Below are 144179 nucleotides of genomic sequence, written 5' to 3' on the forward strand. Positions count from 1 at the left end.
TCAAAAGCTCCAGCCCCAGCTCTGGCTGTCCTCTGCCCTCCCACTGCAAATCAAACCCAGAGTAAGAGTCTGGTGTAATGAGTAACCCAGAGGAGATTCATTGGGATCAACACCAGGAAAATTACTTGATTTCTCTACTTTCACAATTCAGCCTATTCATCATTTTGCCAGCTCTGAAACTGAGTAACTTTGGCAAATACCAGAGTCAGTCTCAGTTCCTTAGAGGAGACAAGAGACTTTACCATTAATATTCCCAGAGCCAACTATATTTTTAGACAATGGAGGCTAGGACTGCATTGTGTAGGTTTCTTCATGTATATAAATTTAACATTCTGGATATCCCTGCTTTTTAAAAAATGTAATCACTGTCTAAAAATAAATGCACCTTATTAAATACTTAAAATTCCTATCCTTCCCTCTAGAGACCGTGCCTGACTAGGATTGAAGCTGGGTCATTGCAACCAAAAGAAATGAGCAATTCTGATCAGCAGATCCTGATTGAATCAGTGAGCTGGTGGGGCTGGGGAGATTATAGCAAAATTGGGATGTTTGGATCTGGGTTTTGTTCCACCAGTTAATGACAGGTGCAGAATCTGGGATCCAGTTTAGACAGACTTTGTGTTCGATGCCAATTTAGGTGCCTCTTTGGTGTAAATCTGAGTAAATCTCACGCACAAGTGCTGAGGAAAACAGGCTCATCCAAACCCCTTCATTCTTGCCCAGGAGGGAAAAGCAGTGACCCTGTATTTGTGAGAGGAATGCAGGGATATATAAGGATCTCCAGTGGCTGCAGTTAATGCCAAGGTCAGCTCCAGCTGACACCCGTGCCTGGGGATGTGGGGGAAGGGATGGCTGTGCTCTGCGGCCAAGCCACAAGATGTCAGGAGACTGCTGCTCTGGGCTGTGATAACGCTGTGCTGCTGCTGAGCTGTGCCGTGCTAACACTGAACTGTGCTAATACTGAGCTGTGCTAATACTGAGCTGTGCTAACACTGAACTGTGCTAATACTGAACTGTGCTAACACTGAACTGTGCTAATACTGAACTGTGCCGTGCTAACACTGAACTGTGCTAATACTGAGCTGTGCTAATACTGAACTGTGCTAATACTGAACTGTGCTAATACTGAACTGTGCCGTGCCGTGCTAACACTGAACTGTGCTAATACTGAGCTGTGCTAACACTGAACTGTGCTAACACTGAACTGTGCTAACACTGAACTGTGCTAACACTGAACTGTGCTAACACTGAACCGTGCTAACACTGAGCTGTGCTAATACTGAACTGTGCTAACACTGAGCTGTGCTAACACTGAACTGTGCTAACACTGAACTGTGCTAACACTGAACCGTGCTAACACTGAGCTGTGCTAATACTGAACTGTGCTAACACTGAGCTGTGCTAACACTGAACTGTGCTAACACTGAACTGTGCTAACACTGAACCGTGCTAACACTGAGCTGTGCTAATACTGAACTGTGCTAATACTGAGCTGTGCTAATACTGAGCTGTGCCGTGCTAACACTGAGCTGTGCTAATACTGAACTGTGCTAACACTGAACTGTGCTAACACTGAACTGTGCTAACACTGAGCTGTGCTAACACTGAGCTGTGCTAACACAGAACTGTGCTAACACTGAACTGTGCTAACACTGAGCTGTGCTAACACTGAACTGTGCTAACACTGAACTGTGCTAATACTGAGCTGTGCTGAGCTGTGCTAACACTGAACTGTGCTAATACTGAGCTGTGCTGAGCTGTGCTAACGCTGAGCTGAGCTTTTCTGTGCTGTGCCGTGCTGTTCTGTGCTTTCCTGTGCTGAGCTGTCCTGTTGCACTGGTGCCCTGGCAAGGCATTCTGCACTGGGGTCTGGCAGCAGTTTGGAAGCTCCTGCCATCACTTTTCAGCCCTCCATGCTTTTCTGCATCTTTACCATGCCACTCTGCTTCTCGATGAAAAGACGTGAGAAAAAAAAATAGGCATTTCTCCTTTTTCATGACTTTTCCCAAGTCCCTATTTTACAGCTTGCCAACTCCCTTGCTGTATATCTACATGCAGGTTCCTCTCTTATATGTCACTTTACATGGTTAATTGTGTTTGTATTCTCCACAGGGTTCCTGGCATTTAAAGCAAACTGCGAGGTCACTGATTCATCACTGTGTTTTCAGAAACCTGCCTCACCATCCCCATGTAAAACTGAAAACGAGTGGAAAGTGAGAAAGCAGCAGTTTGCAGGAAGGCTCACGATGAAAGGGTAAACAAGATCTTACACAGAACCGTGCCTGGGCTTGCATCCAAACACAGTGTGTTACAGCTTTAATATAAAGGGATGGCTGTAAGATGCATTTCATTCTCGCTGCATGCACTCTGCTAGTGAATACTCTGATCGCCAGACACTAACTGTGTGTTGTGCACAAGTCCTGCAGGAACCTGCTGGTGGAATAAATCCTCTTCCCACAACTATACTACACCCCTGCACCAGTTTTTGCATGTCAGGCAGCCAGAGCACAGCCATGTGTCATTCTAAAGCAGCAATGGCAATTCCATGAGGTCCAGTTCCAGCAGGTGGTATTTGGGGTGTACACAATTGCTGGGAAATTTAATCTAATTTAATTTCTTAAAAATATTCCTTCAGGTCCAGTCTGGTTCCTAGTGAATATATATCTCATGGGTTGATAGAATACTGTCCAAATTACTCCAAATTTTTTGCCACTGTCAGATCAACCCCCAAATGGTGACCTGCTGCATCCTCTCCCTCTCACACCAACACATTGCCACTTACTTGCCTGTACTTCCAGAGTGAAACCTTTTATGGAGAAGTAGTTTTTCCAAGTGCAAAGCTGCCATACACAGAGAATATGTGTGGCTGAAATCTGCACAATTCACAAACTTAACTGGGAATTTCAGAGCCCAGTTCTTCATTATTCTCTTCATGCCCTTGCTTTGGCTGTAAGGTATTAGCCAGCTGAATTGGTAACTGCTCACCCTCTGTGTGAAGGTGTAAAAAGAAACACAAGTCACTCCCATGCAGGGAGTAGTCGGTCCCTTATTTTTCCACACTAGAAACTGTAGTGCCCTACATGGAAAGTACTTCAAAAACTCAATAGCTTTAGACAACTCCAAGCTTAAGACATTTTCTAGTATATGTTATGTCTGATTTCCCAAATGGTTGCACCACTCCTCACCAACCTCTCTCCATGACTTTGGTGAGACCTGCTAACTTAGGCTGCATGCCAGCACCAGTGGTGCCACAGAGGATAAACCAGAGCCACTGAATCTGGAAACTGCTGTGAAGCTGAATGTGCTGTGCCTGGCCATCCTTATGAAACCTGGTGTTCTGCTCAGGAGTCTGTGCAGCAAGGGATTCACTGTTTGTTCAGCCCTGCATCACCTGTGCAATACCACCACTTCTCCTTGGATTACATTCTCAAGGAGTTGTGAAAGCACATTTAAAAAACTCTGCCATTGTCCTGTACTGCTATTAACATATGAAAAATAGTTTTCTGAATCTCCATGCTGCTAAGTTTAGCTCTGGTCTAGCAGGAATCCCATCCTGCTCAACACCTTATTTTGCTTCTGTATCCTCGTTCCTGAGTTTCTGGATACAAAGTGGATACACTATAGCCCCCCTTTTGATATTAAATGGCATCTGCACACCCCGGTCTTGGGTGTCATGCTAAGAGCTAAGAAAATCAGAAGACATCAGAAAATAAAAGAATATCAACATTGTAAGGGTGATAGCTCACTTGTCAGAGTGACATCAAGAAATACAACACACCCCTCTGTGTGTCATGCTCCAGTTTCAAGAAGATTCATTGCCATGGGTGTTGTGGAATGCAGAAATGGGTGTCAGATACAAAGAGCACAGGTGCCATCATACAAGGTGTTTACACAAATTAAACACTGAAATGTTCAGTTTGGAAGGGACTGGAAGTTTTTGGTCCACAGATTTGGAGTTGCTGTGTGAAATGACATGAAACCCACCAAGTTTATGTTCACATAAAAACAAAACAGAACAAAACAAACCATGGACAGATGGCATCTTGTCTTTCTGGCAGAGTCAGCAGGTTGGACACAGATTAAGCAGGTGAGTGGAACACAGGCTCTGTGGCTGCCACTCGTAGAACTCCCCTGCTAGAACTGACTAGAACAGAATTATGATTCTTTCTGAACAAACCGCAGCCCTGTCCTGTCCCATCCGTGCCCAGCCTCTCCACCAGGCCTGCAGATCATTAGTGGGGCAGCACAGGATCCCTGCATTGTCACTCTGAATTTGGCACCTTGTAACTAGAAAATCTCTTCATTCAGTTCTGTCAGTCCAGCACCCAACTAGGAAGTCAGTCATGGAAATGAGTTCTTCTGGAAACACGGTGTGGGGATGAGAGGAGGCAGGAAGATAATGAGCAGTGAACGCTGAATGCAATTGAGGAAGGAAGATGTTCACAGGTAGGGTCCCAGAACCCTGCAAATCAAGTTCTCTGTCCAACCTGTTACTGTAACTGTGCATTTGGAGTTGAGCACTGATGTGTATGAATGAGCACAAGATCTGCAGGGCAAGGCTGCAAATCCTGAGCTTCTGTGTAATAGCTCTTACCCTGCATTTGATATCATCATCAGGTAATCATATTTTAATGAGGGAGTAGAACATGCTAATTGCTTTTCTTCTGCTATTCTACATGGCTGCAAATTAAAGGGACACCAGGAAAGCAAGAATTACAGCCCTGTGTTTTAGGATGGTGCACACTTGCTCAATACAGCTTGAGTGTTTTGTCACATTTGTACAATGTGCTTTGTAGCCTATGGCTCGTAACAAAAAAATAGATTAATTGCTTTTGTTGCACCATTTTTACTGTGGCATCAGACTGGTGAGGAAAATACTAATGGATTTGGTAGCTTAAAGTGAGTTTACTTCAGGAAGTTATGGAGTTTTCATTTTATCTTAATAGCACATTTTCTGAGACTATCTGGAGAAAAGCTGCTAGATACCAACTGCACTCTCATATTTTACAAAGAATTGCAAGAAAGTAAAAATAATTCTAAGAGGAGTTGCTAGGTACTATTCTGGTCCATAACTAATGTAAATTGGTCATCTGTTATAAATGAAATATTTGGTTCTGTAAATTCTGACCCTTGTTTCAACAGGTCTACAATTGATATTCTGGGACACATTTTAGAATCATCTAACAAAAACTGCTCCGAGTTTGGTAAATCCTGACAATTAAATAAATTCCTGTATTTCAACTAAGACCTTCCTCCCATGCACTGAGTCCTTGGCACACCTCAGACACTGCAGTACCTTCCTGTCAGAGCTTTCTGGTGCTTACAGAGCTCTTAAAAAATGGATTCCAGCTTGAAGAACAATTTCTGTTGACTGGTAACTGGTCACCAGTACATGGTGATGGTACCTTGTCTGAACAGCAAACTGAGGGCTGGCTGCTTGCAGGGCTGCAAGCAAGTAAAAAATAACATTAATTTCTGTGATATTTATTTCTATGTACAGAATAAAACAAGGGAAAGAGACAGCAGGTTTGAAAAAAACTTCCCTATAAATATTGGCAATTATTTTAAATAAATAATTCTTATTACCCAGTAAAACCTTGCTGTCATATATGACACTAAACGGTTGAAAAAGTGAATTTTCACACTGTAGAGAAGGATTTAGCACTTTCTTACTTTCTGGGAAAGTTTTTAGCAAAGCCAGCAGGCTGGGGCTGAGTACTGGCATGATGGATCTTTTTAGAAATAACTGCTAAAAGAAACTGTGTTCTGCAAGTCCAACCCTTTTACAGGGGAACAAGGACAGCAATGTGTGAGCACTGCTGCATGCTGTAGTGTGGTTTTGTGCCTCATTTTGGCGGAAAAAACAAGTCGATGGTGGCACAATTTGTAAAGCAATTACTGCTCCTGGAATTGATAGTCTGGCACTGCTAACAGGGGTCTAATGGAATCAGGTGTTTGATGGCAGCACTGCCCAAACTAGGACAGACAGCAAATTAAGCGCTGTCCTAAACAGCACAGAAAATATGACACTTTTTTTGCTCTAAATTAGCAACACTGTAGTTTTTATTTGGACTTCAAAGGCTTACATAGAGACCAAAGCAGTGTGTTGCTCTGTGGTCAGTTTATATTAAAAAAAAAAGCGCAACAATGTTAGATTGAAAAGAAAACAAAAAGTCACTGAATTTTCTCTTGCATGGAAAAGACCACAAACTCCGGGAGCATTTGCCACTGTGCCATGTGACCGACCTTCCCCTGCCCGTGGATGGTGGATTATCATCAAAACTATTTGGGCATATGCACATGACCTCACAAAAATGTGCACTGGCAAAAATATACTTTTTCTCAAGCCAAAAAGGGAACAAAATTTTTCATAAAAGAGACCTAAGACTTGCTCTTGTGCTAGTGATTGGATTAGGTAATGACTAATTAGATGAGGTCATCACTCTCTATGTCATATATATATAGTATTTATGGAGAATTTACTCGTTCTAATTAACAGAGTAGAAATAGTTTCTTGACAAACTTCATTTTCCTGCAACTAAGAGCCTTGAATTTGTTCCACTTTTGATCTTTCTTTGGTGGCTATGTTTGCTTTACATTAAAATAACTTCTAACATTCCCATTAAGGATAATCCCTCCAGCAGCCACAGTATGACATTTCTATATTAATCTTTTAAGCATTTTAGAAAAGCAAGGTTTCATGTTTTAATAATCACAGTGTTTTTCTCTGAGGAGTTGTAAAAATTTATGGGGCTTTTCTATCCTATTTGACTTCTGCATCTTTAGAGTTTGGTGCTAATGGCCCATTCAGCCCACTTACTCTTTGACTCCTTTTTTATTTCTTTTTCATCTTCTTACAAAAGAAAAATTGCTTCCGTGCCTTACACTGTTGCAGATGCTGTTCAAGTGGTGAGTAATTTCAATCCAACTGGCTGAAAAAACCCCAGTTCACCCTCATCTCAGAATCACTTGGGGGTCTCCAATCTAGACATGTGCATACAAATCCTTTAATTCATAATTAAGAACAAAATATCTGCAATTGTTTAAAGCAGAAGGAGCAGCAACATCAATATACGTACACACATTTTTAACAGTTTTTCGGCTCATCTTAAAAAAAGTACATTTTCCTGATCTAATATTTTATGTCATTCTTGCTTTTTTAGCAGAAAAATAAAAATAATAGAAGAACTACGTTTGTTATAATTATAAGATGACCATAAAAATGTCTCTTCAGTGCCCATGGAAACATTTTTGTCCCATACTACTCATACTTTGTTCTATGCAGAACCATTGCATCTAATAAAAATCCAGTCATGCAATCACAGTAACAAAACAAGCAAATTGCTCACTTTGTCACTGAGATCTCTCACTGCTCATGCTTTCACTTCCTGAAAGCAAAAAATTCTGGGCCCTTTTGGACAAAGTAATTTCCAAAGCAAACCTGCCTGCCTAAAGTCAAGATTGCCTCTGGTGATTTCCATTGCTGAAATCCCTGCAGAAAAGGAGCTATAGCATCTCAATTAGGCAAGTCTCAAAGCATTTGTGGTTACAGAGAATAAAACAATATTCTTAGTTCCAATGCAAGTGGAAGACAGTGAGATCAGTTTCTTGTGAGATGTTTCACTTGATTTGCTCGAGCAGCAAACTGTCAGAAACAGGGTCTCACTCCTCACTGAAGCCACTGCCTTGGCTGCCCCATAGAGAACCAGGAGGCTCAGAAAGGGCTGAGAGGATAAAGAACAGAGCAGTCAGCAGCACATCAGAATGTTTGATAATGAAGGGAACAGGAGTTTCAGGGGTTGGGAACACCCACCAAGGAAAGTGTAGTAACTATAGAGGAGTGAGAAAATGTAGTTTCTATTGCATATTCAAGACAGTAATCGAAGAGATAAGTGCCAAAAGATCTGCAGCATCCAGAAATTGTCAGAGTTGTCTTGCCACAGGTTCCTCAGTGATCTTATCGTGAGTGTTTCATAACAGATGGAAAGATAGCTGGAATGCATGTTTAAGAATAGACAAGGAAAAAGCAACTCTGTTTTGTACCAGAAGACTGAAGCTCTGTTCAAAACCATCAAGCAAGGGCATGGTGGCAGCTCAGCCACCACCAACAGCATTGGCCCTGCTCAATGCCCCAGCAGGCAGCAGGCACAGGCACAGCTCTGTGATTTACTGCACACACACAAAGCTGGAGTAACTTGAGTGCCTCCTGGATGATTTATAGAGGCGTGGGCTGCTCATCTAAGCAGAGGAGTGGGATGCAGAAATGCTTGTGCTCTAACCAGTTTCCGATGTGGAATCCCGCGGCCCAAGGCACGTCAGATTGTTTCTCACCCTCTGTGCAAGTTCCCAAATCTCAAAGTAAAGCCCAAGCCTTTTTAGATGTGCTGTTAAAGGTTCCAGGAGAAATGAAAGAGCTTGCAGAAGGGTCCAGCTGTTCCAGTCCCTTTTCTCCTGTGTATCCAGCTCTCCCCTAATTCATCCCCTAAGAGGGAGTGGGTACTTGGTATGCACAAAGGTGCAGTGATTTCCTTCAGGAGCCTCTGGGACAGCCAGTGCAGCATATCTGTTGTGCAGGATGCAAAGGGCAGTGTTGTTGTTCATTGGTTTCACAACCACACAGTTCTGGTCCTTCATCTCACCAGAATCTTCCTTCAGCCTTTGTCTGAGCACTTGGAACAACTGTTTACTCCTTTGTTTCTTTATTTGTACAATTTTGAGTACAACACTTCCTTCTCTGCATCCTTTTCCGGTGTTTGTAAAGACACTGAAAAATGCTACATTTTTACTGACAAGCTAAAGGTATTTTTCAGCAAATAGTCTTGATGATGTCTATTGTTTTACTCTCTGTGTCAAGGTTGATCTTAAGTGCACATTTTGGATAAGTAGACTATTATTTGGCAAATGTTTTAGCAAGAAGTGGGGCCAGCATTATGGTTTAGAACATTGAATTTGTCACCAGAAGTTAAGAAAATGTTGAAAATATTCTCCTCCGATTCAGTCCAGAGTCCTGCTGGGGACACTCAGCCTGTGAACACTGTATGGGTGGCACTAGGTGGCTACTGTGGCATCTTTTGTTGTATCATTTAAGCCAATGATATCTGCAGTTGCCTGTCCTTGCACCATCCTGTCACCCATCACTGGTTAGAGCAGGCTAAAAGCTGCTGTAAATGATGTGCTGGCCCAAAGGAAATAGGAGAGCACCAGAAATTCTACCTTTAATGGGTTTCTAGTATGTTGCTTTTTCACTTGCATTGTCCTTAAGCTAAAACAAGAATACTGCTGGAGATTTGTGCCTCCAAGAGAATCAGAAAGAAAAGAAACAATGCAAATATGAAAAAGAGGGAGCAGCAGAGAGTCCCCATTCCCATGTATAACCTCTGAACTGGTGCTGGAGATCTGCAGGAAAGCACCACTCTGTCCTCAGTGCTGATACAGGCAACAATGAAACTAAAGCACCCCAAACATTCATAACCAGCCCTCTGTCTGTCCCTGAAAACACCCCAATCTCACGTTCTTTGTCCCCTGAACTACAGTCACCTTGCATTACACGCTAGGAAATGACTGGCCAGGCTTTCCATTGCCGCTGGCACTAATCACAGAAGATGAATATGAACTGACCAATGGTGTTTATAACCTTGTTTAACAATGTCAGGAGGTGGGCTGGAGTCTCCCTCCCTCTCACCCATATCATTCCAGTGGCTCCAGAGCAGTAATTTCAGACTTATCCCAGTACCAGTGAAGTCAGACTCAAACAGAATGGTGCTTTTAGGACAGAAAAATCCAACCACACTTTTGAAGGGTAAAAATAATGAGAAGTATCAGAACCCTGAGTTAGAAGTATCAGAAACAGTGAATTTCTTTGCTTTGCAGCTCAGGTGTACCCATGAAAACAGCACAGTGTATACTAGAGTGAGAGGTCTGGCCTCTGAAGCAGATGCCCTTGCCAGCATTAAGCAAAACATTTTACCTCTGTATATTTTCATGAACACATGAAAAATCACAGTAAATACAGTTCATATAGGTACCAAACATTAGAACATATCTCTGGTGGTAGAGAAACTTTTATCTTGGGTCACCAGTGCTCTGCTGGCACTGTAACATATTTATTTTTTAGCATTCAGTGACCTTTGATACCAGTAACTACTGAGGCTGCCAAGCTGCCCATGGGCTCTTCCATGCCAGTCTTTATCTGCTTTGTATGCTGGGCAGTCTGGAATTGAACTCTGCCTGTTTGTGAAGAGGTGGGCAGGGGAGGGAGCAAATCCTCTGGGGACTCTGCCCTGTCAGTGTGTGCCTGCATGTTCTGTGTGTGCCTGAGTGTGTGACACTGATTCTGAGGCCCCTGATACTCAGCTAACACACACCAATGTCTGTGTGTGCATATTCAAGGGCCCTGTAGTTTATTTCTCCTATACAATATGAAGAGTGGTATTTGCATGGCTGTTGGCTTTAAAAGGCAGCCTTCAGATGGGCTAAAAAATATCCGTTATTCTGGTGTTCACTTTGGATAGAAAAGAGTTTTTTTGTAGTTCTTGTGATTATCTTCTCTACCACATTAGTTAAAAACAGTGCTGTGACCTGTCCAAAACCAGAATGCACCCTGGGTTTGCACTTTACCCTGGGCAGTGCCAGCCTTTGGGGAGTTTGCACAGCCCAGTTGCTCTACTACAATTCCATTTTTTTCAGCTAAATTCCCAGCTGGAGAGGCACGTGTCATCCTGATCCAGCTGTCCCAGCAACACCAGGACATGGCTCACATTCACCTAGAACATATTCTCACTCACTGAGAAAATGCCAAGCTAGGGAGGGAGGAAAAGGTGCTTTTTAGTTAGACCTCCACCAACTAAATCAAGCTAAAATTACATCTGCCCTTTGCTTAAGTGCCACTGCTTGAGAAGCAATCTCATTACGTGTGGTAACACGTAAGCTTAAAAGCATTCAGCTAAAACCAATCCTTCTGCTGTCCCCTGGTCACCAACTGGCAGCAGAGCTCCACATTGACACCAATCTGGCAACCTGTAGAGTTTGCCCTCTATTACATTTTGCTTCTATAAGTGCAGCTATTATTGGAATTGCTTACTTGACCATATTGCATGCTTTACCTCCATCTGACAATAATTCATTCTTCCAGATTGCAACATTAATTACTTATGCATACTATACACACTGCCTCTCTAAGTATATACACATGAAGAAAGCAAAAAGATTTTATGTACAGCTGAATTTGGTGGTGGTTTTCCTATTATTTTTACCTAATGTGAGGACAAGAAGAGATATTTATGACTTGAAAGTCATCACCAGAAATACTCAAAATGCAGCGTATCAACAAATACTGGCTGACTCTGTGGGTTATTACAGAAAACACAAAATACACCTCTGTGTTTCTATTCTGCCTAATAAACAATAGAAGGAAAACTTCCCTTAAATATGTATTTATGGATGGATGTGTGTACACACACATGTATGTACTTATATGTAAACAAAAAACCCCAAAAACCCTAACAACATATGACTAAGAAAATACTGGTCAAAACCATACGAGTGTTCTTGATGGTGAACACTTTCCTATCTGTAACATTAGAAACATAAACTGGAAGACATTCTGACACCTCAGAAATTCCCAGCTACCACCAGCAAGGTCTTGTACATCACTCACACAGGGTCAGTATCTGTAGAGCATTGCTTTCAGCTCTCTCCTCTTGTTGGAAAGCTCAAGGCTCTTATGATTACATGGAGCATCCTGCCAGATTGATACCTGTCCTAACACCTGTGACAAGATCCTGCAACAGACATGATGGTCCAGCAGTGCCCTGTGCAATGTCAGCAGCTCCTTCCCATTGCTGCTGGAAGAATCTTGTCTAGGATCACATTTGCCATTTCTCTCACTGCCTCAAGCACTGATGGTTACAGCCATCCACTGACAAACTAATACAGAGATTTGTTGTCTTTTTTTTTAAATACTAAAGTCAGGTTTTTTCCCTTAAAGAGACTCTATTTTTCTTTATCCTTCTGCATAAAGTTCTGTATAGTTAACAGAGTGACTGACTGACATATCCACACAACAGTTCCTCTTACCCTAAATCAAGAACACAGAAGAGGCAGGATAGACCTCCATTCTCAGGGAATCTTCCTCTTTTCAGAAGAGCAGAAGAAGCCCTGGATTAGATTTGCTTGAAGAAGATGCTTAATTTTCAGTTGTTAATGGTGAAGTGCATCCCAAATGTCTGTTTGTTTTTGTATGGAATTGCATCCCATTTCCATCACTTTCACCATCTTCCAGCTCACCAGCCACAATACTCTGATGCTGTTAATGATGCTGCCTCTTGACTCTTCATCGGAACATTTCTTTGCCATTCTCCATCTTAAATAACACTAGCTCATTAGAGTGAATATTAAACGAGTTCAATCTTGAATTACTAGAAATCTCTATCCCAGTAGCAATCTACTGGCATCTCTCCTTCAGACAACTTCATTCACATTTTACTGCTCTTGTACTAATCCCCATCTTCTCCATCTTAATGAATAACTTCCTATGTGGCATCATATCAAATGCTTGACTAAAATCCATATAGATTAGATCTACTACATTTCCCCTTGCTTAGACAATCAGTTATCTCTGCAAAGATAAAGTGTCCAGGACACTTGGCAAAATCAGCATTGTGGTTGCACTTTATCCTGTTTATCTCCTCTTGCTGTCTTTAAAAAAAAAAAAAATTAAACATATTTTTCTTCAAAACTCTTCTGAAAGTCTGAGATGGTCTCAAAAACAATGAACTCAGTGGCTTCTTAGACAACTTTCTAATAATTTTTAATATAAAAGTATTATATCTACTATTTTCAAACCATACAAGAACAACTCCCAACTGAAAAATTTATTTCAAACGGTTGCTATCAAGCTCGTACCAGTTTCTTCGGAGTTCTGGGATGAAAATTACTGGTCTTCCTCCCTTGAAAATATTAAGATATTTTAGATTTGCTTTCACCTTTATTGTGATAACTTTCATTTTCTTCCCCTCTTTCCACCTAATCATGTTGGTTTTGCTCCTTTCTTCGACTCCACTATTCCTCTTAAAAGCTACAGCAAAACTTCATTTAGATCTTGGGTACAAAAGTATTTTTAATCTTTTCCTTGTCCACTTTTCCAAGTAGCACCAGTTGTTTTCTTGTTCCCTGTTTATACAGGATGAAGAAACATTTAATTTTTTTTGTTTTAATCTCCTTTAACTTCTATTTGAGACTTATTTTCAGCAAATCTCTCTTTACTCTGAACACTCACAGGTAGTGGGTTTGTTCATCACTTGTTTCCCTTACTCTCATTAACTCTCCCACAGCCCAGTGCAGTGATGCTGTTGCATAGACTGTATTAATTAGCAGGGTAGACATAGTTTAATACAGATGTTTTGGAGATAGGTACAGAGTGAACATTCTTGCAATGAAATTCACAGGCCAACAGAAATCAAAGATCTTTGTATAATGGAAGCAGTGTTTTTATCTGATTAGAGTTGCAAAACCCCTTGCCTCAGCCCTGCCTATGCCAGAATGTCTCGCAAAACGCTTCAGCTTCTAGCAACAAAAATAGTGCAAGTTTCTTCTCTTCCAAGGAAATGAAAACTTTGATCAGAATGAACAGGGGCAGAAGTGGACAAAATAGAACAAGCACTAAACCACTAACCTATTTTTTGAAACTGCTACCTTCTGTTGTGTGGTTTGGCTTTTTTGGTTTGGGTTTTTTGTTTTGTTTTGTTGGGGTTTTTTTGTTTTGTTTTGTTTTTTGGTGTTGGGTTCTAAGCTCATGATTTTGAGCAGAACCCTCACAAGGCAGAACAGTGCAGAGCTGAAGGAACTTGTGACCAGCCACAGCATAAAACTAACTCTGAAGCGGGGAAACTTTGTGGCAATTTTTGATACTAAGGATTCAGGTTACATTTAGTGTTTATGATTTTTCTTCATTACAAATGTATTTCCAAAAATGTTTTCTTTCCCTTTTTAGATGTGGAAAAATTAATTCTCAAATTTGTGTTCTATCAAGTTCTGAATTAGTAAAACCAGGAACAGATATGAGAAATTAAGATATCATTACACAATGATCAAAATGTAATGCTCTGTGCATCATCCACTGACTGCAGTCAAAAGACCAGAAGTAGCAGAGTGGGGAAACCAAGTGTTGAGAGTTAGGTGGGAATTTTTACCCATTATGTGCTGGGAAACCTAACTACCGGTACTTAAAAGTGCTCACGAAGAACAAAGAGTAGCCGGGCCCAGGGTAGCGGAGAAGGGGGCAAAAAAAAGAGAGTAAAGACAGTTTTTGGCTGGCTTTTTTCCTCGGCTTCGGGGAAGAAGGACGTTCGTGCGCTGGGTCGCGGAGCTGCTTCTTCTCCTTCTCCCCTCTTGGTTAGTGGCCTCGCACCCGCTGTCCTGCCAGGCATCGCCGTGGAGCTGCTGATACACCTCATCCACCAGCCCAGGATCGCAGCTCGTCCCTGCTGTCCCAGCCGACTGTTTCCTCGGAGCCCTGCAGGAGCACCGGGACTGACTGCCCGAGGAGTTTGTGAAAACAAAGCCTCTCCTCCATCCCGTCTCAGCCGAGAAAGCTGTCCCGGGGTCCCTGGTTCTGTTTTCTTGTTATTGCTGTAGTTATTGTTTGTTTGTTTACCTGGTTATACTAGTAAAGAACTGTTATTCCTATCCCCAGATCTCTGCCTGAAAGCCCCTGATTTCAAAATTATAATAATTCGGAGGGAGGGGGTCTACATTCTTTCATCCCAAGGGAGGCTCCTGCTCTCCCTAGCAGACACCTGTCTTCTAGAACCAAGACACCAAGTAATCCAGTGAATGATGAAGGAACTTTACTGAGGATGTACACTCAAGCACAGCACACTTGCAGCTAAGAGAGAAAAGATTTTCCAAACCCATCTTAGCATAAAATCGGAATCTCCTCCATGGGCACTTCTGAGTGTGTCGGACAAGACCTTCCAGACACATACATCTGACTGCAGAGGAGGATTTCTATGGAGGGGACACTGAAACAACTTTTTCATTTCATGAGCTATTCCCAGCTGTTGTGATACTATTTGAGCACAGTTTCCTGGGTCACTGCAATGCCTCACACGATCCCTCTTCCACTTCCAGACCGACATTCTGGCCCTCAGCATTTTTTCTGGAGCTGTCAAGACTACCCCACTGCAGGGACAATGAGTGCAAACCTCTACTAAAAAACTGTTTATTTTTAGATGTAAATAATTATCTATTCTTGACGAGCAGACTGGTTACCCCTTGCTTTAACCTTGCTATCAGACACAAACCCTAAGGTGGCATTCTCTCTCCTGTATATTTTGCTTAGTTCCTTGAATTGCAGTTTTTTGCTTTTCATGTGATCTTTTCTGCCCAGCTTTACCCATCGGCTCGCTACTGTAAACAACTGTTTGCCTGCTAGATGGCACTGGCCATCCACTAGCGCTGGGACTGAAGGCAGGTGGCACTGAAGAGCCGTAAGGGCACATAGCCACCCTTTGCTCGTTATTCTGTTTACTTTCTGCAATGGCATTTTCTTTGCTCAGATTACTTCACTCCTCACCCACGGCACTCGCTTGCCACTACAATAATTCACCCATGTCCTCTTCCTGTTCTAGGATGAATAGAAACTTGCTGTTAGCACTGCTACAAAGGGCTGGAGCTGCTTCTGAACCATCAGTTTGTTGAAAACTGAAATGAGACCAAAGCCTTGAAATTCCTCTGGGTTTCAGGCACTGACTTGAGTCTAAGTATTTTGCAAACAATAACTTATTGGGGAGGAGTGGGAGGCAATTCATTAAACTTGTCTGCTTGAAAATGGCATTACAGAGCTATTGTGAATAGATACTAAGGACTAAGATACAAGAATGGTGCGAAATCTGCTTGTTCTTTGGATTCTGTTCTAAATTCTTCATATATTCGTAGGGCAAAAATCTGTTTGCCATAGTTACCTTGGATAAGTTGCATTCAATGTACTCATCAACACACCAAGGAGGAAGCTGAAGTTTTCAACTGTGTCTGCAGAGCACCCAGCACAATTCACTGCTGCCATCCTCTCCATGCTATTTACAGTGTAAGTGCTGAAAAACTCACAGTAAAAAAAAACCTAGAAAACAAAGTTAAAGACAAGTGTCCAGCTGGAAATAGAAAAGCCTCTTTCTTCAAAGTATTCACAAGCCCAAACCATGCTCCAGAACGTGCCCATTGTGCCACAGTATCTGCAAGCAGAGTGCCACCATCACCCTTCCAATCCAGCCTTTCCTCTGAGCGTGCTGCTCTCTGCACCTGAGCAACCCGTTTGCTTTTCACACACAGGGGCACGTTTTACCAGTGCCAGATGTGCCCACAGAGGGTGTGATTTCTCAGAACTTGAGGGTGTACCCTCTGTTTGGATGGCAAATTCCCTGGCTGTGGTTGCTTGGAGACATTACAGGTATCATGGTATCTGCCTTGCGTGCCTGTAGATGTTTTCCAGGTAGGTGTGGCCATACTTCAACTTGGCTCATCAGATTCTCCACAGATGTCCCTGGTTCTAGTGACAGTGCCAGGTCTAACTTTCTCATTAGTTATTTTCCAACCTTATAATTATCACCTATATATGAAGCTGAATGCAGTGCTGTATCATACCATATCATTTCCAGGTGCCAGACACCTAATTTCTATCTTTTTTTTGTCTCTCTGCAAATGTGTCCATCTCTCCATTTCCTGAGGGATGCTGCAAACTGATCATTCCCAAACCTAGAGAAGATTCAAATACAAGTACAGCTTTTTAGACTAAACCTTGGAGTCACATTTTAGGATGTTTCTGTCCATCTTCCCAACCTTCCTTCTCCCCTGCACTCCAAAGTTAACACCTGCCTAGCAAAGTTGGCAGACAGGCTGAAATGCTTGTGCCTCAAGCCATTCCTGTGAAAAACCTGGCACCTTTGTTCAAATGTCTGATGAAAGCGGGTTTGAACAAAGATGTTGGTTTGTGAACTGGCAGGGGTGCACAGATTGTGCTGAGGTGGAAAACTTCAGCGGAAGGAAGGAAGGTGAGGGCAGATGGTGGCATTGTTGAGGTCTTGAAATGCCACACAAATATTCACAAAAATGGGTCTTTCTAAACCCAAATGTCTAAACTTACCTGAAAAAATATCTACGATGCATTTAGCCCCTGTTTAGACAGTGCAAGGACTTCTGTGTATTTGCCTACCAATTCCTCTGGCACAGCGTGAAACAAATGGTGTGAAACACCTCCCTGGCTATTTGCAAGGCCACTTAGCTTTAAAATACAGCGCTGAGCAGCACCACCGATCTTAAATTAACTTCCCTGGTGGGGAAAGAGTCTTGAATTGATCCTTATCTACTTCTCTGGGTCTTGTGCTGACAGTCAGGTTTGTTGTTCTCACCACTGTTAGTGTTCTGCTCTTTATTGGGTGTACTGTGAACAAACCACCAGTCCAGACCCTTCTGATATGGCTGTTGTGATTTGTCTTATCTTTATTTGCTCCTCAAGCCACTTTGGTAAAGCTGAAGAAACCATGTCCTGCAAAAACTTTGAACTCTGGATGAGCAACTAGAAAATATCTTTATTATCAGAGATGGAGAGCTTAGGCTGCAGCTGGGATCCAGCTGAAGGGCATGCAGCCTGCAGGGGTCTGCACAGGAAGTGACTGAGGGAGTCACTGGCATTGTGGCTATTAGGGAATTATTAGACATGTGTTAAACGTGGGCTTCATTCACTAATGAATCGCCTTGCTGAGGCTACAGAGAATTTTGGTTATGGGTGGCTGTGAGGGCACAGAAGGAAAGGAAATATCATCTCATACTTGGAGCTGATACAGTGATCCCTACATGGTATAGTGGAAGTACTCCTGTGCGTGATTACAATAAAAATGTTTTTGTGCATTTCTCCTGCTATTATAGATTAATTAGCTATGGAAGGGAGAGAGTGCTACAAAGGGGTAATTCAGATTTCTGCACAGTTGTACTTTGTGGCAATGGTCAGTAAGATTAAGATGTAAAACGTTAAGTGAACGTAACGTTTTACAAAGTAATAGGTTGAGTTTGCAGGCTGGGCACACTCAGTGTAAGCATCTGAGTAGCCCTTCTTACTCAGTGTGATTACTGATGTGCTTTAAGTTAAGCATGTGTGGAAATCTTGCAGGACCAGGAACATATAACACAAATAACTTTTCTCTCCAATATACTTCTGATAGGTAAATAACTAAAAAATAAATGCACAAAACAAAACTTCAGATTCTGTGGGTGCAAAGGCCATGTATGTATCTGTGCCCTGAACGATGCAAAATGCAGTGACAGTCCTTAACACATAGATATGAGTGACAAAAAGCTAATATGCAAATACTGCTATATGTGATGTTTCCTAAATGTGTGTATAAAACTCATTTCAGATTCCAATACACGTGCAAGCTATAATCTATATAATTTCTCTTAACACACACTTGAGAGCTCATCAGTGATGGGAGAAATAATCTTAATAAATGCCTTTTTCATTGCTCAAAACCTGGGAGGAAGCTGCAATATTTGGGTTGCCGGGAGGCAGTGGTCAGGCTCCGGGCTGGGTTTCGGGGTGTGGGTGGCAGGGAAGGGGGGGCGGCTCGGGGTGGGGGAAGCCCTGGTCCCTCGGTGGGAATTACTCAGATCCCCGTCCCTTTCCCAGCCCCGCCGCGGCAACATTTATTGCAAAAGCAGGAAATTGCTTATTACTAAACTAGCTGGCAAAGGAGTGGAGCCGATGCTGTTCCACACTGGCACAGCACTTGCTTAGCTGCTGCTTTCCCTGCCTCTCCTTGTTCCGCTCTTTCTTCTTCTTCTTTCCCCTCTTTCTCTCCTCTCTCCCTCTCTCTCTCCTCTTCTTTTTTTCATTTTGGCTTCTATTCAAATGTGGGTCAGGGGTGAGCGGCTCCCAACGTCACAAGCTTGCAAGATGGCGCTGGGAGGAAGGCTGTGAGATGAGGAACAGGCTGGTATAAACCGAGAGGACAGGAGAGGGAGAGGAGGAGAGGGGAAGGGGAAGAAAAGCTGCTGCTCCAGATGCAATAAGAAGGTAACGCGGCGCGGGGCGCGGGTCCCGCGGGGCGGCCGGGCGCTGCCGGGCTCCGCGGTGCAGCCCAGCCCCGCTCCCCCGCTCTTTATTTGCAGCCCCGGTGATTTGCCCATCTGCACGGGTCCGCTCGGGAGAGTCGCCGGGGTGGCGGGGGTGTCCCCTTGTTCCCTGCCCTTCATCGGCCGTGCCCAGCACCGGCGGTACTTCCATAGAAAAAACCCGAGATGGTTTCTGTGCTCTTGCCCCCCTCTCTCTCTCCGTGCCCCGGGCCCCCTCCCCTCGCTCTCCGGGAGCGCGGCCGTTGCTTTGGGGGCCGGGGCGTGTGCATCGCTGTGCTGGCCACCGTGCCTGTCTGGAGCTCGCAAATGTTGGTTATTTGGTTGAAGCGGCTGGAAACTTTCCCCTTCTCCCGTGCCATTTGTGTGTGCGCGCACGGGCGTGCGCTGCCCCTTCCCCGGCGGCGGTGGGGTCGGGCCGGGGGGCCGCAGCTGCTGCCCGCCGGGGCCGGCCGGCGTGGGGCTGACCGGCGGGGCTAGCGGGCAGCCCCGGAGCAGCCGCCTGCTCCCCATCCCCACTCGTCCCTACAAGTGAGCCGCGTTGTATTTTATTTGATTTTATTTTTTCCCCGAAAGGAGGGAGCGGAGCCCCGGGGTGCCGGGGGGCGTGTTTGTGCTGGGGATCTGGCCGCATTGTGGAGGAGAGGGCAGGAAAGGGGCTCCCGGGACTTGCATCGCCTCCTTCCCGCCCCCCGCGGTCCATCCGCCGGGCTGCGAGGCGACGAGCCAGGCCGGCATCCCCCAACCCCAGCGCCGGCCCCAGCCCCACCGAGCACCCCCTGCCCTACCGGGACCGCGGTGAACTTTTGCCCTGGCTCCCCCGTTCCCCGCCGCCCCCCTCGGCCGCTCGGGATCGCGGAGGGAAGGACCCGCCGGCTCCTCTCGCTCTGCCCATCGCTGCGGGTCTCTGGCTTTTGTTACGGCCCCATCTCGGACGCAATGGACGGAGCAGGATCGCGCACCCTCCCGCGGCCAGGGGCTCCCCGGAGGCGGCTTTGTGCCCCGCAGGAAATGCTCGTTCCCCGGCCGCGCTAGCCAGCGTAGAGCTGTCCACCCGGAGGAAAAAAAAAATAAAAAAAAAAAAAGAAAGAAAAAAAAAGAAATTGTACGTCCAGGCTGGCAATATTGTTGCCGACATGGCAACTGAGGAGCCGAGAGGGCTGGTCGCTGCCCGCGGCTGCCCGGTCCCGGGGGCACGGCGCCGCGCAGCCGGACCGGGCTCTGCATCTCCCGGCGCGCCGGTGCCGGTGCCAGCTCGGCGGCGGGGGGAGCCGAGCTTTTTGTGTTTTTCTGGTTGCATTTAAAAGCAAAGCAAAGCCGGTGGGGGGAGTGGGGGCGGGGGAGGCTGCGTGCCGGCCCCCTGCGCGGTGCGCGGCCCGGGGAGCCCCGCGGTGCCCGCAGCTCCCAGCCCGCGCCCGGCCCCTTTGGTACGGGGCGAGAGCCGGCGGGGAAGTCAATTATTGACTTCTGCTTGGCCGGGTCCCAGGTGGAAGTGGGCACGGCGGCGGCGGGCGGCTCTCGGCGCGCCCCCCGTTATCGGGGCCGCCAGCCGCGCTTCCCCCGGGGGCTCCGCGGCCGCCGGACACCGCGCCCGGCCCCGCCGCCGCCCGGGGAACGCGGATGTACACACGGGCTCTGGCCACTCGAACCTTTCTGCTGCGAAATCCGCAACCTTTCAGAACTCGGGTAGCCTGGGCGCTTCCAGAGGCGGGTAACTTGGCGTTAGAATCTGCGAGTGGGGCGGGGGGATATACACCTTTACACAGAACTAATGAATTATGTATGGAACCCAGTGTTTTAGCAGACGGTTACCAAAATCACTCAGGGTATTACTTAGCTGTTAGAACAAATCTGAGAGAGCAGCCAGAAACATTTAAGAGCATCGGAATTACATTCTGCTAATGAACTGTCCTTTGACCAAAACTGGTTTAAATTTGTTGCGGAATGCTGTTTATATTTGAATAGCTCCCATGTTTTTCCAGAAATTAGGGGGAAAACAATATGCAACAGTCACTTTCATTGGAAAATGTCAGAATTATGAGCAGATGTTTGTTATGCTTGATAAATACAGTGTATAAACAACTAATATTTCAAGATGACCTATTACTATTTTTTATTACCCAGAGATATCGTATATACTACAGTGGCTCTGGAGAGAAAGCTGTAAATGACTCCTTAGGATTTCACAGCAAATCTACATGGGGAAAATGACATATGGAAAGAAAATTGACTTATTTCCACAACTGCAAATGGCCTCCTTTTTGCGCCTTTTCATTAGCAATCTAATCCTAAAAGCATTAGGAGCAATTATTTGCAGTGGTGCCTGACATTCTAGGTCTAATTATTTAAATCAGTTTAACTTTTGATGGTTGACCCATTAGGTCAAATCAGTATGCCTTTTGTTATATTTATTAAAAAAAAAAAAAAAAAGAAGAAAAAGAGGAGGGGAGGGGGGTCTTCAAACTTGCCACCTGCTACTGACATATCATTTTAGCTCTGGAGGAGATCAGCATTAAGAGTAAGCAACCTCTTACATTTGTTACTTTCCATTCTAACATGGGTAAGGACACCCTGTGTAAGTGCCTTGTTGTTTGACATCTAAAATCCATTGCTTAATCACAACAGACTTGTGTGGCCGCAGGAGCGTAAGCAGAAGGAATGGGAGAGTATGAGGATATGGCAGGTTTTCCTTATGTCGTGCTTCCTAATCTACATGAAATGCAGATGAGACTCACACACATAAAAGGGATGATTTTTCAGTATTTGGGGAGAAAAGCTTCTTCCAAGGATCTGGGAAAATTCTAAATCTTTAATGCATAAGGAAATAGCTCACTTTAGTATTCACATACATTTCTGGGTGGAATGACTTATGGATGTGTAGATAGTAATAAGTATTGCAAGATGCTTGAAGCACTTGGTATCACGTGATGTGCTGTAGTGTCAGTGCTGAATTGTTTGGCAGAAGCCGATGTGTGATGAGGGGTGGGGGGAGACAGGAGAGAAAGAGAAGGTGAGAGGCCTTGTTCCAGAAAGTACATGTTCAGTTTATTTTGATTAGTTGTTTAAAATAACTAGAAAACAACCTAATGCTTAAGCAGTTTGGCTGTGTAATGGATTTACTTAAACTCTCTAAAACAGCCACTGCAGCCCAAAATTGGTGGTCACAGCATGAAATTTGAAGTCGTGAACAGCAGATCTTGCAATGAGAATTGTCATTTCCCAGCATCTTTACAGCTCATAGTAATTAAGAGCTGCCAAACATAAACTATATGTTGTGCATTCCTCTGATCTCACAGAAAATAGTCTGTGGCTATTCTTTGAACTCCTGCTGCCTTCTTTGATGATAGATGTAGGGAAATGGGATGATATTTGAAAATCGAGGTGCATTTGCCTTCCTATCAGAACTCCTGTTTGTGCTGACTGCAGCATTTAACCCTGCCATCCAGTCTGATCAACATATCGCAGCTTGACAGACAGAGGTGTTGGTAGGAAGAGGTTGCCATGTCTTCTCTACAGAAAACCAAGTTTCCCATACCCTAACCAAATCTGACTGATAAAGTGTATGAACAACACTTCAGCTTCTGCCAACAGCCAGGGAAGAACGTTTCCACAAAGCGGCATTTCAGTGCTGCGGCAAATGTGCTGTTGGAGTGGAAGAAAGCAGAATCACATTTGTGACATAGCCATTATATTGGCTGTATTGTGACAGGCGAAGCTCAATGGGAAGGGACCATTTCAGCATCAGCAGACATGCCTTCCCTGCTGGGCTTGGAGAAAATTTAACAGGGCTCAGCTGTGGCATTGCAACAACAGTGTCGACCCAACCATAAGCAGGAGAATATATTTAAAAAAAAAATAAAGATGACTTTTTTGGTTTGGTGTGGATTGAACACCAGTGAGAGCCATTAGGCCTTCTTATATTGGTTTTTGTCTTGGTGTACTATTGGGAGCAAGGACAATGCATTGCAATAGGGATTGCACTCTGCTGTGCAGTAGCTCATTGGCAAAGAAACTGCATTGGTTTGCTCAGGTCTCTTGCAATCAGCAGTGCCAGTGTGTTTACTTCTCTCAAAAGCAGCAAGACAATGTTAAAAAGATGTTCCTGAGAGTTAAATTTTCTTGTTCAGTTAGCATCTCCAGGTTCCAGTAGGATGCTGGTTTTAAGCTGGGTTTCTTTCCTTGAAGCATACGTGTATTGTGCTAGCTGTCCAAACTTGTAAGTTACTCACGCTTGTTTGTAATTCCTGGAAAGAAAATTCACCCTGCAGTGCTGGCTCCCACAAAACAAGGAAGAAATGAAATAGTGAGGTCAATCCTGAATTTTAAGTTGATACAAAATGAGCTGTTACAAGGGCTGTAAAGGAGGAAGCTACAAGACAGCAATAGCTGTACCTGCTGTAAGTGACAGGTGGGAGAAATTCTGTTCTTTTTCATCTGTGTTTGGATGACGGCCCAGTGCTGGCCACAAACTGCAATCCAGGATTAATCCTCACATAGTGTTTTCTTTCTATGTATCAGATTTCTCATTTTGTTAATAAGCACAGCCTAGCATGCACTTCAAGTCAGCTGTTCTGGAGTGGAAGCAACAGGGTTTTGCGTTATTGAAATGACGGCTCTCATGCTTTCCTAGAGCCCGTATTGTTTGACCAGGGCAGGGCGGAGGGTGATCCTTGTAATCACAAATCCTAAACAGGGATTCTAGTTACTGATTTTACTTAATGGAAAGGGGTGGGGAATGTAGTTTATCCAGGATTACATATGTATTATATCACATTTTCAGATGTGCACCCTGCGGATTTGAAGGGGCTAAAGAGTGATCTTTTAAACCGAAAACCTCCAGCAAGCGTTTGGAAATGGACCTATTGTAGGAAGCTTCCTTCACTTACTCTCTCTAATGGAGAAAAGAGAAACTGAGCTGTCCTGCAAAAAGTGTCAGAAGACATGCACTGACAGCTAAGCTGGGAGAAGAAGGCTCTGAGTCTTCAGCAGGCAGTAAGAAGAGTTTAGAGAAGTGCAGGGATTGGTTTCCTGCTGAAAACAGTCATCAGGGAACCCTCCCAATGAAAGTGTCCCTGAAAACAGGGCAAACTTCTTGCTTCTGTTGCTAGGTGTTCTGAGAGATCTGTGCAGGAGCTAGGAACAACCCCCTCTTGTTCTTCCAGCTTTAGATACTGGATGGAAAAATATGTCAATGTTGTCCTCACCCAGGTTCTGGATGGGAGGTAGGAAGCATTTCATGTCAGTATGCTGGCCTGAGGCATTTGCTGTCCTTCAGTCCCCTGGGTAAAAGAGGGGATAGCTTTCCATAATATATCAGTTTGCCCTATCCACTCCCTTCCCTCACTGATCCAAACACTGTGCAAGATAAAACTGTCTTCAAATGAGTGCTTTGCCACGAGTGTAAAAAGAGATACACGATGGAGTGGCTGCGGAGAGGCCTCATGGCAAAACAACCTGTCTGCTCTTCATGCTGGGCTAGTCCCATTCATTCCTGGACCCATTTAAGATGACAGGGGTGTACAGCAGATTCCTTCCCCTAAATATGTGCTCATTTCCCGTTGTATAAAGAGCCATTCAGTGAGGGGATTCAGTTTTCTGGGAGTCACATAAAGACACTGTCATGTAGGACTGCACTTACTGCATTTCCATCTGCTGTCAAGAGGCCACCAGCCAGTTTGACAGTTTGGACATCTTTTCTCTTGTTTGATAAAGAACAGAATAGAGTCATTTGCGTTGCCAGTTTTAACTGAGAATTGAAATCAGTCAACAAGAAACTTTAAAATATTTTAAAGCCTGTGTGTTCATCTAGGTGGTAGTTACTCTCCATCAGAAAGACTAGATCTCTCTGGTCTGCACTTATTAAAACACGTTGATGTGAAGGCTATGATTCAACATGCAAATCAGAAACAAAATTAATTTACTGTGTTATTGTTTCTGAGAAGTGACTCTAGAAATTTCTTATATTGCATTAAATACAATGAAATGTTAAACCTGAAGATTTTGAAGTGTTAAATAAAAATATTTGTAAAATATTTTCTGACCAAAATAGTTTCTGATGACCTCCTGAGGTCCCTTCCTGTGTGACTTATTCTGTGATTTTTATTCAGCTCCACTTTAAATGCAAAGCAAAGGAAGTGTTCTCTGAGCAAAAGCGAACAGATTATTTTCTAGGTTTGTTGCTTTTTTATGAGTTTGGAACTAGCAGATACTAGTTCCTAACACATAGTTTTCATTTGGAGGGAAGTCAGCTTTCCTGCCCTTTTACCCCTCCTCAAATCTCAGCTGCTTTCTGCAGTCTGAAAGAAGTGGTTATTGAACTAAACTGAAAAAACAGCCTCTGTGTCCCTTTGCAAAAGGCTCCCGGTGTGAAGAGTTAGTTAACTGCCCAGAGTGGATGGAGAAGTAAAGTAGTGGCTTTTTCTGTGGAGGGACAAATTTTCCTCAAAACTTCACTAGGAAAGACATAAAATTGAAGAATACTTTTTTAAAACCAGATCTGTTTAAAAGAAGGTTTGAAATTATGACAGTGTATAGTGAGACTTAAACTTGTGCTGGTTTTATTTAATGTTTCCTGCTTTGTTATTCCTAGTTTCTGTTTACCTTTACAGAGTATCCAGAACAGTCCTCATGTGGAACTTTTTGCATCAAACTCCTCAAGTCATAGAAAAAATCTCTTTGTTCTTTTCTAGGCTGCTCAAATGTTCTTTGATAATGTGATATTAGTGACATGATTATGCCCAGTGCTCAAAGAAAAACATGGATGTCCTTCCAGGCAGGGAAAATATCTACCAAAGTTGTAAATGGCAAGAAATCTACTAGAATTATAAATTTGTGTTCACATCTAGGAAGTGTATATAACCAGAACCATAGTACCAGAATGCTCAATAATGGGAATTTTGGCACGAGAGCGAGAGTTGTCTTGAAATTCTTCAGATGCCAGCAGAGGGATGTTTGGCTGAGTGTTTTTTAAAAGTAATGTAAATTATGACTTAAAAAGTTTTACCCAGAAAACTTGTTTTAAGCACTTGCTTTTATGAATTGATGCAGTGGTTGAATATTTGCCCACATTTAATTGTTTTGGATGAGCTTGTGGTCTAAGGAACTCTGCTTCCATCCCTGATTTAAACTTTCCATGAAGGAAGTTAAGCAACTTCAGTTTTCTTCATCTTGAAAGTATGGAGAATACGATGTCCTTGGTTTGTTCTGTGTATTTATCTTATAAATGCTCATCATATTTAAAAGTTTGCATAATGGGACCCTGACCTTAGCAACAGCCTGTAAATGCTGTCATCATACACATAATTCTAATAAAGCTTCAAAATGGTAAAGTTGCCAAAGGACTAACGCTTTAGGATTATGCAAAACCCACAACAGGGCAGGGAGGCTAGAGAAGAAGTCTCTCTAGTCCTTCAGAAATGCTACATTTCTTAGTCTCTACTGTACCTTATCAAACAAGGATATCAAAATTGTAATGAAAATTGAAACACGCCAGCTATAAAAATTACTCTCTTTTTGCTACAGCACTGGAAGTAATAATGAGACTATATTCCCCTGCAGTGAACACTGGGAGTTTTTGGAATGTCTGTTCTGCACTGTCAGTCTCTTCCTGAAAATAAGTAAATGCCTCTGAATAATCCCCTTCAGGATGCACCAAGCAGCAGCTTGTATTTTTGTGTCTTCCCTCCCCGGGTTGCATGGTGCAATGCCAGCGCACGGCGTGACGCAACAGTCTTGGAAATTCTTGGAAAAACACTTCCGTTTGCTCTAGGTAGAAATTGTGTTGGCAGCAAAACTGACTCTGCTGTTTACAAGCTGGCAGCATTCTTAAATGAACTCCAAGAAAAGCAGTTTAATGTATGTGGTTCTGCATATCCATCCAAATGCAGAGGTGTTTGAGACTGTTGGCCTGTTATTATGGGTGGTGCCTTGGAGAAGGAATGTCTTGAGTATTTGCCCCAGTGTGGACCTCTTTTTAGCAGCTGTAGTCAGCTGGTTTATTCCAGTCAGGCTGGGTCTCCCAGTTTCTGGTTGCTGCTTGTATGGTGATGGGTTTAATTGTTGTATTGATATTCCTCAGCTCCTGAGTGAGGGAAAAAGTGACCTGAGTGTGGAGAGAGGACCACCAGCTTAATTCTGACAACCTCTGTTTTGGTGGCTATAACAGAATTGAGTATGAGAATCTGCTTGCCACTGATATGTTGTTTAAATCTGGAAAAATAATTTCATGTGTCTGTACCTCTTCATGGTCTGTGTAAGGCCATAGTATTTTGAAGATGGGCTGAACTTCCATTAGCATTTAATGGACAGAAAATAACAATAGTAGCTGCTATTGTCTAATATTTCACCCTGTTAATTGTGCAAGTGGATTTCAAGCTGAATGTCGTACTAGTAATTCGGAGTCTTGTAAGTGAAACCAAATGCAGAGAAAACTAGTACTTCTGATAGAGCTGTAGTACTTGAAATGGTGCATGGAGGTGTAACTAACCATAGAGGACAGTCGTGGAAGGAAAATATATTTTAAGGGTCCTGCTGAAACACTGATCACTGGAGTACGGAATTAAAGTATTCATCTATCCAGAAAAGACATATTTTCAACTCAAAGATCTCAAAATGCTTTCCTAATTAGTAGTCTGTGACTTACACTTGTGTCTCTGGCATATTCATGTAATGTGTTCTGAGATGTTTATATTGCTTTCTGAAAGCTGCAGAAGGGTTCTTCCTTAACGGAACAGAAGCCATGGCCATAGCCCAACAAACCAGCTTCCACTCCCATTTGATGCAAATGACTGATTAAGCACCTCAGTTTCTCTGTTTCACTTGTAATAAATAAAACCTCCCTCTCCTCTCCAAATTTTGAGAGTTCATATGAAGTGGGACCTGGGCTACATGAGACCAACTGTTCCATTTCAAAAGACTTATCGGTTTTCTACCTAATGGCCAGAGCATCTAATACCATATGCCAGAGGCCTGGGATGTTCCCTATCCTTTAACTGGTTGGACAAGAAAGGGGGAAAGGAATCCAGGTGAGTTCAAGCAAGTTTCCATGTGCATCTTCACTGCCATTATTCAGAACATTTGCCTATTTGCGCTCGCTTCCTCTGTGGTTACACATGGACTGCTGCTACCTCTGTGTTTATCTAAAACAGCTTCGGTTGTACCCTCACCAAAAACCGAAAAACCCAAAGCACCCTCCCTAAAACTTCCTGATGCAAAAGTAAAGCACAGCCCGTTTTGAGGCAGAGGGGAAGCCACTGCATTTCAATGGCTTTGACCATCAAAAGTGGTGAGTGGGAGGGTATCTGACAGCGTTAGTGCTGATTGACTGGCCGGGGTCACATTTTTGTAAGTGAGAAGGTAGCAGCTGTCCTTTGAGGCATGCAGGATGCAGCATTTCAGGGAAACTTGCAATTTTTTTCCCTGTAAGAACTGCTCCATGCTGTGCCAGGCTGCTGTCCCTTGCCTCCTCTGTCTTGGCAGGGGGGAAGGGGCTGGGTGCCTAGCAGGAATGGCACACAGAAAATAAGTCTGCCTCTGCTAAACTTCCACATTACTGGAGACTAACTAATCAAGTTTGTTGCTTTAATTTTAAGTTCCCTGTTTTGTAAATCTTCAGGGAAAGAAGGATGGCAGTATCTCAGGTGGAGTCAGTGTAATGCCAGGGTGTACAGGGATTTCTGTTATTCAGTGCCTGTTGTAGTGTATTTTATGAAAATGCTTGAAATTAGAGAAATGGAAAGGTAATGTGAACATGGTGGTTTTGTAATAAAATAAAAATACGAACAGTGCAAACTGGTTGTTGGCCAGATCACAGTCTTCAGGGGAAAATGTCTTTAATAGATGTCATTGTAAGGCTAATGCTGCACTTGGCACCAAAAATTAGATTTAATGCTATAAATGGAGATAAAGCCCATTGCAGCTGACAATATACTTCCAGACCATGTCCCCAGCTAAAGAGCTTGCAATGCAAGGCCCAAATAGGTGCTGTATAGATAACTGGCTGGGGGGGGTCAGATTCTGCAAATGCTTACTCAGGCACTTTGTTTGAACTCGGTGTGACTGCTGGAGTAAGAGCTTGCACAATCCAGCCCTAAGAGTGGAGCTGGAGCCTTAAAGCTGTTGGGTAAAACAGAACTGCTTGGGGGGTTTATTTATTTTCCAAGTGCCTGGTGAGGCAGGCTATAAGTAGAAGCCCGCTTCCGACCCTGACTTGCATGCCTGTTTATTTGCTGTAATCACCTGTAACCTAAAATTGCAAAACTCCTGTGGATACACTAATGATGCCTTTGTAAAGTTCCCTAGCAAAAATTCAACTGGATTTTAAAAGCACACGCTTCTTTCAAAACACTTAGCTATAAAGTTCAGTCCTGCCAGCCTGGTGGGCTGAGAACATTTTGAAAAAGGTCAGAGGGCCACATTGAATGCTATGGGTCCAATTTCCCAGGTTGATTTGTTGCCTGTGCTCTTTGAAGGGAGTGGAGCACCTGCAAATCCCCTTCTGGGGATTCCCTTAAACTGTGGGGAAGCCTCCAACAGGTGTGTGGAGCTGGCATGGCCTGGGCCCAAGGTGGGAGAGGTGTGGCTGGTACACGTCTGAACCTGCACTTGGGCTGGAAGAGGGAATCAGAGAGGCTCTAAGTGGTAGCTGTTCTCAGCTCCTCTCATTCCCCTGAGCACAGGGAAGGGATGCTAACCTTCACCAGAAGCAATTCAGAAGCTGTTCTCCGTGGTTCTGCAGCCTGCTAGGAAGTTGCAGTGGGCAAGGGAGTTGCAGCTGCTTGTCCCTCCCTCTGAGAAGCAGCGGGTTGGCTGCCGGGGCAGATGCTGACTAATTCTATCAGGAAAGAAGTGGGAGGCGATATAGCTGATTCAGATCCCTGCTTTAAAAACCCGGAGCCTGGCTGAGTGAATTCCTGATTAATGTATTTTCTTCTCAGATTCATTTGCTTTGAGGTCACAGTTCAGAGGCTCAAGAGAAAACAGGCAAGACATTACGAGTCTCGCTGGATGTGTCACACACTCGCTGCTAAGTGCTCTCCGTGTAAAAGGCTTTGACACAGGGAATCCCAGATAGACTGCGCTGTCAGGGAAGGCTCAGGCTGGCAAGTCTGCTTGGGTAGGGGTTTGAACCTTCATTATTCTTAGGAGGCAGTTCCCTGGCTGGTATTAAGAAGTTATTCCTTCTGATGGGTCATCGGATCTTCTTCGTAAGATCTTTCTGGCTTATTTTAACCTTAAGGTTAACAAGGCATTTCTTTTGCTTTCATTGAGAAGAGTGTAAGCACTTCATCTGAGTAGGGAAGAAGAGCACGATTATTCATAGTGAGTCAGTCTCTACAGTGAATAACTGAACAAAAGAAGTCCAACTGGAAAATGGAAGATGTCCTCAATGCTATTGAAGACAACAGACTTTTAAATTCTGTTCATCCCCAGAAGTCATAGAGAAAAATATGTTTTTTCTGTCCTGCTTCTTGTCAGCGGATTTGTCAGAAAGAAATCTACCTCCTTCCCAATCTAGTTTTGAGAGTGTATTTGCTCTTCAAGAACAAGTCAGCACAGTAATCCTGTTTCACGTTAACTGTTATGAAATGTGGTGTTAACATTTTAGCCCTACACTGGCAGGAAATGGGATTTAAGTTTTTTTTTTTTCCTTGAATATAAAAGAGTTCAAGAGCAGGATTTAAAAACGAAAGATCCGTACAATCCTCTCTCTGAGTCAATTTTCATAACTTAATCTTTCAATTCATCTCATTTGCCTATTATGCTATTTGGCTTATGATTTTAACTATTACAGTCTTTAAATGCAAGTTGACACTTCTGGTCTCTATGCTGACTTCAACTCCTAGTCCATAGTGTCTACTTATTGCAATTTATGCTTTGGTTATCTAACCTGTGGGATTCTTTTCCTCTTCCCCAGCTGTGCACATGATTTTTCCAACCATTCTGACATATTTGCTGTATCACTGTAATCTCCTTGTTCCCTAGGTTATGTTTATTCCTATCTGTTATCTCTGTCTCTTTCCACACAAATTTTACACCATGCTTTGGGCTGTCCTTCATAAATACAACAGTAATTTCTTCACTCTAAGCTACTGCAGAACTTCAGAGAGCCACCAAATAGGTGCAAGTTACATCCATGCAAATGTTGGTGTGGCATCTGTTTGTGCACAGAGACTCTCTTCAGAACATGATCTGTGTTTCAAAACTCTGCTATTTTTTCCTGACTTGTATGAAACTGAAATCCCAGTAAATGAAGTATCACCGCAGATGCATTTAGGAACAGGGAAAATGAAAAACTTCCACTGTTAACAGCAGGAAAATCTGACTGTTCTATTGACAATGGCCTTCAGCTTCCCTTAGCATACTATTTAATATTTGATTAATTCTTCTGGAGCAGAAGAGTCATATGATAGAGTTTTAAGGAATAAAAGAGACAGACTTCAATGTATTGCTGCTTTGTCTTGCCAAATACCAGTGGTTAGATTGAAGCCCCTGATTGAACAATTCCCACTTACTCTTGACATCAAACCGCTAGCTTATGTGAAAGTGTTGCTTTCCAGAACTGCATGTCCTTACATCTAGGGGAAACTTGTGACTGATGGAAGGTTTGATATCAAATGCTCTCAAATCCCACTGAAATCAGTAAATGGAGGGTGCTGATTGCTAAGATCATGCCCAAGATCAAAAATGCCATTTGGAGATCAGATTCTCTCCTGCAGCTGGGTCACAGAGCCTTGCAGAGATGCAGCAGATAGTTTCATTCCCTGCCAGGGACAGTCCTGAGCCCTCTCATTAATTTCTTCATTATTTGTTATACAAGTATGTGCATTCTTTCTCTGTTTAAAATATACATGTATAATACCAGACATGAGTGTTTCTGTATGCAGTAGCTGTCAAGTTACACTTGACATTCAGTTACAACAGGAAAAAATGGGTTTTGGTAATTAGTGCTGAATAGCAGAGGCCAACTCATCAAGTTTTTCTATTGCAAAAATGCTAGATCTGAACAATGTGTCTCTAATGGCCCAGAGACATGACAGCACATGTGAAGGACATGAAGGGGAAGACACAGGACGTGAATTTTTCAACAGGTTTTAACAAAGCCAGAATCTTCCATGCCCTCTCTGCTCTGCCACACAGAACAAAAGCCTCAGGGGTTTTGTTTCTAAAGTAATTTGAGAGCTGCCAGCACAAAATGAAAGCCCCAAGGGTTTCTCCAGTCATTGAAGGGGTACCCACCACCTATAAATGTGAAAATGCAACTGAGCTGCACTTTGAAAGTGAGAGGGCAGTGGCCTGGCACAGTCACTGGGGAAGTCACTGAACTAGCAAGACTGACACAGTGTGGAACAAGTAATTTGTTTAAGCAGTATGTGACTTACTGCATGCTACTGGCTCGTGGGTCCCACATCCTTAATGTTCCCCTCCCACCTTCCCCATATCTGTGCCTAAGTCAGCTCCACTTTGGGGATGCCTGACGTGGCACAAAACCTGCTGGAAAACCCTGAAGTCACGCTTCATTGCAGACCTGGGCATGTAAGATGCCTGCCTCTAACCAGAAATGTGAGCTTCCCTCCACTGATTTTTAGGGGGGACTGCCACCACAGTGTCTGGAGCTGGGGGCTACAAGGAACGTGGGGCTGGTCCCAGCAGGGGCTCCATGAACAGATGTGCAGGCCCTGGCAGGGAGCAGTTGCTTCCCCAGAGACCTCAGCTGCAGCTTCCCTTGAGTGAGCAGGGCTATGGTGCCTTGGCAGGAGGAGGAGGGCAGTGTGGGCAGTGCCAGGGCTCTCAGGAGGGCAGTGTGGGCAGTGCCAGGGCTCTCAGGAGGGCAGTGTGGGCAATGCTGGGGCTCTCAGGAGGGCAGTGTGGGCAATGCTGGGGCTCTCAGGAGAGCAGTGTGGGCAATGCTGGGGCTCTCAGGAGGGCAGTGTGGGCAATGCTGGGGCTCTCAGGAGAGCAGTGTGGGCAGTGCCAGGGCTCTCAGGAGGGCAGTGTGGGCAATGCTGGGGCTCTCAGGAGGGCAGTGTGGGCAGTGCCAGGGCTCTCAGGAGGGCAGTGTGGGCAATGCCAGGGCTCTCAGGAGGGCAGTGTGGGCAGTGCCAGGGCTCTCAGGAGGGCAGTGTGGGCAGTGCCAGGGCTCTCAGGAGGGCAGTGTGGGCAGTGCCAGGGCTCTCAGGAGGGCAGTGTGGGCAATGCTGGGGCTCTCAGGAGGGCAGTGTGGGCAGTGCTGGGGCTCTCAGGAGGGCAGTGTGGGCAGTGCTGGGGCTCTCAGGAGGGCAGTGTGGGCAGTGCTGGGGCTCTCAGGAGGGCAGTGTGGCCAATGCTGGGGCTCTCAGGAGGGCAGTGTGGGCAATGCTGGGGCTCTCAGGAGAGCAGTGTGGGCAGTGCCAGGGCTCTCAGGAGAGCAGTGTGGGCAATGCTGGGGCTCTCAGGAGGGCAGTGTGGGCAGTGCCAGGGCTCTCAGGAGAGCAGTGTGGGCAATGCCAGGGCTCTCAGGAGGGCAGTGTGGGCAGTGCCAGGGCTCTCAGGAGGGCAGTGTGGGCAGTGATGGGGCTCTCAGGAGGGCAGTGTGGGCAATGCTGGGGCTCTTGCTTCAGCCTTGGCTGCCTGAATTCCTGGCAGGTAGAGCTGCAGCGTGGCCGCTGTCACGGACAGTTGCACCTGATGTGTGGGAGTTACTTGGCACATGGTGGATGTAGTTTCCCATTGATTTTTGGTGGAATTGATTTATAGAGCTATTTAATGGAATTGATTCCTTTTACAACTTTTTCCCGTCTTAAAGACCAATTGTTTTTCTTGAGTGATGGCTGCAGGTTTGTGTTTATGTATTATTATGCTCGTGCACCCACAGTCCCAACTGTGTTCTCTCTACTTGAACTGCAAAAGAAAGTCTCGATCTCAAATGCCATCTCAAATCTTAATATTATGTTTGATGTATGACCTGGTATAAATTAAACGTGCTAGAACTTGCAAGATGAAATCCTAGTGGTGGGTATAACCACAAAGCAGTGTTCTATTAAGCCAAGGACTGTCGAGAATGTCTGTTGTGGTTGTGTCTGGGTTATGAGTGGCTCCCTTTGGTTTAGTGTAGGTGGATATTTTTATTCCGCCTGGCTTGTGAACAAGGGGATGAAACTTCAGAATTTACCTACAAGAGGAGTAAGGCTCTGCTGACTTTTCCTTTACAAGCCCATAGGTTGGAACCACATTTTTATCCTAAACCCAATATTTTTATTGTATTTTAATGTATTTCATTGATTGTTACTCCAAAGTGGTTTGTATTACGGAAACATTATATATTATACCTGTAGGAGTACTATGAGAAAGTGTGAATATTGTAATTCTCTGTTACTGTCTGTACTTTGCAGGTCAGTTCTGTCAGTAAGCTTAAGTGGCAAATTCATGTTGTGGTTTTGGGCTTCTTTCTTGTTCCCTTCCTTTCTGTCTTTCCTCTTTCAAGAAGCACTGAAATAAACATGGGCAGGATCCTTACTCTGGGTGGGACTCCTGAGCAGATATGCCACCCAGATTTCCAGATCAGAGAGATTTAAATGTGTGTGCTGAGGGCTTATGGTCAAGCTAACAACTGCCTGTCAGGATACAACAAAATAATCTCTGAACTAGCCAGCACTCAAGTCATACAATAAATTAGTAATCCAAAAGTACTGCCTTCAATGGCAATGTGAAACAAACATCAGCTCTCACAGTTGTGAGAGTTGTGTGAAATTTAGCTAAGCAATTTGGCAGCTGTATGCAGCACTAACTGGATCTTCCAAGTGGTCTGATGTAGCTGTGAGCCCAGTACATTTGGGTAATCTAATTATCACCACAGAAGTGAAAGAGATAGAGACAGCAGTAGTCAACATCCTATTTGAATAGAAAAGCTCTGAACTTCATCACTGCTTATGAAAACTTCCACCCATGGCCAGCTGTAATCTGGAGCCATCTAAAAACTGCTGAGAATCCAGCAAGGCTCACTCCTGTGCATCTACCTTACACTGTGAGTTTAACAGGATGTCCAAGAATAATATCATTAGGATGCTGAGTGTGCAACTGCTGCAGGAGTGGGCTGTGCATGTGGACAAAGCTTAGCACGAAAACTGTAGCTGGTAGATGCATGATGCAGAGCAGATAATAGCAGAGTATCCGGTTGTCTGTATCTGCAACTCCAAATACCACGCACCATTAATTTTGGAAAAGGACTCCAAATATACGCAAATTGCTTTGACCCAGATTTTAAACTGGTAAAGGAACCTGAATTCACAGGCAAGGCAATATGGGCCCTTTTGCAAAACATGGTATTTAAATGTGGCTTGCTTAGAGAAACTTCCAACAACTATCAACCTTCACCCTGTGCCCCAGAGGACTGGCAAGATTTTATTCAATGTCATAGTGATCCTAAATGGCAGACTTTGAGAGGGAAAACTGTATCCTTGCTTTGTAAATGAAACTGCAGCACTTGAATTATACTGTAGTTTTACAGAGGTGTTTTATATACTACAACCACATTGTAAAGTAGATTTTGTTTGCTAGGAATTATTCTAGTGATTTGTAGTCTGTCTCTGGCAGATGTGTCTCTCTCTAACCATCACATGCCCTAAGCAATTACGCAGAGTTAACAAAACCTAGAGAAGACAACTGCTCTTATCTGTCTTGCCCCATGCCAAGTCTTTGCCTTCCACTCTCTGCTGGGAAATAGTACAAATTCCAGGCATTCTTTGGAAGGGAGAGGGTTAAATTTAAAGAGAAGGGTATCTTGTCTTTCACCACGACTGGGGTGGAAAGATTTTAACTCTGTCTGTTCCCCAGAGGTGCTTCGTGTGATGATATGTCCTTGTAGGATAGGTTGGACATTAAGGATCTGTACTGCCAAGTTTCTTCATTACCATATGGACAGATTCAGGACATCAGAAGAAGCATTTACATGAGAATACATGATTTCATAGTTGGTGTTATGTAAATTGGACTATGTTTGACTATGCTTGGCTTAGGGACTGCAGAACCCTAAGGCTGTCACTGGGCTGTACCAGCACAATCTCTTCCCTGAAGAATGTTCCAGTCTAAATAGTAGATGGTAGTAGATAGTAGATAATAGTAGATAGTATAGTAATAGTGGATAATAGTAGATAGTAGATAGTAAAGCAAAAGGGGAGAGAGGAAGCAGAAACACAAACAGATGCATTATTTGGCCAAGGTGGTGTGACAGATGTAGAGAACTAGGAAGAGAACCTAAACTCCTTCAGTTACAGTTTACTTTGCTACCAGAATAGACTACTGTTATTATAGCACTCTTTTTTTCATCCTTACTCTTCCAACTAAATTAACTTTCCTTGCCTCAAGGAATGACACAGTCCCTGTACAGTCTTCTGGCTATCTTAGCTATTCCAGGGAACTGGAACAACAAGCACACAAACAAGCCACTGCACATTGACTGATCATTGCTTACTCTCTGTACTTGGGGCTTTAGCTCATGGCAGTGAGAGGTAACCAGTTACAAACCAAGACAAAGGCAGCCACACAAGCAGCAGTTGCTTCTGGATTTGCACAGCTACTCATCAGTCCTGCTTGTTCTAGAGATGCCTACCTTGCATTTTGGTCTGCAGGTTCCTGGTGCCTGCCTACATGGGGTGAGGCCAGGTAGCGCCAACACCACCTCAGGCTGCTCTGGCTCCAATTCAGACCTTCATGAGCACCTTGCTAGTGTTAAAAATTCCTTGCCAAACCCCTACCTTACAAAGCGTTCAAGGGACTGCATTTCTGTAATGCCTGGATTTGGAAAGCTGTGAGATGAAACAAATAATCTCCAGAAGATGACAAACAGGACCAAACAGTTACTTACTCTTTGTGTGCTGCCTTGGTAAATTTAAAGACTTCCGTGTATTAAATGACGCAATAGCAAATTCCTTACAAAAAATAAAATGTCTGTAATCAGATAATGGTTGCTCTGGTGCTAGTGGTAATATGGCATTGAATATCTCTTGGTTTGGTTTCCACGATTCAGGAGTGAGGGGAACTGGAATGGTGTTTACTGAGCCAATAAACTTCTCACTAAACATAATTCATGAGCTCTAGCTGGCTAATAACCAGGACCTCAATGCTCTAACAGTTGCCCCCATACATATTAAAACAAAGCTTTATTTGAAGTGAAAACTTTTAGAAAAATAAACTTCAGGATTTAGTGGCCTCTAATATTGTCTGCCTCCACAGGCCATGAGAGATCTCATAACTAGAGAGTAGGTTTAAAAATATTTCTATTGCATTCTTTTTTACCGATGCTGAAAGGCTGCTTGGTCCAGAGATTGCCTCAGCATAATTTTTTGTTTGCTATTTTCAAACTTAGAGGAATCCATATGCTTCTTTTAAAATAACACTGTGCAGGGATTTTTCTTCCCATTTTATGTTAAAAAGAGTTCCTGCTGGCCATTGGAGTGCTCGAGGCAGTCAGCATTCTTCAGCTATATGAGAAAGGTGAAGAGCTGTAAGAAAGTTTACACTCTTTAAGAAGGCATTTTAAAAATTACTTCCATAACCTTTCTTACAGTCCTAGTTTTTCTCTGGAGAGATCTTCATCTGAACAGGTTTATTTAAACACTTGCTAGATTATGTATCAGGATTTCCCTTCCTCTCCTCATGAATGAAAACCTGTGCTTCTGCAGGTTCACTCAAGGAGTGCTCCTCCTTGGAGCACTACAGAACTTCAGATCTGGATTGGTTTCAAATCCCCATCATTTCCCTGTGTGTAGAAGAGTATTCTTGTGTTCTGTGTTTGTTTAGTTTCTCATGAATTAAATTTACATTCTTAAAGAATCCTGAGCAGTTCTCAGAGGGGTGTGGGTGATTGGTGGCTCTGCTCTCTGGGGCACGTGTAATTTGTACTGGGGCAGAGTAGTTCATTTTTAAGGACTGGGAATCACTTCATTTAGATTTCTGCTAATGGTTTTTACCTTCTGGGGAAGCCTTGCCACTCTGTGCTGCAGCTTCTTCCTTGGACTGATGACGAAACAAGGCCTGCCTGCCTCCTGTCAGATGCTTTGAAGTCTGCAGATGAAAGATACCATATGAATGCAAAGTACTTGCCAGTTAATGTCAGCAAGTCATTTTGCTTGTACCTTGATGAAAAAAGCTTTATTGTCAGCTTACAATGAATTGATTTACATATGCACCAGTAGTTCTTTCCCTTTTACTTAAGTCTTTTGGAAAATTATATTGACTACCTCTCAGAAAGATAGAGGGAGGTTAAATAACAAGCAATAAAGATTATTGAGGAAATTTCTCGTCATGCGATACCTTAAAGATAATAGTATTTTGAAAGGGAAAGAAAATAACAACGATGCACAAGGAGTTTCTGCTAAATACTGCCTCATTCCTGTCTTTCAGGGATTATTTTCTCATGCAGAGCTAAGTCTAGTTCCATCAATACATAGAGAAGTTCTATTATTATACACTGATTTGATAAGATAATATAATTAGTGTCTTGGTCCATTGATGCAGACCTCTACTGTCCAAAACCAACATTAGGTTATTAAATCAATTCTCGTATTTGTTACAGTAATAAGATAAAATAGCATTATTTAGATACCGCTTGTCTAAACTTAGATAAGTCGTTCAACCATATCTCTGTTTGCTTATCCACATTCTTCCTCTGCTTTTAAAAACCAGCACAAATTCATGAGGTAGGTGCAGACTTTGGATTTCCTGGTCTTTATTGTTCGGTGTGGCAAGGTCTTCCCTGTCAGTTATTTGTGTCTTGTCTGTGTGGCTCTGCCTCCCCTGCAGCAGATGGGCAGTGAGGAAATGAGGGCTCCAGTGGATAAATGCAGCAGCAGCAGCAGCTGCTTTCAAGAAGGGTGTCCATGAGCAGGCCACAAGTGAGATGTGTCCAGGCAGCTAATCTGGACAGATATCTACTGATAATTTCTGCTGACACACAGATCAAGAGACCTGGAATTGATGGCTAAACTGGCACAGAGCCAAAGTCAACAGAGAGAAGAATTTTTAGGTAGAAAGGCAAGTTTCCTAAATTACAGTTGTCTTGGGGAGCTTGGGAGCCTTCTGGCTCCAGAGCAGGAAGAAAGAGGCTTTGCCAAATGCCCATTTCAAGTATAAACACTCTCCCAAGCCCCTAGTTCATAGACTGATACCGTTATTTAATATTCTGCTGGAAGTGGGTTGACTTACTCAAAGTTTGTACAAATTGGTTTTGTAGGTAGGTAACCTTTGATGAGTTTTGTTTTCTGGTTGTTTGGGTTTTTTTTTGCTATAGAGGCTCAGATCCTATTGAACAATGACTGATCCAACCTGATGTTAAGGGATCATGGTGTCTAGTGAGATCTGCTGTTTTTAAATATTGTATTTTGTATTAACTTGTGCTGCAGACCACAATTCTGCTCTGTCCCCTTGTTTTGTAACACACTTATTTGCATGGGAACATCCTGCTTCTTGCACATATGAGGACTTCCAGGATGAAGGCTGAGCCCTGCAGAGCTTTGTTCCCAGATTCTGCGGTGGAACACAGGACTCTTTGAGAGTGCAAAGGGCCAAGTTGTGCTGCTGTGTGCTCCTGGTGTGCTGCTGGCATGACTGTGCAGGGCCAGACAGGGAGGGAAGGCTATTTAATGGGGCCATGTGTTACTGGAACTTGCCATCTAACATTCCTGGCTTTCCCCAGTGTGTTCTCCCCCTTCCAGGGTGGAATGCAGTAATTGCCATACCAGAAAGAAGCCATGAATTGTCTGTCTAGCCTGGCATCCTTTCTCCAAGACAGGCAAACACCAGATGCTTGAGGGAAAGGTACAAGAACTCCTAAAACAAACAAATACGGTATAACTTGCACATAGAGGAAGCTGGTGGTTGGTTTATGCCCTGAGGTGAGGGAGTTTCTAGACTTTACATGAGTGTGTAGCTGGGTATTCTCTTCATACATGACAGACTTGTACTCACGCCATTCCTGCAGACTCCCTGCCTCTGGAGTTGGTGCCAAGGAACAGCACAGCTCAGCTGCAGCCCTGCACTGTGCTGGCGTGGTCCTCAGTCCCCAACTTCCGTAGCAAGGGGTCTGAACTCTACAGTGTGTTGCTGATATCGTTGTCTGCAGAGAATGCCAAGAGACTGTGTTCCAGGCAGCATTACCAAATGACAGGATTTACTCTGTTCAGTGAAGTGTGATCTGAGCTCTGCCCTGCTCCTGTCTTCTAAACATGGGAGCAGGAGGGTTGGCTCCATTGGTGTTCAATCAAGGCCAGTAGGGGACCACTGAACCTCTATCGTGAGTCTTGATAAGCGCTGCTATCTGGTTCCCTCCCTCCTGGTGTTCTCCAGTGGCCAAATCTTTCATCACAAGCTGCACACACGAACAGCGTGTCCTGCCACACAGGGACCTTCGCAGGAACTGGTGTGAAACAGCCTCCAGCAACTCAAAGCATGAGGGAGAGAGGCCTGGGGAGAAAGAAGAAACACCTCAAGTGATAGCTTCATTGTCTGGTGCTGATGTAGAAGTCAGTAATATGCAGGACCTGTGTTCACCTCAGGGATGAGGAAGAGGAGAGTGCTCTTTTTAATTAGGTATTGCTAATTCTTTCCCAACCAGCCAGCCTGGGATTTCCTTGCATTCTGAGGCAATGCTTTCATCCATCTCCTGTTTAACAATCTGAACTTGCTTGAGAAGTTGTTTTTCTTTCTTGTGGAAGATTGCATTGGAGCCAGAGTGTTGTTTACCTAAGATCTATAATAAAAATTCTTTATCCTTATTTTGCTTCCTCTCCATCTCGAAAAGGGGTGGCATGGAAAGCAGCACGTATTCCGTAGGGAAGATCTTTTGGGTTCAGCCTATTTAGTAACCACAGTTACCAAACTGCTCTCACTGCAAGCAGTTGGTCAGTCTCCCTTGTGCTATCTGGACTTCTATAGTCTATGGTTCTGATTTGCTGCAAGCTCTCCCAGCGATCTCAGGTAAACTGAAGCAGAGAGGTTGAGTCTCTTCCCAAACAGCAGCTAGGGGTTGACCATTATCTGCCATTTCTCCTCTGTGAAGTGATTTTTGCAGAGCCTTTTGATGAAGAAATGTTCTGTCTAAGCCACTATGTGGGTTGTGGTGTTGTAAGACCCATGATGAAGCTATAAGAAGTCCATACTACTTACTAAGCTGGAAACATACCTTGTTGCTAACAAACAACGTAACAATCTCAGTTTAAAACTGGAGAATTTTCCTCTCTGTTAGGTAGTCAAATCAGTATCTCATGGAATGGTCTAGATCCAGGTCCATTGACAGACTGCAGCTGATGTGGCTTGGGTCTGGTGTCTGGCTGTTTTTTAAGCAATGCTATGAATATTTCTTACGTGCTCTTGTATTTTCCTGTTTTTTTATTATATCAATATTCTTTTTTCTTCTGATACTTTAATTTTTAAACAATGCATATGGTCTGATAGATTGAAACAAGAGACAGATGCAAAGGCAGAGGCAAGTTTTTCTAAACACAGCTTTAGATTTGTAGGCATGGATAATTAGAAAAATAAAAATTATCATTTTAGTTAGCTTATTTTTGAGTGAAATGAGGGAAATTGAGGGAAATGAGCATTTCTTAGCATGGAAGTGGGGAGACTTCCTATGCCACATTCAGCTCCAGCATAGCATGTAACTTCATCATGTTTGCAACCCACTAATCCCTGCATGGGCATTCTTAAAATTAAAATGTTCTTAATTTACTAGAATGAGATAAATGAAATTAAAGTTCCTTTTAATACTGAATGAGGGTGTCTGTACAGAGATACAATGTGGTTTAGCTAATTCACTTTAAATCCACAACTTTAGTTAATCTGAATTAAGTTTCCCAAGTCCTGCATGTAAAGACATCTTTATTTAGAAAAAGCTGCTGTTGTGGAAAGAGCAATGGATTCAGCCCTGTCCCGAGGCATTCTGGCGTGCAGCTCGCTTGTTCTGAGACAGAGAGTTTCTGGGCATTAGCAAATTGTCTACCACATCCTTTTCTTCTCCTCTCAGAACGCCTCTGTGCCACCTCCAAAAATTGTGGTTTCTGAGCCATTACTCTGAGTAACTTGCTCTGGTTGTATTTGCTGTGCAGCTGAGGAAACAATATTTCAGCAACTTGTATCATTTTGGAGCAGGGAAAGTTAAACTTGTTCTGAAACCAGTCATGAACACACCCTTTGGTCTGAAGGACCTGTCCAGTGGATGTTCCTTGCCCAGGCCAGGTACAGAGCAGGGAGCAGGATGGGGGATCTCTTGTGCATAGCAAAGGTTTGTGCAGTTTTCCACACTTGTGCTGTGTATAATTCGGAAGCAAAACCATGAGAACAACTGTCTTTTAAAGTCAGAATTTAGCTGAGAGGCTTGTTCCTGAAAATATTTGCTTTTGTGCTTGGAAATGATCTTGTGGTCATGTTACATTTTTCTTATGAAAAGAGAAACTGGTCACATGGGTCAAATAGAACCCTTTAGGACAAACCCCTAAATGAAACTGTTTGCCACATGCAAGGAGTGCTGGACCATGTAACTCTCACTGCGAGTTTCACCCAGTTCACTTTATAGGACTGCTTTCCAACCCTTGCCCTAATGGGAAATGGTTCATAGGATAGTTGCATTGTCTCACGGGCTGCTGGTTTTGGTAAGAGATCAGCTGGAGGGGGATCACTTGGATTTCTCTACCTTTTTTCAATTGTAATTTCCAGTATGTTGATCACAGATGTTATGAATAATGGTTAGGAGAAAACAGAGTAAAAGTTATTTTATTGCACTCCATCCTTGAGTTGGAGTACGTAGATAGACACAGTGAGGAGGAGATGGTTTTCCATGGGCCAGCTGATGAATTCATGTTCCTTCCACCTGGTGAAGTTCTGCCTGACATGCTGAAGTCTCCAGAAGCCCTGAAAGCATCATGCACTGTGCGTGTGTACTATAAATAAACCTTTAAAAACATAATTTAAAAACACCTCTGGCAAAGCACATGCTTAACTGAAACTTGTCTGGTCAAGGCTGACTCAGTGGTGTAGGAAGAAGATGGGGAAAGAGCAAGTGGGAGCAAATAAGTGAAACCTGCTGTCAGAGAAAAGGCACTTGTTTGTCATTTCAGAGTGTCCAAGGTCTTGGCATGTGAGCTTTGGGAGATCCCTAGTGACTTTCTGGATATTTGCCCTTGGCATGCGTGTTTGTGAGTGATCTGAGATTTCATTAACAAAGCTGCACAAACAAGGTTAGTTAACCTGTTAGAAAAAGATCAGATGGCTGGGAATCATAGTTGATTCTCCAGTTCTAAGAATCCAAACAGCTCTGGCTGAAGGTCGCCAATCAATTAGACAAAATAATTTCAAGAAGTCCTCTTAATGAATTTTTATGTCTTCCACCCACAGTTTGGATAGCTGCAACCCTTTATTTTAAATGGACAATTCTTTTGATCTGCACAGAACCAGAGGAGGTTTGGGGAGATGAAACTCTCTGAGGGTAAATTGCTCTGATAGTATCTGTGGAGGTATATAATCTATATAATCTGCACTGCTCCTATCTCAAAGCAGGTCTGACTTACCTGCTTGTTTTTTAAGTTGTATGAAAACATGATGCATCTTCAAGCAAGAAAAAGAAATCTACACTGAGGCTTCTTTAGATGGGGCACTAAGGGGTTAAAGGCATTGCCCAGTCCCGAGGAAGCCTGTTTCAAGGCAGGCATCCACTGGAGTAAGGTTTTGCTGCAGACACAGGCTGATGTGCTTGCAGCAAGGATTGTAGCCTTATCAGTAAAGATAAACATGCAAAGGCTTCCAAACCCCTGTGTCCCTGCCACTTGTTTGGGATACTTTTCCAAAGACCAAGAGAAAATATAAGATCTTCACCAAGATAGATGCTCCTTCCAAAGGAGGCAGCCAGCAGACTTTGTAGACAGAGACCATGTATTACTTTGTGGTTTGGAACAGGTACAGGAGATATTAGTTTACCTGATTCAAAATAGTACTTGAGACCTGGCAGTATCATTTGGGGTTGGCCCTTTCCCCTCGCCCATCAGTCTTTTGCTGAGTGTCCAAATGCTGGACAACGCTGGGTTTTGTTGCCCTCACTGGGTTACTTGCCATAGCTAATTTCTGCTGCCAAGCAACCTCCAGGCTTTACTACCCATTTGTTTGCCATTTCCCACAAATACTTTGAATGTTACTTTATTTTAATCCTGGTGCTGAGAAGAGAGGAATGGAGATAGTGTTTCTGTTAAAAATGCACAGGATCAGCTACAGAATTTTGGGCACAGAACAGACCACTTGAGTTGCCTGCAAAAACAGTCCCCATGGTAATATTAGGTGTAATTAAGTTGTAGCCTTGTAAATATTACACTTTTCTTATTTCTTTCTCCTCCTGTCACAAAACATGGCAAAGCAGGAGATGCAGAAATCAAGTACTTGGCTTCTCGAGATCAAATTCCAAAAGTCTGCATTGAAAAATGCAGAAATTATTCCAGATGGGTGAGAACTGGCACTTTTTTTCTGTCCAGGAAAGTTTGTGCCATTCTGCAGGCTCAGCCTGGGTCCCTCTGTTTTGCCACTGAGCCTGATTGACACTTACATGTGTGTGGCCTTTTTACACGGTGGTGGACTTAAGTTTGAAAATCCAGACATTTTTGAACTGTGACAACAGTTGGTATGGTGTTTCAATCTGTATTTTACTTTTTAAAAATTATATATACTGTTTTAAAAGGGAGTGTGGCAACTTATTGCAAAAATCAGAGACGAGAACGGATTACAGAAACAATTTAAAAGTTGCTCCCAATTGAGTGAGTCTTTGAATGTGGAAAAAAGAGACTTATTTAAAAAATTTCTCTTAAACTCACAGTGTGATAGATAAAGCTAGTTCTGAGAACGTGAAAATGTGGGCTCCATGTGCTAAAGCTATTTGAAAAGAGGTGTGAGTGAAGGGGCTGAGGTTGGTGTGAACGTCAGACTTCCTGCCTTCTGCACTTTCTGTGTCGCAGCTGTAGCACGTTCATAGAGTGGCACTTCTTTTAAAAGGGACTCTGAACTAGCCCAGCCTTTCAGGGAAAGACAAGCTGCAGCCAGAAATTCTGGCCCATTGCAGGATGACAGGAGGAAGAGCTTTGTTACTAGCTCGTGTTTGATCTTAGCTGCTTTTTTTTTCTGCTCTCAGTAGCATGCTAATGATACCTGTGGGAGCTGAAAAATGGGTGAATTCCTGCTAGGGTGCGGACAAGTTCGCAGTTTAGTTCTTGTCCTCTTCCCCCCTGGTAAAAATTTTGGGGGCCGTCCCAGATACATAAAAAGGAAATTTTTCCTAGAATAATTTCTGTCCTACATCTGCTGAGGAGTCTGAATCAGAAAGGCAGTAAGCAGTTGACTCAGTTTGTTTTGTCTCCTCTCCCCCTTTCTTATGTTTGAAATTATGAGTATTTATGGGAAATGACTGGCTTGAAAGTCTAGGACAAGTCTGAGCTGCCCATAAGCCATTCCTTTTCTACAGTTCAGTTTTGCCTCGCTTATTTTAAACTGTAAAGCTGAAATGCCAAGTGCATCCTAAATCCCCTTTTGTTTCAAATGCCAGAATTGCAAGTTTCACAGTTCTTACTTGTGATTCTCTACATATTATGTCCCTCTTGGTATCAGAAGACCCAGTGGGGTAGGCAGGCTGCACCCTGGGTCAGAAGAACAGGGAGATGGTGAAACAGAGGAGTGCCAAACCTGGAGGCAAATACACCCCAGTTTCTGCTGCTGCCCAGGGAGAGGGTCTGCAAGTCTGTGATAAGGGATGGAAGGAGACCAAGAGTGATGGGTGGGCCCCCAAAGGCGGTGATCTGGATGCCAACATATCTTGCTCCAGCTTTGCAAGGAGCAGCATGCAAGTGCTTCAGAGGGAGGGCTAGTTGTGGTCTGTGGTTTAGGGAGTTGACACAAATAGTCTCTGAACCCTTTTTTTATGGGCCTGCAAAGGAGTGCTCTCTCTGGGGAACTGGAGCCTGTCATCCTTGGTGTAATCCTTTCTTGCTTAGCAGGTTCGAGGCTGTGCTCAGAGCAAGCAGCCATGGCTGGCTGACAGAAAGGGGGGTTTAGCATCCTACACAGTTTGTGCTGTGTTAGATTAGAATGGGCATGTTGGTAATTAAACACTTGGGTCTGGGTTTCTGTTCCTAAACTACTGCTGTAAATCAGCAATTGAGTTCTGTGGCAGGCAACCTTTGACAATATTTCTGTGCCCAAGAACCGTGTGGGCTAGGCTATTTTTAAACCTCTTTCAGTAAATGCACTGTGTAACATTTTTGTGGACAGAAAATACAGAACAGTGTGTTGACCTTCATTGCTGATCAAACTTCAGTTGCACCCAGCCATAACTGATAGCAGGTCTTACCTGGATTTGCTTTCTGTCAATGCATGTAGGTGGTCACATGGAGGAGAAGCAAAATACTTCCATAATCTATATATATATCACAAATACCTGGATGGAATAAGAAGAAATAAGGATAAATTGTGTCAGAGGGAAAAATGCATTGCAAATCTTTCAACTTCAATGAGAAAATATTCCCATAATTCAGATATTTCATTCTACATGAAGGCTGATGCTGAACCTAATAAAAATCACCCAGATGGAGAGAGATTGCTACCTAGTAGTAGAATATCAGCACTCCTATTGGTGTGCATTGGGCTCCTTGTACCTGGCAAAGCACTGGTTGCACTGATCTTCCAATTGGGACTTCTACAGGGATGGCCAGAGGGAATCTTAGTGATACTACAAAGAACCCTGTTTGCTCAAGAGGGCATATGTACATCTTTTAACAATCTGGTTGTGTACCTTCTTTGTGGGAGGATCCCTGACCTTATACAGAGAGGGACAAGTGCTAATTAACTTAATTCTGGGAACAGGAGGTGGTATGACCTTTTCCAAAGTGATTCTTTTGGGCTAGAGTTTACAGAGAGGTATTTGCTAGGATTGATGCCCGGGTTTGCTATGAAAACATTATTCATACAGAGGTGTAAAATTCCCTGGTGTGGTCAGGGTAGAAATTAACCTCCCAATCTCTCTGGTTAGGGTTCATGGTTCCTTGTCTAAAAATTGTTGGCATGGTGTCCAGATTTATGTTATTTGGTATCAAAACACAGTTAGGTTTTCTATCATATCTTTTAGCACTGAGCACAGCAAGTAGATCCAAGTTATTATTAGACCATTGTTTTGGACACCACCCACTGGGTTGTGAACACCCCATCTTTTATTGGCAACACAGCGGGAAATTAATTTCTGAGGAATTTTTTTCCTGAACTATCAAGGTGTTATTTATTCTGAGTACCTTCCAAATTCCAACCTCTTTGGCCAAAGCGGTAAGGCCATCTTAATGCCATCTCTGCTGTGCTCCCTCTGAGCAGCTCAGGGACACAATTACAAGCACTGAGTGTGCCTACACCACCCCAGTTTTGTTCTTGCTACCAGCACTAAGCAATCAGTCCCAGTTGCTCCAGCGTAGACAAAACCATAGACAGCTACAGCACTGCCTTTGCAGCAGCTGCAGAGAGCAGAGCTTATGGAAATGTGCCTGAGGTGAGCAGGACACAGGGCCCTTGGGCTGACTCCGCTGAGGAAATGAAATGCAGCCCCAGACTGGAGGCGAGTTGCTGGAGACCCCCTGGCTGGCCACGTGTCAGGCTCACAAAGCATTTCTGATGCCTGGCTGCAGAGAAGTAAGCAGAAAGCTGTCCATGGTGACTTACAGCTGGAGAAAGGTAGGAAGGCAGCTGATAGAACTGAATTTTCCTCAGGCAAAGAAATATCTTTGCCCCCTGCTCCCTGTTGTCTTCTAATGTAGTTTTAAAAACCCCAACGAGGCAACTCTCCCTCATTCCCCACCACCACCCCCAACAACAAAAAAGCACAGGCTCGCTGGACCCTAAGAGAAACAAACACAAGCACCTCTTTGGAAAACACTGCTGAGGCCTGCGGCCATCCCGCATTCCTGAGGAGGCTGCGAGCCTCCTCCCCAGCGTGCCTGCCCAGCAGGGCAGCCGGCTCCGGAGGCCGCGCTGCTGCTGCTCCCTCGCTGCACCGACATGCCCGCACACAGCCCCCGGAGGGGCTCGCACCTCTCCCCGCAGCGGCCGTAGCCACGATTTGTGCTGCCCCTGCTCAGGGGAACAGAAGCAGCGCCTTCACCATGCGGCATTTGCTGCCATATTCATTCAAAGGACAGCTCCGTGTCTGAAGTGCTGCCTGACTGAGTACAGCTACGGGTACCGTGAGGTAAACTGCTGCCACATCCTCATCCTACTTCTTGCCACGACACTGAAGTGGAGCTGGAAGTTTTTAAGCAATGTAACTAGGTAAGGAGTATTTATTTTGATGAAAATGAAGGTAAAATCCCTATTTCCCAGTTGGTTTGACCCCTATTTACAAAGATCTAGTAATGCATGTATGTAGAAGAAATATCTACATGAGTGAAAATGTGCCCTGCTAATATTAAAAGGTACACGGTGGAATTTTGCCTAAGGATAAAATGTCATTTTAATTGAAAGCTGCTGTAACTTGATAGGGCATATCCACAACAGTTTGAGGATCTACTTTAAAATACAGTTAAAGACAGAGACTACTCCCACTACTCTGTCTCTTAGATCTACATGTCCTCTTTGATCCATCCATGGCGCTTACGATTCCTAAGAGACATGCATACTGCCAGTAGTCTGAACTCATTAATATTTATAGGATACCTTTCTTCTGAAGATGTGCTTTGCAATTATTAATTAAAAACCATGTCACAAAACCCTAAAATTTAGCTCCACTTCATAGCTTATAAAACAAAAACCCAGAAAGTTTGTGTGTCCTTTGCATGAGACAAAGTGAGATTAGGAATGTGGCAGCATGGACTTCTACTGTGCCGTATTTCTTTATCTTTCTTTTACCAGTAGCTTTGGACAAGGCAGCACAGGTTTCCTTTGGCAATAAGATACACCATGAGCCTGTGCTACCTAGGCAATACTGAGAAGATGAGTGAAGGAAGCCTTCTCTTTCATTCTGGTTCTTCACACTGTGCTTGCTTGCTTTTTAGAAAGCTTCTTTAAAAATACAACCTGGAAATGCTTTGTCAGCCCTGCAGACCACAGACCAAGTGAATATTTATTTGAACATGTTAAACCCTTCCCATGCACACTGCATTTTAGCTCCCATGTTAGAGCAGAGAGAAGGGATGGTGGGCTATAATCCACACCAGACGTGGGCCCTCTCTTCTCAGTCCTCCCTGGTGCTTATGGAATGAAGGAGCTTGGCTCAGTGTGAGACTGATAACGGGAGGGAGGGCTTGCCATGCGATTAGACCAGTTCACTGTAAACACCTAAGTTGCACAAGTGGCTCAAACTTTGATCTTTTTGTTGTGGAAAAGAAATCCGAGACTCTGAAACCTGCCCTCAGTCACAAACAAGGAGATGGACATTACTCAAGCCCAACTGTGGAAATGTAAATACAGTTAAATGTGATCAAAATGGAAAAAGCGCTTCTTTCTTCCTCATCCCCTGCTCCCCAGTGTACTGCCTACTTTTACCAGGGGCTCCTATTCTGACTTGTCTAGCTCTGCTTGTGAATGCAGGCCCCAGTCTCACACCTGAAACACCCAAATCCAAATGCTCCAGAGTGCTGTCTGGGATAAGGTTTAAGCCACAGGTGCAATTAAGCTTTTAAGTGGTAAGCCTATTTGGTTAGGGGCACACCTAGAGCCTGCAACGAGCTGGGAGAAAAATGATCAGTCTTTCAAACTGACAGGTGGTTCCTAAAATACTGCTGGAAGGGTTAAGAAGAAGCTACAGCATTTGTGATTCTTCTGGTATTTAGTGTAACAACTCTCAGAACAAGGTCTCTGTGGGTGCATCTGGCTGCCCTAGTGAGGTGGGATTTAATTTTAATTACAAATCTGGTAATGGATTATTGAAATGATGGTTTTGTTGAAGCCTTGGGCACACTCTTCATAGTCCTGTCTTCTTTTTCTCTCACCCTACCTTCCAAAATCTGTGCAAACACTGGAGCAAATGGATAAGTTTTGTAGGTGTGTAGTCTGTTAGCCTGTGGTCTCTTTTACTATTGGCATTTAGGCCTTTGATTAGATTTTTAGAGGAAAAATGTCATAGTAGGTTGTCTGGTAAAATGTTGGTGAATATTTTAAGATGCAAATGTTCCCAGGCATTTAATGAACATAAGAAAAATGGGGGATGTGAGACTTTAGCAATTCCTCACCATTCTGATTTTTTGCACTGTCATAGCTTTGCTTTTACAATCATTAGAACAGCATCAGAGACCTTTGCTTTGCATAGCCTTGAGTCCTTGGGCAAGGATTTAAACATGGAACATTAAGACACGTTAGTGAACATGTCCTAATTAGTCTCTTCCTTGGCTACCACATCCTCAAAGGCCACAAGCCTTACCTACACTATACCTCTCAAACACCTTCAACAATATAGCATTTTATCCTAGTCTAGACAAAGTCTTAAGGGTTATGTTGTCTAGTCAACTAATCACTCATTTTAGTGGGGAAACTGCTTTCCTTTTAGGATTGTTTCTCTGTTTTTTCCTCCTTGCTGTCTCTTTTCTCCTCCTTGCCTCTGCATACCTTCCCTGCAGCAACTCCTGTTCCATCTGCTGTAATAGAAGCGTTAACTATTTAATTGCTGATTAGGAAAATCTCATCACATGGACTTTGCAACAATACTGGAATGGGAGGCAAGAGGAAGGAGATGTGTGAGTTCCCAGTTCTGTATCGCAAGCTGACCTGGGAGTGCATTAGTCATTCTTGACGCCATGAGGGTGTTTAATGTCTCTTCCATCTAATGGGTACAACAGTTGAATGAGATTTGGATGTACCTGAGACCTTGTCATCTCTTGCTGCTGAACTTGCTATTTGACCTCGAGCAAACTAGGCTGGGCCTTTCGTCCCTTAGGTGGATATAGGGCAAGTACTGTAGCTAAGTGCTTTTTGATTCTTAAATGCAGAAAACATAGTCATGCAAAGGACTAGTTGCTTTTCTTGTATGGTAAGAAGTACTGTGAGGTTTTGAAATCTTTTCTGTGTGCTTCTGCACCAAGTTGCAGAGAGTGAGATGAGAAGCTGGAGGAGATCTGCAGTTCTCCAAGCAGTGAAAGCCCTTTTAGCTCTGCATTCCCAAGCAGCCATATGGGGCTTCTGCCCAACTGACTTATTTCCTTGTGTGATGCAAATTCAGCTGGTGGCCCCCTTCTCTCCCCCTGGCATCTGCTATTCTAAGTATTCGCGTGGGTTATCAACATTTCAGCTCCTCTTTGCACTTCCAGCACCCAGTTGCCACAGTCGGGTGTAGTCTGTAGTAGATACTTGTGAAAACTCGGCAGACTTGGAGGGGACTGTGGGCGATGTGGTAAGAAAAGGTGTGCAGGTGGACTCTGCAACCCACGTAGTCAGTCTCTGCCCTGAGGGCTTTTTGTGGCTCTCGTAATTGCCAGTTTCTCACTTGGTTTTGCAGGACTCTGAAAGTTGCGTTGGAGATGAGAATTGGACCTTTTTCATTCTGTTGTGAAAAAGAAAGGACTAAAATATTGGGATAACTGGAAGCTAATGAAATTGCCACTGTAAAAGACAAGAAGATGGTATTCTTAGCAATTAGCAAGGAAAAGCATTTCAGTCAGACTGAAACTATCTTCTCATTTGTTTGGGAAGTTTATTGTTAGCAGATGTTTAATTTCCATAAGCAATTAATATTTGGAAAGCTTAAAATTATTTTTATATATGTAAAAAAACCCTTGTGTTTTACTTCAGTGGTGGAGTAACCACTCACACAATGTCTCCTCAAAGACCTCACAAAGGCCAGAACTGGGCTTCCTGATGCTTTAAAAGAAAACATGGGTATATGTGTAGGACAGCGCAGAGGAGAGGGTAACTATGTATGGGCACAGCATGGAAACAAGGGACAAAATACCTTTGAGGAAAGGGACAAAATATGCCAAAATACTTATCATCTACCAAAATACTTCTATCTACCTCTATCACTAACAACCCCTACTTCCCCTCCCAAAACCCCACCTCAAAAAAAAAAAAAAAATCCAGTTAAAAAACATCCTTGCAGATCACGTGGCAGCTGGCAAAAGCTGCTGCTCCTTCTGCCAGAGGCAGTTCAGGCTCTTGAAACAAAGCAAACTGGGTTGAAATTCTAGGCATTAAAATACTAAAGCAGCTGCCTTCCTGACATCCTGGGTTGGACTCTGATTTCAGTTTCGCTTCTGCTAGATCTTGGGTAATGTCATTGCTATGGTGTAACTGAAATGAGAACTGGGGCTGCTAATCTTGACATTGGGTCACCCAGTGGTAATCCATTTGTTATCTCTGTTACATTTGTGAGAGCACACACACCCACTCCCTTTAGACTGCAGTAATTTATTTGGCCTATTTTATGTCTGATGGTCACTTGAAACTGTACCTCTTGCCTGTCAGCAGCTGTAGTTGTTTTGCTAAGTGACGATCTAAAGCGAGACTTCCTTGTGCAAATGTGTATTTTAGACACTGTCACCAGAAATCCAGTGGCTCTCCTCTCTCCCTACCCCTCTCTCCCTGTCCCCTTCAGCTGTTTAGATTTCAGGACACATGGCTTAAATGAACGTATGCTTGGAGTTTGCAAAATGGCTTGAATGACAGGAGAAATCGGATCACACAATGAGAGTTCAGAACCCAGCCACCAATTGGTACAGCAGGAGTCTGCAGCTCTCTTACGCTCATTATTGTCTCAGCATAACATCCAGCACTGTGTGTTTCTCACGTCCCCTCTGGAAAATGGGAATGCAATGGAAAGAAGCGGGCGGAGGAATGTCCCCCTCCCTGTGAGCTGGGCTGGCAGCCTCCGCTTTCTGTGGAACCCCCAAGGCCTGTGGGGAGCGGTGTGGAGAAGGGCCTGCACACCTCATTGTGCCTTCTTTGCTTACGCTGGAGAATCTCCAGCTTATCCTGCCAGTGCAGTGACTGCATGTGGAGGAGGGGGAGAGGTTGTGTTGCAAGCTCTGAGAAAATTAGTTGTCTCTATTTTATCTTTTGCAGCTGCAGCACTTTTTTTTTTTTCTCCCCTCATCATTCCCCCCTCCCCATGCGAGTGGTATGTCTGAACCATATCCTTCAAAACCAGTTTTCTAAGCAGATTAGATGGGCAGCAGAGACAGCTATGCAATCAGGCAAAAATGTGCACTCAAGCCTTCATTTCATGCAGTGGCCAGAGCAGTAAGTGTCTACCACCTGCATTTTTTTTTCTTCATTCTCTCCCTTTGCTGTTATTCTGTAGTGCTGTTGTCTGTCACTGATGTAGACTGAAACAAAATACTCTTTCTGATCCTTAATTATATAAAAATTAGGGAGGGGAAGGAAGTTTGGTTCCACAGTAATACTCATTAACATGAAACATAGAGCATGCTCCCGAGCTGGCATGCTTCACCATGCAAAGTGACATTTGCTCCCTGTGAGCGTGGGGAAGGGTAATCTGGGGATTACCCTCAGGTCCTCTAATACCAATCCTCCCCTGACCAGTCTGGAAAACCAATGTCTAACTGCTCCTTTGAATTCAGTATACTCCCCTGGACTGCCACTGCAAGTGAATTTGGTCTCTTGCTACCCCATATCTTTCAGTGCTCCCTATCAGCCTTTGTTGCATGCTAGGAATCTGACAATAATGGTCTTCACCTGCTTTGAGATATCATGGGAACTCTTAAGCATTGGTATTGGTTTCATGTCTGGTCTCTTATAGGACAATGAGCTGAATTTGGGACTAAGCTCTCCAGACAAGTTTGGAGACCTTATGTCTTGTTCAGTGTGGGTAGAAAATGGGGATAGGTTAGTGGGCTGAGTGGCAGACCTGGGGAAGAGAGAATTGAGTAAGCCTTGGCTGTCTTCCAAGAGAGGAAACAGAGCAAATTGTTGCTCCTCTGGAGGAGAGTCAGGAACCTGGAGTAAGGTGATCATGTAATGTTTCTTCCTGTGAGTCTGGAGAAGCAGGGAAGAGAAGCTGTATGATAAAACTAGAAAAGAGAAATTGGGAGTTGAGGTTGGGGGGGGAGAGAAGGAGAGAAAATAAATAATTTTCTATAAAGGGTATGAAAAAGGAAAGAAAGAGAAACTAAACTGAAGACTTTGGTGTGCTTTGTAGGGTAAGAAAGAATTTGCTATAAGCCCAGACAAAGAAAATTGTATTTCAAATACTGGTAGAAAACTGTACTTTAACATGTTGGCATGATGCACTTAATTATCTTCTGTTAATCCCTCAAAGGTAAAAAAATTACTTTGAGAAGAGTTAAAAATTGCAAACAACAGAGGCTCGATCTTGCTGGCAAAAAGGGGGTGAAAAAGTGGGTGGAAAGCTGGTTGAATGTGTCAACCACAAAAGCGGTGAGATACGGTTGTAGAGAAGTCAGGTTTTAAAACACAAGGAAATCGTGCAGAGATATTTCTCACACTGACTTGTAAATAGCATCTTTGGGTGTGCAGCATTGCCAAATTTACCCTTGTTACAGGGGCAACTTACAGTAAGTTCCCACCAAAGCCATACACCATCTGTTTGAATTACTTAGAGGAAAGGTTTGTCTCCTTATTCCTCTTCTATTAGATGTGACAGATTAATGTCTTTGAGGGCAGATCACTGTTAGGCTAAATCTTTCTCTGGTTATGATTCCTTATAACTATAAAACAGTCACAAGGTTATGGGGTTTAAAAAGAGAGGTTTATTGCAGTTTCCAACACTGAAACTACAGGCTAAGTGTCTCTCCTTTTCATTTTTTTTTCAAGAATAAATCAAATCCATCCATACACACTGCCTTCTCTCAGATATACAGACCTGGGGGAAGAACACACACTACAACAGCTGCTTTATGGAGTCTAGAGGAAAACTACTACAATAACTTTCTGTGAGTGCATACTAATCTTCCCTTGGAGTCCTCTCCACTTGTTTTAAGAGCCGGTTGATAAGCATGAGTAGGTGGCACCCCTAATTTTTGGGGCAGAACTCAGAACCTTCAGCAGCTCCACCAGCAGTTGTTTCTACCCAACTCTCATAAAAGCTGTTCCTGCGCCTTTGCTCGAAGCAACAAGGTATTGACAGTTCAGACATCTGTTGCAAACCCCCGGTTCAATACTTGTCAGACTCTAAACTAGTCATTAAACTCGGCTGATGAACTAAATCCTACAGTCCTTAGGTCATGCCAGGAGCTGTGCAGGAGGCAGAAGGGTGCTGATATTGCAATATTTAAGTTCCCTACTGAGGAAATTTCTGCAGGAGTGAGATTTGTTCATGATATTATTTTTAAGCCATTTTAAACAGTGTAGTTTCTTTAAAATGGAAACATTGTTTTTCTCCTAGAAAACCCCAGTGATAGCTTTCTGGTCACCTGTTAAATTAATAAACTAGTTTTTACCAGAAATGTTACATTGACCTGTCTATGCTGCCGGAATGGGAATACCTCTTTGCTTTTCTCTAACTGATCTAAAAGGTTTCACTTGGGATTGGTTCAAAACATTGCACTGGACTCCAGGTCATCCTTGAGTGCTCAGAGAGCTGTTGACTGAGGTACCCATTCTGCTGGGCTCCAAGGGCCCTAGCCATCCCCTGTGGCAGCACAGGTCTCCCAGGGGCCATGCTGTGCCACAGGAGACCTCAGTGTGTGCCTTGGGAGCTGCCTTCCAGAACGGGAATGTCACTCAGAACTGGGGACAGGGTTACCAGGCTGCCAAGCTGCAGTGACTGAGGCAGTGCAACACTGTGGGAAGAAAAGCAGCTCAACATTGTACTGACTCAGAACAAAATTTATCAGGTCAGGTCACCAAACCAAAATGAACTAACTTTGGTTTCAGTAATGTAAAATATTCCATTTCAAATGACACAAAATGCACTGGTGTTCACAAATAGGTTTCTTTTTTTTTTTTTTTTTTTTTTTCTTGTTCCTTTCTTCTTAAACTTGTGAACTTCCGTTCTACATAGTCTCTAATTTCAGTTTTTCTGCCCAAATTGGGATCAGAGCAAATGTTGAAATACTGGAATTTCTTCCTTTCTGGGGAGGAGGCAGCTGGTGAGTAAGAGCAACCAGTTTCAGGGTTGGGAAAACTGACTCTGAAGCCCTGTACATTGGGGCAGAGCAGGTGATGGAGGGGCAGATAGGCCATGGAGGGGAGGGGAACACACTGGCAGGAGGAGGGAAGTAGGAGACAGGAACGAGAAACAGCAATGAGGGCTAGAACAAAAGATAAGGAGGAGAGAGCAGAAGTTTCTGCTTGGTTCCCTGGACTGTTCTGTTTTTGTGCCTGGCTCAGCACCCTGTGCTTGGCTGAGTGTCCAGCAGATGTGTGGGAAGGTGCCACACTGAGAGCTCCTGTCCCAGAGCACAGGAGGAACTCCTTGGTGAGGTCAGGGGCTGGGTGAGGTGGAGCTGGGGAGTCACACCCGTGCACAACCAGGCAGTGCTGCAGGGTGTCACTTCTGCTTGAAGAGCAGGTGGGTCCTCCTGTGCAAATGGAACAGGGGGTGAGTGCAGGATCAAAAGCTGAGCACTTCTGAATTCTCATTGTGGCTCTGAGCAGGGCACTGCAGCCCTTGTGAGTTACATTCTCTGCCACTGAGTCTTTTTCTGCAAAGTAGAAAGCACAGGAATACTCTTCTCTGGTGGGACTGGGAAGGAGCTCTAGTGACTGTTCCTAACACTGCAGAGTGTTGCATTATTATGCTTATGATTTTGTTATTTAGCAAGTTTCTTGACTTTTAAAAATACATATACCAAATTGATACACTCCATCCATCAGCAGTGCCCTCGAGGAATGAGTAGCTAATTAGAGAGCAGGACTTGTGAAAAGACAAACCTGGGTTATGCACAGAACAGGTTTCTCCAGTATTTATTGCCTACGTTACTGGCCAAGCTTCCTTGTTGTAATAGTCAAATAATCGGCCTGGGTCCTTTTGTGAATGGCTTGAGTCTGTGTGGTCCCTCCTTTGTTAGAGAAACTCATGGCTTCTGAAAGCTTCTGCACCCCCTGTTCTGAACAGCAGAGCCTGGTGGCACCAGCTGCTTCTGCCTGGAACAAACATTTGCATGTGACATTAAAAATAAAAAATCTAGTTTCAAAATGTATTTTCTTTTCCTTATCCCCTCATTTTCTAGCCCTAGTTCAAACTCTGGAAATATTTGGAAGATTAATATATTTAGCTTTTGCTACAAGTATCTTTTAAGCAAGTAAAGCTTGAAGAGGAAAGAGAAATCTTCAGAAATAAAACAGCAGCCAGTGTTTGGAAATATTTTAACAATAGACCATATGGGAGTCTCAAACTATTAAGCTTTATTATTCAGAAGGCGGAAAATGTGGTTTGATATTCAATTGATATACAGCATAAATGAGAGCCGCAAACTCGGCTCCCTTGAGCTGGGATTCAGATGTTCTCTTGAATATAATAACCAATGCTTTGGCCTAGTTCCACAGAATGCATCCAGCCTGCTGATCACAAGCCAAGAAACTGTAGGCCTTTTTTCCCCTTCCCCTCTCTTCTCCAAAGTACTTTCCTCTCCTGCCAGCATGAGCTTTTGGCCTGAATATAAATCTCCTGATACTGGATGTGTATAGAAAGTGGGGAGGATGCTCATGGTGCACAGTAGTGGAGCTCTGTGTGTTTGTTTTTCTTCTGCTTTCATGATAAGGTTTTCCCCTCACAATGTCCTCTCAGGGGATTACATTGGTCATCCTAGGTGGGAGCTTCTTTGTTCATGTTTCACTATTTGTTTCTTAATGCTGTGGGAGCAGGTGAACATCTTTTGGGTTACTGTGAAGTGGTTCCAGAGACCACGAGAGTGTGAAAATTATTGGAGGGAGAGACTGGAAGTGGTTTCAGCTTCTATTCCCTTTTTTTTTTTTTTTTCATTTTTTCCCTGGCTTGATTTGCATATATTTATATTTGCCATTACCTCTTTCTATCATGTCTCTCTTAACTTTCTCTCCTATGGGGAAAAGAACCCAAAAAAGCTGCTTATAAAATATTACATACATGGATTAAGATTGCCTGTATGCAAAAGGAGGCTGAAAGATTGATACTGTGATCAAGTTATGGCAGACTGGATCACCCATTTTATTGACACAGGATCCTTTTGGTACCGATATCCTCAGCTGTGTTGGGTCCTATCTCTTCTATCCTCTCAGGATATCTGTGGTTTGTGATTTCCCCCAAGTTGGCAGGAAACACCAGCATTAAGGTATCTTGAATTTTTCTCTAGAAGTATGGTGAGCCCAAGAAAGAATACTCCCACTTTACGTGTGAGTTCAGGAATGCCTCTCATGTAGAACACTGGAGAGAATATAAATTATACATGCTGAATGTGAAATTTAGTTTTGGCTTCTGTCTTTTCTCCATTTCTCTTTTCAGTTGTTCATGATAGCTTAAATTTTCCGTGTTTTTGTCTCAACCCATGCTCAAATTTTTTCCTTTGGGGAAAACTGGAGCAAAATCAATTTTAGTGCAATTTTTCAAGCCTCCTTGACTTGCACTTACATCTGTTTGGTGTGGGGGAGTGGAATTTTATCATAAAACATTTGATTTATTTAATGTATTCAATAAGCATCGAAGATGTGCCAGGTACTTTCTCAGCCCTTTTGGATGAGAAATCTTGCAAGCTAAGAACTTAATAAACAAAGAAGTTCCAGAACTCAAAATTTCCCTGCTGTTAATGTCTTCATATACCTAAGGAATAAACCAAGTTTGAACAAAGCAGATCTTAAGACTTGTAAAGTACGAAATGTCACAGGCAGTACTGCTGAGATCGGTGACTGAAACAACTGTTTTTTAAACATATTTCCGGATCCTGTTATCTGCCCAACTTAAAACAAACTCATGTTTTGACACATGAGATGGGCCCATGCAGCTGCTCTACCTTCATTGCAACTGTGAGTCTGTTTCTGTTGGTGAAGCTGCTGTTACAGGTGTGTGATGCTCATCTAAACAGGGTCATTGATTGAGACCAAGGCAAGTTACAAATTGAACGGAAGAGCTATTCTCAGTTAACTTCATCATCCTAATGAAGAGGCAATTTGGAATAGTTAATAAGGAACAGCAGTTCTGGAATAATCCCTTTTTAAGACAAACCCTCACTGTTTCTATAATTGCATTCCAGGAAGCTATTCTGTTCTGAATCAGCATGGGATAGAGTGCCTAGAAGATGTTCAGACCAAGCACAGCTAGTGGTGAGTGGGCAATAGTGGGCAATACACACTGGGATGCCCTATTGCAGCCATTCTAAGTGAGCAGCAGAATAGCCCAACTGGTTGCCTGTACATCTCTCTAAAAGGCAAAGTGAAAGTAAATATGAAAATCATGGTACAAAGGCCTCTGTCTTAGCAGGGATGAAGTCTGAGCTGCCTGTTACTGTCTGAACATCAGCCTGGTGTTACGGACAGAATGCATGTCTCAACCCGTAACTGATCACAATTTGATTAAATGTTGGGGTGTGGAAAGGACTTGTGTGCTTTTTCCCAATGTGTATATTTACATCATTATGTGGGAGCAATCAATTTATCAAACCTATCTGATTATTCAATAGTGGGGAAAGACAAGTGGTTGGAAGAACATGTGTATTGTTTTTAAGGCAGATAGAAAATGGGTTTAAAAGAAACTCACGCAATTCCTCTCTTTTGAGGAGAACCTACATTAACAAACCAATCAAGGAAAGGGAAATCCAGTAATTGATAATCACCAGTAATTTAAAATGCCATGAAAATTTTCCTGCAGCATAAAATTTTGTGCTGGTCCTTGCCAAGGAGAATGGGCTGGAGCAGAGGTGGCGCTCTTGTGCTTCAGCACATTGTGGTTGTGATAGAGCTGCTGTTAATTCATAGTTCTCTTGACTTTTGGAATTCATCTGTTCCCTTAAAAGGGAAGGTGGCAGCCTGGAGTGGAGAAGCTCCAACTGCAGCCCTCTGGATGTTAATCCACCCCTACTTTCTTAAGCCTCCTACTTAAATCATTATCTTAATGAATCACCATTGCTGCTATCTTCAGTGCTACACAGGAACATGCAAATTTTAAACAGCCTGGGGGAAAGCCCTTTTTGTCTGTAAAGTGCTCTGATACTTGCATTTAGTTGTTACTGTGATAGGTACCTTGGATACTACTTTCTGCCTAACCCTGTGGATGGATCCTGGGGTGTAGCTCTCCTCTCTGAGAAGGGATGCATGTGGTGATTCTGCTACTGACTGGGAGCACAGCTCAGGTGGTTGAAGGCACATCACCACTGTCCTTCAGCTGAGGGTCTCCTGCCTGTGCTTTCCTGTAGCTGCAGAATGACAGGAGGAAGATGATATAGGGCAGTGAGGATGGGGGTCCCTCCTTAGCTCTGAAATTGCCATTTTCACTTTGGGCAAGTTTCTTCATCTCTTCACTTGAATTTTTTTCACAGCTTAAATAAGCCAGGCAAATGTTCATGGATCAAGTAAATTTTCTTCCAAGTAGGTATCAAAGAATTTGATACAATAGGAAAATTACTGGCTTGCTAGAAAAACACTTGTTTAAGGAAAAACTGAACATAGCGAAGCCACTGCAAATGCCTCCAAGACTTTCAACATTGTGTTGTCCAAATTTTTCCTTGATGATTCAATTTGGCTACACATTGAGCTCTGCCCACTTCAGCTCTCCCAGCTGATCACTTGAGAAATCTTTATTTGTAAATGGTGGATAGGGAGAGAGAGATGGCAAATCTTTGTGGTTATTTACAATATGTATTGAAAGATTTGATTCCTTTATTCATTAAACCAAGAGCTGGAGAAGCTGTTTCATGCAAGTGTCCTAGATGAAAAGAAGTACCCTTCTCAAATTGCAAAGTCAATTCATCTATTGTCCCTTTTCTGAGGCTTAGAAGTAGAGTCCATTCCCTTACTATGGGTGACTTTTCCTTACTAGTAGTAGTTCTGCTTCTGGAGCAATTGCAGGATAAATGTGGAAGATACCAGGTGAACAGGGATCCTTTTCAACTAGGAGAGAACCTTATTAACAGAACTGAGCTTAAATGCATTTTCTGTGATAACATTATCACTTGTCAATTCTTGCTGGGAGAGTTATGCCCACAAGAGGCCAGAACATTTATCTCAAGGAAGGCATCCTCATTCTCTCATTCTTAGTCAGGTCTTCTCTGAAACAAGTTCAACTGGAGCTGGATACTTTCATGTGAAGAAGAATGCAGCTTCTCAGTTGGTTACCAAAGAAAGGAGATGTGAACAAACAGTACATGCTGACTTTTCATAGCTCAAAGCCTCGACAGGTGTCCAGGTGTAAGGCAGGAGATATGATCTGCTTCATCACCTGTTTGTGCACTCCTTTCTGCAGAACAGCAAAGAACTAGCTCTGTGACTCAAGTGACTCAAACTTTTTTCCCTGCTTGGTGTGCCTTGGAAGAGACTTCCACTTTCTTGTCATAGTGTTAAAGGCACTCATTGCAAACTGCTTTACAGTGATAACTTTTCTGCTTATTGTGATCAAGCTGTGTTTGAGATCCTGGCTGGTTCTGGTCCCTCATGGGATGGCAGCATTTTATAATACAGGGGGTAAATTAACTGGGGAACCATCTATTTGATTCAGCACCATGAGAAATGTCAGAGCAGGGATTTCAGAAGAAATATCATATGGATGCTGTACATGTGTGTATAAATGTGTGTGTATATTTCAAAAGAGAAAATAGAGGTGACTGACATTTGAAGCTGAGTACAAAACTTAAACACAACTTTTTCTCATTCCAGTCTTGGAAAGTCATGGAGATGGGTGTGGGCAGGTCTCTGGCTGACTTTCTGAATTGCCTTTATGTCAGAACTCCAACAAGGGATTTGGTGCAATTTCTCATCCTATTGAGTAAAAGGGATGTAAAAGTAAAAATGTTCTATTCCACATAGTTTCCTTAGGAAACTGAAGGAAAGGGATTCTTCTTCACAGATCTTAACACACCCAGTGAATTTTTGCAGGCACTGTGTGCAAAATATTCAGTAAATGGGATATCCTAAAGAAATGTTTCAATATGCTGAACCGGATTACTTGATTTCCCCAGCGTTTGCACACTGTCTTATGCTTGTGGGTAGCTGTAGATTTTTTGTCAATGTACAAAGGTTGTGATTTCTATAGTTACCTCACTTAAATTCAGAGGTTTGTAACTATGGAAGTAAAATGTGTCTGTGCTATTATTTTGTTAATCTGTCCTGAGCCACTTTTGTTAACTGTGTGTTTACTCAAATTACCTGCTCAGTTTTCTGGTCAGGTATGCTAAGATTCAGTATTTCAGTTTATAACTTTGGATTTTGTTATTTTTCTCCTGATGTGTTACAACTGCCTGCCAGAAATTCTGAAACTGTGGTCAAACAAACTGCTCTGATGTTTCCTCCCAGTGTTTGCTAATTCAGCAGCACTTGAGCTGCTTATAAGAAGCACAGAGAAACTGCAGCTGAGGACTGTGAATGGCAGTGCTGTGTGAACAAATGATGCACACAGCACTACACAGGTAGAGGGGTCTTAATCTGCAAGCATATCTGTCATTAATTTTAAGGCCTTTAGGAACCATGGTAGCTCAGCTAAGAGAGGGGAGATAAGCCAAGCAATTATATGGAACAGCTCTGTTTGGTGAAGCACATCTTTTGGGATTAGCAGGGGCTCATGAGGCAGGGTAGTGATTTGTGCATCGCACTGCCAAGTCTGACTGATCCTTCAGGACAGTCACTGTTAAGTGGGGCCTCCTGGGAAATTTCTTTAGACTGGGATATTGGCTGGGACAAGACTGAGAAAGTTTCCTTGGTTTGTCAGTATAGATTTTAATGCAGCAATGCTCCCCCCTGCTTGCTGGGGAGAACCACATCTTTTCTGCTTCTCTGCTTTGTGGACCTTCTTGCTGGGTGTACAGGTAAAAGAAAGCAGCCATGAGCTTTGAGTGGCTGCAAACTGCTGTGCTTTTGGGAAGACTTTGAAAAATGGCAGGGATTTGAAAGCTGAGATTTTGAGTGACTTGAATTGGGTAAAAAAATTGAGAGAACTGTGGCAGCAGTTATTGGGTGAAGAAAAATGTCACCTGTTACCTCAGCAGACTACTTAAGAGCACTCTGAAGTGAGTCCCCAGAAAGTTCTTGCAGAGAGACAAAAGGGCAGCTGGGAGGAAATGCTGTACTCCCTGAAGAAACAACAAACTCTGGATGTTTACCCAGGCTGGTAAACCAAACAGAAACCATCAGTGTGCTGCTGGGTAAATCCATGGTGTGCCAGTGTCTTAGGCACTGTGCAGTTCTAATCACCGCCTTCAAAGGGAGTGGAGGGCTAGGAAAGGTCTGGAGAAAAGTCATTCCCTGTGATTTCTCTTTGCCATAGAGAAGAGATGACTTATTACAGAAATTGCAGATGTGTTGTATTGTCATGAAGGGGAAGGGGAGTAGGGAGTGATCCTTCACAGTTCCTGTGTTTGCTAAATTGATTCAAAGCAGGCAAAGAGGAGGCACTCTGTCAAGCAGCAGTTACCACGTGAAACTCATTGCCACAGGGTGTTATGGATAGCAGAAGTCTAAACAGATTGAAAAATCGATGAAGGACAGATAAGTTCTTATTAAAAGTGATGGCCTGGATGCAACCTCTGGATCAGGAGATCTTTAACAATTGCAGAGGGTGTAAGAAGGAAAAAGACTGCCTGTATTCTATGTCATTGCTTTTCCTTCCTCTCTGCCATCCCTCACTTTTTTTTTCTTTTTGGCCCTATTCTGGCTACTGCTGAAGAATAGAGAGAGATAGACCTTTGCTCTTATTACATGGCTATTTTTATAGTTCAAAACTAGAAAGGAAACCAGCTATCCTGCAGTGCGGGGAACTAGTTTTGCCTTGCAGCCCACAGGTATGTAAAGCACACTGAAATGAAGTGAATTAGGAATCAAATGCCTAAAAATGTATATGTGTTATAAAATGACTCTGTAGCTGGCATCTTTTTAAAAAGTCTGAGTTAACAGGAAGCTGAGCTTGCTAATGAAGTGTAAGTAACTACAATGTTTCCAGTTACTTTTCACACTTTCTCCTCTAAGTACTACAGTCACTGATAGTGCACCTAATGAGCTGACCTGGACATTTTTAACTCGAGTAGCAGTGACACCTTGGGTTGGGAGCAGAGGATGGCTGCCCTCCACAGAAAGGACTGGGAAGCAGGACAGGGAGGGAAGAGGCAGAAAGTTAGGAAAGAGGCTGAAGAGAAGATACTAAAATCCCTTGTATATGCACAAAAGCATGAAAGTGTAACAGAGAGGAGGGCTTGTAGCTGTGACTGCAGCAGCAACAGTCGGTTGATATTTGGGAGGTGAAGAAATCAGTTTTACATTTTGCTAGACGACGGTACTGTAATACAGCAGTGCCTCCTGGCAGGGAAAGCAATGTAATGTAAAGCAATACCGCGTGGAAGAGCAGTTGGAGAGCTGTCAGAAGCTGAGTAGCTTGGAATGCTTCCATGTGAACCTGGGAGCAGCGAGCTCACTGCAGCGTGGCATTCCCTGCCCCGAGGAGGACAGCGGCTGCAGCACAGGCATCACTCGGCACCTTCCAGCATGGCTCCACTCTCTGGAGGAGGCTTTTCTAGGCAAAATAGCAAGAGTTTCTTTCTTCTCTTGGGAGATTTCTCTTCCAGCTCACAGAGCCCTTGTGAGTTGACATGCCAGGCAGTGCTGGGGTAAATGAGTTTGTACCTGTCAGCTGTCATCACCTGCCACACAGGAGTACTCCAGGGCACAAGGCTGCCATAGGGGTAGCAAAGGGCAGGAGCTCTCCAGAGTGGGCTGTGGATCTCTGGATCTGATCTGATGGGGTGAACAAGGAAGAAATTACTTTTTTTTTTTTTTTTTTTTAAATGTTTGTGTTTCCAGAGGGCTTTGGTGCAGGGCATTGGCTTTTATTCCAGTTTTTAGATTCTGGATATACTTAGTAATCTTATTTGTGGTTTTTACCTCCCCTCTCTCCTTGCTCCCAGCATTTTCCTTCCCTTCAAGTCCACTGCCTCACTGTGTGTATTGCTACTATAAATTGCTTTGTATGAAGGGTCCTGTTTCTTACTTGAAGCCTCTGGATGCTATTAAGTAATTGGTGGAAAAGCTTGTTTAAACATCACAACCCTAAGTTATTTTTTAAATTGCCCTTTGAGGTGGCTGAAATGCTACTGAAAGATTACTTTCCTTTAATACTGGACAAGGAACTTCATTAGGGAAGAGAAATAGTGTTCTTACTAGACTATTTCCAAGTTACAAGTCATCCTTCTCATAAAGAAGGGATGTACAGTTTTATTCCCCCTGGTTGCTTCTCCTTCCACACCAGCAAAATGGCTGTTTACAGAAAGGAGCAAAGAAGGTTTATTGGTTTTATTCCTTCAGTGCATCCAGACTTTCTTTTGTCAAAAACCTGTAAGAACAGAATGATGCATTCTGTGCATCTCATATCTAGCCACAGCTTGAAACCAGCAATACTGGTAAATTATCCAGGGAGATTGTCTCAACATGACAGTTGTCCAGCATGATGTAGGACCAGGGCACCATGTCCAGTACAGTGCTGCTTTTCCTGCTTTATCACCTCAGCCACACTACTGGATGATTAATGTGGATGAGCTTGAACAGCACCCTCCACCATACAGCTGGCAAAAACTTCATTTCAGGTTTCCTAAGTTTGACAGGTCTGTGCAAACAATTAAAGTGTGAATTTTATAAATGGAAGTGCCATCTTGGGAAGGAATAAACAAATAAAGAACTTAGTGCAGAAGTGCTTTGAGAAATATCATGGATTATGAAGGCAAACATGAATTTGAAAGCAGCATGGGAAGGTTCCATGAAAACCTGTTTCTTCTGCACTTTGCATATACCATGGTGTTTGATCAGGTGAAGGTCTGTATTCTGTTTCTCTGCTATCTTCCTGATAGAAAATTAAGCTTTATCTTGTTATTTTGGCATGTGTATTAAGATTTTTCTTAAAAATAAGATTTTCCTCTAATATAAATTGCTAAACACAATGTGGACAGATGCAATCACAGCCTCTCAATACATACACCAAGAAAAGTGAAGCAGAATGTGGATGGTAGGAAATGGATGCATCACCTCTTGCTTTCGTTGGTTTTAGTAGTCTTTGATGGCAGTTTGTGGGATATTCCACAGAAGTCAGTAGATGTAACAATTAAAAGCTACTGAATTGAACAATCTTTTTAATAACTAGGAAGAGAAACTTGAAATTATAATGGCTGCTTTAAGTAATTTTCATAGATCTTAATGAGCTCAGATCTGTCTTAGGCACTGCTTGTGTTCTGCCAAAGCTTTAAGGAAGGACAGAATCCTCAACTGCAGAAAGTCTGTCCCTGTGCATGAGGAACAAGAGTTTATTCTGATTGATAAAGCTGCCTTTGCAAGGAGACCTTCAGGCTGTTTTTGCAGATTTTTATTTAATCAGTAAAAAAATTTCAGTTGAGAAAACAGGAAAAGTTTAAGAAATTCAGGATGCTTGTTCTCCTTTTCTAAGCTGGTGAATAAGAACTAGGTCTAATGGGAGGCCAACATCTCATAGCTCTAGATTTTGAAGGACAAGGCAAAGTAAATTCAGTTTTAAATCATCAGCTACAGATTATTTTTCTTTATGGAAGAGTTTGGACTTAAATACTTAGTATGGTAGAACCAAAAATGAAGTAAAAAATTCTCAGTGGAATTTTTGAATTTTCAGGTATTATGATTCAAATGAGAAAATGTCTAATAAAAGTCACTGGCTGTTTATTAAAATAATAAAAAGAAGAAAAATGTCAGCTGGATAAATACCTATGAATTGGAATAAATGTTTCAGCTGGAGATAGTGCAGCTCTGGTTAGCAGAAAGTAAGACTGAATTGAGAGCAGATTATATTTGGTTGCAAATTGATATGGCTTAGTAGTTACCAGCCACTGATCATCCTTCATGAACTAGAGTATAAATGTAAAACAAGATTAAAATTGGTGGCTTCCAATTCTATTTATATCCAGTCTCTTCTACCACTGAATAAATAAATAAATAAAAGCACATTTAGCTGCTGGCATGACATTGCCCTGGCTTTTCCTGTATTTGCAATGGTTTGATACACAGCTAAAGGAAATTCCCTCTGTGTGTTCATATATGAAGTCTCTAATGGAAGAGTTGATCTCTTTTTTCCCCTCCCCTTCATCTTTCTCATCTCCAAAATGGGGGCAAGTGAATTTTGAATTTATGTTTTAAATACTTCTCAAAGTATGTGAGGCCGAAGATATCTCTGAACATTAGTACACCTGGCCTCCTATTCGCCTGTATTCTGTATTGTTGATACAAACTGCAAGAGAGCCCTAAAGAGGTTTTTCCTATTTTACTCCTGGTCACGTGTTTGGCACTGCAAATTTGAACATTAAAATTAATTATGGCCTTAGAGACAGACAGTCCAACAGTGAAATAGCTTGTAATTTATTTGAACTCTAAAATTCCACCCCTAAAAGTTGTGTAAAACTTTCCAATAGTTTATTTATATATTATTTTAAGAAAAAAAAACCTTAATTATGAGTCTGGTTGCTCAATAAAAAAGAATAACTATTTGGCTAATCACTGCTGTGCTCTAGATCATTAATTTTCTTGTTAATGACAGTAGGATTTTTTCCATTTTCTCCTTTAAAACCTTTTCAATTATATAACAAATGTGCTTGATTTATGGGGACACTCTCTAGGATTTTATGCCCCAAGACAGGCACGTCATGAAATAGCTGGAGGTTGGTGAGGAACCTCAGTTGGATTAAAGGCTTGCAAGTACTGACAGGAGTGGGAGTTGAGCATTTGGATGGAGGCCTATACAGAGGAGCGTGGACAGCTCTGTTCTCAGCTACTCCCACTTTAAGGAATAGTTTTGTTTTGCTCTCACCTAGAAATTCAGATTTTTCCTATGGGAGCACACAGCCCTGGGTATGCAGAGGGGTTGTTTATAAGAAGACCTGGTTTTCCCAAAGTCTGAAGAATTTTTGTTTGTGGAAAAATGAAGCGACTGATTGCACTTCTGTAGTAAATGTGGGGATTTTTAAAAATGGCTTCTTAAGTAATAATTTCTGCATTAGGTGTGTCACCAAGTCTCAAGGATCCTGAAAGTGCACAATTTCTATGTGGCACAGTTATAAAATACAGCTGGGGCCCCATTTGTCTGTTTGGGGACCCAGATCTGCTCTGTCAACTTGATGTCAAGTTGCTTGAGAAGTACAGGACAGTTTGTATTCTAAGCTTTCCTGATAAATGTGTGAAGTTCAGAGGTCTTACCAGGCTGGCTGCTAACTGGCCAGGAACTCCCTAACACTGTGGCTGGCAAAGAATAAAGAAAATGTAAAGATGTTAAATTTTGGTTATGGGAGGCTGTTCAGCATTATTTAAATTATTTGAAATTTGAATAAATAATATTTGAATATTTGAATTATTTGAAGTCCTGGTGTCTGAGAACATGGAGTGGCATTTGCAACTGATGTTTGCCTGGCAGTAAAGGACCCAGCATAATAAATAGCTGGCTAAGTAGTAAGAATTCACCTGGCAATTAGTGCTGATTTTTATGGCTACAGACTTGAGGCCTCTTGAAACTGAGAAATGCCAGTAATAAGAGGGTGTTTGTAGGGGTAGATGGACTTGGGGGGCTTTGAGGTCCTGCTCATGTGTTTAAGAATGCAGTATCATTCAAACTGGAATCATGGAATGTCCTTATTCTAGATTTATTTGAACAGAAATGGTCAGTGAGATGAAGAGATGAATGGGATGTAAAGTATGTGAGAATTTCCCTTTACTTCCAACTTGCACTGGACTGATGAACAGGGTTCATTGAATGCGCTGTTTCACCCAGTCCTTGAGGAGTTATAAAGCAGAGGTGGACTGAAAAAGCACTTGAGAAGAACGTTTAGCTTGGCAATGCCTTCATCCTCAACAGCTGATTGTGATGCCTGGAGCCAGTTGCTGTAGGGGGATGAGCAGATAAACCTGATGTGTACTGAAACCTGGAAATTGGAATTAATTAAACAGCATAATAATTTATGGATGTGGTGGATTCCTTATAAATTAGGCTTTTCATCAAGATTGGTCCATTCATTTTTACTCACATACTCTCCCTCCTAAAAGCTGTTGCAAAAGCTGTTCTCTGGAGAATGAAGGCACTTTTGCTGCTGAGGACTAAGAAGGAGATCCTGCAGAGCCCTACAGGGCTCCACCTCCTAGCCCATGTGTGCTGCTCAGCAGCTTCCCACATCTGTCGGTGCTCTGGCTCCCTGATCAGTACTACAAGATCCTTTTCATGATGGATGGCATCGGGGCAGTTCTTCATGCTGAAGAATTCCTTTGAATTGTGATGAAGAGCTATGGCTAACACCAAGTAGTTCTTCCTTTGGTATTATCTGTGCCACACAAAAAATGTCACTAATGTGTTTGCTGCCATAAAAATTTTCTTACTATCTCTTCCAGCTGCTTAGGCCAGCAAGCTAGCATGCTCCAAGGTTAGTGATGAATTAGGTTGAAATTGCCAAGGGGTGTCTTTCTGCACTGACTTGAAGATGTATGAGGCTCGCTCTCCTTTGTTCTTCCTTCATCCTGCTTTAGCCATACCTGCATTGTGCCCTGTCAGCATTTTCTGCTTGGGAATGGCTGAGTGGACTTTGCCCTGTTAGCCGTGCATCTTTTTTTTATTTAAAGGAGATCGTCAGCGTGTCTATTTGGCATAAATTGGTTGCGAATTTGCTGGAAATAAGCAGAGAGGTGGGAAAGAAAAGGATACTTGGAGCCTGTGCTCAGTGTCTCCCGGCAGTGTCCCCTTCCTGCTCTGGAGGAGGACTCTTGCTTGTCCCTGCGCTGGCTGGCCCCTGGAGCACAAGTGCTCGGAAGCCGCAGTGGCAGGCTCGCTGTCTGTCTGTCTGTGTGTCTGTGTGTCCGTCTGTCTCCGGGATCATGTGGCAAAGGGGCCGTGCCTGCGGCTGGAGCGGCTCCCCCCGTGCGAGGAGTCACAGGACACCGCGGGGCAGCTCCAGCTGGTATGCACTGGTACCGATATAATCCCGCAGCCTGGGTCCATGAGACACAAGTGTGACACGGGAGGTATTTAAGGAGACACACCTGTTCTAGGCACAGGCTGGGTATTGCATGCCTTGGAAATGGAAGGTTTTGGTGCAGCAGGAAAGACTCTCATTTTATCCTCCGGAGGACTTTGCTTCCTTCTTTCTCCCCAGTTGCACATTATTTTATAATTCCCTAATATTAGGCACTCCTGGAGCCTGTTAGCACCGGGCTGTTTCAAAGGCCAGGCTGGTGCTTGCAGGAGAGAACAGCCTCTGCTCTGAGTGATGGTTTGGCTGTAACTGCTCCCAAGAAAGGGCAGAGAATTCGGAGAATGTCGTCTATGTGTGGGGTTGGGTTTTTTGGTCCTTTAGATAATTTAGATTTTGTGTTGTGTTTACCAGTATTTTTATTATAAGGCCTCTGTCTTGAAATTTAGAGCAGTAAATTACATAAAAGTAATACCATCTTACAGATTTTTTACAAAAATATTTTGTCACTTTGGTTTGAAATTTTCGAGTGTATTTCCCTCTCTACTTCCCATCTGCCCCCATCTCAAAAATTACTGTGAAACAGTTACTCTCCATAAGAAGAAGCAAGTAAATACAAACTAAATCTCATGGTTGCATAGCATAAAGAATTAAATTGCTTAGATTTTTATCTCTCTTTATCTGACACCTTTTTGGCAGAAGATTTTTTTTTTTTTTTGCTATTGAAAAGGGAATGTATTAAGATGAAGGAAAAAGAAATTGCAGGGTCTGTCATATGATTTGATTCCATCTGTCTGTCATATCTTTCAAGTAGAATGGAATTTTTCTCTCAAATTTGATGTGCCCTTTTTTGATGTTAATGTGAAATCTCCTAGTTTGCCTTAGTCTCGCTCCACATGGGCCTTTTTTCCATGGATTCCTGCTCTTGGTGAGGTGTTAAGTGCTTGTTGGTTTGGGATAGCTTCCAGGACTGGGGCCAAGGCTTCTCTTACATTTGATAGACTTTTAGTGTGGAAATAGTAGCAACTGGGCAGTCTTTCCCTCCCATCTTTATTTTAAATAAGATTTTCAAGTAAACGTCCAGTATACCAATTGTTTGCAGAAGTAAAGTAAAGGGTGGTGGAAATAAGAAGGAAGGTTGTGCTCTAGGTTAGTTTTGGCAGTCAGGTATTTCAGGGGGAAGGTGGTAATTCTCTTCTGTAACAGCTTTGCACTCTGAGTGTGGTGATCTGGAATAACCAGTCCCAGTCCCTGTCCCCAGACTACCCTCAGAAATTAAAGATTGTTGGCAGGGGAGAAGATCCTGGGAATGGAGACCCCTCAACTCCAGCCTCACTTGGCCTATGGGGTCATTGACCCTTATGACAAGGGGGTATAAATATGTATATTTTTAATCCTAACCTGAAAGAGGATTCCAGCTGTATGCTGGTGTTCAGTTTGACCAGATCCAAACCCTCAAATAGTTTTCCTCCCTTGTGGGCAGACACATTTTTGTACATATGAATGTAAAAATACCTTTGATTATGCTACTGAGAAGCAGAATATCTTGTTGTAAGGAAAGAATCATCCCCTCTAGCTGTGGTGCCTGCCAGGCTGGCTTTGGGCCTCTGCAAATCACATTTTGCTGCATAGCCTGAGGTAGACACAGCCTCACTATCCCTGCTAGCTGGTAACAGTGGGCTCTCCCTCACCTCTGTTCCTACTGGATTCTCCCAAAGTTAATAGATGTGCAATCAAAAACTGAAGATACTTATTCTGAGTTGTTTTGGGATTGTTTTTTCTCGGGGTTGGGGGTGATTTGGTTTAGTGGTGTTTTTTGTTCCTTAACTGCACCCTGCAAAATGTCCTGGCTGAGTTGTTTCCAAATACTGGCATCTCCAGGGAAGGGGTTATAAATTGCTAATTTAAAGCCTGCAACAGGATAATTAACTAACCAGTTTGATGTAAATGGCTTAATGGGGCTTTACTAGCCCCTTTGAACTTAAAGTAGCACTAAAAAGTAAACTGTAAATACCTTCAAGGAACGTAGTGGCATGTTTGAATGTGGGGCTGCTTGGCTGTAAGGAGCAAGCCTGCTTGACTTGCCAGGAATCCACTGGCCTGTGTGACAGCAAACATGTCAAGGGGGTGAGGGGATCAACCAGGCACCCCTTGGGGAAGGCTCTGCAACTACCTTGGTTCTCAGGCAGCACACACATTCTGATACATCAAGCTTTCAAACCTGTCCTGCCTGCTTTGGAAAATTTAAATCACAACCTCAGTTTAAATGCAACTGTAATGAATTTCATCAGGATTGAAGGAAAAAAAAAAAAAACCAACAAAAAAACAACAGAAAAACCAAAACCCTGAGGGGGAGGCAGCCACTAGAGTCCACCCTAATTTTCCTGCAGTTCTATTTGCATTAAGGTCTTTTGGCAAGTCCAGGCAGAAACACCTATTATACTTTCTTTCAAAAGACCTTGTTACCCACTGAATCTGCTGAGACAATGTACTGCAGCCCTGCAGCAGATTCCAGTTTCTGATGCATTTGGGGGGCTATGGGGAGAATCTCCAGACTTTCACTCTTGCTAGGCTGTTACAAAGTTCCAAGGGAGTAAATCAACAACCATTAATCACCTAGAAATGAAGGTCATTAAAAGTGGAAGCATCTTCTGTAGTTAGGCATTGATCTCACTTCTGACTATGGAAACTGAGGTGTTGCAGAGGAGAATTTCAGGCCCAAAGGCCCACAGGAATATTCCCTTGAAGCTCTTCCCAGTCCCAGTGCTGCTCTGCTCTGTCTTCTCACTGTGCATACACCACAAGAGTCCACAACAATTCTAAGAAGTTTTTCTTCATTGTTCCTCTGTCTCACAACCATCTTTCACCTATTGCCAGCAGCCTTCCTGGATACCAGAGGATGTTTTGGGAGTTGAAGCACAATCCTCAGTTACTGCTGTGACCTCTGACACGTAGGATTGGCTTTACAGCCAGTTTTGTTCAAGAGTGTTCCTGCTCCTTGGCTGTGCTTTACTGCCTGCTCTGTTGTGCTGCCCTGAAGACCATGGGGCAGTAAGGCTGAGCCTGACTGGGGCTGATGCAGAAAGAGGGCAAGACCTGACCTTTTACATGGTGGCTCTAACTTGGATGCCCTAAACCAGATCATGATGCCTCCTCCTCTGTGATGATGGCTCTATTTCTGTGTGGTTTGGTTTGGGATTTTTTTTTTCCACCTGGTAAATAATGTATCGTTGGCAATGTAAATGCTGGCCTTTAAAATAGCAGCATAAAAGCACTGAAATCTGTTGTAGAGGGCCATGATGCAGAAGTGCTACATCTTATTTCAAAAACCCTGTCTGCCAGGGGATTTAGCCCTGTGCTTTAATTACTCAGGTGTCTGTTGTATGCAGGGATCAAAATGCTCTGCTGTGGCCTTTAGAAGAGTTAATAACATGGCACTTTGCTTCTATGTGCTGACTGAAGCAGTTGGCACCATGGCACTACCTGCTTTCTGTGTGTGGGTTGGGAGCACAGCACAGGATTAATTTGGGGTTGTGTTGGCAAGGATCTGTCAGCAGAGCTTGCCCAGCTGCCTGTGCTATGCTGGAGCTGTTAATGCTTTACTTTTATAAGCACTAACCTAGAGCACATTTTAAAAAATTCAAAATACTGTTAGAGAGAGATACTTGCAAGTAGAAGAGCTCTGTACACACAGTGTTCATGGTTGGAGACTCCCTTCAAGGAACACCACAACACCTCAGCCTGCCAGCTTTGCTATCTTGGCATCTGACTGGGAAATGCAAATACTCAATCTTAATCCTTCATTCCCACACGCTGACATGTATCCAAGGGGAACTTCTGTGAATGTTGTTGTTATTTCCATATAACTTCAGCTGCTGCTTTGCTTCCCAGAACCTCCCCATCATGTGTCTCAGTGCAGTGTTTTTCAGGTCTTTTGGATTTGTTTCCCTAATGGAAGGCAGGCTTTAGTGTGCGTGTCCTTATCACAAATCTGGGCAAGGGAGTTGAGGGCACCTTCAGTGAGCTCACAGGTGACACTAGGCTGGGTGGGAGTGTTGATCTGCTGGAGAGCAGGAAGGCTCTGCAGAGGGATCTGGACAGGCTGGATCCATGGGTTGAGGCCACTTGGTTGAGTTCAACAAGTTTGAATGAATGTTGTAGCCAGATAGGGCTTGGTCTCTTCTCCCCAGTAATGAGCAATAGGGCAAAAGCAAATAGCCTCAAGTTACACCAGGGGAGATTTAGATTGGATATTAGGGAAAATTTCAAGGAAAGGGTCATCAAGGACTGGAACAGGCTGCTCGAGGAGATGATAGAATTGCCACCCTTGGAGATTATCCAAAGGATGCGTAGATGTGGCACCTGGGGACATAGGTCAGAGGTGGACTCGGCAGTGATATGTTAATGGTTGGACTTGATATTAGGGATCTTCTCCAGTCTAAGTGATTCTATGATTTTATGTGGAGAAGAGGAACAAACCCTGTGACTGGAGTGTCTGGGGCTGTTTTTATAAGGCTCTTCTCTTTCTAATCTCCCTCCAACAAACCCTTTCACAGATTTTTAGATTCCTCACTAAATCCTTTAAATAATACGATAATAAAAAATCCCCCGTCTAATATACATATTGTTTTGAAACACACTAAACCTGAAAACTAACTCTATTTGGTTTGTTGGCTTAAGAATCACATGGAAAATATAAGCAGAAACCCTGGGCCAGGACTCTGGACTCTAATTATCACTAGAGAAAGAACAAATGATGTGTAACAGTGTTTTCCTGACCTCTCCTCTGTTTTCAGAAACATGAAAAATTTCATCTGACTATTGCTAATGTTAGAAAGTTGTGTAAAAATTAGAACATAATGAAGACAAATTTTAAAATGGTGTCTGCTGCAGTTCTTGGGTGTGTTCTCAATTGCCTCCTGCTTAGAGAGCAACTGAAAAATCCAAGTCCTTTTTCCAACACGTCAAAACCAACTTTTTCAAAGGATTCAGTAGCTGTGCCAAAGCACCTTGCCTATTTGTAAGTAAATGCATAGGGTTGGAACTGTCTCTGCCAGGGCCAGCATTCACACATGCAGCTGGCTCTATTAAATCAATTTGATGAATTACTGTGTACCTCCTAATTTTTCAGCAGGCAAGTCCCTGCTATTTCTTGCCTGCACAAGATTAAACGGGCTTTAGCATTACATACCCTGCTATAAGACTGACTGTCTGGAGTATGTCTCAGTGTTCAATGACTGCTCCTGGAAGAGTCTGAGGATTTGGCATTACTGTCAGGCTTCTTACACAAGGTTGTAGAGAAGGCAGGTGTGTGAAGACCATGTTAACATCTGTGACGGAGGACACCTTGTGATAAGAAGGATGCCACCTATGTGACTTACTCTGGTTCTTCAGAGACATTGACTTGTTTGGTTTGGGATTTTGAGGTGATTTTCCTGCTGTTAAAACATATTCTTTGAGTGAAGTGCCTGCCAAGAAAGTGCCTGAAGAAGGGAATAGATTGACCCAAGGTGGACTGACTTGGTGGGTCAGAGAAAGCTGGATGGCATCAGAACACCCCAATGGCTGGTGAGGCACGAGCCTCAGGATGTGTGTGTTTCTGAGCACCTGCACTGGGGTGTAACAATGCCACAATTTATTCAGCCCTTCTCTGTGACAGAGCTGCATGGAGCTGAATAATGTGCAGCCAGGGGCTGAAAGCAACTGGATCCTAGATACAGGTGTTAGGGAATGCACATTGCCAAGAGAGAGGCTTTAGTCCAAATGCATCCTCACTAAGAGCACTTTCTGCATCCCCTGCGTGTCTCTTCATGCTGTTCTATCACTGGGCTCTGCTGGATGTGGTAAGGATGGAAGAATTTTGCTTGTTCCTTCCACTCTAAGGTGTGGTATCAATGTTGTGGCTGTGAGCAGAAGTTTGTATGTGTATTACTCCTTGGGCCAGATTCTGATCCTATTTATGTAGGTATAAAACTGCTGTGTTGTTTCATCTGTGTTAGGGAAGTTCCAGCCTCTTTGTCTGTTTTTAGGTTTTGGTTTTGCTTGGCTTTTTGGTTGTTTTTTTATTCCTTTAACCACTTTCCTTGCTGAGAGGGGAAGACTCCAAGGGAAGTGATCCAGCAAACTTTTAAAATAACCTTTTAGTGTGGGTTTGGTTTTGTTGTTTTTTTTTTTTTTAACTGTTGCTCAAACTTTTAAATATGTCAATTGTCTCTGTGAATTCTGAGTGCCTCTGAAACCTGCCAGCCAAGCCTAAATCTTGCAGGAGGTGTGGCCACATTTGCATTCTCAAAGCTCTCTGGCACAGACACCTGGTACACCTGTGTCTCCTGCTAGTTTCAGTACTGTCATAACTTCACCCCTCATGCCTGTTTCTCTGGTACCTCCTGTTTTTCCCAAGGTTATCTTCTAAAAATAGAATCTGTTACAGATTTTCACTCCTCCACACCCACCTTGAGGACAATAATTACCAATGAGATGGTTTTAATAATGCTGAAAGAAGGAGGGTGATGCATTCTGCTCTGCTCTTTGAGGCATTTTTTTCCTGGCAGGGAAAAAAATGCACACATTGCTTAGTAATTTCCTTAGGTGACAAATGTGAAGTGAGTAGCTTTTGAAATACTTAAGCTTGAGTACTTAAACATTTCATGGATTATCTGAAGAATAAAATTATAATGGTTTAGCACCAACAGAATTCCATGCAAAGGTCTTAATCTGAATAGAAAATATCTTAATTTCCTTAATTGTTGTTAAACTGGTGGAGATAGCTGAGGTATCTGTGGCGTTCACCTGTCCAGAAACCAAAGCCATGCTCAACCCAGGTGAGCAGAGATGCTTTGGATGATGCAGTTATCTGTCAGCAGCCAGAAATAAAAACATTTAGACCATTCAGAAAAAACTTCTCTAAAATGAAAAAAACCAAAAACCCGAATGTAAGCGTGTAAGGGTTTGAGTGGATGATGCTGACTTTACTGTCCTCTACACTATGTGTGCAGCAGCCCAGTTTTATTGTCACATAAACCAAGAGAAATAAAAGGGAAGCTGTCTCTACAGACTACATGATGGAACTGGTGAGCAGCTGCTCTGATAGTAGGGCACTCTGTGTGTGATAATTGCCCACAGATAGAAATGCTGTGTAGAGGAATCATTGCTGGCACACTGACACAGGCTGGCAAACTAAACTGTTTGGTGAAAGGATAAGAATCTACTACAGCTCTTTAAAATCACCCTCATTGTGATCATCTCGTGATCAAACATTACTTTCTCCACTGTTAATATAAGCATAGCACATTTCCCAAATGATCTCTTAAATTAAAACAAGATTGGTGCATAAGAGACCAAGTCCTCATAACCAATAAATGTACAGTGCTACTACCCAGAGCTCAGAATGAAATGGGAACAGTGATGATGCTTCAGGTTTTACAGCCACTTCTGTGCTCAACTTTGACAATTATTTATTACCACTAATATTGTTGCTTTGTAAACTTATACAGTGCTTTATGAAGTAAGACATGTTTCCTATTTTAAAGATCTTATAATCTTGTGGGCTGATAAAGGGTGCAGATTATCCCTTGGATGTTCATAAATAGCATTAGCACTAAGAGTTTTATTAGCAGTGGGTCCTTTCAAGCCTGTGGCTCTTTCTTTTTCTTAACAACACTTCCCTAGTCAGGTGCCAAAACAAGGATTTCTACAATATGATGTTCCAGGCTGGAATCATGTGGGCATTCTTTGGTTTTGCTTGTAGTGAAAGAGCAAAACCCAAGCAGAGTCCCAGCACAGTGGCTGTTGCTCTGCATGGGTTTAATCCACAGCCTTTGCTCGCCTCTCTGAGACTCCAGATCTGGAGTTTGGGGGATGGCAGTAGAGAGCAGGCTCGGGAGGTTTGTGTGTGTGTGTTTGCTTGCGCGTGTTTTAAATAAACAAACAATGCAACAGCAACTTCAACAAATTGTGAGTGGTGCTAATTTGTTATAGTGCTGTCTTGCCTTCTGGCAGTGTTGATTTAGGAGAAGCTGAGCAGACCGGAACGGATGCAGGGAGCTGCTGGTTCTCTTGCTCTGGGATGTGTATATGTTTCAGCATAAAATACTTTTAAGGGTCCTGTCCTGAGGAGCTTTCAGATTACAGGGTAAAGCACATACATAGGCTGTCAATCTCCTTTTCAAAACCAAATCTTAGGCAAAGGTACCTTCCCCCCTGCCTTGTTCCACCCTTTCTACATTTTTAAAATGAAGAGAAGTTTTAAGTCTTAATTCATGACAAAAGCCTATAATTTGTGTACTTTGAGGACTGCCAGGAAATCCTTGACCTTGACAAGAATAGTGTGTAGGGAAGGAAAGGAGGAAGATCCTGTGCTTTGGACTGGAGCAAAGTTTTCAACACCCCATGACCTTGCTGGGCTGCCTTTCATAACATGCGTGGGGCTGTAATCCCCCAGGCTGAGCAGCTGTCTGTCAGGGAGGGTTGGCCAAATGTGCCCGAGGTGTCTGCAGCCCTGGACCACTGCTGTGCAGGGCTGCAGGACAAAGCCAGCAGGATGGGAGCCTTGCTGGGAAGAGGTGGATTTTGGAAACACACATAGAGTGACCTCCCTGCAGTCTGTGAGCTGAGTTTAAATAATGCTTGAAGTCTCAAGTGAAGAAGACAGAGGAATAAAACAGTCAAAATAAGAAGTAGGGGCTGAGGAAAAGCAGCCAAAGAAATTAAGAATTCTGAAAGTGAGTAAACTGTGCTTTCCCATTAGGTCATCTTCAGTTTGGAGAGATTTGGATGCAATACAGGCAGTTTGCAGGACTTGGAGTCTGTTAGGCCTTTTACAAGCAATAGTGGCTTTCTGGCCTCCTCTCATTTGCCAGGCTCAGATGTGCTGAGACTTCTTGGTGGCTGCAAAGAACCAAATAAAAAGTGTTCAGGGTGATTAATTAAGCATCTGACTTGGAGGGATGTTTGGTTGACAGTTCAGTCTTAATACTGCCAGGACCAACTCTTACAGTGGTTTGCTTGAAAGACTTCACCAAAATGAAACTTAAAACCAAAGATTTCTTTGCTAAGTACAGGGCTGAGTATATGGTCAGTTTTTGGGGTAATGCAAAGAAAAAAAATGTGGGGAAGTGCTAAAAGTGCTGTGTTTAAAGTATCATTTATATTAAGAACTGTTGCTGGATCTAGAGATATGGGTAAAGGGAATGAGATTTTTTTCTTATTGGAAAAAAACGAGACAGCAATGCTTGGTTTGCTGGTATCTGCACTGGTATCTGGCATATGGTGAGAGAGATGACATTTTGGTCCAAGACATTTACTACACCCCTCAGCATGGAAACCTGGTGTTAACTACTGCAAGCTCATGATATTAGCAGTATTGTGTATGCAAATGCTGCTGTGCAGATTGCATCTTTGTGCAGAAACGTTTGCTGAGTCCACACAAGAAATGAAAATAAACAGGCCAATTGGGAGGATCTTTATCAAACCTGCTCTCATTTTTCCTAGTACTCTGCAGCTTTGTTTGCTCTAACAAACCATGTAACTAAGGAGTCTGAGTCACAGTCACTAGTTCCAGCTGCCTGCCTCATCCCTGTCCTGGAGATCCCTCCCCAGTTGCAGGGACAGTTGAAAGGGTCATGCATTTGCTCCAGTATTAGTGCATTTCACAACCTGCCATCAGCTTGTACCTGTGCTGACTCAGAGCCCTAAAGCAGTGCTGCAGCTGGGAGTGTCCTGTAGGACAGTCTTGGTTGGAAGAGGGTCCTGACATTTCTCCTTCTCCACAGTGCTGGGTGTGCTCTGCCCCCAGAGCAGTGCTCAGCATGAGGTTGCCACCCCATGCACCCCCTGCCTACCTGTACCTTACTGAAGGACAGGGCTCAAGACTCACACTCTCTAGGATTAACTGGGAGGTAGCAACGATCCTTTAGTCACGTCCTAAATTCTTGCATTGTAAAGGGAGGATTCTGTACAGGCTCAGAGGTGGCTGGGAAACAGAAATTTTGCATACCAAAGGGGCCTTTGAGCTACTTCATTCAATATGTTGTTATTTTTGTGCAAGAGGGAGTAAATAAATTAACTAAGTGAGATTAGCATTGGTCATTGGAGCTGCCTTTACTACTTCCAGTGCAGGTAAAACTAAAACTGAGTTTGCTTAGTTGTTGTAGGAAGAGAAGAAGAGCCCAGCATCTACTGCTGGTCACTAAGTGGTCACGAGCTTCTGAAGCTTTGTTTTGTGCCACTGGTCTGTTCCTGAGATCAACTGCACTCTGCAGATATGCAGGAATTTTTAGTGCCGGACTCTGGCTGACAAGATCTGCAATGACCATGCCTCTCCCCTTCTCCTCCCAGTAGATGTTTGGGTAGTCCTGGTCTCCTGTGTGTCAGCAGTGACAATAAATGTATAATATACAAGCACTCTGCTTAGGAGTTGAGCAGAAGCTTCGTTTCTGACTGCAGTGAGATGCTCTAACAGTAGGAAACACCTTTGGTTGAAGCAGTTCTCTGCTAAACTCTGCCCTAGAGGGAAAATACAACTATGGAGAAGAGCTCTTGCTTCACAGTAGCAAGAAACAAATTGATGTAATCTGGGTGTGGAAAACCTCGTGTTTGAGCTGCTGTTCAAGAAATACCTTTATGCAGCATTCAGCCTGTGTTAAACTAAGAATTGCTGGTATTGCTGAGGGTTTTGCAGAGTTGTGATGCTGGGAGATGCAGCCAGATTTTAGGCTGCTCTAAGCTGTGCAGAGCGCGATCTTCTGAAGAGGGGGGAGCTTCAAATTCCTGGGGCTCTGGCCCATTATGCTTCAAGTGTGGTAGTTAACTGTGGGTTGGCCTGTTCATGCTGGCAGTGGTCTGTTCAGGCTAGTTCAGCAAATGCTCCTGGCTCAGCACAGCCCAGGTCAGTAGGCAAACAGTTGTTTACATTTCACTTCCTCATTGTATTGACAAGATTTAAAAATCTTCAGCCTACAGCAGTCAAAACAGGGTGATCTGAATATAAAAGACCTATTAGTTCAGTGTGAAAGGGATTTGGTTACAGAGTTGTGGGGATAAGTATGCAGGTGGGAATGATGGGAACACTGTCCTGGGCCTAAGCCCAGCAGATGTTCAGAAAGAATGAACTATCTCCTTGTACATTGCCCTTCTCACAACAACCCGTTCCATTTCTCAAGACTGTGTCCTCCTTTATGCTTTCTCTCATTCAACATTAAGTATTATAGATATCTTTCATTTGGCCTTTTATCTTTTAAGGCTGATAATCAATAGTATTCTCACTTCTAAAATATAAGATTTCTATCTCCAGAAGCACAACTGGAGACATGCAGCCATCAGTGTGATAAGAGCTATGCACATGTTTCACTTCATCATGAGGGTCTAAAAATATATGTTAAATCCCTGCCAGGCTGCAGGCTTACTTATGTACTGGTTTTTGGTGGGTTTGGGTTTTTTGTTTTGTTTTCACTGGGGCAGCATCACCACTCATAGAAAGGAACCTGTGCTTAGCATCTACTCTGAGACTCCTCCATGATAATCCTGCTGGAGCTGATTAGAGGATCTCTGTAGGAAGGATATACACTGCAGAGGATACAACCAGCTTGTCAAACCTAGGGTAGCTGTGATATGTGCCTTTCCCTGACATGGAAAAGATGATGTTTCTTTTTCCTTTGGGCAGGGGAGGGTGGAATTATAGATCTTAAATTTTGCGACGCTCATACAAGCTGCAGTTCACCATGAATCAACTTGATCGCCAGTCTCCAAGAACGGAGATTAAAATATCAGTGAAGTATCATTATAAACAGGAGAGGGTATACCGTGTCTTCTTCTCCAGCCTTGCACCAAAGTATCCAGCCTGGTCCAATGCTGTAACATCTCCAGAAGATATTTTCAAAGGCTTGGGAAGTGGGACAGGGAAATGGGGACAACACAGCAGATGAGGTTTGAAGAGGTTTTTTTTGCTGCCTCTACTGTGTCAGGAATGAGACCATGAAGCTCTGGCACCAAGCTGTTCTTGTCATAGAGGCATTTCTAAATGGTGATATTTCATTGCCTGAATTTCTGGGCAGAAGGAAGCTGGTGCAGACATCCTGGGATCTGCTGGTTTTGGATACATGTGCATTGGTCTCCCTGAAGCTCAGTGCTATTGGGAGTCATGAACTTAAGTGGCCAGGGAGCATCAGTAAGAAACTTACAGAGTCCTTCTGTTCCGCTTCCGTCACAGTTCACCAGCTGTGGGGAGATGGGTGGAGGGGAGGTTGTTCTAGCAGTTACATATTTAAGGCAGGTGGCTGTTTTAAAATGTACATTTCAATTTTGATTGCAGTATTTTAATTGCATTTAACAGCGTCCCTGCTGGTTCTCCATTCTGCATCCGTGCAGCCACGTTCTATTGATGGCCTGTTGTGATTTCAATGGAACATCATGGGATGTACCTGGCACGTCGGGCAGCACTGGATGGAGGTGCCTTTAGCCCAATGTACCTGGCATGGTAAGCGGCAACCAAGTGGTTAATCTGCATTCTACTGCTCATAGTTTCAGCTTGTATAGCAAGGTGTTCCTGCTTTGCTGCAGCCTTGCACTGACTGGAAATCACTTTGCTCTCCTGATTTTAGTGCTTTCATGCACACAGGGCCCCCACCCTTTTCACCCATGGAGATTCCCCTTCCCTGGGAAGTTTGCCATGCAGTAGAGAAGGGCCTAGCATTGTCAGGCTCTCCTTGTTATTCTAGAACGTGAGAGAAGGGACTGGGAAATCATCTTACTATTTTTTTCTCTCCTTTTTGGGCCAGGAGCTGGTAGCAGTTGAGCAGGTATTGCCCACGTCCCAAATATCCAAACGTTGCCGCACAGAGGTACCAGACAGGTGCTTATGTCCTTAAGCAAAGCTGTGCCGTTTCTGCGGGAGTCCTGCAAGAGCTGCCTCAGGGAGCCGGGAGGGCAGTTCTGCCTGGCACTAATTGGAATGTAACAAACTAAACAAGGGCAACTTTCAGTTTGCCGATATGGTATCTGCAAAATTATCCTCCATTCTCCATTTTCCTTCTCTTTTCCATGCCCACACCTGCAAAATCAGCTGCACATCCTGCTCTGTCCTGCATGCTTTCTCTCCCTCCCCCAGCTCTGCAGACCTCTGCCCGAGTAACTTCACATGTTGGTCTTAGCTATTTTAAAGTGCTAAATATTTGTGTGAGAAAAACAAGGGTGCTGCATCCTGTTTTCTGCTTGAGCCTTCTTCACAGAGCTTTTGCTGCTCCACTGCCAATGTTGAAAATGCATGTTTGTGCCTCAGCTTCTGAATTCTGCTGTTTGACTGCTCACAGGGGCTGGGGATAGGGAACTATTTGGACTAACACAGTCCCAGCACTTCTCCCCATGCTTCTGCTGTTCTAGAATGTGAATACCTCTAAAAGTCATGGGCTAATGATCTGCCAAGTGCAGCTGCTGGGGGCAGGTTGGTGGCCCTGAACCACCCACTACACTGACACCTCTGAGGGTCCTGGTTCTGTCTGGATGTGGGGAAAGATCAGATGAGCCAGTGAGGAACAGGAAAGCTCTCTTCCCAGTGGGGGTCATTAAGTGCTCAAACAAGTTGGTTCATCTGAAACTGAAGGGTGCAGAAGTCATCTGTTCCAGTTTCACTCGGTTCCAGTAGCAGCTGGACGCAGCATTTTTAATGCCATAAATTGGTGGGAGAGAGCAATGTAGGAAACAGTGGGTTTCATTTTGTCTTGTTTTTCTCCATGCTTGCTGCTGCAGTGTCTGCTCAGTGCAGCTTAACTGCTTGGGAAGGTGGAGAAATAAGTAAGCAGGCCACTGTCTTTTCCTGAGTCTATTATAACATGCACAGTAGGCTGATGTTTTAACAGCACCTAATTTGATACATCACATCTAATCTGTTTGTTGGTTTTTATCTGCAGTACTGTTAGCTCACTGTTCAGGTGCTCGGTGTCTAGCCTTCTCATCCAGCCACAAATCCTCTACGTGAAATGAGTGATTCCTTAGATCTGTTTTTGATTGATTCTTTGCTTCACTGGTGTTGCTTCTTAAAAGGTAAACAATATTCATGTGCTGCAATCTATAACTCAAAGATTAAATCAAACAGCATCTCCTGCCAGAGGTTGCTAAGATAACACATTTAGCATTCATTCAGTAATTACTTTTAAGAAGAGATTTAGTGATATTAAAGAGAATCAAACCTGTAGTGAATATGTAGATTTTATACTGTTGAAAGGGGTGAGGGGATTTATCTTCTCCTCTGTTTAACAATTTCATTTTCTGCGATGTCCAGAGTCTTTGTGCAAACTGAGAGCAAATGAAGTTTTTCCTGCTGTGTAGTGAGAGCAGCACAGTTCCAGGAGCAGCCTGTGTGTTGTGCACAACCTTGCTGCCCATGGGGTCACGGGGTGTCCCAGGCTGGGCACAGCAGCTCGCAGTTACCCAGCTCCTGGGGCAATATTGCTTATTAAGATGCTGTCAGCTCTTAGCTTGCAAAGCTTTGTTTGATGTGTGGCATCTGCTTGCAGCATTACTGTATTCTGTGATTTGTGCCCTGTACTTCTCGTGTCTTTGCATGTGCTGTGTCTCTGTCATGAATATGGTGGAGGTAGTGGAGAGACTTAGTCTTGTTTCATTCCCTCCTTGCATGGGAGTATTTGAGGAGATTCACTGCTCACTGAAAAAAAATGTGTCTTGAATGTGAGGTAATCAACCTGAATCTGGGAAAAGACCATCACTGCTGCTATTTGTCCAGAGCCTCCTGTAATCCTCTTTTAAATGCAAAGGGGTGAACTTTTGCACACCATATTCAATGTTTAAAGACTGTGGCCCCAGTGAGACATCTGTGTATTCTTGAGGTCTTGGGGTTGGGTTTTTACTAGAAATGCATCTGAGCCTTTTCTGATCCAGGGCTCCTCTGAACTGGGAGTATGTTTTTTTCTGATTTTTTTTTGCAGAAAACAAAAAGGGAAGGGTTATTAAAAATGATACTGAAATACAAGAAGTATAAACCCAGTGTCATTTTTTAGGGCTTTGGGGGATTGTGGTGATGTTATTCAAATCTCATGGTTTGTTAAGAGACACTCTCTGCAAACTAATGGATAGCAAGGCCTTTCTAAGGCTACACCTGCCATTTATTTGGGCAGATAACTTTTAAACAGAATTTAAACTCACAGTTGTCCCTGGTCCCATGCTTTCAGCTAGAAGTGAGATTCTAGGAATGCTGTAAGTTAAGGAATAATGCCTGCTTCTCTTTTGCTAACAACCTTTCCAACACACTTTTCTTCCTCCACCTCTGAAATGCATCACTGTCAAAGAAGGGTTTGTAACTGGCCACCTCTGGAAGATATCTGGACTGGATTCATTTTTGTTGAGGACCTCACAAGATACACAAGGCAGGTTGCTATAAGGTTTTTGTCAACAAAGGGATGTCAGCCAGAGGAGTGTTCTCTGAGCCATACTCCTGTCCTGGTCAAAGCCCTTGGTGGGCAATTCTGACAACATTTTAAACACAGTGCTCTAAGACTGGCTGTAGGTTCTGCTGCCTTGATTCATTACATTCATTTTTTGGGGGGTTGTTAAATCCACGTTAGACTTCAGCTAACAAATTCAGATTTGATAGGCAGGGTGATACTGCTTACACCTGACCACTGCTTTTAAAATCTACTGAAGATAATAGCCTACCTTATACATATGTCCTACTGAACATGAACAGTTCTGTAAAATCTGACATGTGAGATAAATAGAGGTAATGTAAACAACTTGTACTATGCTAGTTTTTAATGCTGCAGAACATACTGAAGTTTAATAATCTTTCTCATGAAGGTCAGTAGCAAAATTAGAATTCTTACTCGGTTTCCAGAGCTTTCTCTGCAGGCTCATTACCTGGTTTCAATATCATTTAAGACAAAAAGAAACAAAAAAAAGTAAAACAAAAAAAGGCAAATGCTAAAACTATTCTGCATTGATAGCTTTCTAAGCCTTAAGGCTTAGACAACTTGCATGCCATGATTTCTATACCTCAGCTTTAAGTGCCACATCAATGGGAAATAAGCCCACTTTTACTTCAGTACCATCTTATTATTACTACTACTAGTGCTACTTTGTTTAGGCAGAAGATATTGGCTGTACTGTTTCCCTTCCTTTCGCATATTTGTCCTTTATGGAACACTTAAAAATTATACCCAGGGATTTTGTGTGTTACATGCATGGAAAAGCACCATTATGTAGTGAAATTGTAGTACTAGGCTGTTTCTTGCTATCTTGAGGAGGATGCATTTATATAGAGAGATGCTGTTAAGTTGCAAGCCATGTTTTTGTCCTCCCCTATCAATGTATCTCAGTGACACAGAAGTAAGGGCTCTTACTGGCCTGGCTAGATAAAAGTGGGTATTTTGTGCCTCTGTGCTGCTGCTTCTTCCCCATAATCGGCAATTCTGGAAGCAAGCCACTAGAACCAGACAGTGCTGCAACTCTGATGTGACTAACTGCATCAAAACTTGGTTTTAAAGTGCTCAGCACTGCTCAGTGGAGGTAGCCCCTGTCCTGTCACATTTTTCAGATTCTGCAGGGTGAGTTTCTATTACAGAAACACTGTAGGTGGAACTAGCACCACGGCAAGCCTGTACTTCCTTCTTTTGGCTGCCACCCTTTCTAAAGCCATCGAGCTCTGGAAACAACATCCATGTGCAGAAAGGCACTGCGGTGAATCCACCGTCTTCTTGGATTACCATCCCCTGCTGAAACAAAATCAAATGGAAAAGCAAAGCAGCCTTTTTAGCTCTGGGTCAGGGTGGTGAGCCAGAGGGATCTGTGTGGATGCTAAATCAGGTGCTGCTGCACTGAAGAGACACCAAAAAATTCTACCAAAAGCATAAGCAAGCACCAGGCTGACCAGCAAAACAAGTGAAGAGCTGTGTCCTGTGGAAGAAGGGAGGCACCTGCTCAGCAGATCTGCTCGGAAAAGTACCAGCATTGGAGGAAATATTGCATTTGTTTACTTTTTGGTAGCTTTTTTTCATAAAGCAAAACTTCTCTGTTGCACAGAAATGGATGATATAAATTTACCACCTTTCTGCCAAATGAAATCTTTCTATTCATCATCAGATAGTGAGAATCAGGTTTAAGGGAAGCAATTTTTTATACTAACAGCATCACTCCTTATTTCTTTTTGTTGTGTACTTATACTTGGAATGGAGGGAGCATAAGGCAGTCTAATGCTTCATCACTTGAACTGTGATGGGAAAAAGTGTGGTAGTGGAACTCACAAACTACAAAACAATTAACTGATGATGATTTTAAGAGAAAACTTAAGCTCTTAATTTCTCTGTATTTATGGCTTGCTTCTCCTTCAATTAGAGAGATGTTTCAATAATATGATGAACTGGGAAAGGAAGAAAGGAAGTAGAGGGCTAAATGGTGGTTGTTGTAAATTTGATATTTAATTCCTACTTTTGAACCTCAGAAACTATTTAAAATCAACTTTAACAGATAAATGCAAGTAATAGTTGGCATTTTCACACAAACAAACACACAAAGAAACCCAACAAGGAAAAAAATTAAAATTGATCTTGGATTCCCAAAGGCAGCCCCCAGATTGAATTCTGGGTTTTATGGATTGTAATATCTACCAAACATGCAACTGCAGTTAGTTCTGACATATCTCAAACTTGGTGTTTCCTACAGTTCATACTACTGGGAAGGCCAATATAAGCATCTAAACTAAAATACATCATGACTACTGTTTGTGAAATGCAGGTAATCACAATTTTCCTCTCTTTACAGTATTTCAGGATAGAGAAGCTGTGACTTGAGAGATGTTACTTGCCTCTATTATTTAAAAAAAAATTATTTAAAAATTAAAGACGGAATAAAATTAACTTGAGAAAAATGTTTCAGATTTTTGAAGACATTTGGTGACATTTAGCTAGCTCAGCATCCTGAATTTCAGCCAGTTGAGGGTTGATTCTAACCCTACATGTCAATGGATTAGGATATGGACATTGCCAGGGGAGTGGTTTTTAAAGCAGCTTTTCCATACTCTTAAGGAGACTTCCCATTCACACCTCAGTGTGGGTAATTCCATCTTCAATGGATTTAGTTGCTACATGTCATTTTCTCAACCCTAGAGCAGCTGGGTGTTATAAGATTTCAACGTGTAACAACCAAGAAACAAACTACACATTAAAGCAGGGAAGCTGCAGCTTATGCTAATTATTTTACATGCTCAGATATGCAAATGACAGTGAAGTAGATGCTTCTCTTTTCTTCCTCTTTTTCTTGCTTCTCATCCTCCCTTCAAGTCTGTGTCAGGAGAGAACAGCTTTCCCCTGTACCTGACTATTGTTTTTATCCTGGTATCTTTTGAATAGTGATTCCAGCCAATGACTATTGCTTCTGTAAAACGATAATTACAAATCTGATTTTTTAAAGATTTGAATCAAGTCTTAGCATGAGAAATATTTCTCTCTGTATCCCCAGCAGGGTCACATCTTGCAGGGCTCAGTGTACTCAGATCTCCCTAGACAGTGTCAAGCCTAACATAGACTGCACTGTGTTAAACCAGCCTATTAAATGTAACCTGTTCTAGTGGAAACAGCAAGCTCACACCTCTCATTGTCCTGTTTTGCAGGTGGTAAGGTGAAGGTGAGAGGAAGAGAAGGTGGAGATGGAACTGCCAAATCATGCCAAACAACTGCTACTGCAGCTGAACCAGCAACGAGCCAAAGGTTTCCTCTGTGATGTGATCATTGTGGTAGAAAATGCCCTGTTTCGTGCCCATAAGAACATCCTGGCAGCCAGCAGCATGTATTTCAAATCCCTTGTCCTGCATGACAACCTGATAAACTTAGACACCGACATGGTGAACCCAACCGTGTTCCGGCAGATCTTGGACTTTATTTATACTGGTAAGCTCTTAACGACTGACCAGCCTGGTGAACAGAACTTTAATGCTCTCCTCACCGCAGCAAGCTACCTCCAACTGCACGACCTGGCAGCTCTCTGCAGAAAGAAGCTGAAGCGGAACAGCAAGTCCTTTGCTGGCAAGGCCGGTGGCCTTGGTGTTGGGAGATCTGCCAGGAGTCAGAGACTTTCCACTGCTTCAGTCATCCAAGCTCGCTATTCAGGGTCAAATGAGGGGCTGAAGGGCTCGCACTCAAAGGAGCTGTCAAAGGGAAAGCTCTCTGATGACGAGGTCTTCATCAGCAGCTCCAACCAAGAGAACTGTCACTCCTTAAGCAGGGGAACCAGCAAGAATGGCGGTGGGAGCAGCAGTGCGAATGGGAGCACCGGTGACCAGGAGCTAGGCCTCGACTTGTCCAAAAAAAGCCCCTCGCTCCCTGCCGCAGCCTCCCAGGATGACACGCAGCACAGCGAAAGCCAGCACGGCTCTCCCCAATCTGCCTCAGCCCCTGCAGCCAACAGTGCCTCATTGTTCGACGAGTCTGGTGTCGGAGCCCCCCACAGCATGGCAGACAGCAGCGACCCCATGGAGATGGATCTGAGCGAGGAGTGCCACCACTCACTGACAGAGAGCGGCCAGCGCAAGGGCCTCCGGCACTCGTCCCGCAAGAAGGAGTGGATCAAGAAAGACAACGCCTTTGACCGAAAGGAAGGGGGCAAAGAGAGGGACGAGGGTGAAGGGCTGCCCAATGGTATCCTGCTGGGGCCCTTGTCCAAGTCTGTGGAGAGGAGTCTGGCTGGGGCCTACGGGGCAGACCTGCCCTACCCATGTAAGGAGGAGGTAGAAAACGGTAAGGAGAACAGTGACGACAGCGGCCAGAGCGAGAGTGAGAGCGGCGGCCATACCAGTGCCAATTACGTCTACCGGCAGGAGGGGTTTGAGCCAGTGGCCTACGGTGACAACCTGTATGTCTGTATCCCCTGTGGCAAAGGCTTCCCGAGCTCCGAGCAGCTCAATGCCCACGTGGAAACGCACACCGAGGAAGACCTTTACATCAAGGAGGAAGGCACATATGGCAGCAAGGATGAAGCTGAGGATTTGTCCAACCCCAATCAGTCCTACGCTGCGGAGTCCCGGCCCTTCAAGTGTTCAGTGTGTGAGAAGAGCTACAAGGATCCAGCCACGCTGCGGCAGCACGAGAAGACTCACTGGCTGACGCGGCCCTTCCCTTGCAACATCTGTGGCAAGATGTTCACGCAGCGGGGCACCATGACACGGCACATGCGCAGCCACTTGGGGCTCAAGCCCTTTGCTTGCGAGGAATGTGGGATGCGCTTTACCCGGCAGTACCGACTAACAGAGCATATGCGTGTCCACTCAGGAGAAAAACCTTACGAATGTCAACTGTGTGGTGGGAAATTCACCCAGCAGCGCAATCTGATCAGCCACCTGCGAATGCATACCTCTCCCACATAAGCCAAAGACTCCAGAATGAGCTTCAAGCCCATCCGCAGTGATTTACCTTTCTGTAGACTTGCTGCTTAAAAAAAAAAAGAAAAAAAGAAAAAAAACAAAACAAAAAAGGGGGCAACTCCCCATACTCTGTTCAGTCATGAGAGGCCTAAACAAATGTAGCTTTAACATTTAAAAAAAAAGTTCATTTTTTTTTCCTTTTTTAAAAAAAAGAAAGGTCCACAGCCAAGCTGATGCATTTAGTCCCAGTCTCCCTTCAAATTCTGATGACCTGGCAAGAAATACTTCTTCTTTTTGCACACATCGACTGCATTGCCATATTGCTTATCTGGAGCAGGTAGGGAGACCTTGGGGAACTTTCAGCCTCTGCTGGCTCCCCCCTCCTCTCCCCCCTGCCTCATTCTGTTCTCACTGTACTCACCTCCATTCTTAAAACCAAACTCAGGAGGGGTATTTCTTGCCATTAAAAGAAAACAAAGTACACCTTTTCAGTGGCCTAAGTAGCTGTGAAATAACAGCATTCTCAAGTGCAGAAGCTGTGTCTGTGGACCATCTCACAGGGTTGGCAGCCCCTCCAGAGACTGTGGGAAAGCCACAGCAGTGGTGGAGCCCACCCCCGTCCCCTGGGCTGGCGATGGTGGGGGAGCAGCTCCCAGGGCTCCACCAACCCCAGTACTTCACTTAAAGAAATGGCGAAGCCTCCCTTACCATCCCTCCCCATTTTGGTTTTGATCTTTGTCCTTGGCACACGTAACTATGTGCCACCTTCTCCCATAAAACACGCAAACCTCTTTTGCCTTACCCATGACTGAACAGGGACTGGATGCCCTGGGAATTTCTTTCAGTGAGCAGGGGGTCGTCTTTACTTTTCTAGTAGTTTCGTATGAATATTCTTTGCTTAGAGGTACTTGTTTTATTAAAGGAAAAACCATTGTAACGTTTATGTGAATGTTTGAACTGGAAGGTCTGAGGTTAATTCTAGGGTGGGTGGGTGGGGAAGGGGTTTGATGTAGGCTGGACTTGCTACAAGTTCCATAGGTACTTTTTTATTATTTTTTTATTTTATTTTTTTGTGTGTGTGTATGTTTTTAGCTTTCCTCCCTCACTAAAGAGCAAGTCTGTGTGGACAGACTTGTTACCTTTGCTACCTCTTGAATTCATGAGAACAATAAGATGGTTAGTGAAAGATTAGGCATTTTTTTCTTTTATTGTAAGTAATTAAATGTATAAAAGTAGAAGCTAAATTAAAGTTAAGGGATTTTTACCACCCCGTCCTTCCATCAAAAGTCAACTAGAGAAATGTTAAAGCAAAGCTTGGCCAAAGACAAAGCAAAAAATACACTGAGCTAGAGGCTGTGCTGGCTGCTTGGACTGGCTCAATTCGCAGTCTCTTGGCTGTCTGTAGTCACTTTTAGATAAAAGCAGAAAACTTCTCTGAGCTTTTTGGGCCCTTTCCAGCTTTGTTTATTGAGTCTGGATACTATGGGGAGGGGAAAATGTCCCCCTCATCTTCCACTCCCCCAGCACATCTGGGTCAGTCTGTAAACACCTGGCAGGACAGAGGGTGAGGGCATAGCAGCCTATAATTTACTAGAATCCAGAGTGCAATAAGGTGGGGGAGAGGAGGAGAAAACAAACCAAAGTGTTTCATATCCTCCCTTTTAGACAATTTAACACACGCACACAAAAAAAAAAAAAAAAGAAAAAATGAAAAGAAAAAGAAACAAAATGTTCTTGCAACATCTGCCTAAGATATCACAGCCAACAGCTGCTATTGGTTTAGGAGAGAAGACAGAGAGAGAACTTTGCCCACCAATTCTTGGCCCCCTTGACTTTGTTGGCGTGACCTTGTGGAAAGCTATGGCTTATTTCAAGCCTCCCGTGACTGTGGTGGTAAAAATTCACAGCCAGTAGAATCATCCCTTCTGAAATGACTAAGGTTTACACTTGCATTTTTTCATTTGTTGGTTTTTGGTGTTTCGTTTTTTTGTTTGTTTTTTTTTTTTTCACTCAAACCAGTATAGTCTCTATGCGTAAGTTTTACCAAACCTCACGTTTTGTCTTTTTTTTTTAAAAAAAAAAAACAAAACAAACAATTTTTAAAAGTTTTGACCAAAAAAGAAAAAAAAAAGAAAAAAGTGAGCATGTTTGACTAAAACAAAGAAATATAAGCTTCATTTTCTGTTGGGGTTTTTTTTCCTTTTTTTTTTTTTTGTTTTGTTTTGTTTTGAAGGTAGACTAGTCCATGAGAAGTTTTTGGGTCAATTGAATGATTGAGGAAACTGGAATCCAGGCTCCAAGCAATAGACAACCCAAAGGCGCTGAGCCTCGGCCTGGTGTCACGTTACAGGGAACACTCGCCCCTCTGCAGCCGCTCCCGTGTGCTTCTCCCAGTGCCATTGTCCGCTTGCTCCCGGACGCCTGCGAGCCCCGGAGCGCGGGAGGGGTGTATGAATTTTGGTTTTGTCTGATTGTGCTGAGACGCGCTGTTTTCGGGGGTTAAGTGGGCTTTTAGCGTCTTTAGCACTTCCATATTTTTGAATATATATTGAATTGTTTTCTCCTTGATTCCTTGTTAACCCCCCCACCCTGAGGACGTCCCCAAAATAGTCTTTGGGGAGGATAGGGAAGGCCGTGCCATCTACCTTGTGCTCAGAGCGACTCTGAGCAGAACCCAGGGACAGCTGTGCAAGATGAGTTCCTCGGCACTTTCACCCCGCCTTTGCCTCCCCTCCAGCCACCCAGAGCGGAGCCGCCCGGCCAAGGAGCCCTTCCAGAGCAGGTTTTCGGTCCCTGAGCGAGGGCTGTGGCCGGGATGCGGCTGTGCCCTGCGTGCTGCTGGGGACGGCGGGCTGGAGCCGCCCTGGGCCAGCGGCTCCGGGGGGAGCAGCACGGGGCAGCACCGGCACGGAGCTCCTCGGCAGGAAAACCCCTGCTCCCCCTCTCTTAATTCCATTTTTCCGTGTGTGTGGGTGATGCAGCTTCTCCCCCTGCCCCAGGCACCATCTTCATTTGTTTCTTAAGCCTTGAGAATTACGTTGAACTTTCAGGACCCAATGCTATTTTTTAAAAACTATTTTTTGGAGCATCTTTTTTTTTTTTTTTTTTTTTTAAATCCCCTCCCCAGCACTTAAACAGTACGACATAAAGTCTGTGTACAGCAAGAGTATTGTACAAAAGGAAATTATGTTCTTTTTTCAAATAGCTGTGTAAAGTTGTGTTCCATAGACTGAGTATAAACGACATTTTCCAAATTGTGACAGTAATAATGAATAACTAATAATACTCAAAACTTCAGGGACTGTTTGAGGCCTGCTTGGGGCCTAAACACTCAACTGCATTTGTACGACATAGTATTGTATCAACATTTTTCGTATTTTAATGAGAAAGCAAAACACTAGTTTCATATTTAAGATTTTAAGAGTTTTAGGGTGGGGGGGAGGGAGTTGCATTTTTGTTTTTTTTTTTTTTTTTTGAATTTTTTTTTAAATACACAAAGAGCCTCAAGAGGAATAAAACAACTTTAAAGGAAACAAAAAAAGAAAAAAAAAAAAAAAAGAAAAAAAAAAGAAAAAAAAGAGGCCAGGCAGCTTAAGTATATGCTTTAGTCACTTAGTTCCAGAATGTTTTCGGAATAACAGGAAAAAAAAAGATAAAATAGCAAAAGTTGTATAAAAGAATAAAGAAGCTCATACCCAAATTCACAAAACTATTTTTTAAACCAAAGCACATTTGAATGAGTATGGAACCTCACTTGGCTCAGAAAAGTACTAATATATTTATCTCATTGTTTACATAAACTTTTACAGTTTCAGACCTCAACAGATCTAGGGGCCAGTCAAAATTAATCTTTGCTTTTTCCATTGGTTTGTCTCTGAAGGCTACGCAATGTTCCCCAGCTTAGGAGGGGGATCTGTGTCCCAGCCTGCATTCCAGCACTGCTCGGGGAGGGTGGGGAGAGGGTGGGCAATTACAAATATGGCATGTAGAATTTTTTTTTTCTTCAATCCATGAGAGATGTTGCTGGCAGTGAGACCCAGGCACTATTGTAGAGGCATTCCAGCCTACCTCTTCCTTAGAGGAGTCTGAGGGAATCAAGAGGACAAAGGGAGATGCAAGAAGCTCTAGAGATAAAAAAGGATTTTAGAAGATGTTGGGAGCTGCTGTACCCAGCACATCTCCATAACTTCAACCATGGGGAGCTGGGCTGTTTTCCAGTCCTTTACTGCAAAACCTCCAAAAACAAATTCCTGGCAAAAAAAGCCCCAAAGGCCCAGCTCCGTGCTGGGGGTGTTAGCAGGAGCCACAAAGGTCACAGAAGACACCAAAGAGCTATTGACACGCAGCTTCTGTGAGGCTTTGCGGCCGCTGCCGCGGCAGAGCCCGGCCCGCTCCCGGCCCAGCCCGGGGGCACCGAGCGGCCTCCCCGGGCCGGGCTGGGCTCTCCGGGCCCTCCGAGCCCCTTAATGAAAGCGCTGGATTGATTCACTGCAGACCTTACAGTCCTGCACGAAGAGCCCAACCAAAACTCCTAAAGCTGCCTAGGTGGAAACCTAAACCGATCTGCATGGTAGAACAGTTTAAAGATGACCAATGAGGATGGTTTGCTAAAATACCGCTGAAGCCAAAAATAAAAAGGTTTAAGAAGGCTCCCCATCATTAGTCTTGACCCTTTGTAGCTTTTACCTTCTACACCAAAGCCACCTCAAGCATTTGAGGGGGGGCTGATGGAAAATGAAATATTAATTTTGCCTGGTCTTAATATCTAACAAAGATGGTGCAAACACTATTTGACAGTGTTGTTTTTGTATCAATATGTATGTGCAGTAATGAATGTATTTATTTCTCAGATTCTGTATGCACAGTTTTGCAATGTAATTCAGAAAGTTGCAAACACAAAGATGTGTCTGCAGGGTCTTCTCTACAGGATTTCAAAAAAATGAAAAAATATATTAAAAAAAAAGAAAAAAAAAGAAAAAAGGAATCTCAGAGACTCAGCATAGCCATAAACCATAACCTGTGAAGACAATACAAAGACTGGACTTTTGTAGCTTTGCATAGAAGAGGAATTTATGTTTTGCTGTATTTAAATGTTTCAATTTACAGTGTCATTCTCTTAAGATTCCCATTTTGGTTTTTGTTTTTGTTTTCCTCTCTCTCTTGTGTGTGGAAAGCATTGTTTTCAAGCAGTGCAGGTTCAAAGTCTGGGTTAGCAGTATTTTACCACGTTGCTTCAGTTCTGAACAGCAGGAATATGGGTCTTGACCAGAGAAACATCCAGTGCACTTAGTGAAACAAAATGAAATCTGAGGTGACTGCTGGCAAAATCCAGAGAAGGTAAAAGTCACTTGAGGAATAGTTGTGTGCTTCTGATTGCAGCTTGTGACTGAGACAAGTCAGTTCTGCCTGAAGGACAGGATATAGCTCCTTTTTAATGTCCCCCTCATCCCTCACTTACTGTTTACTGTGATAGCAATAAGGATCTCAAAAGTGGGGAGTCGAGGCCAAGGATGGGCAGAGGAAGCTCCGTGCCAAACCCCACAGCCTCTGTGCTACTCATGGTAGCAAATTTCCTTGCAAATGATACTGAAGCATCAGGTTTGCCACAGCACAAGGGGGCTCGAGCCCCTGGGAAAAGCTGTGCTTTACAGAGCCTCTCGTTCCAGTATTGCTGGAGTCAGCACCTACTTCAGCTTTACAGATTAGCATGAAGAAAGGATGTTTGCTGATTTCTGGATATTTGCCAAATTCTGAAACCTTTCAATCAGCAGTGCTGGAGTTAAGGGAAAAACAAATAAAAAAACAAAGAGACAAAACCTCCCTATGTTTTAAAGTGGGTTTAAGAGGCTCTAGGTAGCAAACATCAAGCTGTCCCCAGACAGCAGAAACGCTCATCATTGAGATGGCACGTTTGGATAAACATTTGTTTAAGCAAGAATTTAAAATCTAAATGAACCCAGAGCTGCAATTCTGGAATAATTAAAGAGACTTTTGGCATTTTTTTTCTTAGTTTTTGTTTAAATAATTATTTGCTCAACATCAGTAAAGTATCTCAATTTACTGTAAAATCCTTTCTTTTTATAAGCTTTTTCTTGCACTCCAGAACTGGCCATATTCTTGAAAAAGAAAATGTAGGGGTTGCTTTCAATAGCTGAAAGTAGCCTTTTGCAGTGTTTTAACTCCCATGGTGCTTTATGGTCCTGATTTTAGTGCAGGAGACAAGCAGGCAAAAGGAAAAGCTGTTTCTCAGCCCCGTTCCACTCCTTGTATTTTGCATTTTTTCAGAATAGGGTAAGAAATTTCACCTTTGATTATTTCCTGTTAGACTCACTAAATTTGCTGCTTTCCTTGCAAAAGGAAAAGATTTGGGAACCCTTGTGAAGCAGTTCCAGCTCTGCTGTAAGGTTCCTAGCTGGTCCTCCAAGTCAGGAAGACTCCTTTGTTTCAGCCCTGGTTCATCTTTCTGCCACATCAAAACTGCTGTTTATTCTGGTTTCCTTGTTTTCATTAACAACTCAAAGATCCTGCAACAAAAGTTTAGAGATAGAAATGCAATTTTTTTTTCCAGTGTCTCCTATTGCCACCATCTTCTTTTCTTCCTTCCTTCCTTCCCTAATTTTCCTAAACATTTTGAAGGCCAGTGTTGAACACAGGGACCAGGGGATCAGTGTTTTTGGAAGACAGCAGCACCTGTGGCATGTGGTGGGGCAGGTCTGAACCACCACACTTGATGTGGCATTTATTGGCATTAGGGACCCACTTCATAGCCCTGCTTTCCCTGAGGAGTGGGACTGGTTTAAACTTCCTCTGTCACAAGTTACCAATCGAAGCACTCCCAGCACAGCTGTTCCTCTGACCTTCCATGGGACTTTTGACTGGCTGGGGATAACTTTTCTATGAGGAGAGGATCTTGTTCTGGCTGGCTGGATATTTTTCCCCATTTTATTTTAGTATTTTAGATACAACTGAAAAAGGGATGTTGCATCACCCCTTTTGGTTTTTGGTTTTTGTTTGGTTGTGTTTTTTTTCATTTTAAGCCTTAACTATCAGTCAGTCTGGAAGCCCTGGATGTTTCCTGGGGAGGAGGAAAGGAGGGGAGGTCAAGGAAAAGGCCGACATTCCTGCTGCAATGTTCTGTTCATTTCCTTCAAGAGCTTGAATTCAGGTCAGAGCCACAATAGTTGTGGCTTCAACTCAAGTGTCATATAAAAAGATACAGAAATTATAATATGATCTCAGCATTCAGAAATTTGCAGTCTTAATGTACAGTGATGAGAAACTGTTATTTTATGATCTTTTCATTAAAAGCTTGATTGAAAAATTACATCTCTTGCTCTAGGGTTCACCTTGTTCCTATAGCTGACTCTCTCCATGTTTTCTCTTCATTTATTCTTGCCTAGGGATCTGAATCAGCTATTTCACAGAGACCACCCCCACCCCATACACAGCCTAAAAAGACACTCAACCTCACATTTTATGTACCTTTGCACTTGGCTCATATGCCAAAATCTGACACTTGTTAGAATATACGAAAGGATGAACTGTGTGGGCCAGGCAGGCACACAGAAATGATGAAGGTAATGGATACTGGACCAATCATAATTTCACTTTTTTTGTTGTGACCCCGAGTAAGATGAGGCTGACTTTGAAAGGCACCCCTGTTTTGTCCTAACCATAGTCTGAAAGCAGCGTTTGGCAGAGACAGTAGATGGTAGGTGGATCTGCCAATCTATAAATCCCTCCATACTATTTGGGCTCTAAATGTAACTATGAGGAGCAGCGAAGAAGCTGAGGCAGAAAAGTTTCCTAAAATAAATTATAGCTGTCCACCCACCTATGGTGCAGGTAAAAGGGGAAAATTCATCAGAGAAAATGAATGTAATTGATGACAAAAGCACCCACTGCAGATTACAACCCCTACAGTGTTAAAATTCAGTCATTTTTCCTTGGGCAGGTTAAATGTGAGCCTAGAAAAATTAATTCACATTTCCTGAACCTGGGTTCTAAATGGTATTTTTTCTGGCTCCCAGGCCAATTTTTTTTCTCTAAGAATTCTTTAATAAAATACCTATTTAATTGTAACAAATAAAGCATCTTCACTACACTGCAATTGCCAAGCCTAATATTTTGCAGCACTTCCTTTGTAACAGTACTCATTACCTCAGTTGTGTTGTTCCTCCCAGAGCCCAGTAGAATGCTGTAATATGCAGCAGACTAACCCTGGTGTTGAATTCATATAGTTCATTTTTTTCTTTAAACACAAGGCTGACTGTATTTTAAAGTGACTGACTGAAGGAGCTTCAAGTTTAGTCAGTTTTCTGACAGGTTGCAAAGTCAGCAGCACTAGCAAGAAAAATCATTTTTATTTGTCCTTGGAGATGTGTTTTACCCAGCAAGGTTAAAGAGAAGGACAAAAATGAACAGAAAAACAGATGAAGAGCTACAGAAAACCAGAGGCTGTTTTTCAACTTCTCGGATGTGGTAATGAGCCTGCACTCTTTTCCCAGCTACCGGTGACTTTTCCTGTTTTTTCCCTTTTATTTCTAATTTCTTCTGGAAGTTTTTGCTTCCTGGCATCCATTTCTCTGTGGCATAAGTGGTTTCTAGCATAGTTAAAAGATTGCATGTTCTATTTTACTTTCTTTGCTGTGGTCAGCTCCTTTTCATCTCTTAAGATCCTGTAACAACTATACAAAACTCTTCATACAGTAACTCCCAACTGAAATGCAGCTGCCTCTGCAGTGGAACACAGAAATATGTACAACTGAAGTGCAGAGTGCAGGATGTAAAGGATACCAGATATGTCTGGAATGCCTGGGAATTTGTACTTTCTTCCCTCTGCTTTCATTATCCCCATTTATTGGTAGGATTTCTTTTCTCCCAAACCCGCACTCACTTGCTTCCTCTCCACTACCCTTCTCCCTCTTGAAGAGCAGACATTGGGTCAAACCTTTGAATGATAGGTTTGGTTTTTGCTTTCTTGCAGGAAATATTTCATCAAAATTGGAACTTTTCCATGGGAACAAATTTTTTTTTTTAATGAAATTTTGTTTCAGCCACTGTTGAGGTCCCATTTGGACTCTGCTGAGTAGTTACAGATGGAGAATGTTTGTTTCGTAAGAATCATAATGACTGATACCACATTAAGAAGTTAAAAAGGAAGGACAATTTTTTAATAAAGAATAACTTCAGGTCAGTGAAGGCTGAAAGACTAGCATCTCACTTTGCAAATTATTTCTAAAATATGCCTCCATCCTGTTTTGTATTGAAGATAAACTGAGGCACTAGAGATTTCATTGGCAAGTGAATACTACATTTTCAAAAGGCCTAAGACTGCCGAAGCAGTTACTAACTATTCATTTTGTGTATCTATCTGAGTTTTGTTTGTCTGGATGTCTTACAAAGTTGTCCAGGTTTAAGCAAATTGATTTTGTGTGTACTTGTGCAAAGCCTGTTGTGTACCAAGTTTAGTGTGACCTGGCTTAAACCAGTAGTAGCTAAATCAGGTGCACTTGCATTGCAAAACGCATTGTTCTTTGTCTTGTTCTTTTCTTGTGCTGCAGGAGGCCCCCCATAAGCTGCACCTCAAGAATCAAACTGAATCTCTCACAGGAGAGGTTGGCTGCTCTCAGCAGAGCCTTAAGTCTCTCACCCCTTCCATGGGGTGTGCTTATCGTGTTCAGCTCCCAGCACAGAATCATAAATACTCCAGAGTTTGCTATTTGGAGCAAAATTGCTTCCCTCTGCATCTTCTTTGGGCACTGCTCTTTCCTAAATTCTGCAGTTTCCTCTTTCCTCCCTGCTACAGGTCACCATATCACATCTTCCTTCCCTTCACGGCTCTGTAGCAGTGATCACTTTTGGGTTTGATATTTTGCCCTGCAGTTGTGCTGTCTTAGTGATGAACACTGTTGGAAGCTGCTGCAGAGCAAGGTTTGGATCCATATGTTTCAGCTCAGTAGCTGAGCCAGTTGTAGGAAAGCATGATCTCCCTGCAGTTGCAGCGCATCCATAGCTCCAACACCGCAGAGTAAAGAACATCCATCATGCTGTCTTCTGCTGTTCCAGGTGTTACGAAGAGAGGCCAATGTAGCTGCCATGTATGGGCCCAGGAGGTGATTCATGGTCTTGCCTACCTCCTTTGCTTCTGCCTTCTCACCATTTTGCCCGATTTTAGTGAGGAGAGGAGATGTTGCAGGGCTCTTTCTGCAGAAGAGGGTAATTTTTTGGGTAATTTGGCTCTGAAGCAAAGGCCTAATTCTCCCTCTCTGTTCTTGCTCATTCTCTCCTTCTTGTACACAATAATTAGATTTTAAAAAACCAGACAGAATCCTGCACCCCTTGTCTCTGGATCCAGACTCAGCTGGTCCCTTTACTTTTCATTAGAGATTTTGAATTTGATAAAAATCGAGATCTCTTCCAGAAGCCACGCTTGAAACAAGCAGCATTTTAGGCTAGTGAAGTCAGGACATAGCTGTCCCTTGATTTCAGAGGACAGCGGTGGCACAGCAGATTCAAGCTCTAAGATCTTTTGGTCAGTCTCCCTTCACAGTCCTCAGTCAGGCACTGGGGATTCAGACACAGGAACCTGGCCAGACAACATAACCACATCCCCTGGCTCTGGCTGCACAGGGAGCACTTTATGAGCACTAGGCAGAACTGAGCTTCACACCTGGGTAGATGCTGCTTCTCTGCAGCCCTACAGAGCTCTGTGTCTTTGCACTAACAGGCCTGGCCATTCAAACACCATCTGGGACAGGCCAGACAGATCTGACTGCAGGACACTGGGGAGGGCAGCATCACCAGATGTCAATTCTCAGCTTCCCAAGCATTTGTAAAACGTGCAGAACTAAGCTCTGGGTTTCCAGCCTTGTCACAAGAGGCTCTTACTACCCCCATCACCGGGTGGCAGCCTCTTGCCAAGTCCAGCTGGTCCCCTTGCCACAATAGCAGCCAAAGGCCAGCCAGAGAAGATTGCACAACCAGGCCTTGATCTGTATTTTCCACTGCTCAGCCAGAAAACCCCTCCTTTTTTCCAGCACAGCTGTTTTCCATCTCTGCTCAGGAAACATGCCCTGTTTTTGATTCCTGGTCTTGCTTTATGAAGCAATCATGGGCAGGCTGTCTGGGTGGAATGGGTCACGAAGTGGTGGATAACTCTGGATTCTGAACGCCAACACAGAACAAAGGGGAGCTTTGCCAAGGCTCAGGTGAGCCTGGGGTCAGCATACAGACAGGCTACTGACGTAAGCACGAACGCAAGGTTTTCTTTCTCTGTGCTGTGCTGTTTGAAATCTCCCTTCCCTTTTCCTCTCCTGCCTGCTTGCCACAGCCTTTTCCTGGTTAGACCCGTGTGTCAGTAACAACACCAGGTGTATGGGTGATGGTGTCACTGTTTTGCTACATCTTACTCACACTAAACTCCTAGACCACAGTGGCTGTTGTTTGTAAGCTGCGTGCCTTGTACAGCTTGGTTAATAAGCAGCCAGTTTGTCCCCTTCTAGGCATTTTGGGTGACAGTATGACAACCTGCAGCTGCAGCTTGGTAATGCCCTGCTGTTAAAGACACTTTAGCCCACGGCGCACACAGAGGGTGGTGGGATGGCAGACAGCGGCTGGAAACCCAGGATGAAGTGCAGACCTGGATGTGGTCCACTCAGGAACACCAGCAGCCAGAAACACCCTGGCATTGCACTTCTTGGCTCTCTCCCCAAAATACTGGAAATTAGCCAGCTCCCTGGCCATATCGACCTGGAAATTAGCTCTCTTCCTCAAGGGTTAAGGCATTAATGTTAACACCATCTATATTAACTAAAAATAATATGTGTGCAAAAACATCTGAGTTACAGCTGTTACAGGAGTCCTACCTTGCCTTTTCTGAGTCCTTCACATGTGAAGTATGGTCCTGTAGAGCAAAGGCCTATAAAGTGTCTTTTATGCTGGAAGGGGTAGAAGGGGAAATTACAATGGACTTACTTGGAGCTTACACAGGTACTTGAGAACAGGCTCTGTGATTACTCAGGGCAGAACAAATGATGATCACTTTTTCTTTTCTTAGTTTATTTTTTTCTGTGTAGGGTTGAGCTAACAACCAGCTGGGTACTGTCATCAAACTGACTGACTGTGCCTCTAGGTAGAAGAAACACAGAAAAAGAGAAGGAAAGCAGAGTTCCACCTCTATTTCTTTTATAAATTTACGTTGATCAGTTCCTGGCCACTCTATCTGGCTTAAGTGCGTCCACACAAAGGACTTAGTGCCGTAAGAGGAGGGATTCAAAAACCATGGAATTCAATCCTAGCTGCCATCACACAAGCCACAGCCTGCAGGAGCAGGGGCAGCTGACATGGGCAGTGACTCGGGAATCTTTCACTATAGCTACTCCTTTGCTTTTCAGTGGGAGTCTTTGTCCCAGGACTGGGGGTACAGTGGGAACTGGAGGATGGGAAGGAAAGCAAGCAGGCTTAAAGATCTCTAGCAATGCACTGCAGACCTAGCAGCTGGCTCTTCCAGTCTCAGGACTCACACCAGACCGTGCAGTAGCAGTTTAGGATGTGTACAAACACTGAGAGGAGGGAGAGGTGCCAGCCCTTGGTGTAAGCTCTGCTCTAGCCTGGCTGCACAACCTTGCAGCCTGGCAGTGTGTACCTGCCAGGGCTTCTCATAAACTCACAGTGCACTCTCCTGACCAGGGGTGTGAGGTTCCTCCTGTCCCTTGCTGTGTATGTGTACACACAATACAGTCTGTGAGTGTCTTGTCCTGCCTCCTCCCTTTGAAAGCAAAGGTCAGAGGGATCTCCATTATTTTAAAGAGCATTTAGCTTGCACTTCTTAGCTTTTTACAAGATGGGAACCTTTCAAGCCTCCTGACCAGTGTGAATGCTTTCTACAGAGGCATACTGACTTCCCTTGACTCAGCTGGAGTGCCCACCTGCTCTCATTGCACTTTTGCCCTGCACAGTGCTGTTTCACAAGCTGGCATACTACAGGAGACCTCTGACTATAAAGTGTGGTTCCTGGTCCATAGCAAAATGGCAATACAAGTAGAACAACAATTTCCAGATAAAAAGGTAGCCCGATAGTAGCTCATGCAGTCTGTGGGTCACATCATCCCAGCAGCATGGCCCTTTCACACCCCTAGGAACCAGTGAAGCAACATTCTTGAGCAACAAAGGGAAGCATGACACAGTGGCACATAAAATGAACTTGTTAAACTTCTTCCACTGCCATATTATTTCTGCTGGGTTCTGATTTAAGCTTATCTCCAATGCCAGTACCTTGTCTTTACCTTCATCCTCGCTCATTTTTACAGTGTCATTTTCTTTTGCATGAAGCACAATTAAAGAAGCTTAGGGAAAAGAAAGACTTGCTTTGTTTTGATGCCAAAGCTAAATGTTTTTCTTTTTTTCCCTTTTTGGTTTTTCTAGTCTAAACAAGAGATGACATACCTTTTGAAAAGCAGTTTTCCTGAGGTGGCTTGTACCCTGAAAACATATACAACTGGAAGTTCCAGTGCTCTAGACCAGCTGTAGAAGATCAGTCTGTAGATGCTTTTACTGCCCTTGGGTAGCTAGAAGAAGGGCTAGATTCCATGCTCTATAGCTTCAGTCTTCCCTAGAAATGGCAATACATGAAAGCAGCAGCATCTTGAACAGCCTTCCTCAACATCTCAGTGACTTGACTCTACTGAGATATTCAGAACATGATGCTTTGACAACCTAAACTCAAATCATATAGTACAGCAGTAAAGGTAAGAGATCTCTTAATACTGCAAGAAGTACAAAGCAAAGCACAGTGTTTCTCAAAGCCCTCTGAACAAAGAGACCTATTTCTAAAAGTTTCTGTAGTGGCTGGTTCTCCCTGCCTCATTAAGCTTGGAGAAAGGACAGAATTAAAGTGCATTTGTTTTATATGAAGCAAAACAAGGCACAGTCAGAGAGAGTGCTGGAGAGCACTGAGTTCTTCAGACAGTCTTGAGGTGCTTGAAGGGAGGATCTGTGAACACATACAGAAATATTTGCAAGCAAACTATGAAGCCTGCTGCAAAACCAGAGAGGTTTAAGTTGTGCTGCCCTCCAAAGAAGGCCTCTTCTGAGCAAAATTAAGTAGCATCCCATCTAAACCATGACTGCCTGTATCACTTTAAGCTGATGGAATCAAACATGGGAGTGAAACCATGCAGAGGGAGGGAGCCTTTGATCATTCATTTAGCCTATTGTTCTTTAGTACCTGCTACAGCCAAAGCACTCCATCAGGCAGCCCAGGGGATGGCTGTTTTAGAAGTGTGCATAGCAATAAGGAGAATGAGCAAAACTATGTCAGGTAGCTTTAGTCTTTATCCAATTGAGTTCTGAAATCTGCAAAGATGGAGCTTTCATACACTTGCTGGTGTACTTATTCCAGTGTTTAACCCACTCCACTGTAAAGTCCTTTTCTGCAGGTTGAAGAGTTTGTCTAAAATGTCACCATTACACTTTTCTCCCAAACATGATGTGTGGAGGCTCCAGGCCATCAGTAAAATCTCCCAGTCACAGCACTGCAAAGGGAGTCTGCAATGCACTTATGCATGGGCATACAGGCTGGAGGGGCTCAGGGGTTTGGAGATGAGAAAAGGCAGGGGAACTGTCTGGGCCTTGTCTTTGTCTCTCAAGGCCTGTGCCCAGTGTGCTGCCAACCATGTTTGCCGTGCACATTAGATAATGATCTGAAAAAGCCTTCCCCCTAGAGGTATCCTGGTCTCTGCTGCTATGCAGCTCTTCCTCTTCCTTAGCTTTGTCAGCCTGGGACTGTGAACAAGTCCCATGTAAGAGCTGCAAGGAGCAGTCATCCTCTTGTTCAGGTCTCCAGCTTGTTATGGAGTGGTTTTGTGCAATGTTGAAGGCAAAAGCAGGGCACAGATGCTGAGCAGCAGGCGTGGTACAGCAGAGTGAGAGGGCCTGAGGAGAGTCATAATGCTGAAAACAAGGGTTGCCCCTCTTTGCCTCTTGGGAAAACTGAATCTTAATGAGTTCATGTGATTTTACAATTTAAGGTACAGGGAAATCCATATTTAGAAAGTGGCAATAGGGAGAATTCAGCTAATGCCATCATACCTGCATCCACTCTGCCTTAAAGAGTACAGGGGGCATTGCTTTCCTCTGACAAAAGGGTTAGGGACTGGACTTGGATTAAGTTTATTCTCCTGGCTTTGAAAGGCTCAGTAATAGTAGGGCTGAGAGCCAAATGCAATTCTGTCTTGAGCTGTTCCTTCTCCTCCCCCACTAAAGAATGATCTTTAAGCTCTGGACCCTCATCTCCACCCAAAATGACTGCCCTGATTTATTTTATGCTTTTTTTGTTGTTTCCTTTTAAATCACTCCTAAACTAAGCTTTTGTTTGCCAAGTTTTCAGCCTGGAGCAAATTGTTGCAGTCGAATTATAACCTCTTCTGCTTCCATTTCAAAAAAAGGTGTTTTTCTGGATATGCTGCTGTCCCACCCATTACTCACCTTGCTGCTGGGAGGCAGGGGAGATGGCAATCTTGTTAAATACCAGCATCTGAAAGTTCATTGTCACAGGCATGGGCACACATCTGGTTAAAGCATTTCCTTCATATCTTGGCTCCAAATCCTTGGCTGAGACAACTCATGGCAGTGGATGTGTCCAGGGAGTGGAGAGGGAAGGAACAAAGGACACAGAGTGGTTAGGTTTCTCAGAAAGGGAATGGCTGTGGGCTGGAATATAAAGAAATGCCAGGAGTGGAGAGACTGCTCTCTCAGCACGTTACAGGGTTTGGCTCTCCAGGGCAGTGTGAGGCTCACCCACACTTGAGAAGGCGCCTCTAAAGCACAGGCTGCAGAAAGCAGGAAACTGCTGAGGCTGGTGCCTTCCTCTGAAGCAGCAAATGAGAGATGGACTGAAAAGGTGCTATGACCTGGAGGCTGAGGAAGACTTGGGAAATTCTGTTCCTCAAGAATTATGGTTTCACAACTTAGAACTAAGCAAAAGCCTAAAAATCCCCGGTCAGCTGCTAGTGAATTCCCAAAGCTGAATTTGAAGGCAGAAAGGCTTCTTCTGGAGATGATGTTTTAAAGCAAGAAACTTCACCTCCCCTACTGCCTGCTTTACCAGTGGGATCTATTCACTCTTGCTTAGTCACAGCATGCCTAAAACTGTTATCTGTGGTCTGGGACAGGGTGTGGGAGGGTACAAGTAGGAAGGGAGTAAGACATTTGGTGGGGAATTCCCTATGGATGTGTCAGATCAGGATTTACAATCTTTCACTGGACTAAGAAGGTAATCTTGTAATTTCTTGTATAGGAACTGATGCCCAAATATACTGCATTATGACCTTTTATTATTTTTATCAACTTATTTCCCCTCCTTTCACAAGATCAGTTAACAAGCAGTGGTTGCCTCTCTCACTCCAGGGAGGTTGCTTGCCTTTCCACCACACCCCCTCTCCTAAGGAATTGCTCTATGTTAAGAGCCACTGTAGAGTGCAATGACATTTTTATACATGTTGATGTTGGCAGAGAGTTATGTAATTGCAGGGCACAGGTCCTCTAGACAGGCTTTTGACCTGGGAGAAGAACAACCACAAATAGAATAACAACAAAAAGGCCAATTCTGGTACTGAGCTTCCCTGCAAAGGGCAGGGCTAGACCCAGGACTAACTCTGAAATTGTGACATCATCAGATGTGAAAAGCCACAAAAGATGGTGCATCTTACGTTCTGAGAAAGTCCAAGGGTAAGAAAACCACATGGGAAAATGAATTTTTCCTGCTTTTTTAGAGTTAGAAACTGGAGTTGGAGACATTGTCTCTGCCTCTTCCTGCAGGCAAGCTCTCTGCTACATATGAACTCCCACTGTTTAGGGAGTCACAGAAGCTGAGGACAGAAAGAGACTTTCTGGTCTATCCATCTGCTTGCCCCAAGGCAGGTCAGCTCAGTCTGCCATCCTTGACTGAAATTTTTATACTGTGTTTTAAATATTTCCTTCATAAACTCCACAGCCATCTTTGCACTTTATTCCTAGGTTTCATTAGATTTACTGCTATGAAGGTGGGTTTTTTCCCCCAAAAGCCTTGCTGTAGTTAAAAAACTTGAAATTTTATCCTATATGCCCTGGTCATGGAGAACAAATTATACCCATTCTCTTTGTATTATCTGTATTGTCTCTCCAGCCCCTTACTACTCCATGATGTTATCACATTTCTCCATTCTTCTTGTTTAAGAGCCTTGGGCTCTCTCAGTTCTCCCCTTCTAAACCTCCCAGATGCTCTTCTCATACCTTCAGGCAAATGCCAAGCTTGCTATGTGAGAGAATGGCACAGCCCCATACTTTGGGGCAGGGGCTGAAGTGCAAAATTGTCTGAAATAACTGAGGCAGCTTAAAAATTTCTTTTCTCTAGAGACTTTGCTACAGTACTACAGTTCACTCCTTTCCCCATTTGAGATTATCAGTTAGTCTGCAGGTTATGTTTCACATGGTCTGGAAAAAAACCCAAAATATGGAAAGCTGCTTTCAACTATGGTATTTCCAGGGATCTGTGAGAACTTCCAAAGCTAGTTTCACCTCCCAAGTCAGCTTATCCCAACTACCCTCTAACATGTATTTTGCAAGTGTGCTTACAGGACCATAGAACTGCTGAGATTGGAGGCAGCTCTGGAGATCATCTAGTCCACCTGCCCTGCTCACAACAGGCTCAATTACAGCGTGTTGAAAGCAGTCAAGTTGGATTTTGGATTATCTCTGAGGATGGAGACTCCACAGCCTCTCTGGCAACCAGTTCCTATGTTCAAACACCCTTACAGTAAAAATCTCTAAGATTTTTTTGTCTCTGTCCTCTTTATTCCTCTCATCAACTCTTTATACACATCAGCAAATCATATCCAGCTCCAAAAACCTTTTTGTCTTTTATCTCTTCCCCATGTCTTCTTCCCATTAATGCCTGCTCTGGTCAGCGAAGCAGATCCCAGTTTTAGAGAGCTGCCAGGGAAACACACAGCAAACAACCACTCAGGTGTGTCCAAGTATTTGCTCCTGTTCTGATCATATCTACATGACCAAACCTTGTTGTACTTCCCAGTAACAAAGAAGCAAGGATGCAGGCAGCAGAGCTGTCAAAGGCAGCATCAGAAAAGAGGAATGAAGAATTGCTCTACTCATTTTCTGTATCACAATCTTGACATCCATTTAAAAAGACACCCCCTTCCCCCAACATTTCTAGAAGCCTGCAGAATGATAAATACTTAAAAGCCCGTGTATAAGGAATCTTGTGATGATGTCTGAATTTGCAGACAGTTGGAGAAGTGTGACTAGCTGACATCTCAACAGAAGATAACTAAGAACCACAGTTCTGGAAAGGGTAAGAAGGCAGCAGCCAAGTATCTTCCTCAAAATACTGTATTTCTTACCCAGCCTCCAAACTACTGTCCCAGCTTTCCAGGGAAGGAGTATGGGAGGGATAAGGTAGGAAAAAACCCCCTGCTCCTCCCTCCACTCTCAGCTGTGCGCCAAGAGCCCAAAAATTGCTCTAATTTCGCCTTGCCAGACTTTTCAAGGGTCATTCAATTACATGAATCTCTGCCATTATGCCTTTACATTTAAAGTCTGCAACCCTTCAAAGATGTAGGCACTTGCCTGGCTTACATGGCTCTCACCAACATGATATGAAGGAGCTATGATACGAACAGTCAAAGCAGGGCTGGGACACACATCCTTTGCAAGGGTTGTTGGGGAGCAGAAGATAACCACAAACCTCTCCCTCCCCACAAGGTGAAAAGCTTTACAAACCATGGACACTGGACCTCCCCCTTGTCTGAAGCCTCGTTTTTCCCTGGAATATTTATCTTTCCTACATTTCCCCTCAGTAATAACCTAATCAAGTAGAATTCTTCTGGTATTAATCAGATGTGCAGGAGAGCACTTTGTGGTTAATATTATCAATTGAGGATGTCAGGAAGGCTTTGACAGGATTACCCTTGGAATTTGCCATTTATTAACTAGGCCATTAGCTAAAATGGCATGGCTGGGGTGGGGCTGGTTTTGCTTTGCACATGGGACATGTCCTAGTTGAGGGTGGGGAAGCTGAGGGTGGTGGAGTTCTGTCTCCATCTGATTCAGAGATCTCAAAGAGCTGCCCTGGCAGCCCTGAGTTATCTTTCTCCATCTACGCGCCTTTCTTTGATTTCATAATCTCTTCCCATTATTGGGAAACCATCACAAATCAAGCTGGAGACTGAGCTAGGAGAGCTTGCACCACCACGCGTAGGCTTGCGGTCCTGACCTGGACGGGAATGAAACCCTGCTGTTCCAGGCTGTTCTGCTGTGGAAGGCCAGAGAGAAACGTTCCAAGCCCCTAGCTCAGAGCACCAGGAAGGAGAAGCTGGGTTTAGAAATAGAGGCATATTAGAATTGCAGAAGCAGCTGGGATACAAAGTAGGCACACACAAAAAGTTTAGGCAAGCAAGGAAAACAAACTGAAGAATTTGTTTAAAAAATTGTTTTATCTCCTTGAAATTTAGCCCTGCCCTTTGCCCAAAACAGACAAGCTGGATATTCATGGACAGGTAATGGAAGAATACAGGCAAACACTAAAGAGGAAGCAATTTTGAAAATATAACTGCAACATTTTTTCCCTCCAAGCAGGCTTCTATCCCAGATTCCAGAAGTTCTAGGCATTATTTGCTGTATGCTCCAGGCAGCTTTCCATGGGCTGTTGCTGGAGGGAACTCTCACAAACTTCAGTCTCAAAGATCACTGCAGTAGAACAGAGGCACCCAGCACTAGAAGTCACTAGGCCATGATGCAAACGGCCAAAGAGTGAAGAGAACTCCCCTAATATATCATAGGGTATGTCTTTATTCATTCCTCATTCAAGCAGGAGCAGGAAAATAAAATTAGACCTCCATTCAGGGTCCTTTTTCTTGGTAGTATACCTCAGGAAAGACAGCAAGGACTCCCTCTGTCTGCTATCCCACGTGATGACAGAAAAGGCGTCTCTAATCCTCAAGGGCAACTGAAACACAAAGCTCCAGAGCAGAGATTCTGGGAAGAGGACAACAGGAGCTTCTCTGGACAGACAGGAGTCAGCACCTGAGAAGTGTAGCCCAGACAGGGGCCAGGTTTGAAAACTGCCTCTAAATAGCATCTCCTGCTACCCTTTCTAGAGACAAAACCCGTGGCTGGGTGGGAGCAGCCCAGTGGTGTGGCCCAGCTGGGCAATTTTTAGGTTCTTATAAACTCCAGAATTACAAAGGCATTGATTTAGAGCTTGCCACAGCTCCGAGTCTGTGCACTGTAGCACCTGTCACTGCATCCAGACACCCCAAAGCATTTCTTTGTCACAAGTCAGTGGAGTAAATGGACTCAGCAAGGAGCAGAACTGGACCCTCACAGAGCATTTACACATTGTTCTTTTGGACAGAGCTTTGAATACAGAAAGGCAAAAACCAGCATTCGTTTCTGAATTCTGTCCTTCCTGGTCAGCTAAAGAAAGAAGTAGCACGAGAATCCAAATTGCTGCAGGAACAAAAGCACATCCAATTCATGCAGTCACCTCTGCTTTGATGCACACAGAGAACATTTATGTAATTTCATCCACTCTCCCTTGAAATGTGACAATTATGCATTGAAAGGCCTGAAAAAGGAGGGTATTGAAATCTCCATACAATTTGTAATTCATAAATTTCCTAGATCACAGACCAAGATCTTGAGGTAGCCCTTTAGCATTCATTCAGCACAAATAGAATTAACTGAAAATTCAACTGCTACTCGGTAACTTCTCACATTGCCTATGGAAAAACCTATCAACTTATGTCTCATACTGCAGGTGTAAAATTCCTACTTCTCAATTTGTTCCAGCAATTGTGCTGATGAGAGAACATCCCAGAAAAGGTATTTCTTCACCAGGTACTTTGCAAAAGTCTGGCTGTGAACCCAAATTCCCTATACCAAAGTAATCTTCTTCACCTTTTGCAGATCACTTAGTCTACATTTAGAAAGAAGGTTATGGGCTCTCCTTGAGGCAGTTTGCTCCAAAAATGTCCACCCTAAAGATAAATGAAAAGCCAAGAAAATGTCAACAAAAAATAGAGACTGAACCTAGCAAAACTGCTGCTGATATTCAGGAGCAGAAACCACATGCCTCTTGCCTGAACAATTTCCAAACCATAAATGATGTTTAATGTGGAAAAAGTCATAAATGTACAAAAGTTACTTCTAAAACCAAAAACACAGAATTTCTTACTTATGGCTTTGATGAATGAAGTGTTTTGTATTCTGGCGTCATGCTTGGCACTCTAAAGAACCTTTCTGGTAGCTGGAAATTAATGGCACTGCATGTTGGCATGTCCACTGCCTTTGCAGCAGACTGGAGAATGCCCTTCAGGATCCTAACACAGGCTGTCTCTGTTGACTGCTCAGCAAGGTGGAACATGTTCTCCTTGCACCAGTCGTATATCACAAAAAAGGGTTAAATAATACTAAAAGACTTTAAATGGTGCTGTGCATTATGTTCTTTTGTGCTGTTGGCTCCTACCTGTCTTTCAGCTACTGTCCAATTCAGGAAGAAATAATGTGTGAATAAATCACGCACAAACCAGAAGCGGCTCACACAAAGCAAAGCAGATTAAGGTATTTCAAAGGACACAGGAGTTAAGGAAACAGTGCTTTAGTCTCCTGTCTGTTACTGTTGATTTGCAGACATTTCCAAGTGTGTTCCAAAACTATATTTAAAATTAAACTTTCAAAGTAAACAGTTTCCAACGGGTGCCAAGATTGCTTTAATGCCAGAACAGAAAGCTCTGTCTGACACATGCATCATTTTCCAAGCCGGAAACATAACAAAGCATTTAATACAACAGACATCATTTGATAGTCTCAACTTAGACGCCCACTTGGCAGGGCAGTAACCAGTCTTCCATCAACTGCATCCAAAAATGATGCTTGCCTAACTTGTTATCATGCAAAACACTAATGGGAGTATCTTCCTCTTTTGAAGTCCCTTGGAAATGGAAACATAGGCTGAAACTGCCTGCTACACAACCATGCAGAACATCTGAGAACCACCCTTCCGAGGTGGAAGCACACAGAAAAACATTGGGAAGCAGAGCTTCCCAGCCTTTTCTATCCTGTGAGTCACAAAATGCACACACAGTTCCAGGGGATCCCTGTGGGGGCCATGGGGAACACAGGGAAGCAGAGCCAGTAACTATTTCATGGAAGTGGCATGCTGGAAGAAGTCAGCAAGCCTGTAGCTGCCAGGTCAGCTCTCCAAAGGCAGCTGGTGGCTGGTCAGCACACGTTGTTCTGAGAGCCATCTGCTTTCTTTTTTCCCTACCACTGGTTACTTTTTGCATTACGCCATCCCAAACTTTTGTACAAAGATCTTTTTCTCTTCCTGGATCAGTGAGTGGCAAGGGTTTTTCACTTCTTTACCTAGTATGAAAGAGCTATTTTAAATTGTTCTCTTCCCAAAATGCCCATATTTTTGGTTATAAACACGTGTGACACCAGATCCTCAGGATAAACAACACCTTATTCACATTCTAGGCATAAGTGGCCTGTTGAGAGAAAATCGTAGCTGAAAAGATGTGAAAATACGAAAAAAACCCAAAAAACCAAAGAAATCACTGACTGATTTGTTTAAAGACACTGTGTGATGATCTGTAGCCTTGCCCCTACACAGAGAAAAGGCACATTACCTACCAAGGGACCTTTGTCAACAAGTCCTAGTAGTTGTTTTCATCATTTCTAACAACCAGTGACTCAGTTTTCCTTTTCTCCTCCTGCATCTCACTGAGTGGAGTAAATTAAACAGGCTGTCAGTGGCTCAAGGCCAAGTCCAGCCCTCTCTCTCTGACAGCACACTTCAATTTTGCTGTTCCAGCACTTCTTGTGGGACAGGTGCCCAGTAAATGCTTTAGAAACCAGTATTTACTATTCACGAGAGGAAGAATTTCAGCAAAAATACTATTGTAACATCCATGACAGGAGTTTTTTATAACCCTCTTGTTAAAGTCATGCACTTTTGGCATGGTAGCTTTCTGAAATGCATCTCTTTTGGGGTCCAACCCATTCTAGGGTTGCAATTTTCTGTGTGCCTGGAGTGAACATTCCCTCAGGTCTGGTAGCATCCAGATCCATGGTAATGTTCTCCCTGTGAAGCAGTGACTAACATGCTCCTGAAAAACAAGTCATTAGTTCTAAAGTATGTCAGAGCAAATATATTTCTGAACTTACCCACTGTAGCATATCTGGTCTTTTGTTAAGGCTGCAACTGAAAAGACCCAAACCCTTTGTGTGTCAGCAGACTCTTCATTCCTGAACGGGCAACAAAGTTGAGTGTCCCCCCTAACAACTCTAAGTTCTCTCTTTCACTGTCAGTGTTTTGCTATTTGACTCCTAACAAGTTTTCTTCTCAGCATAAGCAACTTCTGCATCACCTTAGAGCTGGTGCAGCTGGGTCAGAGTCTGTACACACAGTGACACATCATGCACCAGATGCAGAAGGAATTAGCTTGAGTTCCATGGACTAATGAGGCATTTTTCAGCACTTTCAGTTTTGTTTTACTTTCCTGCTCATTATTGAATGCTCCTTATCCAATTGCAATGTTCCTTTGTCTTTAGTGCTTCTGTACAGCCCTCAGCAATCCAGATGTTGCTCCCATGCTCCAACCTAATGCTTACTGGAAATTATATTTTCTGGTTTTCCTATTCTTTTCCAAAAAGACTGAGGCATTTTTCCCTCTTTGCTTTTGCTCAGCTATCATATGTGTTTTCCTCACACCTTTGCAAAATTTGTCACTGAAACAGTCCAACGTGCAACACAGCAACAATCTTTGAGCAGTCATTCCTCGAGCTGCTATGGAAACACAAGAATTGCTGGAGAAGAGTTTTCTGGCAACTCGTGGCTCCTCACCTGCAGCCTGGGGCACACCACCTGAAGCTGCTATCATAATGCCTTGTCTCCTATCTCATTAGGGCAGAAGGTAAATTGCAATTCTTTATTCCTCAGCACACATCACAGAAGTATCCTGAATAAATTCCCTTTTTATTTTTAATATGATAATTTTATTTGGAGACTGCTTCTAAACTTGGTTAAAAAAATGCTTAGGAATGAAGAATACAGTAATATACATTATTCAAATGGATAAAGAACCTCACCACTGTAATGCTGCACCCCCTTTCTTTAAAAGCTGCTGTTAACCACTAAATGTTAACACTTTTTTTTTGCCCTAGTTGGACAACTCCATGATCAAAACTAGTCTTATTAAACATCTACCAAGAGACCACAAAAAGACCTCCCTTATTTTCAGTAAATTAAACACGTTGTTAAATGGAATGCTAAGATTGAGTCTGAGTTATCAAATGCAGAAGCCTCCAGCTTCAAACACATAGATCAAGGGACAAAAGCTATTAGTACAGCTTTGAGTCAGTGGAAACACTGGAATTATTTCTACCAGCATAGGTGAGAGCACAGACAGGTTGTAATACAACAGACATTCCCAAACCCCAAATTTCTCAAAAGGAGGAAATGGTCCTTGGACCAGGTCTGAAGCTTTCCAGTGAAGAGACACAAAAGTTTGTCCTGCTGCCACACAGACTTTGTTTGGTGACTAAGTATGCCTGAGTATCTTGTTAACATGCCCTACAATCTTGAAAGCTGACCCTTTGCAATAAGAAGTGTGACAATGAAACAAGCTCTTGAATGGGGAAAAAAAGGCTGTATGCCCCAAGCACTGTAACCCGAATAAGGGGCTTTCTGAAGGAACAAAGCTGCTTGTACACAGGTGCCTGCTCCTTGAGTCAGCGGGTAAAGCGCAAGCCAGCAACACTGTTGGGAATTGGGCAGCACAGGAGTTTGAAGCAGAGGCTGGTCTGCTTTGCCTCTCGATGTTACAACAGTTCCTGAAAATTTCAGAGTTCCAGGAGAGCTGCCCGACTTCCTCTGAGCCGCTGCCTCCAAGCTGCATTTGCAACACTGGCGGCCTGTGTATTTCAGGAATGCAAAAAACTGGCACAGTGAGGTGTATGATTCAGCCAAGATGATGTGTTGGGACATGACTGAAGTTAATTAAAAGGAGCTTAAGACAGACAGACAAAAAAAAGAGTTTGCAAGACTTCTTAAAGAGCCAATTAATTATTATTTGTGGCTGCACACGCCAGCTGGGCCACAACATGGAATCTCCCCAGCCTTTACCACTCACCTCAGAGTCTTTATACAATGCCAAAGAAAACCCATACACAGGTCAGCCTTTGGGAGCTCTGGGCCAAACTCCTTCCACAAGAGCTGAGTAGAACTTTACATTCAGCAGGACAGTCTTGTTTACACCCACAGATATATGCTTGGCCTAAATAGTGGACACAGAGCAAGAAATTAATGATATTCTGGTTGACACGTAAAGAAGCACGGGCTCTGCAGAGCAGGATGACCCAGTGATAATTGTCTTTGAAAGCATGAACTGGAAAAGGAGGGACTGTCTCCACCTGGTTAGGGTTGGGGAAGCTAGAATAAATGTGAATAATTTCAGCCCCTCTACTGCATGATAGTGGCAATTTTCACTGCTGCACAAGGCACCCACACTTAAAGAAGCATAATTTCCCTAAACACACTTCTAGACTAGTTTTCTGTAAGAAATTCACTGCCTCCTTAGCAATTCCCTAAGACTTAAAATTATTTTAAATTAACAAAGACTAAATTCCATGTCCCAAGTCTATGGACCTAAACACTTCATTACTTCCCTGAGGACAGCAAAGTTCAGATGTGTGAGCAACCTCCTTGCTTTCAATTCTTCTGTACATTCAGCCAGCACTGGCACAGAGGTACAGCTGAGCAAAGATGTGAGTGGGCCTTGCCTAGCCTTGAGAACTCAGACCCACATCACTGCACAAAGACAGAGCAGTCAGAGCACCCACGGGCTGAGCAGGCTGCCTGACACATGCTTACCTAAATCTGCACTTTTCCTGCTCAAGACGACAGACCCTACTAAGGTCTGTCAGTAGCTGACATGTCTGTTTAACAGGAGGCTACACATTTTCAGCGGCTGAAGGTGATTGCAGTTTCCAAGGCTGCCGTGTGCGTGTGACTGGCACGGCCGGGCTGCTCCCGCGGCAGGGCCAGGAGCCTCCCAGCGCTGCGGGCCCCACACCTGCTCGCACAGCCCTACCTGCACGTAGACCTTGGCAGCCCCTGTGGCATTTGCTGGGGTGGGGGTGGGAAGACCACGGTGTCATTTACACACAGGTTGAGCAAACCAGGTGCAATCAGTTTGGGTTTGGCTGAAGAATCCTCCACCCTTCTCGAGCTATTTAACCCCTGCAGTGCCAAACCTTTATGCACGCCCAGGGCAATGACAGCATTAGTCTGCAGAGGAGGCAGCTGTAGATCAGTCATCATTCTCATATTGCCAAAGGCAACACAGGAGGGATGGGTCATATTAAGAGAAAGATAGCCAGCCCTCCAGCTACTGTAGTCTTAAAATTGTTTTAATCAAAGCGATAAATTTACACAGTAAATATAAACCCATCTGTCATCCAAAAATTGTTTCATTGTCCTGTCACCTGGCTTTGGACAAGCTAAAACGATGCATGACAACCCTTTGAAAAGCATGGCATAGTTATCAATACATTGCAGAAGCAATGGACAAGAAGGTGGCAAACAGACTGCTGGACAAACCAAGCCTTCAGGATTGGGAAGCGATGCAGCACTGCCAGTGCACTGTCCTTGGACACAGCTGCACGTTCAGTCCAGGTCTATCCCATGGTAGAGAGACAAGGCCCCTGGGATCCATGGTCTGAAAATTGCTCTCTGGAACACCCACCTTTTGCCTTCACACCCACTGAGCTCTCTGGTTTGTGGGGTGTACATCTTGCAGCTCTCCAAAACAGGAAGGTTTGAGTAGGCAGTTTGTAGGCGGTGGACAGTTATCAGTCCCTGAGCTCAGGGGTTTGTAAAGTCAACTAAGGGCTGTTTACTCGCAGTCTGTTATATTCCTCAAAATTAATACTGTAATAACAAAGCCTTAATTTCTCTATGGGAAATTGTTGAGTGCAGAACATTCAGTCTGTGGGAGACATGTCTGCAGAAAGGCCTGGAACAGCAGATTTTATTTGAGTTTCTGTTTCCAGTTGTTCTTCTAAACATTTCACAAAGAGTTGAAGAAATAGGGGAGGGACTTGGGGGGGAAGTCCCTATTTAAAGTAGCTTAACACCTTGCTGGGTCCTTGCCAAATACAGTTTCAAATTAACAATTCCGAACTAGCAAGAAAAATGCTTCTCTCGACCCCCGGGGGGTCAGCGCAACACCCAAGCATTGGCATAAAGCAGAGCTCAAATCTGACACAAAAAGACTGGGTTGCTCACCTCTCTTCGGGGCTGAAGCCCGGAGAAAGGGGCACTGCTTCCAGAAAGGGACAAAGCCAGCCAACCGCACAACAAAGGACACTTTTCAGCAGCACATAAAAGGAGGGTCTGGCTCTGCCCCTCCGGCCAGACCCCACCCCTCGCAGCGTGGAGGCTTCGCCACAGCGGCAGCCAAATCTAATCACGTCTAGCACATAAGACAACACGGACGGACACTTGCCTTAGGCAGCCCCCTCCTCTGCTCCTCACCCACAGACCTCTCTCCGATCCACAGGGTGCTTCCTTGCTTGAAGAACTCAGGCCAGCTCACGGCCCCATCCCTGACCCTGCCGGCCATCACCCCCTCCGCTCGGACAGGCAGCACCCCGCAGTCCCCGCAGCCCCCGAGAGCGGGAGGTGAGCGCCCTTCGCTGCACTGATGGAGCGGCTCCGCTCACGTGTGGGGAGAGGCAGCCCCCGAGCCTGCTCTAGGGGGGCACGAACTGCTCGCAGCCGCAACTGAGCTTCCCTTTCCCAACAACCCTCATGTACCTGGGGGAGTCTTTGCTCCCGCTCCCCCCAGCCCTTATAGTTTAAAGCACAGCTGAGTGTTGATTATAGGAACTGGGCCAGATCCTCAACAATACAAGTGTTCCTTCAGATAGGAGAAAAAAAACCCACAAAGCTTTATAATAGTCCATTTAAGCATTGCTGGGACCATCAAGCAACTGCTGAAGGTAGAAAGCAGCTCAAAGCAGCCAGACCTGCCTCATAATAGCAGGGAAGGGTGAATATTTCCTAAAACTGCCTCTCCTGCATTATCTACTCCACTCCTCAGGTCAGGACTCAGTATGCTCCAGAGTGGGCGAGAGTCTAGCAAGGAAAGCTGAATAAGCATTGCTTGAAAGGGAGGAGGCAGGAATTCACCAAAGTGAAGAGGAGGAGGAGAGAGCACAGGCTGTTTTTAGAAGTACTGGCACCACCTTAGTCTGCAGTGGCCAGGAAACTGGTTGGAAGCCCCATGACTTGATCAAGACACCCAGACCTGGGAGCCAGAAGAGGAAGGGACTTGGCAGAAATTCCCCTGCAAAGCGAGGAATCATTTATGCAGCAGAATATTCAGCTTGGCCTCACTGCAAAGAAATGCTGCCAGATACCTGATCATGCCACCAGTATATTAGCACTCCACTCTCCTGCTCTAATACAGCCATGAATCTTCTTCATGCACTTCTATCTTCCATTTGATCAGTTTTACACAGCTTCTCTCTATCCTCAGTCTTCCTTCACTGCCCTGGGGCCATCACAGCGTGTTTTCCCAGAGCCATTGTGTCCCATCCCCCTGGCTCCCAGCTACCCAGCCTCATTCCTTCCACACTTGCCCTTTGGGCACTGTTGTCCCAGCCTCTCCATAGCACACGGAAGGGTGAAAACCACCACTCTGGCCTTCCTAGGGTTAAAGACAAAGAGGCCAAGCATGAAAGAGCCAACTCAGGGAAATTTTGGCACCTGCAGGAAGCTGAGATAAACTGGCTGATGCATTGCTAAACTCACTGCTTCAGTTTATCTTTACCCTTCCTCTCTGAACTAGCTGCGTGTAGCTCACTCCATGGTGCAGTGTGGCATAAAGCCCTGGGTAACCAGAATGTCTGCAAGGAGGCAGTGGATAGGGGAATACTCTATCACTGCATTTATTTTCTTACTTGCTTGCTCCACAAAAGGAGAGTGAGAGGCTCAATACTAGGCAGCTGCAGCATGTGACACAATATCACAGTGGAACTAAAATGCACCTTTCCACAGTGCAGAAAGTTGTCTGGGTCAAGGGTTAGTGGTGCCAGTGTACACTGATGGGCACAGTCTGAGAGGTTTATACCCATGCCAGCCAGAACTTCTAAACAGAACAGTGCCACTTCAAATACACAGACATCTAAAACCTTCACTGAGCAACTGATAGTCTTGTCCTTGTTTTCTGAATGTGCTTGTTCCTTTTCTAATTTTAAAAAATGAAGCAGAACAGTTTTAACTGCTAGAGACTTTTTCAGGGCACAGCTATACCAAATAATTTCCCTTTGCTATATTCCATGGAAAAAATATAACCCTTTTAGAAAGACTAGAATCAGTTGGCTAGAATGTGCATCTCTCCCCAGCAAGCACAGAAAACATAAATTTACACTTGAGTTGTAGTCCTGTTTTAACATGTCATCTACTAAGACTGTCAATTTCAGACTAGCTATGAAAATCTGTTGCTGGAGGAATAAAATCCTAGTTGAAAGTCTAAAGCTAAAACATAACTGTCCTGGAAACATTTGTTAATGAACAAATGACTGTGTAAAACATACACTGTCATTGACAATTGTATTTTAATTATCCTCTGTGTTGAAAAGAAACATAAACATATAAATCCACTTGGTTGGAGCTAAAAATTGAGAGAGAAGAAAGGAAGGTTCACTTTGGACCTGATACTTGCCACACTGGGTTTGAAGTTACACAGAACTGGTTCCAGTCCTTTTGTTCAATGAACCCTGGTGCAGACAGGACCCTGCATTCTTTCCCTTTTAGAATATAAGCTTGCACAGGGAAAGCCTTGTGCCCACATAGCAAAGTGGGTGACACCAGCAAGTATGGAGGGAAGCACAGAAACAGATTTTTGATCATGGTTAAAGGGTATGACTGATAAGCATAGAAGTACAAACTTTGTTCTTGGATACTTCAAATTAGAAAAAGTCTGCTCCTTTGGGTCCATGCCTAGTTTTTTCAAGTTAGCTGGATTACCATCCCGCCTTTCTTTCCACATACTCATTCAGGCCATGAGTTTAAGGCTCCTGAAAGGCACCAGATGTTGGGGGGAGGTGGGGTGTGTTTGTTTGTTTGAACTCTCCTTGCAAAAACAACAGTAAAAGAATGGAAGAACATTGGATAGCTTCAGATTTGCTTTCCAGCAGAGTATGACTAAGGCAGGGAGGCAGCCTGGTAAATACACTCAGGACTCTGGGGTGGGACAAAAACATACGGAGAAACTCAACAGAAAATAAACACAGAGAGAGAAATTTCCAGTCATTAGCAGAGTGAAGAAAATAGAGACCAAACAGGTGATTGGGAGGCAGTTTTGTGGACACGGCCTGGGAGGGAGGAGAGCCAGGACTTTAATCTCCAGGCATCTCAGGCACAGTCTATTAATATGGACACAGCAGACTGACAGACTGAAGTAATAGGTGAGGAAAGCGAGGGCAGGAGACAGACCAGAGAATAAAGCTCACTTGGAGGTGAGTGGTCCAAATGCTGTGCTGGACACTGTTTTGGGTAGTTGCTGTTGTTTAACTGGAGATTTCACATTGGCTTCCTGGAAGTTTATAGTATTCAGGAATCTCTTCCAGGGAACTTGCTGTGCCTGAATGGAAGAGCACAGTGACCAAGGTGAGCCACAAGCAGTTAGTGGGAGGTGTAACAGAAAAAGTGTGAGGATGAGTATGAGAACAGAAAGTAGCTAAGAAATCCAAATTGATGCTAGTTTATGGGACAGGGAAAATCTGAAGAGGAAAGGATAACAGACAAAAGGAAGGTCCTAGGAGAGAACACAAGTTCTTTGAACTGAAATTCTGCTTTACTTTAAAACACACACATTGCAACAGAGATGTGCACAAACAAGTCAAGCATCCACATGAACACAGTTGGTTCTGGATATCCCTTCTTTCTTTAATTGGTCCCAGGTGAGGCATCAACAATCACATCTGGAAATTTTTATACAAATGGCAGGAAAGCCAATGACTCGGGTCACAAATATTTCACGCTCTCTCTTTGCCAGAAACACGGGACAAATGTGGTTTACATCTGCCTCCCTATAAATACACACACTTGCAAGATTCTTTGCTATGGCAAGTACTTGTGCATGTAAAAGCTGAGCTGATCAGTGTTCCTCCCATCTACCCAATGGAGATTCGGTCAGAACTAAGAAACTGGATGCTGGGTGACACCTGCAGTCCAGGTCAGGCCTATTGTCAGTATAAGGATCAAGAGATGGAAAAGACATCCTTACTGGCTGTAGAAGCAAAACATAGAATCAAATTACATGGATGAGCACTTTCAAAAGCTGCTGCAGCCCCTGCCTTCCAGATCCAGACTCTCCATGAGACCAGTGTCAGGCACACCCAGTTTCTGTCTGACATGCAAACTCAGCTTAACTTTCAAAAGCCTACCTTTCAAGAAAAAAAGCCACTGGGTCCTCCCTTAATCCCCTACTCTTCCTGCTTCAGATGCCAGCTACCGCCTGAGTTTATCCACACAGAGTCAAGAAGAAAATGTAATGGTTTCTTGTCTGTAATGCACCAATTCAAGCAAAGCACTGTCTTAGTTCAACACAGTGTGCACTGGTGCTGTAAAATGCTCTACAAATTCAACTCATCTCAGCAGTAAGGACCAGCCTCTTGGGCATCAGAGGATGAACTCAGATCAGGTTAACAGTAGCACTGTTTCCTAGCAGGAACACTGTATTCAGCTTCTGTACAACTACTCTATGAGCATTATCATTTCAAGAGATGGACGCTGTGTCAACAGTTCTCAGGAATGCAGAGAAACTGTATTTCTCTTCAGTGCTAGCTAATTCTTAGAAGAACCACAATATCTTTGCTCTTCTGAGATGTCCTGCTAGGGTAGGTGATGCTGTTGGTACTTGGCAGCAGACACTGGTTTAGGAGAACTGAGAGACCTGCTGGGTGCAACAGTGTGCACGGCAGGCAGAGCCAGGCAGGGACAGCTCACACACCCCTAATGAGCCAACTCTGATCCTATCTATGGCAACTTTGTGTTGCTCCAGGGGTAAAGAGACTGCAAAGGTGACTCAACTTGATGTCAGAGGGAATCTCCCAACGCCACCAAAGCAATCCAGTTGGCAGTTTTTCATTCTCTCTTCCTGCCCTTGGCATAATGGATATGCTAGTTGCTGTTCACAAGCTCTGCCAACCCTGGGTAGCAGGGTATGACACAGCTCACTGCACTGCACCTCTAGAACAGCCTGGAGTCTGCAGGTCAACTCCAGGATGATGAAGTTTCTTCAAAGTCTTAGATCAAAAATAATTTTTCCTCACTGAGGAGATTGCCTAAAGCTAAAGACATAACTTCACCCACCTCTGAATGTCCACTGTTAAGCTTCCTGCCACCAGAATTTATAATGGACAAGAGTCAACAGCATCCAGCTACTGTATCTCTGTGGCATTTAGCTAGAGCACCTGACCATATTTTCCCTCACCTAAAGCTTTGAAACAAATGGGAAAGTTTCACGTATGTTCAAGTTGGAGCTGATCACTCAGGCAGAACAGCACAGCAAGATACACATTCTCCTAAAGGCGGTGGAATTCCAAAGGCAAAGCACTTAAAATTGACAAAACATCATCATTTTTTATACAATGTTTAATTAACACATTCAATTTACCTCTACTCCCACTGTTGCAAGAGAGATGAATAGCTTACTAATTTTAGGTATTTTTTTAAGGATTAAAGAAATTTGATTAAACATTTCATCTTTTAACTGTTAGATCTTTAGAGCACTCCATCAGCCAGGCTCAGATCTGTGATGCTGCTGGTACCTGTCCTAGCCTCACAAGTCCAGAGCAGGCACTGCCTTACCAGGTACCTTGTCATCCTCATTCTCTTTGGATAAGAGACACTGCTGGAAACAGGATCACTGAACTGATCAATGAGTTTGTCATGGATGGCTCACACCACTTCCTGGAGCTTTCCTGGAGCTTTCCAGAAGCTCACACCAGGCTGGCCAGCATCCCAGGACTAAGGAAAACTGAACCAAGTAGAAGCACAAATGTTTGGAGTCCTCACTCCAAGTGCTGACAGACAGTGCCGCGCTCTGATTAATTCTCTGTAGCCTTTCTAAGGGCACACATTGAAATGACCTCCCTACGTGTCTCATCTGGTATGCCACAGGTGTGAGGCTGTTGCTGCTCTTAACATCTTTTAAGTGTTCCACCAGATGAAAAGATGAATTCCCTTTGTTCCTCAGAGATGGAGTTTCTTTCATTTCCTGCATAAGGATGCAGTCCACACTTCCAGTAGAGGGAACAGATGATGTAGGCCTGGAGGGTAGGGGTGCATTTGCATGGGATGGGCTATCAGGTGGGTTTGCACAATTAATCACTTACACCTATGGGCTGTACAGGGCTGGTAACAGCAGAACTGTTCTGTTTCACAAGAGCTCCAGAGAAGAAAACTATCATTTCAAACCTCTTTGCCCTCAACCCATGGAAGGAATCCCCTTAAAACCAAAGCTGAATGAAAGGACCATGCTTTAGCTTATTTGCATATGTGATTATGTAAATCAACCTACTCCTTCTTATCCCACGGCAGCAGACCTGCCTGCAGAAGAGCCTCCAGTGGAGAAGATTGGATTATGGAAAGGGACATATGCGTGAAAACAGGTCCTAGCTGCATATTTAGAGTTCATCAGCAGGCGAGTGGAAAAAAGGGGGATTTAACCCTTCACTGTTGGAGAGACAGGACAAAGGAAAACAGTGCAACAGCCATGGAGAATGCTTAGATATAATGCAGCAGCCTTTATTGGAACGTGTTTAAGGAAGTATTCTGTGACCACTTGGACTACTGTGTTAAAGTTTAATGATCATAAGCCAACAGAAATCAAAATGGTGAAATATTTCTAGCTCCAGGATCATCACAAGAAAAACCACCTCATTCACATGTCACTGTCACCTTGTGATGTGCACACAGTACCTGCTCTTCGCTCACCAGCATGCCCGGTGCCCACCTCCTGAGATGCATGTTCTGCACTCCCATACAGCTATCCTGCATCCCACTGCTGGTTGGACTGTCAGCTGCTCCAGCCTTCCAGCTGCCAACCAAACCAGTGCTCTCTGCACTGCCCAGGGCATGCCATGTGCCTTACCCTTTTATTTTGGATCTGCCTGCCTAGCACCCCACTACCTCCCAGGGGTGCCAGGGCAGTGACAAAGCAGCTTTTTTTTTGAGAGGCTCAACAGGCCCCATCAGTGTAGCAGCACTGCTGGGGTTAACACAACCCCAGTCCAGCATATGAAAGCATCTGTAGGAAGTGGAACATTTTTAATCCTGTGAAGAAACTGCTGTATGGATGACAGAAGCAAAGAGACCAGGTCATCTCCATCTAGAGGAAAAAGGAGCAGTGCTCAGGAGAGCATGGAAAATGCTACATAGTATTTTGCAAGATCTAAATAATCTCTTACTAGGGCTAATAGGATATCTCTCACCAAAAACCCCAAACAAACAAACAAAAACCAGTAACACACCCCCCCAATAATTAAAAGTAATGAAAGGAAAAAGAAACGGCACTTCTAAAGAGCTAATATAACTCAGCCATCTCCCTAATTTTAAACTGACTACAGGAGTAAGTGACAATAACTTTAGGATTCAGAGAAATGTCCCAAAGCAAAACTAAATATCTGTATAAATTAAAACTAAATAAATCTTTGGATTTCTCTTTGTTCTGAAATTTGAATCAGGATGATTTTGGCCAAGAGTCACACAGCTTTTAAAGCCAACTTTGACCAATCTAAAGCTTCTAAACCAAGGGAAATAATGCAGATTCTTTGGAGGACGTTTGCATGTGTGACACAAATTCAGAGCAAAAGGTGTTTGGTGGGGGTAGGGTAGGTTTTGTTTTTTTAATCCTATCAAGGCTGGTAAAATAAGGGGGGATTGTAGCAAAAGTTTAGGCTGAACCAAACCAGTAACATCTCTTCAAGTTATTCTTTTTTTTCCTACCCTGAGTCAGCTACCTCAACCTATCCTTTGTGAATATATGGAAAAGCACATACAGTATCTGACACTGGCTAACTCTGGCTCATTTTTCTACTGTAAGCAGTAGAGGTGAGCTCAAACAGTGCTGAGTCAAACCCAAACTTCATAAAATGGCAGTATTATGCACAGTCCTGGTAGTCCCAGAGGACTCACTTCAAATATTTGCAGTTTGAAGTGTAAATGAATAAAAGAAAAATCCTTCACTTACAGGATTCCTCAGTCTCCTAGCTTCCTCAGGATCATCTGATTTGATGCCCTGAAGGACAAGATCAAATTCAAGATACTGGGGCATCTGGAATGTATCTGTGCTTGAATTCTGCACTTTAAATGCCACCTTCCTCTTCTGTGGTGGTAGTGCCTCTGCAAATCCTGCTCAGAATCAGGGGAACAACCAAATGTGTGTTTGTTTTCACTATCTTCAGAATTAAGAGGGAATTAGGTGTGGGGTTTCTTGCATGCCAGCTGCACTGCTTTAGCCATAGCACTGTACTTATTCTATGGTAGAAAGGATGACACCATAGGAACATCATCCATCTAGCTCCAGCAAAATTATTCTGGCAACTTGCAAGATAATTACTAGACTTCCACTAATTTTCAGTATTTTCCTCACAGTGGAATTCGGAGTATGTGGTGGTTGGAGTCCAAACAGCCCTAGAGGCTTGCATGGGAGGGACTGCCACTCATGGTCACTCCAGAGAGGAGGGAGAAAGGAAGGAATCCAGCTGAGGAAAGGAACATGCATGCATAGGGACAAACCCATCCCACTGAGGATTGCAAGGAGGAGCAGTGTGCTCAGTTCAACACATCCTGAGGGACAGATCTTGGAAACAATGAGAAGGTCTCTTGGACGCAGTCAACAACGCAGTATGAGCTGGCTGCTGGCAAGGGCTATCGATGGCAGCATTCACATTATGCTGCTTTTTCCCCATTTTGAATGTTCCCTATCAGGCTTGTACCACTCCAAAGTACCAAGACCATATATACACTAAACCTCTTCTCTTCAATCACTTCAAGGTTGGCCATGGATCTGTGCTGTTACCTGTATTTGAGAAGGCCTGGGAGCAGCTCCTCACTGCAGTCAGGAACTGACAAAAACGTGGCAAATGTACCCTGCAGAGACAGCCTGGCACTTTTAATCTACACCAGCTGGAAAAGTGACTGCTGAATACTGGAAACTGCTTTATCCATGGGGCTGGTCTAAGGCAGCTCTTGTCAAACTGACCAAGAGCTTTGTGCCCTAACAGTAGGGTATTCTGTACCCACCGCTCCTCCATGTGCCCTCAGCAGATAAAACAGCTCAAGGTCAGGGTGTGCTCTCAGTGCAGCTGCTGGAGCACTGGCAGTGCCCTGTGCCCGAGTGCCAGCATCACCACCATGAGGCAGCCAGCCCCAGCCTCAGAGGTTCAACTCCAGCAATGCCTTCCCATTCCCGGCTGGCTGTCTCCCATGTGGCGACACATAGGACTATTCACCCGACTATTGGCCCAGCCCAGAACTGTTTTTATTAGAAAACACTAAGGCAAGCCTTTCCAAGCCTCAGAAGAATCATCTTGTAAAGATCTGGGCTTGAGATGCCAAATGATTGCTGCTTTGGCGGAGTCTGCACATTCATTTTTTATTGGTCACAAACGCTTTCCAGATGCTGGCATGCTGGCTGCAGATTGCAACTCTGGGGACTTGGCTCCCAGCCCCAGTCACTTTGTTAAACTCTTGACCTGCTGTGGGTTAAAAGAAGCGGGGAATGGGACTGAGTCACCATGAGGGCATTGCTAAGAGAGAGTGCTCACTACACAGCAGAGACCCATTTCAGCAGCTTTCTGTGCTCAGCTGGCATGGAAAACATTTAAGGTGGTCCACAGCAATCCAGCTCAGCTGCCAAAGCTGGTGAGAACTGCAGCACAGCACTAGCCCAGGCTTTAGCAGCAGAGGCAGAGAGGCTGCCCTGCAGCTGGATTTTCCACATTGCAGCCCATACACTTTCCATCTTTTTTTCCTCTGCTCAAGTGGATTTCCCATCCCTGCTGCAATACTAAAGCAATCCTCTGAGCCAGAGCCATGTGCAACATCAGACTGAAAGCTGAAGTCTGGAAACCTTCTTTGGATTCAGGTTTCATGACAAACCTGAAGCTTGTTCATCAAGGTTTGCAAATCTTTAGGGAAAAAAATGCTTTCTGGATTCTCAGTTGTTGGTGTCCCAAGTAAGGGGGAAAAATAAAATAAAAAAAGTAAAAGAAAAGGAGATGTGAATAAGCAGGAGACACAAATTTGATGGAACTGTTTAATATTTTTCTGAATGGAAAAAAATTCCCTTTGAAAAACATAGCTGTTACAAATCATTGGTTTTTTTCTCTCCCTCAAAAGGGCAGTATTAAAAAAACTAGTATTTTGCACTTTTGGATATGTTTCTTAACTGAAATTCTACATCTGATGACTTTCTTTAATCTCAGTTTTCAAGAAGCAAAAGTTCTCTCAAAACCTAAATTCAAAGAGAGCACTTTTAGCTGAAATGAAATTTTTCATGCTGCTTTGAAATATGCAGCCAAAAGCAGTATTTCAGAAAATGCATTGCCATTCAGAACTCCTGGGCAGGAAGGAAAACAGTTCTTGATAAGATCCATTGACCTGAGCTTTGGTGCAGTTTCCCCTTCCCCTGTGTGGGGACCCTGCTGGGGCAGGGGTTGCTCAGGGAACAGAGTCCCTGCACAGGTCCTCTGCCCTGACATCACCTCAAGGCTCTCATCCTGCTTTCCCACACACTCCTTTTACAAAGTGCTGTCTAAACCACAGCCCTGAGGAGCTCCTGGGCTCTGCTTGGGAAGATGATGAACTGTGCTGGATGCCAGGCAAGACACAGACAGGATGGGAGGCTGGTGCAGGAATGCACAGCAGGGCTGGAGATCAGCTTCTGCAGTGCTTGCTCAGTGAGGTGGTGCTGGGAATGGCTGGTTACCCTTCAGCTGGGGGAAACTGCCAGCAGAGGTCTGCTTGCTTCCCTCCACCCTACAGCTGGGGATGGAGACTTTCCAAGATGCTGACAGAAGCAGGATGTTGAGGGACATCTGGTTGCCTCACACTGCTCTGGATGTTGATTTCTAACCTTCCTTCAGACCTTCATGGGAGCTCAATGTCACCCACAGGCCATTCATTACAGCAGGCAGGGCCACAGGGGCTTGAGCAAAAAGGAGAGAGTGAATGAGCCAGTCCTTCTGCTTAAGCCTTCAACAGCCACACAAGGAAGAGGTTTCAGAGGGAGCTGGGATCTAACTCTTTGTACTCATCCTCCTCAACAGAGGCCTACCCACAGCTCTCCTGCCCATGTTTGCAAGCAATGCACGATCTCTTTAGCAATACTTGTACAAATAGAAAGCTCTACAGTCCAGAGGGAGTATTGAGGGAAGGTTTTATCCCATGGATCTGGTCCAGCGATGCTAATTAAATCATCACATTAGAGCAGGGGGCTTTCTTGAGTAAGTGTTACCACTTGAGCTGAATCACACCTCACATCACAGCCAGGTGTGCTCCCTGGATCCAGAGAGCCCTGCCAAACTCATTTCACTTGTGATGCTAAGGCCAACTCCAGCACAGTCTCCAGAGATGAATAAAACGAGAGAACAACGCAGGGTAAACCTGAAATCTTTTAGATTCCGCCAAGTGGAAATCCAGCCTGACTCCCCACCCAAAACCAAACAACTGAGAAAAAGAGAAAATTTTACATAATAATCTCTCCAATGTTACAGCAGACAGTGTTTCTCCAAGGACATTATGTAATGTCTCGTAAGGGCTTTTAGCTGAATTATCAGGTGACCTGCACAATTACTAAAGAGAAAAACAGAATCACAGGTGAGCAGTGGGTGTGAGAATACACATCTGCCTGTTGTACATTAGCAGCTGGAGAAATTATTCCGATTCAATGAGATGTCACTGGAGATAGGATCATACTACAGACCTCGGGTTCAGAGGACCTCGACCTGTTTCAATCTGACTTTCTGGCCCATGCCTACCTTCTCCAGCATGAGGGAGGACCTCTTCAGAATCCTTTGTAGAGGGACAGACTCTCCAGGGTGAATTTTCCTGCCACTTCAGATCTTCAGGCCTTTACAACAGGAATCCCTGTTCTGAGACTGACTGATGGTGTCACAGTGACAAAAAAGAGAGCTCTTGGGTATTTCTTCTCCCACAGTCCAAGCATGGGAAATATTCCAGATGAATTCCCACTACATAGATGCTGATGTTTACTTCCAGACTGTTCTCTCCTTTGCCCCTTCTGCTCACTGAGAGCTGTAGCGGTACAGGAGGAAGAACATGTACAAACAAAGGCAGTACATTAGATAATATAACCCCTCATGCCAGCTTATTGACTTCTGCCTCACAGCAAGAAGTAGGGGAAAAAAGCCCCAACAGCAAATTCTGCTCCAGAATCCCTCCCTTCTGATGGTTAGGAACCTTCTAATTACCAGCTAAAGTTACTATTAGCTTGATGATGCCCATCTGTTCATGTGCCAGTACTGCCTTTAGTCTAAGCAGCAGTTCTCCTCCCTGGCATTTACCTCTCTTTTTTCTCCTGTTCTGTGTATTTACAGAATTTCTCTTGGCCTTCACCAGATTAAAGTTTTGAGGGCAGATTTATCTAATGGGTTTTACATTTGCTTTTGCCATACATTGGTCTGTATTTGTCCAGCTTCAATGTTTGAATGAGGCAGCTTTGTTTTCAGATCAGCATTGTCCTTTTAGCACCTTACAGATTCATGAAAGCAATGAATCCTCTATTGCTATGCAGAATGCTTTGCAACAGAATAAATACTCACATGAAGACAAATCTACAAAGTACTATGAACATGGTAGTAATTATTGAAGCAATGGGTAGACTGAAGGCAAGAGAAAAATAAGGTGAATACTGCTGTCTCAACTACTATTGTTTGAAAGAGAAAAGGCACTTGGCAGAATGAAGAATTAACTTCCAGAGAAATGGAGACACTGAATACTGCTCTTCAGCAAGCCCCTAGGCCACAAATTGATGAACTTCTAAAGAAGAGGAAAAATAAGTGTTGCTAAATCTTTTATATTTCAGTGTATTTTCTGTAGACAGTTCTAGTAATAGCAATTAGAATCATAGAATTTTACCACAGGAAACATAAACCCTTAATAATCCCTCACTTGCACCATAATCAAATTGCTGGTATCATAACCTTTTGTGGTAAAACCAGCCAGACCAGCAAAGGCAAATGCCTCTTGGGTGAGTACATGCCAGTCTCACATGATGTTGGGAAGAGATAGGAAGGCTTTGTCCTGTCTGGTTTTGTAGTCCATAATGCTTTCCAGTGTAGTAATATAGCTTACATGCATACTATCCTCTCTCCTGTGAGTGCAACACAGTGATATATATGTATATCTATATGTGATATGTGATGCATTTACGCCAGTATGCAGCTAGTTTAAATATGTCTGTGACCTGCATTCCCAGCAGAAATCACCTTAGTTTCCATTTTCTGGCCAAATTATTGTGAATATTTTGACGTAGTTTCTGCTGGAGACATTTTGAAGGATAGATTTTGTACATAGGTATAAACAAAACAGTTCCACTGACAGCTAACAGAATTATTTCAGATATCACTAGGACAACTGATATAAAATCTCAGCATTTTGTGTCCCTCTCGAACTCTGTTGTGAAGTTTTGTTGGTTAACTAACTTTTGTATTTCATCCCCGAGGCAGTTGAATTAGTCTAGAGAGTGAATAACTGAGTTAATCCATTACACTGTGTGGCTTCCTACAGAGAGAGCAGCGCCACACAAGAACATAGCCTCAAATAATTGAAGGTAAGTGCAACTCATTAGGTGGAATTCTAGGAGATACGGTCAATCACCCAGGAAGCTTTAAAGCACATTCATGTGTGTTTAAAATGCATTTGGTTGTACATTCTATAGATTGAAGGACTGCTCCAAACACGGCAGCAAAGTGCCTCCCGACTGAGGGTGGGTGGGCTACCTGCGGCTCTCCTGCGCCCCCTGCCTCCTGTTACCTTTATTGCAGAGCATTTCTAGCATTGCCATTTCCCACTGACTTGACATGTTCTGATTGCAACGCACATGGAACCTGTGGGAACGGAGGATGGGTGAAAGGAGAGTCATGAGAAGATTCCTGTGAATCAGCCTGGAGAGCTGGTTTCAGCTTACCCTACTCACACTGGCTATCACTACTCCTGCACTCAAAGAGCTGAAGTCAGTCAAGGTCCACTTGCAGGCCAGAAAGCTCCTTCATTTTATTTCCATTCTGGAACCTCATCCTTGTCGTGTTCCACTTTGGAGAAGGGAAAAAGTATGGCTCTATTGTTTGTGCCTGGATTTGCACTCTAGACTTCTCCACACCTTCATGTCAACACATAGACACAATGTATATACAAATATATAGCAAGAGTATGAGATTTATTGCACGTCTTCCTGAAATTCTCCCACTTTGAGCTCTGCCAGGTGTCATCATCATAATTATTATTACTAAACTATCTTAGCAGGACACACCACTGCTAACTCATGGATCCAGTGGATCCCAGCCCTCATCTCTGGTGCCTCTGCACAACGGGATGGTAGCTCCCTTTAGCAGCCACTCAGCCACAGCACCTCCCTGGACCAACAGGACCTCCCAGCAGGAGCTCCTGGGTGCATGCAGCACTCTGCCTTTGGACCAGGGCATCCACAGCACCAGCATCAGCACCTTGCATCTCACTGCTCACTCCTGTCCTCTGTGACTCACTGTCTCTTCTCACATTCACATCTGGTCCTTTGCAAGCATTTCATCAGGAATAAAGGGGTTTGGGGCCCCTTATGAAGAGGTGAAGATTGACATTGATACAGAGAATGTGTCATCCTTAACTGAAATGGGAATGGTGAGCAGAAGAGAAAGAGCCCCTACATAGATCCTAGGGAACAATATGTGTAAAGAAATCTCAAAATTCCCCTCTAGACATCCCATTTAGGATTCCTTGGGTTATGCAGAGAGAAGGCTGCCCACAACACCTTCATTGATTACTGAAATGGAAGCATGACTAATTTAGTCCATCATACCTGCCTACCTCTGGAAAATAAAGAATAAACACTGGCAGTCAGGAAGCAGCTAGCAGCTTGGAACCAAGACTTCATATCCAGGAATTTCTTTCTCTCATCTCTTTCCTGACAAAGAAACAAATTTCTCTCTTAAACATTTCTTGATTGCTTTCTCTATCACTCCCTTCCTCTGAAAGTGTAAAATGAGTCAACTGGATAGCAAATCAAGAAAGAAAAAGAAGAAACATTCATTAGAAGCTGAAGAGAGTAGATATTTGCCTTCAGTTGTGGGGACTGGCATGGATCCTTCCCATAAAGATAAGCCTCCACAGCTGTAGTTCTAGGAGGTTAGATCTTCATCCAAACATGATAAACCTCAATCCAGTGGATAGTACAAAGGGAAGAGGGATTTCCCCAATACTGGTACATACTGTGTTATATTCCACCTTCAGGAAATATATAATGGATTCATTTTAAGCCCTTGACATCTGGTTTTCTAGTACAAACATGGACAGATCCTTGAAAAGGTTGTATTGATATAGTAATTAAACCAGTGTTGTTTAATTACTGCAATAATACACCATAATAAATGATGACCTACCTTTATATTATAATACTGTACTATGATTCTAATTTAGCACTTATAAAAATCTTAGCTTAATTTCAGTTTTCACAATTGTAGAAAGTGCCAAACCAATTTGAAATCTATAGGCAGAACAAAAGGAACCAGCAGGTTATACAACCAGCAGTCTTGAAAGAGAAAAAGGAAAAAAAAAAAGAGAAAAAGACAAAAGATGAGGCAAGGGAATGGCCTTGCAGAATCTGAAGGAAAATAATGTTGGAAGTGTTATAAAACAACATGGGTGAGATGGTCACAAGAATGTTTGAATTGCCTTTCCTGTATAGGACTAACAAACTCAGCAAACTGCAGATGTGCAGTGACGAGGTGTTTGGTCACTGTTGTTTAATACACATACACCTGAAGAACACTCTAACTAGATAAACCTCTGAGGGGGAAGCATGCTGCTGTCCCTGCTGTAAGAGAAGAGCTATTGAAGCCATGCTATGATCTGCTGCGTCTTGCAGAGGAACATTCTGACTATTCTACACCCTCCTCTATTGCCCTTTGGAGCTTTAAGGAATACTGAGAAGACTCACAGAACCATGACAAAGCTGCTCACACCTACATCATCACTCAGGTGCCCTGGCTAAGTCACTGCTAGTAGTGCTTCATAACCCTTAAGAATTGTGTAGTTTATAATGGGTGGTAGGCGTGTTAAAGCAGGAAGATAAATTTGTATTCAGGTAGAAATGAAAACATTTCCATTTGCTAACCCTAAACCATGTGTGTGCCCAAACACACTCACACCCCCCCCCCCCCCACCTTATCATAATGCTTTCCAAACACAACCTTGCTGCACAGTGCATCACAGCTTAGAGGTTACTACTCTGAAGGTTTTAGGACAAGAGGACTCCAGTCTAAGATTAATGATATTTTGCTCCTGCTTGATTTTGTTCAATGACAGTCAATTCTAATATTTAGATGTAAGTCAGACTTTTCAAGATGGTGCTAAGTTCTTCTGGTTGTCCAATAATTGCAGTGAGCAGGCTGGACAGGTCTTCCTGGTCTTCAGAAAGAACTGAATATGCCATCTCTGTGTTCCACTCCTAACCCTTCCTTCAGCAACCTTTTAATTTGCTTATTTCAGTGCTGGACCCTATACATAAAAGGCTTAGCGAGCCATCATGCAAACCAGAAGAGGTTTTCAAGAAAGCCTTATATGCAGGCAGAGCTACAGGTAACATGGTTTGGGGTAACCCCACAAAACCAACTCTTAACTTTGCAAGAAAAACAATGACACTTCCTCTACCATTCTACACCGTCATAATTGAAATGAAACAATTTTCATCCATCCCAACCTCGCTACATTCAGCACAGAGTCATAAGACTGAAAATTGGGGTGTTCATTCTGGAACTATTTGGCACATACACACTTAGCCTGGAATATCAGAAGCACAGTTTGCCCTGAAATCACCTAGCAAATGACCCTGGCATTGCTTTCCACTGCTACTCAAAGCACCTGTATTAGAGGTGTGGAAGTGTCATTGGACCATGAGCTCTGTATCCTTCCTTTGGAGTGAGAGGAGCAGGGTAGGGTCTACCAGTGCTCAGCTTCAAGCTGCTGCAGGTATATTTCTACCATCAAAGTGGATCCTCTATCTCTGCATTACATTGCAGTCATTCTAAATTAAGAGAGGAAGAAAAAAAAACATGATTGGAGACCGAAGTTTTATGAAAGCTGAGATTCTCCCCCTCTGCATGATACCATCTCCCACATCAGAGGAAGCCCAATAGCCGTGGGCTTCCCATCCATCTCTGGCTCCTAAATGGCAAAGCTGCAAACAAACTCTAAATTAGGCAATGACTTCAGGTAACAGCAGAATTACCACACACTTGTCAAGCAGCCAATTCAAAGCAGCAAGACCTGAGGAGGAGGCTGAATGTTTGATAGCTTTGCTGGCTTGATTGGCTGCCACAATGCCCAAGATGACCGATGACACTTTCTTGGGCAGGAGCCATCTCCTGCAGGGCCCACACCCTGAGCAGAGGCTGCTCTCTGTCAGAGCAGCTGGCTCCTGCAGTAGGTTTACTGGCTGGATGTTTGCTCCTTCCCAACTTCTAAAACAGGTCCTACTTGTAGGGGGGTGGTGGGGGGCTTGATGTGTCTCTGGTATTTATAATTACACATTTATTGAGCTTGTGCAATCCAAACTCCAGCTTCAGGCCAAAAGTTCATTGCTAGAGGGGTTCAATAAAGAATTTCCTCCTGAGAATGGAGAATTACATCACTTGCCAAGTGTGTCAGGCGGTCTTCCAGCCTCCTGTTGGGTCACACCCTTTTTGAGTACTCTAGTGGATGGATACTGTACATGCCTGGCTGTATCCTTAAGCTCCATTGGATTAATCATGTCTGTGTGCTCCACACATCAGAAAAATTAGTAAGGATTTCATAAAGCCCTTCTTATCATGGCCCTCAGGACCCTGAAAAAACTGAAGCAAGTAAATGCATAAGGACCAAAATGGGTTTCCAAGCAGCAGACAGCCAACTGTTGAGTATTTTGCATGTATAACCCTAAAAAAAATCACTTTTCTTTGCAAATCACATCACACAGGCCTTAGTGACAATAATTACATTTTTCTGTTGGAATGCTTAATAATCTCAGGGACACATCACTTATCGTGCTGAAGACAGTGCCTACATTTAAAGAGTGATAGTTCCTGCCCCAAATACTTCAGTCCCTGTTCAGCATGATGCCCTGTTCCTTCATATTGCTCCTGTGGCATCATGATGAGCTGAATACATGATAATGTATTACCATCTTTCACTCAAGGAAATACAAATCCTGTTCCTTCCATAAGCCACTAAAAGATCATTGCCTGTCTCTCCATAGACAAAACACATGCCTGAAGACCCCAAAGAGAACAGTTCTCCTCTTATGCTGTTAGATTATATTGTGCCATGCTGGCATGACAATTAACAGACTAATCCCAGTGCAAACAGATAAACCAGAACTCTGAGACAAGAGTTTATGATGGCATCTGATACTACTGTTGGTAGCAAAACAAGAGAGTGAGGCTCATTTTGCTGGCACTATCAAAGTTCATGTGAGTATAAATGCTCTTCCTTAGCCTTTCTATATCAACTGTCTCAATGGCCTTACTGCATTAAGCCTTGCAATGTAATAAATAATCTTTCAGATGGGGAAACTGGGGCAAAAAGCCATACATCTCTTAGGGGATCACATAATGAATGAAAATGAAGGACACCTACCTGTTACTAGTCTATAAACTACATTTGCTGACCACCAGGCTAAATGTTTTCCACCTCACAGGTATTTGCACTGATTATGAGAAGCAAATTACAGGAAGACATGGATTTTAGTAGAACAGACTGGAGTAGAAGGATTAATGTGATTTAATGGGTCACTTGGGGAGGAGAACTGGCAAACATAAAAACAATGATATTCAAAGAAATTTAGCAGGTGAACTAGGCTCTAATTGTAGACAGATAGCTACACTGCTGTAGATACCAGGTGCCTTTTCTCCCAAAAAGGAGCTCACAAGCCTCAGAGCTCCTGCACTCAAAAAGGAGCAAGGAACACACAAATATTATTTGGGGATATAAAAGTAGCACCGTCTAGTGATTTCTTTTATAGCCAAGTCTGCTAGAATCCACATAACCTTCCCAGCTCAAATCCTGATGAAAGAGCACCCTCAGCTCCCATTGCCCAGAGGGAAAAGAGCACACAGTAAGAGCCCTGCAGTATGAGGCATATGAGTATGGGTATGTTAAGGATTACTCTAACACCAGGACCTTCAATCAATTCAAGGATCTCGTGCGGTTTCAAAGTTCCTGGAGCCAAAAGCCCGAAATAACACAGTTTTTTCATTCCCCATGTTGCACAGCCTGGAGCCAGTCTGGTGTCTGGGATAATGGCCAGTAATGTTTCTGAATGTTTTTTGGGCCCTGACAGAGGTTTTGAGCTCAGCAGATCCTCATGACATCTTCTTGTGACTTGAGACTGGTTGACTGCAGCTGAGGCGGGCAGCAGCACCTGCCGTGTCAGCCCCCTAACACAGGGTACATCAGCCATGTCAGACACCCATCTGGTCTGAAGAAAATGGTCACTGAAATGTTCTGTCAATCTTTTAAACATACTCACTGTGGCACAGCTTAGCTGCTGGACCCCCTGAAATCCATGGTAATATTTTTGGAGACAGACACATATGCAAACTCAAAAACAGAGGCTTGAAGAAGCCTCCAAATATAAATCACATTGTTGCTGACCAACTGTGCCAGACCACCTTAAATGGACACTGTGCCCATCTGCTCTTCCCCTCTCCTCCCCCACACCTCCTCCCTCAGGGTTGTAAACCATCCTGCAATATTTAAAGTAGCATTGTTCACCTCCCTTCTGAAGCCCCTGGACCATCTGAGCGGCTATATATTCTCTCTGTGCTGTTTGTTATTCCTGAGGACATGCACATTGCTGAACATACTAATAAAAATTTCATAAAAGAGGTTGCCAAAGGGGTGTCTATGAGGGGATTTGTAAAGCTTGCTCACACACACACACACACACACACACTCACTTGCTCTCCATTCACCATTAAGAAAGGGCTGCAGCAGGCAAAAGCAAGTACCTCTGTACAACAAAAAGAAACGTCTCTGATCCTGAATGGGACCAGGCAGGCTTAGGTAACAAAGATCTGTATCATCCAGTGATTCAATATAAGCAAACACAGAAGTGTGTTCCTTTGCAATCTCCAGCAAGTTAAGTGAAAACAAGAGGAACTAGCAAGAAAATGCCTGCACAAGGCATGGCAGTACAATAGTGCTACGTGTGTATGTTGGTGTACTGCCTGCTCACTCATCCCCAGCGTGCCTGATTGTACCTTTCCCGAGTGCAGATTGAAAGGACAAGAAATAGCACTGACTGGAAACATATTCTGGAAGGGTACACTCCCCTCTAGGATGTTGTCTGCATCCCAGGACTCAGCAGAGTATCACTGAGGCCAGTACTTGAGTCAGAGCATATACAGATTTTAAAAAGAGCTATATAATAGTTTGAAGCACTGATCAAATCCATTAGCTACTGACTGTCCTGCCTCAAAGCTAATCAGAATTATGTCTCATAGGGTGGAAGGCATCTAGGAAAGCTGAAGTGCTAAGGGATGTTTTTGGTAATTTGATTATTTTTTCTCTTTACATCTTTCCCTAGATGACCAGGCCTCTGCTTAGTGGACTTAACATTCAATTTCAACAGCCCTCAATTGTTAGCTCAGATTTTCTGAGCAGGGCATTGGATTAAAACATCTCTTAAAACTCTTTAAACTGCTATATGTACAGTATTCATCAGATGCTCTGCTCCACTTCTGTGTTGGTGGTGAAGCCACATTTTAATCTGAGCTGTATCTCTTCTGGATGGAAAATGCAGTATAAATGTATGTCATTATAAGGTAGAGCATCTATAGAATTGTAAATAAATGACCTAGAGAAGTCAGGGCCCTTATTAAAGCAGACATTAAGAAATTATTACAACACAGGTTGCTGCCCTCACAGCAACTAACAGCTCATGTGGAATGGTTATGGCAGAACATTCAGTTACACATTAGAGATGTTTTCATTGTAACACATATTTACAGGCTTCATGATCTCTCTTGTAAATTCATATTAAGGAAATACAAGTAGTCAGCTTTTGGAGCTGGGCTTTGAATAGTTTGTGAGTTTTATCTTGGATGCACAGGGACAGTCTCACAGGATGGAGAGCTTTCTTTGTAGTTGCCCCAGTGGGAAACACTCAGAAAGGGAAACACCCAGCAAGTATTTAAGCAAGAAGCAAGTAAAGGAACCATCTCTCTTAACACTTAGGGAAGAGGACTTAAAGCACAGAAAGAAGGATGTTCCTGTGATGAGGCCTACTCCATTGATGTACTATACAGACATGGACATTTGGGTGTGCTGGCGGTCAGGAGCCTAAATAAGGCTAGGTATTACCTTAGGTAACACCAGGATGCCATTTCTGCTTCAGTTTTCCACCCAAGAGGTCTCATGCACAATCTATTGCTGTATCATTGCAAGTATCAATAATTATGACAAGGCAAACAGATTCACACTATGTGAGGTGCCTTGACCATAATTTTACTCATGTACAAGAATATATTCACTAAGAATAACAATTCTTTTCTAGATTATGATCTGTATGTGCTGAATATTCCATATCCATTCACCAGCTCAGCAAGCTCCACGTGTGTATATTTAAACACAAAATGTACAGATGTTCGCTGTAATTTGCCTTGGTGAACATCATGCCTATTTATCCATTTTGAAGGTCAAATATATTTTAATATTTTGGCAAATGCCTTTGGAACCAACTTAATTAAACACAGTTAAATTGGGCAGTAAGTTTTCCTCAAAAATGCTTACAACAACTAGTCTGAACAATTAGCTGCAGGCTTAGATGGATGCAGCTGGAGAGCTGGAACCGGGGTGGCTGTGCTCTGCCAGACCTGAGCTGGCTCTGAGTGAGATCCATGTGGGTGCCTGCACTGCACTCCTGGCAGCACACCCACACACCAGGGACAAGGAACAGCAGCACAAGGCAGCAAGGCAGTGCACAGCAAAAGAAGTAAAAACTGCAGATTTTAAAAAGTGTACAAGCAAGGAAACTCAGCTATGTGCTAAACTTAAAGGAAGCTCATCTACAAAATCTCTGAGGATCCATGTCAAGAGGATCACACATTAAGGTAAATGAACTATTAGCGTTCCCAGGAAGGGAGCCAAGGACTGGGACTGGAGCTCAGTTGTTCCACTTAGAAGAAACCACCTTTATGTGAGATACATACATAGAAAATGTATGCTCATCTCATGGTATACATATATAACAGTGCAGATGCTCTGCTTTGCTACACGAGTGCTGGAGCAAACACCTTTTGCATGTCAGCAGTCTATGCAGGCTTTTCACGTGGAATGTACATCTTATTTTCACACGTCAGCTCAACAGCATGCATGAACACCAGATTGCAGGCACATGTGCACACGCATGTGTTCTTGTGAAATACTCTGGCAAGCATGCAAGCTTTAGGAAAATGTTCTGTCAGACATTATGTTGACAGATGCAGATGCAATGCCTCTTCCAATTTACCGAAACCAATCCAGACATCATCTTTCCATACACAAAGCCAAAACTGGAGTGCTAAAATTCAGCATTGACATCATATCCAATATTTTAATTGTTATCACTTGACCCTTTGGTCCATGCTTGTTCAAGGCAGCTTCCTTTTTATTAATATCTCAGCACACTGTGTGACACAACTTGAGTGTGTCCTAATTTAATTTTAATTAGTGCAGACTTTTGCTTTCCTCACTAATGAAACAGTGCTCATTACGAAGTGTAATTGAAGACCCCTAGAGGGAGGGGTGCCTGGAGACCTCATTGTGTTGGTACCCGGCATCCTGCCCAATAAAATTCCCTTCTGAACGAAAGCAGTTTTATCATTAATTCATACTGCAGGGGGGCTAACTCGCTGCCAGCCGTTGAGTTCATACTGCTCTTAGGAAGAGCCCAGAGCCTGTTTGTTTTCTCCAAAGAAACAATTCCAATTTTCTAATGACTAAAACACTTATATCGTAAATCCTTCTGTCTTGTTGTTAAAAGTATCTTTGAAAAGTGGCTGTTATGAAAGTATGCCTCTCCATTAGAAGCAGACTATTCATAAAATTTTTGTGTGTGCTTTTAATTGAGCTTGAATGATACAAATATTGAGCTGTGGTTAACTCCATTAAAAAAAAATTAAAAATAAACAAATAAAAAAATAAATTAAAAAAAGAGTGAGAGACAGAGAGAGAGCGAGAAGGAAGCCAAGATGACCAGAGCAATCACAGTAAGATGCAAATGAGCTCAAAAGAACAGGCCAAGGAAGTGGTTAAGTGACCATCTTTGGATGCACACATGCAGTGCCATAAGAAAGGAAGTCTGCATGCCCAGAGTATCCCCAGACTCTGTTTCTTTGCTCCACAGGTGTGAAATCATGGTAACTGCAGAGAAAAGTTCTTCAGATGACTGCACTTATATTTGTTTATGGCAGACTCAGGGCTTTTTGTAATTTTGACTGTAAAAGTTTCCCCTCTCAGTTACCAGGCAGAACATCGAACTGTATTTGCATTATCTGAGTAAAGACAGGATATTAACTACAGGGATTTGTTCAGAAATAATAATGGCACTTCAGATTCACCTTCTGTATCATTCCAAGCCAAGGCTGGAGCATGCCAAGCCTCTACATCAGGATAGGACAGAGCAAACTGGGGCCTCCAAGTTTATCAGAGCTATCACCATACCAAACACTGGAACTGGTAGATTTTTTTTCTGGCACCACTGAGGGTCTTGAGTCTGGCCAGTCAGCAACATGTCTTGTGAGAGCTGAGGGGCCTGTGCCAACAGACACACAAATCTGTCCAGCAAGGGGAAGGATTAACATATGAAAGTGAAGAGCATTCAGATTAACATACAAAACTGATCTGATGTTGCACTAAAACCTTCACTTCACCAGTCCGGGATTAGGTTTCAGCGAACATGCTCAGGGGTTAGAGACATTTATCTAGTGTTAACCCAAACAGTATCTGTCTGAAAAAGGCACCTCCCCCAAACAGGGCATCTGAAAAATGCACAGCCTTTTTGGCAGCACAGATCATAAAAAGTTGCTGATTGTGATTTTCCTCAAAACCAGCAGCAAAAAGGCATGCATTTTACCTAAAGCAGTGGAGACTTAAAGGTCTTTTCCCTCTCTGGTTGTAAACAACACCATAGCTTGTATTCTAATAAATATCTGAAATGATAGCAAAGTGACCTCTTTTGGTTTCTAACCTTACAGTGCTTCTCAGAGCGAAAGCCTCCCCCTCCCAGTCAAGTCTGGTGTGTACATGCTGATTTGTAACACTCCCTGCCATCCCATTCCAGGTCAATAATTGCTAGCAAAGGTGACTGTTTTCCAAATTTGTGCTGCCCAAGTTTCTAGGCTGAGGTACAGTTTAATATCACTGAGAACCTTGCCAGTGTAAAGTGTGCTCAAAACATGAAAGAAAAATTGCATGTTTACATAAATCCAGTCCACCTCCTCAACCTCAAAGTAATGACTCTTCATTAACATTCCTGATATGACCTTTTATAAAGCAGCAGCAGAATTAAAAGATCCACAGACAATTGTGCATTCAGATGACTCCATTTCCAGTGTAGTTTGGAAGGTGAACCACAATTTAATTGCATCGCTTACCAGAAAAATCTCGGTGTTCCTGTGTCCATTATAATCTTAGGCTTTGGTGATAAGAAAGTTAGGGGAGACACAGGGAAGGGATTTTGCCCACTGACTCACAGCACCCATCACCAGCACAATACCATTAGTGAAACCCAGTTCCTTTAATAATGAAGTGTTTGATAGACACCGCTGCTCTGGTTCTGCTATTAATCTTGTCCTGATGCTGTTACATTAGGGGATGTAAACTATCTTTTCTCTCTACTCATTATGGAAACTGCAATTCACATCCTCCCAGGAGTGCTCCAATTAGCCAAGCCTGCATCACACTCAGCTTTCCATCAACTTGCTGCATTATGCTGCGCTGGAAAAGCTAACCTCCTACCACAGGCATGCACAGAAACAGCCTGCGGTAGCGTATCACTGCTGACTCTTCAGATACATTCTCTCTAAAGCTGCAGGTTTTGGTCTCATCAGCAATTCCTGAATCTTTAGACAAGAAGAGCAAATACAGTATTTTTAAGTAGTAAAAAGACACATATGATTCTTGATCATAGCAGATCTAGGGCAGAAGGCAAAGGCTGTGTGTGACCTTAACCAAGCTACTTTTATCTATAAAGTAAGATTTTGTACTGTCCAGCACTGCTACTGAAAGAGATACTCTACAGTCTGAGTAATCCTCTCTTCCTTTCTTGGCACAGTCAATTAGCAAATAGTTAACTCAGTGTTCTGTGCCTCTATTACATTTTGGTAGGTTTTTAGCTCATCTATTTCATTTTCCTAAATTGCACTTCCAAGTATGCATACCCCAGCCCAGGTCTTTTATATGAAAGGGTGGGTTCTGAGATTAGACGTGCTTTTGCTTTGTTTTGCATCTTCCCCAAGGTCTCCATAGATAATGTCATTTTGGATAGCAAGTTCAAAATCCTTGTGGCTGTCTTAGGTGAGATCAAGTAGAGTTAGGGATTTTGCTTCACAAGTGAGCTGCCTTCTCCATGGGAACTAAAACTGTTTCACCACAGGCTGGTTACAGCAGCTGGAAATGTCTCCATTCCTCTCTGCTCATAGCTCTTACTCTGTTCAAACAGTGATGCTTATTCTCTAGCCCAGACTCTACTACTGCCGTTCTGATCTGTGAGCCTGACTGCAGCTGCTCCCTAACTCTGTGCTGCTTGTTGAGGAGATGGTCTGGGAACAGCAGAGGCTTTACTGCTGCTTCCAGGGGCTTAACAACAGCTACAGCAAGACATGCAAATGTCACCCACGGCTCCTGGCTGGTTTTGGTTGTTGCCATCGCTTTAAGCTGTTTGGGGGACAGCAGAATCAAGTACATGGGGTATTAAAGATTTCAATCTTCAGAAATTAGTTTGAAGCTATCCTGAAAGAAGGAAGAAGCAACTCTTCATGCAAAGCGATGCAGAGCTGCTGACTGCAGAGCCTGCAGCCACTGGGCACGGAGCAGCTGAGTGAGTGCGCGGGGCTGGGTCTGTGTGAGCCGCACAGCCCAGCTCAGCAGCGCACGCTGCAGCAGTGGGGAGCACAAAGGGCGCTGCAGAGGGTGCTGCACAGACTGAGCAGCCCACAGACATTACTGAACGTGCATCCTCTGGTGCACTCCAGAAAGACCTAGAGGGTTATTTTGCTTGTGAGGTGAAGCGCTTTTTTTGTTTGTATTTTAGTAAAATATCCTCCCAGCAACTTGTAACTTTTTAAGCAAGTTTTCATCC

General features: G+C 43.5%; 1 protein-coding gene across 1 annotated transcript; it reads left to right on the forward strand.

Annotated features, from left to right (window-relative positions):
* Positions 1-20740: 20740 nt before the first annotated feature.
* On the forward strand, positions 20741-90623 carry HIC2 (HIC ZBTB transcriptional repressor 2). Its single transcript, XM_058851681.1, has 3 exons — positions 20741-20830; positions 82459-82602; positions 88741-90623. Exon 3 carries the CDS (start codon positions 88777-88779, stop codon positions 90487-90489), a length of 1713 nt encoding a protein of 570 aa, XP_058707664.1. The 5' UTR covers positions 20741-20830; positions 82459-82602; positions 88741-88776; the 3' UTR covers positions 90490-90623.
* Positions 90624-144179: the final 53556 nt, after the last annotated feature.

This window comes from Poecile atricapillus, chromosome 16 (assembly GCF_030490865.1).
Source record: "Poecile atricapillus isolate bPoeAtr1 chromosome 16, bPoeAtr1.hap1, whole genome shotgun sequence".
NCBI classification, from domain to species: Eukaryota; Metazoa; Chordata; class Aves; order Passeriformes; family Paridae; genus Poecile; species Poecile atricapillus.

Bases quoted from the DNA above. Each gene is read 5' to 3' on its own strand.
- HIC2 (XM_058851681.1), top strand. From the start codon at position 88,777: ATGGAACTGCCAAATCATGCCAAACAACTGCTACTGCAGCTGAACCAG.